We start from the raw sequence: 113,254 nt of genomic DNA, 5'->3' as shown, positions 1-113,254 counted from the left end.
GATACTTTACTGTCCAACAGTCTAAATGTAATGGAAATACGATTGTCACGATATAATTACAGTATTTAAAATAAACTGTAGCAATATTAAAAGTTTAAAATTTATTTGGTCGTGGATCTTTAAAAGTTTCTAGAAAATTGTAAAAAATAGGTGACTAAATACAAATAAACATTTGATGTCTTCACACATCTTTCACAATTAAGGGAACACAATTAACAATTATTTGTATTTAGTCTTTAATGTTGTAAAAATTTTACAATTTCCTCTTGTAATTATTATGAAAAATGTAACTTACTCTGAGATTGCTTGCAAACTTTCAAAGGTACACGGTAAATACAAGGTGATATCGCCGACATTTGAATAAGATTTTATCATGCTCATTAAAATGACGCTGCTGTTAAATATTCTTGATCGAGATACTTGTAATCGCCGTCCATCTATACATTGAATTTTAATGGTATTCATCGATGCTTTTTCAAAAATTTGATAAAATAATATTTAATTTTAATAATTATAGGCTGAAATCAGTTGTTGAAATTGTCTTTATTGAAAGCATTGTTAATAGAAATTACAGTTTTTCTGATGTATTCTATTGTTTATTTGAAATAAATAGAGTCATAATCGAACATTTGTATTTAAATTCGATTTATTTTTGAAATTCTAAGTTATGTTTGCTCAAAAATTTTGCATTGTTTTTAAACTTCAACCAGCGAAATCAAGACATTATGCACATGTTAATATCTTATTAATTAGACACGAGGCTGTGGAATACTGAAACACAAACAATTCTGCCTGGTGTAGAAATACCGCAGTACAACTATGAACGAATCCAAATGATCACTACGGAGAGATTTTGTTTAAACATGTCTAGAATAATAGCTTGAAAAAGATCTTTAGTCGTAAAAAATATGTTTTATGAAATATATATACTATCGACGTAGGCTAGTGTGTCTGCTTGCAATTTGCTGTTGCAGCAGCGTTGATATTAGACACACACCTTAATAAAATGGTTTTTATTTCTTATATTGTTTTGCTTAATTTTTAGGATAAAATCACCATTTTTATCAAAATCAGTTTTGAGTAAAATTACTATAAAATTATATATCGCAAACATAAATAAATGNTTGACAATTAAAACCTGTTGAAAAAAGAAGAGGAATGGGTAGCATTGGATTAATGGAAGGCGACTGTGCAACACATAAGCAACCTACCAATCAGGCTTCCTCCCGCGTCCACCTTCTATAGAAATCTGGTCCATAGTTAATATACACACATGAATAAAGTATGAAAAACACTACTGGTCATTCCCTATGTTAAATAATTTTATTCAGTTAAGACAATCAAAATACTTTGAACAACGGACAGTATAAGATTTTGGAAATTTAGTGTTTAAAAACTAATTTTAAACTTCAGCCTTCACATAATATAAAAATAAAATTGAATTTTAAATTAGATCATTGCTTAAGACCATCAATACAAGACAAAGAGTAAATGCAAAACTGAATCCTTAACTGTTAGGTCACTTATGTTATATCTATTATTTTTATTTTATACTTGGAGCGGATTGAATTTCAATCACAGTTAATACTTTTATGTACACAAGGTAACATCAAAAATAAACGAAACTTTTGGCACAAGCTTCAAATAAAGCATTTACAGAAGCAGATAATATTTTTAATTAAGTCTGAATGTAATATCAATTTAAACTATTAGTCTTTCATTTATAACAACATTTAGCTGTGTTCATTATAATTTATTTTGTACATTATTAATTCTATGACTCAGACTTCAATCACCTTATTAACTGTATGCTAGTTATAAAAGAAATGAAAAAACTTTCTTTAATTTTATTTGAATTATGATAGAAGAGCATAATAACAAATCTTCCAATAATAATAACACAGAATTTTAAAATCTTCCAATATCTGATTTGTGCAATGAGATCAGGACAATTATTTAATTATTACTTTTCATTAATTTTTCTGAGAACAAAGTTAATTTTTTTATTGAATTTACAATAAAATATTTTTTGATCTTCTTTTATATTAGTGAAACAAAAAATAATAATTCTAAATTCCTTACGTTGAAAATAATAAAAAGATATATGAAATATTTCATATTGCTATTTGATTCACTAATAAATATTAATTTTTCTGAATGTCACAAAGAATAATATGTAAATTATATCCTTATTTCTTGGATTCATATTAAATGTTCCAAATAGATAAGCTATGAAAACTTTAAGATTCTCAACATTACCTGAAAACAATTCATTAAAATATACCACACTAGAAATACGTAATAATGAACACAGAACCAATTATTGGTGTATATAAAATCAAAAAACGATCTCTGCACAAACATTTTCTAACTCCTTCTGAGGACGTTCCATCAGGTAATTGTTTTTGCAACTGAACAAGAACTCAGGAGTTAGAAGACGTTTGTGCAGAGATCGTTTTTTTGGTTTTGTATACACCAATAATTGGTTCTATGTTTGTAAAAACAATTCATTTTCTTATTTCCTATATATGGATAATAGATGCCATAAGATATAAACTTAAAAAATGTGTTTAATAAATTTAACTAAAAAATTTGATATTTAATAAACAAACTAAAACGTTTTGAAAATAACATAAATGTTTTACATAAATATCTTAAATTAACCAAAAAATTATATTTGTAAGAAAGATGTACTGTATATGAAAAAATTTTGCTATAACAACATGCATCATTTAATTAATAAAAAAAATATTTGATTCTGATGAAAATATAAAGAAATCCAATACTGAATTTCAAAATTAAACAAATTAATTAGTTTTCAAAACCCTTCAACTATGAAACACTTAAAAATAAAATAAAATACAGAAACTGCTAAAAGTAATTGCAATAGAATCTGCTTGTTGTAGTCATGGATATTATTATCAATTATCTAATGTTGTCAGAATTACCATGACCCTAAACATATTAATTAAAATAAACTTATACAAAGTTATTCTAAAGCCCAAGCATTACTTTGAAGGAGTGGTAGAGGTGGGCAAAATGAACATTTTTTGTCAGACATCATAAGGCCAGTGTATATTGTTATTCCAGTCAGAGACTTTAAAGTCAAGACATTATGCCATACACAACACATCACCCTGCTAGATACAGTTAGTGCCTACCCATCCTGTGCAAAGTTATAGGAAAGTATCAAAGTGACCACTATTGATCTATCAGTGGCAAACCATTGACTGTCAGACTCTCTCAAAAATTCCAGGAATATCACAAATTTTCTCCACTGCATCAAAAATTCNTTGGAAATAGAAGCGGAAAGAGTTGAAGTTCAACACGAAAACAAGTTGGTAAGTATTTGTTTTCTATAAAACAATTTTATAAATTCGATCGAAATAAATATGTTCCGAGTTCTTTCAGCGTGGTTTTTTTATGATAAATAATTACATTTTTTAAATTTTAAACGTATGAAAGAAATATTGTAAATGGGTGGGTAAGCCCACTGTTTGTTAACTTTATGTTGAGTTTACTTCGAAATTCAAATCGTTAATATTTAAATTTATTTGTTTTATCGAAGAAAATATATTAGAGAAATTCCTTCTGTTTGTTTCCTTAGCTTTAGCGATAGTAACAGCGTAATAGCGTCATTTGTTTCCGACTTTTCTTTCTCAATAATATAATTAGACGTTAACGTTATTTTTAATTAGTCGAATTACGTTCTGTAACTTCATAGTAATTTACATCTGTGTTTTCCTATCTGTGGGGCTTCTGACTATTGCAAGGTGGCTCGCATCTTTTACCATATTACCATTTTTTAATACAAACAAACTAAAAAAGTCAAATCGATAACGAACAAATAAATCAGAAAATCGGTTATGCTTAATTTACGACCCTCGTCCGAACAACTTAAGCTAAAAAAACCATTCATACACTTGCCGAAACGCCTCGACGATAGAACAATATACTTTATTTTCAAAGCTATTTTGTCCCGTAGACCATTAAATAAATTATAAGGATACGTTTACGCTAAAGTCTTACAAATCGTAAAGCTAAATTTAATAGAATCTGCTTACTGTAATCACGGATCGTGTTGCCAGTGGTCGAAAGAATCGGAATTTCAGTATCAAAGTAATATCATCGTTAATGAAAACCACAATAGAAAACCACTGGTTGCTCTGTGTGTCTGTGTAATATGAAACTTACCAATATTACATTGATTAAAGAAAATATTAATAATAATGTACTGTTGTATAGTTATATGGAGATGTGAGTTCTCCATTTAGGTATTCTCGGTAAACATATCTCACAGTCGAGAAATGACCAATTGATACAGCCAAGAACAACGTCATGTATGACTTTCTAAATAAATATTACATTTAATTAATTAATTTCTAAATTTTTGAAGTTTTTAATTAATTTATGAATTAATATTAAAAGTTTAAACTCAAAACTCATTAGTATAATCAGCCATACTTTTATTAAAGCTTTCAAAAACTTCGGTACTTTTATTTTAAATACAGATGAAAATGTGTGATAGCATTCGAGGATTTTGTCATACATCCCTCCAACACTAACGATGAGTGGGGTAACTTTTTTGCATACGTAAACCTTTCAGTTGTAAAGAATGAGCAATAACTACACACTGTTCCTTGTAGATATTTAAATGGCTTTATTTCTTACCTCAGGCAATTTACATGTAATTTTATTGTTATACTTTTATGTGTATGTTTAATTTTTTCAGAAGTATATTTAATAATAAATCTTTTGTGTTAAATAATGATATTTGTTCCTTAGCACTATGGAGAATAATAAAGAAAAAGACTATCAAATTCAAATGAAAATACTCTACCTTCTAAATTTGCTACTCTTCTTGTTTGTTCTCGTGTTCGTCATCATTTATTCACCTCAAAATAATAATATTCGAATGGCTCCACCCGATATAGAAGAGCGTTATATCAAAGCCAAAGAAGGGGATGCAAGCATCAATTATGACATTTCTCGTCATCAACTTAAAATAAGAGACATTTCTTCTAAAACTGAATGCGGAGAGAAAGACAAAGATGCAGTAATGCTGAACGGAAAATGCAGTATAAAAGTAAGTCTATNTAACGTTTTCCAATAATTGTTATAAGTGTAGACACTCACCATTTTCTTCTTCATCTTCTTTCTTTAAGTAACTTGTTTGTGGTTGTTGAGAATGGATTTCTATTTTCGTACCAATGTGAACGTCTGTACATTTCTTGAGTATTACTGGATATTGGTTACATTTTTCTGCTGAAATTAATATGCAATTAAATATTCAAAAATTATTACCAAGTATTATATACGTGGTAGTATCAAAATTGAACCTAATCTTCTAGTTAAATTTTTATTACGTAACACAGAATTTTACCGCAGAGCTGTGCTTTTACACCATCATGGAAGTAGGTTCCTGACTGAACCGATAACACTTGTGAAAGCTGCCCTGTAACGGGGTTAATAACTCATAAGCCCTCAGACGACCTAAAGCCGTATTCTAGTCATCGTCTCTCGTAGGGTTTATCCAACGAGAGCCCGGGATCCGGACTGTTTTTTAACCCGGGAAATTCTTCTCATTCCGAGAAATACTGCAAATTTCTTTAAAATTTACTCATTTCTTTATTTTGTGTTGAGTAAGCAGTTCACTTTTTCCCCGAAATCCCAGGATAAGCAAAAGACCGGAAAATGCGAAACCCTAGTCTTTCGTCTCTCTCAGAGACGACCGGATACTTGCCTTTCGTCTTTTGCCTCGATTTTGCTATATCCATATTTTGGATAGCTCCTATCCACAGGCACGTTGTATTTTCTGCCTGTACTTCACGTTCGTAGCACATAAATAGGGTGAAGTTTCCCGTAGTAAGTCCTCCCAGGAGGAATCCCCTCGGCAGAACGCTCCCCTGTCGCTTTTCCGTAAATGTATATACTGAATCTGATAAGGAAATTAAAGAGTCTTTGGGTTGCGATCATCAGCACAGATTAATTCTACAGCCCTTTAGTGTATACAACTCTTAAAGATTTCACAATAATAATTTCCAGGCCAGCTTCCGACAAGTGCTATTCATACCGGAGGAATACTGGATGACAAAAAAACCTCTCTCCCGAGAAACAACCGCCGAAAAATTTTTGAGGTAATCTATTCGGATATGGCGGGCCCCGATTATCTCCATCCGGTTGCCCTCATTGTGGCCTGGACGAAGAAATGATGTGTAGGGCTAAAAAAGCTTACAAAGTGAGGAGTCAAGAATGAAAACAGGTAAAATGTCCAAAGTATAAGTGTTATTAGTCTATAATAAGTAAATCTATAAAGTATAATAAGATCAATGATTTAGAAATAATTAAAATAATGGAAATATTTCAGAAAAACTAACGATGAGAACAGTTTTTGATTAAGAAGGAAAAAAAGTGTAATTTAATACTAAGATATTAATTAAAATNTAACGTTTTCCAATAATCGTTATAAGTGTAGACACTCACCATTTTCTTCTTCATCTTCTTTCTTTAAGTAACTTGTTTGTGGTTGTTGAGAATGGATTTCTATTTTCGTACCAATGTGAACGTCTGTACATTTCTTGAGTATTACTGGATATTGGTTACACTTCTCTGCTGAAAATAATATGCAATTAATTATTCAAAAATTATTACCAAGTATTATATACGTGGTAGTATCAAAATTGAACCTAATCTTCTTGTTGAATTTTTATTACGTAACACAGAATTTTACCGCAGAGCTGTGCTTTTACACCATCATGGAAGTAAGTTCCTGACTGAACCGATAACACTTGTGAAAGCTGCCCTGTAACGGGGGTAATAACTCACAAGCCCTCAGACGAACCTGAAGCTGTATTCTGGTCAACGTCTCTCGTAGGGTTTCTCCAGGGAGCCCGGGATCCAAATTGTTTTTTAACCCGGAAAATTCTTCTCATTCCGAGAAATACTGCAAATTTCTTTAAAATTTACTCTTTTCTTTATTTTGTGTTGAGTAAGGTTTGATCTAAGTTCATTTTTCTATTTAAATTTTTGACTCAATTCAAAGAGTTTTTTTTGGTCAATATTTTCCAACAAATCTTTTCTACTTGTGAAAATTTCTACATAATTCAAAGGTAATTTTACACACCATTATCAATTATTCTGGAGGTTGNTTTGGAAGCCATTTGTAAAAGAAACATAACAGAAACAGAAGGTACTGTACAATATATACATATATATATTATCATATATTAGATATGCAATTAATTAACCTCTTTCACATCGTTCATTTAGAATAAATTAACCAAGAAAGATAATAAAATGTACTAAATAACTAACCTTTTCAATTAAGATTTTTGTGCAATTTTTTAATTGAATTTAGAGTTCCAATTTACATGAGTACACTTTGAAGTATTTCAATACGTTTTGTTATAATTTTATATTCATCGATTAATTTTTTAAAATCTTGATATGGAAGAAATAACAAATTTCTGACACATTATGTAAAATTGTATTAACAGGAGATCAGGAGGAAAAAAAGGATGATTCTGAAAAAAAGAAAAAACAAGAAAGTAGACGTAAGAAAAGTCATTATTTTATAATACATTTCTTTTTGTTTTTTTTTCGGTTGTTTATTTGAAAAATTTTTATTTTGTATACATTTAAAAACTTTAGTAGAGTACAGTAAAAATTTGCTCTGGTAAGTAATTAAGCATAGCATCAGAGGGGTGCCATGTTTTCATTGTTTGGGAATAAAGAAGNATCCATATTTTGGATAGCGCCTCTCCAACAGGCACGTAATATTTTATGCCTTACTTCACGTTCGAAGCACTTAAATAGGGTGAAGTTTCCCGTAGAAAGTCCTCCCGAGAGGAATCCCTCTCGGCAGAATGCCCAAATGTCGCTTTGACGTAAATGTATAAACCGAATCTGAAAAGGAAGTTAAATAGTCTTTGGGTTCCGATCATCAGCACAGATGAATTCCACAGCCCTTTAGTGTATATAACGCTTAAAGATTTTACAATAATTGTTTCCAGGCCAGTTTTCGACAAGTGCTATTCATACCGGAGGACTACTAAAGGACAAAAAACCTCTCCCCCGAGAAACAACCGCCGAAAAATTTTTGAGGTGGTCTGTCCGGATATGTCGGGCCCCGATTATCTTTATCCGGTCCCCCTCATTGTGGGCCTGGACGAACAAACGATGTGCAGGGCTAAATGATACTATGACCATAGAAATAATTAAAATAATGGAAATATTCTAGAAAAATTAACAATGAGTCATTAGAACAGTTTTTAAATAAGAAGGAAAAAAGTGTAATTTAGTACTAAGATATTAATTAAAATANTTGTATACATTTAATAAACTTTAGTAGAGTACAGTAAAAATTTGCTTTGGTAATTCAGCATAGCATCAGAGGGGTGCCACGTTTTCATTGTTCGAGAATAAAGAAGTGATAAAGAAAAAAATTTTACTTTATAGGTTATTGTGTTTTTTACTTATCAAAGTAATATCATCTTGTTTGCATTTCTCGATGTTTCAAGGTGCCCCTAGTCCAGAAATGTCATTTTTTCTTTTATAAAGTCGTTTATAAAGTCTAAGTAAATTAAAATTGTATTATTTAGCGAAATTATTTTACAAAAATAATACAAAACAAAGGCGTGTATTGCCACAAGAAGCCGCGAATGACAGGTTCCGAACATTCCTAATCGTGCTCCAACTGATTTAAAATGGTTTTAAATTGTAATTAAAAGTTTATATTTACATTTACTTTCAATTCTAAATTTTGAGTCAATACTTCCGTGTGAAGGAGTCTTTATCAGAAATATAAAACCAACGGAAATTGGTGATTAGGTCAATTAAAACTAAAAGTAGAAGCGGAAAAAGTTCNTGAGACTATGACCAATGATTTAGAAATAATTAAAATAATGGAAATATTTCAGAAAAACTAACGGTGAGAACAGTTTTTGATTAAGAAGGAAAAAAAGTGTAATTTAATACTAAGATATTAATTAAAATATAAAATATCAAACACAAAAACTTATTTACCATTTAGAACTTCCTGACAGATATCTACATGTTCCAGCATCTTATCACTTGCCTAATTATATAAGTAAAATATTAAATTATTTTAATTAATAACTTAAATAAATAAGTAAGCATCGTTTCAGAGAGAAAGTAATATATCCATATGAAAAATTAATAAAATAAATAAATATAATTTTCATTTTATTTGTGTAAGGTTTGAGGAAAGTTAGTAAAATTTTTAGTAATGTATAGAGGTAAATATTGATAGAAAAAAATTATTCGAGCGAGAATTGCTGACAAAATATTGGGCACTTTTACATGGGAAGTAAGTAAGCGAGCCAATGATGGGATAAGTATTTTCTTGCATCTATATCTGTATTAAAACTGCTTTATCCAGCAACGTGCTGATTATGCTTCCAAGTGAGGACACCTTTTTCCTTGTTACGTTGACTATAACTGATAATACATCTAACACTTCATATCGTTAGAATAAATACAATACATATCGCAACAATTCAGGGTTTTTAACAGGGTTGATATTGGCCAGTTAGGGATTGATAAAACTTTGGAAATATAAAAAGAATTACAGTTTTTTAATGTATTAAAATTTTTTTAGTGTTTCTCCTCTTAGATAAATGTAGGAAAATATCTATTAATAATACTGCTTAATATATAGTATATAATATTAAAGAGGTTGATGAAAAAAATATTTATTTTGAAAGAGTCCATGTATGAGTAAGTTTGGTTATCCGTGTACTAATTATAAAATATGTATATAAAATTATATAGAATAACAATTATTAAAGATCTTACAGAATAAGTAATATAACACTAGTCAAATTATTGTGTAAAATATATGTTTATCTGCAGAAAAATGTAAACGACAAACGTATTCTGCTCTTGTTTATAAAGTTTATCCCTTAATTAAAGTAACCCCTTCATTCTAATACTGTTATTGTTGGCATACGGCTATATTTAGATGAAGAAGGACGAAGAAATTAAATGGTCCGAAACTTTACATAAATAAAAACACGATGGCCAATTTTTTTGTGTGTTTTTTTCTGTCTCCCTGAATATTGTTCTTGATTTGCTCGAATTTTCACCATTTTTTGCCGAATTTAACAGATAATTTGCACTCTGCCCCGATAAAAATAATAACAATAATTATCACATATCCATAAGCATCTACTATATGATTAATTATTAAATAATTAGTAATTTCTATTGTAATAATCGGATTTTTATGAAAATTTTAAATAGCTTACTTTTATTGGTTCTGTTAAAAATCCACTTAAAATCCTATCTTGTAAGATTTACGTCCCATTTCGATCGATTAGAAACCTTTGTTTAATTAATAGGTCATCAATTCACTCGCTAACACGCGCGAAGTTCAACGTCACTCGTAATTTCCCAGTGACGTCAGACGTATGATGATACCGACTTCGTTGTTTTACAAACAATCGTGGCTGCTACGTCAATAACATCACTCCGAGTTTATAGCGAATAAAATATGTTACCTGTGTTAATTAATGAACACCGTGTAATCAATTTTAGTGATGACCAGTTGATCGTCTCGTTTGTAACAACAGCAAACAATTGAAACACCCTAGCATAGAAAGCACGCATCCAACCTTGAAAGGGTGAGTGTTGCGCAACACACAGGAAATCGATAGTGTACTGTTACGTGGTGCCATCTGTTGACAAAATATTCCGTTAACATAATAGATAAGTGTAAATAAGCTGAATTGTAATTTTTTTTTCTTTGGTTTGATGTTCAGAGAAGTGTCATGAATTATTATAATTATTTTTAATATTTCTTATTAATATAACTTTTCAAGTTAAAGTACATTTTCTTTCCAGAAATGCGGAAAGCCTCGTACAGAAATATGTGGGTCTCGGAGTGGTTACCAGTTGTTAATCTGTTTCACATGAAAAATTTCAAAGTAGTTCTCCGTGCAGGAAACACAGTTTTGGAACGCGTATCAATTACTCACTTTATTATCTTTACTTATTGAAATGCAAAAATATATTATAAATTTACGTTTAAACCACCGTTCCTTTCGTTTACCACCATCTTGAGTAATTACCTCAACATGGAAGGGGAAATAAACTAATAGTAATAAAAGAGAATTGCCGTGTGTGTGTTTGCTTTTCTTTTTTCACATTGTAGTCTTAACAATTGTTAGGTACTTATTAAATTAGTATAGTTATTGTTATCTGTTTGATTAAGTACTGAAAGTTATTAAAATTTATACCTAAATACGTTTTGTTTTTTATTTGGAATACGTGTACTTAGATTAGTTGCGAATTTCATCGCATAAAAGTTTTTTTAAAGATCCAAAAAAAATTGTCCACATTTTCAAAATACTTTATTTTTTTGTTTTACTGAATGACAATAAGAAATAAAACGACACAAAGTGGCGAGCAATTTCGTATTTGAAGGTACGTCGTGATTTTATTTTTAATTTATTGTAGTAAACAATATATCTCGAGTACTTAAAACAGAAAACGTTCTTGTTTGCCATATTGTTTAAAAAACTATACAAATTTAATTTTTGTTTCTATTCACAAAAGGAACAACTATTGAATTCACAATGTATTTTACCATAATAAAACCTGGCGCAAAATTTCACGTGAATGGAATCATCCAACAGTTCAAAATGTGCGTTAATATAACAAAAACAATTTTAAACTTAACAATTATATGATTAACTTCAATGAAATTATTTTACTTTTATCTAAGATATATTCTAACAAGAATATTTCAACCGAACACTAATATCTTTTAATCATTAATGTAAGCTACGTTCTCACATAAATGTTGCATCCAACGATTGTCATTGTATAAAGTTTCAGCCTACCCATTTCATTACATTGAACTTTGCCAGTGAAAAATACATGTGATTTTGTAAACAGACTTAATGCTATTTTCTTATTTCAAAACGATAATATATATTTTCTATTCGTCTACATTATCAAACATTTTCAATTCTGTTTACACGCAGATTTAAATATGATATGACGACGTAAAGTTTCGTATTGTTTCAAAGAAAGAATATATCTGTTAGAAACTCCTACGAATTCTTCAGTTTCCAATGCAACCAATTGCACGTCTTCAATTACCTCTACTGATTTCCGCGCGTGGTCAGATAATTTGAAATTGAAATTTACATTTGTGAATCTATCGAACGAATCATCCAAGGGCTTACTTACACCAATAAGAAAGATGTCCAAATCTCTTGTGTCTGTTACATTAAACAATTCGATAATACGTGAAACAGGTTCTGTAATGTCGTATTTATTTTCAGAAGGCCATTTGTCAAGTGAGAGTATAAGATAAATCTTCATATTATTCGGAAAAATCCAGTAGTTGAAAAAGTAAATTGCTTCATTCTCCGTTTCATCGTCTTCATTCTTTCTCTCCTGAAAATAGAAATATAACTCGTTGAATTCATACAACTCCACTAGCTCTTAAAAATCACTAAAGTCTTTCCAAGAATAAAATATCACTTTTGCACGAGAACAAAATCGTTCCCAATTCTTTGTCAGTTTGATTTGTTTGTGAACTTGAAGCATGAATTAAGGCTTGAACATTTCCTTTTCTACGTACGTTAATAACCGTTCGGATAAAGGTTCTTCTTGATAAAATCCCAACAAAAACAAGAATTTCATACCAATAATACTATTAGCAGGTGAGAACATACATAGATTGGTAGATTGAAAACTGACGTACATTGATAATGCTGATAGAAATTCGCCAAATGTGCGATGTACAAACTTATATCGAATTATATTATCGCATTCAGAAAAGGAATCGAGAGTCAGAATGTCCAGTCCAATAATAAAGTTGTATTCTTCTTCATTTGGAAAACAATTCCTCAATCGTTCTGAGGTGATAAAGTGAACTTCTCCCAATTTCATTAGCAAATTTTCTCCCACAAAATATTTTCCTCTTTTAAACTTGTTCTGCTGATTTGTTTTTCTAACATAACGTTCGGTTACAAGAATAAATATTCGGATGTATAAATCAGTTATTGTTTCAACTTCTGTCATCTTTCCATTGTGATAAAGACAACACAACATGTGTAACATCAGCGGGCATTCCGCCATTTTTCTGTAAAAGTCGATTTCTTTTAGAACTGAAGACAGTTCAGTTGCTTTACTCTTGTCTTCTCTAAACATTAATTTAATATATTTCTCTTGATATTCTGGAGAAAACCCTTCTATGGAAAATCTCATGTTCATGTCTTCTCTGATGTCTTCTGCTGCTTGAGGTCGACTGGTAACTACAATCGTCATTCGACGGGAAATATAAAAAGATTCCTCTCTTATAAATATTATAATTTTGTATTTTTCTGCAATCTTATCGAACCCATCCAAAATTACTAAAATATTCAGTCGTTTATATTGTAGATGCAAATCTTTGTCAGTTATTGGGTGTTCATGCATGTTGTCCAGTATTACATCCTTCACACATCCATCGCCTAATTCTCTTAAAATTACAATAAAAGTTAAATCGAAGTGTTTAAGATAACTCGTGGTTGCCCAATCGTACACAATTTTCTTGCAAAGAGTAGATTTGCCATAACCGGGATCCCCTGTAACTAAAATAGTTTGGTGTCCATCTTGTTGTATGGAAAATATCTCATTCAAGCTTATTTTATCTCCGCTGTTTTTCCCAAATAAATCTGCCTTCTGTACAGTCAATTCTATGAAATAATCCGTTAATGGGAAGTCGTTCCTCTTGCCTTCCCATAAAAAAGACCTCATGTAGGAGAAATAAGTCATATACTTATTTTTCAATATTTGGCAGCAACTGTTGAACATTTCTATAAGAGAAAAAAAGGAGGGAAAATAATTAATGAAATATCGTGTATATTCTATTTATTTTATTTGCAAATCAAGAATTATAAGAGAATTTAATCTCTTTTTATCCTAAAAATTTTAATCAATATCAAGAGTATACCATATCATATGTCACTAAGCATTCGAATTGAATAGTGATCATTCAGTACTTTCTAAAGTAATAAACATATGAAAATTTGCTTGAATCTCTCTTGATATTAGTTTGCTAACAATATTCGTTTGAGGAACCAAATACAACGTTAATTTGCTACTGGTATAAAAAGAACGTACAGTACAAACGTATTGTTGTCTTTCCTGATAGCTTTCTTCAATGTCCAAAACGAAATCGTCGAAGAATTTTTTTTATATTTCGAATTTTCTCGTGTCAAAATACGCGAAATTACAAAATGTTTCTTAAATTCGACCAATTAAATTTTAAGAACGAACTCAATTCTATTAGAAACTGCGAACAGCTTTTGCTAGTGCATCGACTTAATTAATGATTGAATGGATACCATCCTGCCAATAGAGAAGGTCATCCGCCGGGTTTGATAATTTCAATCACACTATTGTACAATGTTGGAGTATAGTAGGAAGACGATTTATACGTCGTGTTGTAGAACACGCTTTGGAACAACAGCAAAATTTTCATTTTCGCCATCAGGCAGTTAGGTATTGCAGAATAAAACATGGCAGCTTTCTTGCGGCAAGCAGACCATGTTGTTCGTTTTGGCCGCCTATTTTCACACTTAAAAAACAGACAATCAGAGAAAGAACTTTATTTTCTGGTAGTTCCTACTTCTATGGACTATCTACTCCAATCTGTCCGTTCTAGAAATGCCCGGCAACGCGTGAAGCGATTTTGTGCTGTTTTCATTCGCATTCCCCATAGAAAGAAAGACCAAGTTTGTTTTTTCAGGTGTGTGATTTAGATTCCATTATTTTGCACCAGAAACTGGCCGAAATTGTCTTTTATATCGTGTCACTCATGGCCTGCCTAATGCTAATACATACGCCAGTGTTTTAGTTCAGAAACACAATTTCTCATTTTATACTCAGATCTGATATCATTTTCAGTTCAGTTATAGACGTTCATTGCTCACACTAGAATCATTCATTATAAGTATGTATACTGTACTAAGATGGGAGCATATTATAGTTCGCCATGTCGACTGATGAAAAAAATTTTTTAATACTTTTTCTGTACGTGTTTATATATTTAGAATATGCCAAAATTCACTTGTTTGCAATGGTCATTTTGACTCTACTCCTGCAATTTGTACGGCTATGCTATCGCCAATTCCATAAGACCGAAGGAATTTTGGTATTTTTCTGGCAGAAGCATTTTACAAGCGCAGTTATCCCGCCCTAGCCTCTATCAACAAGTTAACTTGCTGTCCATTAAATCATCAAAGTTTTTTAAGTTTATGTATGCTTCGAATACACTTCATAAAGCCATTTTTCTTTACCAAACGAAAACTAATATATTATACGATTGTATTTTTTTCGAACTTATAATAAATTATTGTACAGTACATTTTTCAAATAAGATACATCTAACGATTAAAGACATTTTGTATTTTCACTATTAATATAAAAATTCTGAAAGTTGTACTGCAACATACTAAGTCGTTCACTTGCAGAAATATGAAATTAAAATTAGCAACATTCGAAAAGTTTTCTGTAATAATATATTTTCCAAAATTTATGTAATAGACCGTATTTGAAACAGGGATTTCAAATGATACCTACTTTCATACGAAAGAGCCCTAAACAAATAATTTATTAATTAAGGTAAAAAGTAAGAGCTATTTAATTTAATACAATAAATGTATTTAACAAAAATTTTGAAAATGATAGACCCATTTGATGAACGTTTGCTCTGTTCATCAACCTCAGTTATATCAACCTCTGTGCCAGGTAAAAGATTTACATTCCGTTCAGGATTTAATCTGTTCCCTTTTAAAATAATCATAGGCAACATGAGTTGATTTAGCGCATTTCAACACGAAACAGTAGATAAGTTTTCAACGTGATCAAATTCTACAAGATGCACTCTTTTTTCTCATTTTTTGGCATACACATTTTGTTGTTTACGAAAGCGAGTGTACAGCCTTTAACTTCTATAGATGTCTCTTGTCGAAAGTATTTAATCGAGCCAATACATCCTTTAGTTTATCAAAAAAGTCGCATACAACACATCTATTGATCTTTGCAGCCCTAATCAGGTTCAGCCTTTCTTCTGGCATTTTCCAGCTGATGATAATTACTATTACATTACTGCATATTACAGAATTTGTCTATGAGCACACAATAACAAAACCTATGCAAGAAAATTGATAAACCAAATTGGTTCATCAATGATGGGCCTTATTTGTAGCTGTTAACCCGCGCTTTCGATCAGTGTTTTAATAACAGATGAAATAATGCCAATTAACTAGAAATTGTCAATACCTATATCATCTTCTACTCATCAAATTACCTTGAAATAGTAAAAAACAAATAAAAAAAAATTTAATTTAGAATTCTAAACTAATGAAAAATGAATCTACTGTTTGAATCTTTTACGTTACTGTAAATATTTTTTATATAAACAAAGTGAGATGAGAATGGATATTTTATTAAATGACAAAATACTGACTATAAAATTATTCAAAGATAATTAATGTGTAAATTCAACTAATTTTTGTGATTATAAATTAATGTATATATAATCATATTAACAGAAAACTTTACAATGAACCATAAACTAAAACTATACAAATTACAGCTTTTTCATTACTGTAAATTCACTTTATATAATTAAGAAATTCACGTATTGTTTAATATAATAAATTACTTACAAATATTCACTCTCGCAACATAATAACAAAAAATAAAATTATAACAATGTTTCTTTTGTATGTGTATTGTGAAGACACGCACTTACCATTCCTTTCGTCCTCTTCTTTCTTTAAGGATCTTGTTTTCGGTTCGTCGGAATGAATTTCTATTTTTGGTCCAATGTGAATTTGTGTACACTTTTTTAGCATCATCGTGTATTCATTACCATTCTCTACTGAAATCAATAGCAAATCTATATTATACTTTTGTCTAATTATTATGTTAATTTAACTTAAATGCAGTTAAATAATAAGAAAGTTGTTAATGTGTAACTGTATTTACTAGGAAGAATTTTCGTACTTAACATATTAAACAACCCGAAGCCACACTATTTAATATGCACACTATTCACTTAAAAATAGCGAATTTATAGCCCGAGTATTTAAGGCGATTGTTTGGCTATGCGCTTAAGATAATTTTAACAATCATCTCCGTAAAAAATATTAAAATATAACAATTTAAAAATTTAATTTATAAAATAAAAGATTCACAAGCATCTACCTTTTAATAGGTCTTTAAATATATTTTCTTTCTGCGTCACTCCGTCCGTTTCCTGTTAAATAATATACATTATACTTTTTAAACTTGTCTACAGTATAGTTTATAAAAAGTTAAATTAAAAATATTAACTGTATTTAATATTAATGCACTACTTATTATGCAACCACGTTACGAAGGCACTCGATTAGAATCTGAAATCATTTTTCATCACTACACTGTTCTATTGTGAGAATACCCACCGAAAGGCATAAATAAAAGTTAAATATAAGTTTTTTCTGTTATCATTGTGAAGTTCGATAAGAAAAATAATAGCGAATAAATGTTCTGGAAGCTGAGAATGTATAAATAAATTATATTGGAAAATACCTGACTGAACTGGTGTTTTTTCATCATACCAAATTTAACATAAACACGCAACATAATAGTATTTTCTGGAAAACAAATTCATAAAAACGAGATAGAATTTTTTGCTAAATCATAATCTCACCTTTAGAAGTGTGAGATTGTTGGCGAACAGTTGGTCTACATGAGTACACCCTGTATAAAAGCTTACTGTATTATTTTATATCGATTACAGTTAGAGTCATTATCAAACTATCTGAAGTATTAGGAGGAAGAAACATAAAATTTTCAGCTAATATTTTAATTTAAGATGTTCGAGAATTTATTAAACGTAAACATGTGTAAAGAATTCTGGATATCAGAAAGAAAAACATTCGATGTATTTATTCACATATTTTACGGAAAACGAGCATGATTTTCAACCAACATAATATACTAATAACTGCAGATTATTTTTAGCTTATGCGTTAATTACACCTGTCACCATCAAAATCCGATTTACCCTATTTAATTTTCACTATTTGAAACACTTTCCTCGTACTTAAAACTTAACGATGACGAAGTTACGTATTTGAATTTGTTCAACGAAATTGAACAAATTCATTAAACTTTAATTCGTTACGCAATAATAGTTGTGACACAAATCAATTGTCTATAATTTACATTAACATCAAATGCATTTCGCCGACTTACAACTGCAACTTGTATGTAATTAACTGGACGAACTACGACACTCTTTTCCTCACTTGAAACTTCTGCTTCGGCCATTTCTGTAATTCAACTTAAATAGTTTTTGTGTAAGATATAAAAATTTGACACACTTCTTTGTTTTAGTTTAATTCTATTGTAATATGACTAAAAAACGTTTAACTATTTACCTTATTATAACACTTGAATATGACTCTACGTAAACAGGTCTTCATATGCGTTGTCGTAGTCGAATTCTCCTATACCGATAATAATTTATAATACTATAGTATTATTGTAATATGTACATATTATATAGATATAATGGCTAGACAATACTTACATGATAGCACGAAGGGTTTCTAGCAAAGTTAAGGGTACCAGTTTTTAACCGGAACCATATAATAGCTAAAATAAGAAAACCTAAAATCATTATACAGTAAAAAATTTACAGAGGAAACAAAAAGTAATTAATACCGGACTTCATATAATAAGCTTAACTTTTTTTCTTCTGAAGATTCACTCTAACTTGTAAAATATGTTATTACGTTGATTAACCAGTGACTAAAGTCAGCTACAGAAAGAAAAAGATTTGGTCTTATACGAGGTATCCTCAAAAATGTGAACTGCCCAATTATATACAACCTTATTAAAAGTAACATTACAGATAATTCAATGTGCCTTGTTTTTCAGTAATAAATTTTAAATTCAAAATTTAATGCATTTTAATATGATATTTTACAATTTACACAAAAAAGATATCGCAGGTATCCGGGAAGATCGGATCTTTAAGGAATAAGTTCATCCCGAAAATTTAGATATAAATGTCGTCAAATCATACACATATAACACAGAATTCATATCTTTGTTACAAAAAAATATTATATGTTAATTATAGTCTGATATATTCGAGAATAATACTAAAATTGCGTATTAACACAAGAAACCAAAAGATCAATTTGTATCATTAAAATTCATATAAAATTCATATAAAGCAATGTTTCTTAACAGTTGTAGTAATATACACAATTGTGAATTTCAAAACACTGCTACACTCCCTCTTGAAAATTGTGTTCAAGATAGAAAAGGTACTGTGCAGAGAGTAGTAGGGAGGGTGCCGACATAATCGTAGAGTTTCCAGTTTATCGCTGGCACTGACAGTATGCAATTAGTCGAGTGAAAATTCTATAGGTTAAGACAGCTTTAAAATTTAATACAGTAGAGCGTCGTTTATCCGAATCAATTGGGGACTGGGGTTGTTCGGATAACTTATTTTTCGGATAACCAATTATGTACGAAAAAATATATTAATTTATCCCGTGTTGAAATTTTTCTCTGTTGCGTGTCGTTCGCGTTGAATTTTCGTCGATGTTAAGCCTAACGAAGACTATTGTATCGTTAAAAATTATTTTTTTATTTTGTACAAACAAAATAAATATATTGAAAAATATAAAAACAATAAAAAATTATACTTCAGAAGTTAATTTAGTATCAAAAACGTAAAATATTTGAGTAGCCGAAGACATGGCCAAAGATTACAGCGCCACAGCACTGGCGAAAATTTAAATTTGGCGACTGGAATTCCTTCGGATAACCCACCTTCGGATAAACGACGCTCTACTGTATTACGCATCCAGAGATAAAACACAAATCGTTACTATTCGCATTGTGGAATACTTTCTCACATTAAGAAACACTCACATAAATCGATAGGAGGTTACACTGTGGATCACTGTAGGTTATAAATAAATTACTGAATAAATAGGTTCGAATAATGTATTCCTATCTGCAATAACTGTACTAAGCAATTAAATGTTTGGTTGCAGAGTGAACCTGGGCTACACTGCTCCAAACCCTGTTTTGCATTGCTTCTCAGAATATTTATAAAATGTTTTTAGATAATACAAATATAATTTACAAAGAATTCGAATTACATCATTTCGCTGTAGGTATCAAGATAATTATGCAAATTATTTACATTTTTACGTTGAAAATCCAGGAAAGTTGTCACCATTTCTGATATAATCGAGATACGTAATATCACACATCCTTCCATTGTTACTCTCTGAATGACGATATTAGACTAGACCACAGTGGCTATGACAGTTACAAACGTTAATTTTTTAAGCATTTCAGAACAGTGCGAACAATAAAATTGATTGAATGTTCAAAAGAGATGGCACAAAAAAGGAAATTATGCCCCAAAATGACAGAAAACCTAACGTAAAAGTGTAAATTAACAAAAGAGCACAAATACGAAATTGTCTATTCGTTGCAATTTGTACATATATTGATATACAGTATACTCACAGTAACTCTGTCACTAACTACCACTTATGGCATATTAGTTAGAAATCCGCACTCTATACACTGGATATAATAAATTCACACTATATCTTATAAATAATTTTTAACTTTTAAATAACTTTACTGCATAAATTAGTTTGAAAAAATATCGTTTAACGAAATCATTTTAAAAAGTATCAAATGTATCTTACTTTTCGCAAGTGAAGCTTCCTGCCGTATCCAATCTTTGTTTTAACTTTTCATACAATTGGAAATCATGGCGTACGAAATGAAAGTGTAAATCCACTCAAATAGCGCGAGACTTCATCAACCTATTAATAAGTTCAATGACATCATTTTAGTCATTAACTATAGTGACTAGAAAGGTATACCTGTATTAATTAGTGACTTTTTATCCAAGAGTTTACTAATTACCAATTAATTAGCCGTATTAACAGCACGGAGACAATACACTCGTACACTAAAGGAAGTAGTTTTACGCAATTCTAAAGGAAAACTAAATTTTAATCTTGAAATCTTTCACCGTTAACTGCTGCCATCTTATGACAAGTTTCTACAAAAACATTACTCGATAATTGTAAATAATCTGCATGCACGTTGGAATGTTAATTTTGTATTTTAATTTCAAATTCAAAGAAATATTATTAGAAAATTTATGTTTTGTATTTAATCAATTAAACTGTTTTATTTTTTTAATCGGGAAAACAATTCGAGGTACTTTCTTTTTCGTCCTTCTATTGTTACTTGTATACATTCCAAATTTATAGGCATTTTAATTCGATTAGATAAAGACGTATTTATTATGATTGATACAAAGTATTAGAGTTTTATTATTGTATAAATTTCGGACTTAGCTTATTTTTTGCTTTAAAGATGAGGATGTGACTAAATTGTCTCCTCTTTATCAATATCTACGTCACGTCAAAACTGGGGGAAAAACAAGAAAACAAAATGAAACTGTCAGCGTGCATGGGTGCTTGTTAGCAAAAAGAGTTGTGACTTAATTTGCGACTTCTCTTTGCACGTTGCAGGTATGCATGCTGCGGCTTTAATACTTTCACACCAAAAAACACACAACAATTTTAATATTCATTACTCATCAGTACAAATAAAAAAGTGTTTTCAGTGTTCTTCTACGTCACTCAATAATATAAAAATTGACAGTATTCACAACACTAGAGGTCAATGCAGCTTCCAATTTGGCTACTACTGAGAACTTATCACCAAAATAAAAAATGTGACAACATAAGAAACTCTTTATTATTTTAACTAACTCCAAAAGAATAAAGAAATTGTAATATGCTCTCCTTTCTGATTCTAATGCGATAAGTCCTCATTAATAGCCAAACTGTAGCTATATAGAAGCAGTGTATCTCGAAATACAGTGTTTGCAATAGCTAAAGTTCATGTCTATTACACTATATATCAATGTATACAAATTTTATTTCAGTAACGAGGAAAATAATGAGGAAAAAAACTCAATTTATTATATATTATTCCGTTAAGATAACATAGCGTATTATTTGAACAGAAAACTACTGTGTACAACACTAAAACACTGCAAACTTAGTGTGCATAAATCAGTTCAACAAAATCAGTTTAAAACCAAACGCATCGTACTTTATCGCATTTATTTTCTCATTAATCTTAGCTATAATCTGACAATAATGTTTAATCACACGACTCACGTCGTTCTAGTATTTCAGGTTTTACTAATAGCACATTGAAATTCGCTACCGAAAAGTACATGTAATTTTATAAGTAAAGTTTAAACTATTGTATCATTTAAAAAATCAAATATATACAGTATTTTATACTCGTGTCATCATCACACATATTGAGTTCTGTTTGCTGCTTGACTTAAATTTGATACGATCGCGTAAAACTTCGTACTGCTCCAACGAAATAATGAAATTGCCAGTAACTTCCGAATCATCTTCAGTTTCCAATGCAACTAATTCCCGCACGTCGTCAGGTAAATCCAAGTTGCAATTTACATTAGTGAACATTTCGTACGAACCAATAGAATGAAATTTTACGCCAATAAAAAAGACGTCAAAATTCATTTCGTTGGTTATTTGATAGAAATAGATAATTCGTGAAAACAGATTCTCTGATATCCCAATGATATCGGAAAGGTTCGTAGTAAACAGCTAAAATAATATAAATTGGAAAATTATTTGGACACCTGCAAATGCTCAAGCGATGCGTTATTTCATCCACTTCGTCATATTCGATCGCAGTGTCAGTGAAATATAAATACAACTTTCTGAATTGATACAACGTCAATAGCTGTTGGAAATGAGAGAAATTCGAAGGAAAACAATGCACATCCGAATGAGAACAAAACTCTTCCCAATTTCTCTTCAGTTCGATTTGTTTGTGAACTTGGAGCATGAATTCGGGAGTAAATATCTTTTTTTCTAGAGCTCGTAAAAATCTTTTAGGAAACAAATCATATTTATAAAATCCCAATAAGAAAAAAAAACTCTATAGTATAAGTTATATACGAAAATGAGAGATAACCGGTATATGCTGAAAACGCTGAGAGAAATTCGCCAAATGTACGATGTACAAAATTATATTCAATTATATTTTCAGATTCATAAAAAAGACTCGAGAGTAAGAATGTCTAGTCCAATGATAAATTTATATTCGTCTTCGTTTTGGAAATACTCCTCCAAGGAAAATGATGTAAAAAATGTCAGTTTTTTGTTTAATTTCGCCAATTTCACTAGCAAATTTTCTCCCACGAAATATTTCCCTTTTTTAAACTTACCTTCTTGGTCAGTTTTTCTAACATAACGTTCGGTTATGAGAAAGAATATTCGAACGTATAAATCAGTTATCGTTTCAAGACTTTCTATTTCCAAATTGTGATGAAGGCAACACAACATATCAAGCATTAAAGGACATTCTGCTATTTCTCTGTAAAAGTGATTTTGTGTCACTAAAGAAGAAAGTTGGTTGGCCTTATTTTCGTCTTCTATAAATATTAATTAAATGTATTTTTCTTGGTATTCTGGAGAAAACCCTTTTATTGAAAACCTCATTTTCATGTCCTCTCTGATGTCTTCCGCTGCTTGAGGTCGACTCGTAACCATAATCGTCATTCGACTAGAAATATCGAAAGATTCCTCCCTTATAAATTTTAGAATTTTACTTTTTTCTACAATCTCGTCGAACCCGTCCAAAATAACTAAAATGTTCATTTCTTTATCGCGAAATTTCCAATCGCTATCCATTGAGGAATGTCCGTGTATTTCATTGAGTAAGGCATCTTTCACACTTCTATTATTTAATTGTCTTAAAATGACAATAAATGTTAGATGAAAGTGTCGCAGATAATTCGCGGATGCCCAATCGTATACGATTTTCTTGCACAGAGTAGATTTACCATAACCGGGATCTCCTGTCACCAGAATGGTTTGATGACCATCTTCTTCTGTGGAAAATATCTCCTTCAAACTTATATTGTCTCCGCTTTCCTTTCCAAATAAGTCTGCCTTCTCTACTGTTAATTCCACAAAATAATCCTTTAAAGGAAAATCGTTCCTTTTGCCTTCCCACAAGAAAGATCTCATGTAGGAAAAATAAGTTATGTATTTGTTTTTCAACTTCTGACAGCAGTTTTTGAACATTTCTATAAGTAAAAAAAAAAAAAAACGTGAAATTTATTTAAAGATCATCTTAATTCATTTTGTATTATTTTGTATTTGAAAATTATGAAACTTGTTTTAATTTGAATTTGTTTACAGTAAAACAAGTTAAAATTTCGATTTTAACTTGTTTAACTTGTTAATTTAGGATATTTTACAGTTTTCATATGTGTGGTGTTAACTCGACTCGAAGCACCCCTTTAAAATTGAGTTTTGTGTTGTGTTAGAATAATAAGCACAGAGCCCAGACAATTAAGAGTTGAAAGTTGAAATTTGGTACACAGTTAAGGTACTTCGTGGAAGTGTGCGCTAAGAGGGAATTTTTCGAAATTCCCTTACACAGGAGGAAAAGAAAGGGTTAATATTAAAGTCTGTGTAAAAATGTTTACGTTTTTAAAGAATTCGCGTAGTGTTTAATATGGTAAATTAATTACAAATATTTATTCTCGGTACAAAAGAGCATAGAAATTCGAATTACAAAGATGTGTCTTACTATCTCTTTTTCGTCTTCTTTATTTAAGATACTTCTTTTACTTTTTTTCGGAATTAATTTCTATTTTCGTTCCTACGTGAACATTTGTACAGTTCTTTAGCACTGTCAAATGTTGATTGCATTCCTCCACTGGAATAAATAGGCAATTGAATATCGCTTTTTTTACCGAATTATAATAGTGCATTGTCATTATATTTAATATGAATAATTTTCAGCTAAAGAAAACTTTCATAGGTCCTTAATTATTTCTGTGTAATAGATAATAATTCAGTGAGGTTATGATATTGTTTTTTTAATATTTCACACAATTTTTTCTTAATTTCGCCGTATTTCTATTTTCCCATGTTCGATTCTCATTTTTTATTCGCGTAATTAAAAATTTAAAATAATAATTTTTTCTGTTATAGGCATAATGCTCTTGTTCTTAAGAAAGTAAAATAATGAATTTTTTACAGGTAGAAAACTTTATGCATTAAACACATCTTTTGTTTTAATACAAATTGTAGATTTTTATGGATTCATAAAAAACTTACGAAAGAAAAGATAACCAGAACAAAATAGGTTGTAGAGTATTTCCATTATATGAATGTAAAGGTTTAATGCATAATAAATAAATAAATAAATAAAAGTATTTACTGTTTAAGACCTCCTTGAATATATTTTCAATTTCCCTCCTTTTGTTGTTTGCCTGTAAGTGAAGAATATTGTATTTATTACATTCTTTGAATTCGTTTTCATAGTTTATAGATAGTTAAATTAAGAATTGAATAAAATAAAAATGAGCATTTTTAATGTGTACTTTTTAGAAATAGTATTTACTTGTCAATTTTATGAAGTTTTTGCTACAAGTCGTTTACTGTTCAGTTCTTGAATAGAGTGAAAAAGAATTTATAAAACTTGAACATCGTTTGTATTGTCTTTGTATTTTAAAATGGTTATTAAATGCAAAGGATATGATGTTATTTTTAACACTGAAGTCACTTCCTTTCCATAAAGATACATCGAATCTGTCACCAGAAACCTAACGAATAAATCGCTATTCGACGTGAAGATTTACGTTCCCAAAATATGCACTAGAAGAAAGAGCTGAGGACCCCGAAATAAAAGGCGAAGTCCGATGACAAGACGAGAGTTCGTCCGTCACAGAGGGTCCGTCGTCATCGAAAGTTTGCACTTTCTACAGTTCGTCCGAGTTCTCGGATATCTTACAAACATTGAAGATTGTCATCTAATCGTACCCTAGTGAATTCCCTCCATTCGAAGAGCCTTCTGTCGAAACTCCTGAGTCATCAATTCGATCGGCAACGAAGAACATTCTCAGATTCTCTATAAGGTATTTATCCGCCCGCGAATCTATGCAAACTCTCTCTCAACACTAGGACTGTCGAGGATAGTTACATTAGTTTTTAGTTATAATATACTAGCTTTTTATAATATAAAAGGGGATAGCCAATGGTTATAATAAAGTCTTTAAGTCATTCCGAGATATTAGTTGTGTCATATAACAATTATCTATAATCTAATAAACAAAATGCATTTCGACAACTTACTTTTGCAATTTCTTTGTAATTAACTGAAGAAACAACTGCCACAACGTCACTTGAAGATGCTGCTTCTGCCATTTCCGTAATTCAACTTAAATTATTTACATGTAAGATACAAAAATTTAATATACTTCTTCTTTTAAACTTCAATTTTAGCAACAGTATGATTTTAAAGTACACATAAGTCTGTTTATCTTACACACAACAGTTGAATATAACGCTACGCATGCAGATCTTCACGTGCAACACATAGGGGAGATCGGGGCAAGATCGGCATGTTAACCTTTACTTAAATTTTGTGTAATAAATACTGCTGTAAACCGAAAAAAAAACGCTTTGCATATTGTCTATTGGAATGTTACATTACTATAGAACTGGTTAAAATCAGTTTGGAAATAAAAATAATTAAAATAATTACAACTTTACAAGAAGAGAGAAATTGACGAAGTTGCCCCGGGTATAGGGGCAAGATCGGCAACTTCTCTCTTTTTGTAAAGTTGTAATTATTTTAATTATTTTTATTAAAGTTGCCCCTGGTATAGGGGCAACAGTAATGGGNTAATAAACAAATTGCATTTCGACAACTTACTTTTGCAATTTCTTTGTAATTAACTGAAGAAACAACTGCAACAACGTCACTTGAAGATGCTGCTTCTGCCATTTTTGTAATTCAACTTAAATTATTTACATGTAAGATACAAAAATTTATTAAACTTCTTTTAAACTTCAATTTAAGCAACAGTATGATTTTAAAGTACACATAAGTCTGTTTACCTTACACACAACAGTTGAGTATAACGCTACGCATGCAGATCTTCATATGCAATACGTAATAAATGAATTTTCCTGCACCGATAAACATAAATAAATTTTCAAGTCTATACTCTTATAATGTCTGTATAAATAAGTACAGATATGTACTTTTTATTACTTTTAAATTATCTATAAATACTTGTTTATATATGAAAGAAGCTTGAAGAATTACACTTGAAATAAAATCATTTTCTGTAAGTATGCGTCATAAAACAATATTTTCAGTGGAACTTTAAAGATGAGCATCGCGCCTTCCATATTCTTATTGACAGAAGAAATTTCACGATTTGCTAAAAATCAAAAAAGGCATTTAAAATTGCATAAAATAGCATAAGATTTTATGATAAATTGTAACCATGTAATTATCTAGATTTACTACTAAACTGTGCACAGATTACTTCACAATGCAAACCGCCCAGTTACGCGATTATTACAAGTAGATCATTTTATAACAATGCGCACTCAAGTTCTTTATCTGCGAAAAATTTACTGATAAGATAATTTATCATTTATTCCTGAAAGATCTACTTGTAGCGAAAGTCCTGTATTGAAAATATATATACATTTGAGAAAACATTGTGAGATGAATACACACTATTAACGCGCAGGATTTGGTGCATGCTATAGCAAAAATATATGATTTGACTCCTGCCATAGAAGTTTGAAGATTGATTTCTGACATGATTTTAATGCTTGGAAAATTCTTAAGATTTTGGTAGAACACAATCAGACATTTTAAACATAAATAAGTTCAACTTCTAATACATAAATGTGACTCTATTGCGAATGAACTGTAAATTTCCAAGCTTACAATTTGCAATTATTAAGCTTTCAAATTTTACCTATTTATTTATTTAAATTTATCAACACTTACAAATTAATACGTATAATTTACATTATTGTATGAATAAAATTATAATTCTAATTATATCCATAATATAATTATACTTCCGTAAAGTTAACGGATTCTCTATGCCTCGACTTTTCGAGGATACTTCGAATAAATGAAACAATATGTCGGATCGTTTAATATCAAGTATTTATTATAAATAAATAGGAATATGCAGTATAACTTATACATGATTTATTAATTTTTAATTATTTATACTTCATAATTTAATTAAGGCGTCAACACAAGTAGAGAAAAAATCATCCTCATTACTGTAAGTCAATTCATTTTTTGGATCTCACGTTCTTTCTTGTATCCTTCAACTATGAAAATATTTATCTACCATCCATGTATCTTTTTCCACTATTTTATTTCTATTTATCCTGTGTTCTGTAATTAAAAAGCAAATCGAAGATAGTTTTAGATACGATTGTTATAACCATTTCTTCCGATAAGCCTCTGTCTAATCCTTTATATGTTCTACTCCCAATTCATCCCGTGTTATATTCCTCTAGTGTTTTAATCTAGCACATCCCAAGAATGATATCATAAACTTCACACGGACTAAGTTTCGGTCGTTCTCTATTATTTACTAACCACGCTTCACTACCATATTTTGATACTTTCTTTAATCCTCGTGTTTTTAAGTAATTTTATTAATATTATTATTTACTTATTAAGTATTTATTTATGTTATTTATAGAAGTAAAACGAGCATAATGAATACGCATATTTTTTAAAAAGTATTGATAGATGAAAACAGATTATTGCAGTGTAAAATTTCTAGATAATGTGATCAGATAAGTTTCATAGAAGTTTCCAGAGTGAGTTAAGACATGCGTTCTATTTTTAAATATTTGTACTTCATAAATTTGTTTCAAAATATAATATAGTTGAATGAATTGATTTTAAAAAATATCAAAAATATCTTACTTTTCCGAAGTAAAGTAAATTCCAGTTTTGTGTTAACATTTCATACAATTAATAAACATGGAGTACGAAATGCATGTGTCACTTCATTCGAGTAGCACGTGAATGCATCCACGTCATCACTAACTTCAGTGACCTCACTGTACAGATTGAAAGTATCTTCGATTAAACAATACGAAGCGTTTTAAATAATAGTAGTTACTCGATTACCGGTAACATTACTCCAAAAATATAGTGACTAGAAAGGTATACCTGTATTAATCACTACTTTTCTATCAAACTAGCGATTAGCCATCTCGATTAACCGTAGTAACTACAGCCAAACACTACACTAAGACATTCGAGGAAGTTGTTTTACGCAATTGTAAAAGGAAACTGTACTTTAACCTTGATAGGTTTCACTGTTAACTGCTGCCATCTATTATTAAAATTTTACAAAAATAAGATGAATAACGGTAAATAAGTCGTAAGCACTCTGACATTTTGTTTTTGTTTATAGTCAAGGGAGTGTAAACTATAAGGTAATAATACTTTTAGGAATGTTTTCTTGTTATTAGTAATTTATTATTAACAAAATCGTTATTTTTGTAAGGTATTTAAGGCTAATAAATTAATTTTTTTTATTCGTAATAAGGAACTTCTGTTGTTTTTATCAGCACACACATTCAGTATTCACCTTATATTATTTAATTATTTGCAGTTTATTTGATAGCGCNCAATTAAACACTACACTAAGACATTCGAGGAAGTTGTTTTACGCAATTGTAAAAGGAAACTGTACTTTAACCTTGATAGGTTTCACTGTTAACTGCTGCCATCTATTATTAAAATTTTACAAAAATAAGATGAATAACGGTAAATAAGTCGTAAGCACTCTGACATTTTGTTTTTGTTTATAGTCAAGGGAGTGTAAACTATAAGGTAATAATACTTTTAGGAATGTTTTCTTGTTATTAGTAATTTATTATTAACAAAATCGTTATTTTTGTAAGGTATTTAAGGCTAATAAATTAATTTTTTTTATTCGGCGAAAATAAATACCAAGACTATTCCAATTGATTAATTTCTTATATTTTATTTAACTATTTATATTTATTTAATCATTTAGCATTTATTTTCCTGACAGAATTTTCACTTCTCAGATTAATGTAAACTGTTATTCGTAATAAGGGACTACTGTTATTGTTATGAGTACACACATTCAGTATTCACTTTATATTATTTAATTATTTGCAGTTTATTTGATAGCGCAAATACAATTTTCAGATATTTCACCGATGCGTGAAAAATTGAAAGTGCAGTTTCTTTTACTGTATAAAAGTATAACGTAAAAATTCATACGCTTTAATTTTATTCTGAGTGATTCGTAACCTTTATAGAATATAACTTCTATAAAGTTATACCAATAGTAATAGAAGTGATTTTACAATGTTTATTACCATAGCTTACAAGTGAAATTGCAAAATCCCGGTTTTAACCTTAAACTTTACGATTTAAGGTGGAACAATGCACCTTTCCCCAATAATCATCTTCGTGTTATTTTGTGCTAATTTCAGTAAGTGAGTGTGACATTATCTTTAGGTACTTATTCGGGGAGAAAGTTAGCGAATCCTCTTTTATATGACGTAAAAAAATTCGGTGAATTCTGAAAATTTCGTCTGTGGATTTCGATAAAATCTCGCCATTTCTATTAATTGCCACGACAAATCTAAAAATGGTATGGTGGGTCAAAGTGACAATATCAGTGCACCCCGGACATAAAAGAAATTACAAAGTTCACTACACAAGTCATTTCATTAAAGATTTCTAAAGAGTGAGTGCTTAAACGTGCAAAACAATGTCTTATTTTTCTTTAATAAAACAAAAATTACATAGAAGTTTTACTATACTAAAATTAGAATGTTGTGTATTAATATTGCCCATCATAAATACGTATAAATTCAACGATTTGTATTTTATAAAGGTTAGAGATTACTCAAAATAAGTATAAATTACACGAATTTTATACTTGTTCTTTATACTCTGATATAGTACAGTATAAGAAACTTTATTTTTATTTCACAGGAACTAGTAAAATACCTGAAAACTTTCCAAAAAGATTGCAAAATTATATTTGCCTACTGCAATTTATTAAATACAATGCATGAATTTTTTAATGTATGATTATAGTATTGAGAATACTTCTGTAAATATGAAACCGATACAGAAAATTAACATTTCATCATACTTATAGCTTATTTACTATTATTAGATTATATTCTTAGAGAACTTTGAACAAGAAAATAATAGAAATTGACAATGAAACATTTGAAGGCTAAAATTTAGATTCCTTTTAGAATTACATAAAATTATTCCTTTTAATGTCTGAGTGTAGTGTTTGCTCGCTGTTACTGCGGTTAGGACGAGATGGTCAACTGCTCGTTTGACCCATAGACTGTGATTAATATAGGTATAACTTTTTAGTCTTTACGGGTAATCGAGTAACTGCTATTATTTGTTCTCTTGTCGAAGTTACTTTCAATATCATAAAGTGATATCACCGAATTAACCGATGATATCTATAAAGTCACGCGCTTATTGAGGGAGTTAATACATACTATACATTCAATACGCCATAATGGCGAATTGTACGAAACGTTAATACAAAATTCGGATGTGGCACGAATCTTCACTTCGGAAAAGTGAGATATTTTTTTATCCTTTATAATTAAAATGAATTCATTAAATTATAATATCTAATTTATTCAGGAATAAATGAATAATAAGCTTATCAATTAAATTTTCCGCAGATAAAGAATTTATTGCGCATTAGTATGAAATATCGTATACTTCTATAATAATACAATTGAAAATTTTTCTGCCGTGTGCGATTATTTAAAATTGCTGTTTCTCATATTGTAACGCGTTAATTCGCCACACGTATTGTACTTACCGAAAATACATAAAATACAGGTATGTGTTTTAGTATATCTCATTAATTAGGGGAGATCGGGGCAATTTCGGCATGCGGGGCAAGTTTGTCAAGCGCTTTTTTTAAAAAACAAATTAAAAGGAGACTTTGGTTATAGGTTAGGCAGTTGAGTTTTATTGGTGGCTTGTTGAGTGTAGTGTTTTTATTGTTCTCCAACAAGCGTAGTTGAATTATCAAGCAAATTTTCATTTTCGTTCAATTCCATATAATATTTTTTTTCCATTTATATTGAATTGGCAGGTTTTGTTATAATTCCATGATAACGAAAGTTACTTTTCCTGTTAGAAGGATGTAACTTCAACTTATTCACGTGGCCAGATCGTGGCTTGGCATTCTGTTCTCAGGGTTGTACTTAATGTTTCGAAATCATGACTAGCGGGGTAAGATCGGCAACATAAAGCCACATTAGAAGCAAAGGATAAAAATCAAACAGATGATAAATGAAAACATGTTTGCATTTGTTATTCATGTATATATGTCTTTGAACTTGCATTTCGTTGTAATAATATTAAATGGGTGTTGGATTTGTATTTCTTTGTTTTAATAGTGAATTCCAACTTATACATTGTTAATAACATAATTTTATATACGTGCCTATCTTGCCCCATTACTGTTGCCCCTATACCAGGGGCAACTTTAATAAAAATAATTAAAATAATTACAACTTTACAAAAAGAGAGAAGTTGCCGATCTTGCCCCTATACCCGGGGCAACTTCGTCAATTTCTCTCTTCTTGTAAAGTTGTAATTATTTTAATTATTTTTATTTTCAAACTGATTTTAACCAGTTATATAGTAAGAAAACATTCCAATAGACAATATGCAAAGCTTATTTTTCAGTTTACAGCAGTATTTATTACACAAAATTTAAGTAAAGCTTAACATGCCGATCTTGCCCCGATCTCCCCTATATAGTAAGCAGAAAAGCAGAAGGTCGAAACTTTATGAATATTAAGAAAAAAGTAATTAACTGCTTCATTCCGTAGTTTATACTTATTTGTTTTTTGTTCAGATCAGTAATTTTTATTCGGGATTTTTTCTGTATGTTAGTATTTGTGCCTGTGTGTGTGGGGAAGCTTTTTTCTATGAAGCTTAATAACTCCTGTAATTTTTGTCGAAATTTTCTGAAATTTTGCAAGGACGTTTGTGTATAAGGGGGATTGATGCTATTCAATTTTCGCGTTTAAAGGTCGATGAGGCGGAAATATAAACGAAAATCGAGTGTCATATGTCGAGTAGGTCGGACTTAATTACGATTTTATTCGTTATTAGCATTTACAGTTTCTATAAAACCCACTTTTACAATCAAAATTAAGATTTTTTCCATTTTATAATAGTTCAAAGTTTAAAATAAATAATAATTTAAAATAAAATACCGTAATAGATGGCGCCTCCAAATATTGCCTGGAAAGTTAATTCGTTGCTGGATTTTAATAAATTTAAACGTATACGATATTTAGTATTGCGAGTTGTTTCTAAATTGTCTTTATTTGATAATCTTATAACAAGGAAGTTCTTAATTATGAAAAAAAACGTAAATATTTTGAAAAGGAATGCAAAACGGGAATATGGAGTAGTGTGACCCAGGCTCTGAAATAACCAAAACATTTAATTTTTCAGTTCAGTTATTGCAGATAGATGTATATTCTTCAAATATTTTTATTTTGTAACTCATTTGTAATCGATAACCACCGCTTACGTCAGTGTTCTTAACGTCGACTGCGAGAAAATATTTCGAGGGATGCGAGTGTTAACAATAAGTTTTTAACCATTCGATACGTATTATAAAATTTTAAGCTGTTTTATGCTACATAAATTGCAGAGGACTTACTGGATACTCTGAGATCCGTCGAAAAACTGGAAACTCTTCGACCACGTCCAGGACTCTCCCTACTCTAATGTACCACTTCCATCTTGAACACAATTCTCAAGGGAGATAGGAGACCTTGTATTGAGATTCGAGGCTGTGTCAATTAGCGTAAACGAAAAGTTTAACAAGAATTTGGCGCTGTTAACAAGTGGATATCGCCGGTACTTGTTCTATGAATATGAAGCATTCGACTTGATAAACAGGTGGTTCAAAAGCCGTTTTGTCGCGTCAGAATGGCCGAGTGGTCTAAGGCGCCAGACTTAACTTCTGGTCCTCGTTTGAGGGCGTGGGTTCGAACCCCACTTCTGACAGTTTTTTTGTCGAGTGAACACGTCTCGTTTTACATCAGGAACGTGTTATGCTCGCGGTAATTTCGGTGTTCTTATGTTGTTACAGATTTTAATGTCGAAGTTTGTTGCGTTTTGCACAAAACTTTTTTTGTTTTCTGGTTTGTATGCATGACAAGATCATGCAGAGAAACCAGAGAAATCTTTTGTTTTTAATAGGATAATTCAGGATAACACCATTTCAACTACCATTGTTCGGTAGTGTTCTGAAACCTAAGAACATTAATGATTGTGAATTAGCGTGGAAACAAAGTAATAATAATTTCTTTGATTATAATTTACTTTACATAGAAAACTTAATTATGATAGTCCCCTATTTGATATCTAAAATAAGGACATCTTCTCGTTTGGCTACCATAAGACACCTGTATATAGACAACTCTTATTCGGTCATTTTTCATTTTAGATTACATTTGCAGATCAACACTACGTAGGTGATGAGTAAATTGGCGTAGAGTCGAAACGTATAAACAAATATTTAAACTCAATGGCAATTTGATGGTGCTTATATCTCAACAAACTTCGATATTGAAAATATCTACAAAAACAACGAAATTATCGCGAGTATAATGCAATAATACGTTTAGTGGATTATAAGAGAATTATCATGAAGGCAATGTCATGAAGGAGCCCATGATATGCGTTTGTGATAAAACGCTAATTATTTGCAAATCTCATCGCCACAAATGCATGGTGCAAATTTTACTTGATTTGGATGCTTCATTCAGGGTGTTGCATTTTGGATGGCCAGCAGTGTATTTTGGTAATATGTATTGATATGCAATTTTAGCATTATTCTTAGATGTACTAAAGTGCAAATAACATATCATATTCTATATACTATTCACAAATTATATAAGAATACGTTCATTCCGAACGTTTCGTAATAAGAAATCAAATTATCTGGAAATCTGCAGTGACGCCTATATGTAGTCTGTGAAATGATATATGAAAGATTATCTTAAAATATTTGAGATTAAAAGGTTAATTTATTTTAGTGTAATTCTGCCATTGTTATATGCTGCATGTTTATATACNCGTGCTACAGTTATTTATAGCTATGTAAACAGAGGGGACCGATTTAGCGGTAATATATGTAATAAACGAACCGGAATTGCAGTTTAACGTTTCGCACGCGACAGGGGACCGAAAATTCGGTATATAAAATAAACTAAGCAAAAAAATCATTCAAAAACATAATCTTATTAAGAATCCAACGTATGATGACGAAATACATCGTTAAATACGTAATATTCTATCACACGGATTTATGCAAATCAAATAAATTTTATGTCCAGAGCCTTGAGCCGCATGTCTCGGCTGCTGTAAAACGCGCGGCTTTAGCCTCAAGGCGTCAGTGTTCAACCGGATAATATGAGAACACAGCAAAAAGATATTTCAACACTCGACTGATTTAAGTTTTCTCCTCATATTTTACAATTCAAATTTAATTTATTGTAATTAAGGCAGAAAATGAAAATGTAAAGATATACGTAAGTCCGATGATAATAAATTTTAATAAGAATAATTCGAGAGCTAACTTTATTTTAACGTATTTTTATGCTGAAACTCGGTAAATATAACCAAGTGTAAAATTTAATAACGTGGGTGCTTGTAAATGCAGTGTAATGACGTATTTAGTCTTCTCTATTTACCCCCACTTTGAATATCGAAAAAGTCACAAAAAAGGGTATTTTTCATTTTTAAGAACATATTAAAGTATCTATAAGTTCTATATTTATAATTTACAATAAAATATTTTACGTACGGGATATTTGGTAGTGGGATGTTTGAAAAATACGTCTATAAAATTATTTAATTTTTATCAGAAATTACGTTTTTGTTTGCGTATAGTTGATAATTGAAACCATCACTTTATTATACAAAAATAATAAGTTTATATAATACTTTTCGCTATTCAACTTGATATACTATATACTATTCAATTTGTGTAATTTAGTCTTGTCCTATTTGTGAGACTAATCGGGGGTAGGATGTTTACGAGGATGTCCCTCTCCTACCACTTACTCGACTCAAGACCTTGAGGTCCGGTCTCGCTTGTCTAAAAGATGGAAAAAAAAGGTTTAGGAGAAAGGATCGTTAGATTCTTTCACCTGTCAGGATCTGACACCAATCTATCAATTTATTGCGGATAGATACGCGGATGGATGGGGAATTATCACGAGCGATCTCGTCGAGGACTTCGGGTTCAGTATGGAGTGGATAATGTCGGAAGAAACGTACACCAATCCAAGTTCGTTAACAAAATACCCGTTTATTCCGTACATTTATACATAGTTAATAATTGGAATACAAATTCCTCTCGGGTTCAATCCGTATAGTTCAGAAAGTAACGGCAAAGTATAAAGTAGTCGCGACCCTACCCGCGAGGTTCGAATATTCGAGAGAGAGCTTACACATCATCGCGTGTAGGATAAATACCTCTGATTAGGTTGTTATAACGTTGATCCGAGGTTTGTCCTTCCAAGTTCAAAGTTCAAATCAGTCCAAAGTTCGAAGTCGAAGTTCAAAGTCTATTAAAGACGGTGGAGACGAGATGCAGTTAAATCCACGGGCACACACTCACAGTATAGAGAAAAGAACCTAATTTCCCCCTTGTGTCGTCATCGCACTTGCCTTTTATATGGGGGCTCTTTTTTCGAGATTTCCCCATGTACGTCACAGGTTATCTTCTTTGACCAATGATGGGCGAAGTGACAAACTTATGACACAACAGTTAACTCATCTTCTACAGGGAAGTATTGTCGTGGGAACGGAGTTTTTATGAGCGATTTTTATGAGAAAATTTGTCGGTTGTTTTTCCCTTTTTGTGTTAACCCTAACTTTAAAAAAATCGGTTTGATTTTGAAACAAAACGGTAAATGAATGAATAAAAATGAATATAACTATTCGAATCTTATATCCGGGCCCTCACATATTGCTCTATTTTGTAATTCAAACTTATGTTTGTCACAATCAATGTAAGAAATTTACCAAAAAAGCGTAGCAAAAGGTATTTGTATCGTGTCTTCTGTTCAGAAAACAAAGAAAATTATTTTATAGATACTAAAACAGTTTTTAATCTCCATTGTGAAAATAACACTTTCGGAAATGTTTGCTACCTGCAACGATCGTCTCTAGTCAATTAAACATAAATTGGGAGCTGTAAAGGTATATTAAACAATCTTTCCACGTTTAAAAAGGAAGATATAATAGAAAACAGGGGAAGACAGACGGGCGGATTTTCAGTCAGACAAAGATGGAGATGAGCTGGAAACAGTTTTTATCGAATATATCATCGATGACATAGGAAAAATTTCACAAGTTTCATTACAAGTCAGTTAAGCTTTACTTCATGTTTCAACTGAGCAAGTCCTGGGACTGCGTGTTCTGCAAAAATCTCGGGCACATTGAATTAGCTGTATCGTTACTCTTAGTAAGTTCGTATATAATTGGGGAGCCCGCATTTCTGAGGAACGCTCGTATAAGACCAAATTTTTTTCCTCCTGTTGCTAACTTTTTCGGTGTTTTATACAGGTAATTGCGTGATTACATGTTATATGAAGCTGCACCGGAGGGAATGTTACCGTATTATATGCAGTATTAATTAGGCCTATATTTTGTTGCTTTTATAAGACTTCAGACTTTGTAAAATGATTCTTGGCTCTTACTGGGTTCGCCTTTGTCAACGGTAATATTGGTTTCGTGAAAGCTGGAAGCCTCGACACGGCCTAGATTTCCTATAAAGAGTCAATTGACAAGAGTTATCACATAAATTTTTGTGTATAAAACGTAGATATCACTCATGTAAGAATTATTTATCTTTTATATCTATACAATATATACAGACCACAATAATAATACGATATTCAAAATTAATTTATGTTTATCAATAGAGAAGAATTTGGCTACTAAATTATCTTGCACCTGAAGAATAGAACGAATATTGTTTCATTCAAGTGTTATATATAAGGTAAATAGTTTATATGTTTACTTTAAGAACGTATTTTTTTAAAATAAAAGTTAAGTAAAACGAAGAAATATGACGAATTTGTATTATATATAAATTATTAAATTTGAATTAAAGAAATGGCAGAAGCAAATGCTTCAAGTGCGGAGAACAGCGTCGTCGTCTCTGAGGTCAATTACGAAGAAGTTGCAAAAGTAAGTCGGTAAATCGAATTTTATTTTAATGTAAATTATAGATAATTGTTTTGTGACACAACTATTATTTTGGAATGACTTGAAGATTCTACTTACTCCTAATTTCTTGCAAAGAACTGAAACACGTAATTTCGTTGCCGTAAAATTAGAAAATGCTGAAAAACAAGTATATATAAACTAAGGACAGTATTGACATGTATCTAATTTCAATTGTTTATCTGTCAAATTAGTTGCTGTAATTTCAAACAGTGAGTTACGTATGCTAAACAGGTTACTCAGAAAAATTCTTAGTTAAAACTTTTTCGTATAAAAATTTACGTGTTAAATGAACTTAATGTATTTTTCATGGCAACGGAAATTACAATTGTTGGAATTAATTTGTTTCTGACGTAAAAGTTTAAATGTACAACAGGAAACTTTCTCAAATGTTAATTTTATATTTAACTTCACAATATGAAAAGAAAGAAATAACAATAATTAGGCCTATATTTAAGGTTTTTTTGTGGTATAGAATAGATGGATAGCCACTTGAATATAACTGTAAAGTTATGGGAAAGGGTTTCAATCAATCGTACTCAAATCGAATGTTTTCATAATGTTATAGTGGTGCATTAATATTAAATACACTTTATATTGTTAATTTTACTTTCTATAAACTGTAATGTAGACTAGTTTAAAGGTGGAAATTAATATATATTAATTAATTACAGGCAACTTATGGGGTGACGCAAGGCGAAAATATTCTTAGGAAAATTCCAAACGGTAAATGCTTTTGTATATCTTACTGTATAAATTAAACCGTAAAAAGACGATATAATAGAAGATATTCTGCAAAATTCGTTTATTTTGGTTTATATGTCTGTTTATATGAATTTCTTATGGCGCCATTAAAATTCTTTAGTTGTATTTTTGTTAGAAGAAGGAAGTATGTTTAATGCATAAATTTCGCTGCATACGAAAAATTAATTATTTTAATTTTTTAGGAATAAGTTTGCCATAATTAAATAGAAAATATATATTATTTTCAATTTTTAATCGCATGAGTAGAAGAATGAAAAAAGCACGACCGAGAAAAATTGTGTTATATATTAAAAAGCAATACTTTACTCTGATTAAATTATTGTCTTCTACACAGTTATAATGAAGATGGGAATTTTTTAGTCTAAAAATTATTTATATTAAATTGATTTACACGCATAATTTTTATCGCAGTTTAACTGTTATTAAATTACTATAAACAATTATAGTTTGGTAAAAAGTAATATTGAATTCCGTATTAGTTTCAGCGGTGAAATATGATGAATGTCAATCGATACTGTACAAGTGTGAAAATGTTCACACTGGACCAAAATATGAATTTCATTTTGGAGAATCGAAAGCAAGTTCCTCAAAGAAAGAAGATGAAGAAAGGAATAGTGAGTACCAGTCCTTACAATAAACGCACATAAGAAATACTGTATTAACAATTTTTCTGTTCTTTTGTGCCGAGAATGAATACTTTTAATTAATTTACCATAATAAACACTACTTAAGTACTGTACATAAAGTGCTTTGTACAGAATATAAGATTACTGAAAACAATTGTAATTTTTGTTGTTTTAAATGATTTCAAATTACGGTTTTTTTGTGCTTGAAAGTGGCGTAGAATATTCCGAAACTAAAATAATAGAAACTAGTAAAGATTTCAGCTAATTTCTAGAAACACATTGAAGAAAATGCTTGATAAAGTATTTGTAATAAATTTCATCGCAAAGTTTTTTTTTTTTAAATTAATTTATAATTAGAAAACTTTGTATATTAGTTTCTTACACAGAATAACTTACAATAAGTATCTTTCACTAATTTTTTACTAAAGACCTGGACAATCAATAAGTATCCACTTTAAATCTATGAAAGTCAAACATTATCTGAAGTATTTTTTGTTATATAATCCATATTCTCTAATTTTATAAGCTCAAAAATATCAATTGCACATTACTTCCTTTTACTAAAACAATGTTGTTATGAAGAGTATTCGAGTCATACATACTCACAGAACTTTAATAATACAGTGAACAAGAGGATATCCTGCTGGTAGGTGCTAAAAACAGAAGAGCTGATGAATTCTTCTACAAGCAGTATTCCACAAGCTTTTCCACTTGGAGGGTATACAGTAAATTAGCGCTGACAGCGTGAATGAGACTTCGATTCATAATGAGTATTGAAATCTTTAAATCTTAGCATATTATAAATATATAAAAATACACGGGCACTTTTGTGAAAAAGTACTATAACAACCACTTTACCTGGCGGACTATGAGTACCAGCATACATTGTCTTAAAGTATGTTCTAATTGTAATACATCGAACTATTTTTACCGAACTGAAATCCATATGTAATCTGATAATAAAACACAAAATCGTGTTGCTGAACTCAAAACACTGGTGTATGCATTAAGAATATTGATTAGCGTGGCAGGCTGTGGATGACACGATGTACAAATCTTTTTCGGCTGTTTATGATGCTCAATAACGATATTTGTTTCACACGCCGAAAGAACTAACCGGCTGCTTTTTGTCCATGAGGATTGTAGAAGCAATCAGCACAACGTCTTTGCAAACGTTATCTGGCATTTGTAGAAATGTGCGAATGGAATCGAAGGTCCATAAACGAAGTGTGGGGTAGCCCATCAGAACCTAAAGGCTTTGTTTCACTCGTTATTATTATTTATGAATATCAGAATAAGTTGCATCCACGATACATGGTCTGTTTACCGTACGACAAGGAGACTATGTTTAATTCTAATATTTCTCTCAGCCGGATCGCTAAGATATGTATTTCGCTGTTGCTTCGAAGTTTGTTTTTCAAAAGGATATATAGATTAACCTCCTGGTATACTCCATTACTATACAGGGAAGCGATTGAAATTATCATGTTAGGCACATGTTATGTTTTGCCAGTAGGATGCTGTTTATTCTATGATTAATTGAAGTTGCAGTTGCGCAGAGAACTGAAATCGTTTTCAAAATTGAATCGGTCAACTTTGATAAACTTTTCTATTTTACGTAACATGAGACGAGAAAATTAAAAATGTAACAAAAACTCGGGTCCACAATTCCGTTATCAATATACAAGAAATTAAAAAAAAAAAACTTTTTTTAACTGTTTTCATGCTAGCAAAAAGTGATTTTCATAGATCGTACCCGAAACAATATTACGGACTTCGTAAAGTGTCGACTCAATTCTAGTTTTACGTTAATACACATTTATGATTTAAATTGAAATATTAAGATATTGATAGATATATTCCACACAATTTCGAAAATATTCTTCTTGAAACTTGATAAATTTGCAATTATAACAATACTGTATTGGAAGCAATCCTAAGTGATAGGCAATTAAAGTAAACGTGTCATATTCTTGTTATATTAGATATTATTTAAAGCTCACTATTTATTTCAAATGAATAATGTCATATGATATGATATTCTCTTGCCATTTATTGTGTCAGAATTCAAATAATTTAGAAAATAATATGAATGGTGTTGCCACCTTTTCAAAATTGCTGACCCGGACAGTCCCTCTCGATTCTCCTCCGCCGCTTTTTATTTTTTGTTTCCGCCCCGTAGGCACTGAGTGGGCCTCTTTAAGCAAGCTTTTATGGGTTCTGCCAGGCCTATAATGGGGCGAAATATTTTAAAATCAGGATGTTATACTTAGAAATAAAAAAATTAGGTATTTTTATTGTGAATAGAAAATAAAAATTTTTTATTAGAAGATAAACATGATATACAGTAAACCCCCTATATCTCGGGTTCATATAATGAAAATTCGTATATCGCGGCGAAAAAATTGCGATCGTATTAGTATAAGGACGCTAACAGAGACTCGTAAAATGCGGTAAAACGTCATCACCGACTCATGTCGCGACAGGATTGGTCGAATCTGGACCAATAGTGGACGAGCTACCGAACTACTTACACGCTACTGAGAGTTTAGGCGGATAAGTTGAGTTTACTATCGTCTGTACAGTATGTAGGTTCAAATTAGGTGCTGTAAGTCTAATACAGTACTGTAATTTTATACATTTCTTGTAAAAAAATATTTCTTATTCAACGGCCAGAACAATTATTTCTATTAGTGATGTCTCCAAAGTTCAACGAATTTTTCGCAGAAAAATAACTTATCAGAAAACGCGGCCGCCGTTTGGTGCGCTGCTCCGCGACGAAACAAGCTTAAGCAATGGCGTGGTCGTACGGTGCAAACTCGGTATGTAATCCTACAATTTCTTGTTTATGTCATAGTTTATACGGATTATTCCCAAAAAATTACACGTGTTTTGGAAATGTTGAGTGAAATTAGTCTAGAATCGATTAATTTTATGGAAGAAAACCTTTCAAACAGCCGTAGTCCGTAAACTGCACACGTGCCGGGCTGTGATTGGCTCATGTATTTGAGGATTCCTACAACGCGAAATTTTTATAAAGCGGAACGTATCTACCGCGTTATAGGGGTGTCGACTGCATTTTTAAAGTAGTAATCCCATGCGGCATATTCAAAAATAATTAATAACAGTCCGATGTCGATATTAATTGCAAAAACAATAGACAAAGGTAAGAATAATAAATAATAACACATTAGAAATTGGAATGTTAAATATAAATTCATTTATCCTCTGAACGTTTGAAAAATTTCCTTTTTTTAATATAAATGTTTTTATTTGTCTTCCAAATTTTCTACTTTTTCCTTTATTGTGCAAACTTCATTAAAATCATCGGCACCTTTTACTGTGAAGTCAAGTTTGTTTATATATTTATCAAGTTCGCAGCAGTCTTCTATAGTTGGAATATTATTTTTTAAACTAAATTTTTGAAATCATAGCAGTTGTTTAAATATTCCAATGCTCGTGAGTGCACCTTATCGGTTTTTTGTTTGAATATTTTTTTTGACTTTTGCTTTTACGGTTTTTTAACTGTAAAACCGTAAAAGCATTGTTCGTTTCTCTGCATTATATCGTTTCTTAGATCCGTAAAAACAGTATTCAGTGTCGTCAATGTTTTCTCCTTCAAAAATTAATATATATATTTGGAAAATATGTAAAGAGGAATGGACGAAATATACCACCAGTTCTGGTAAGGATTTTTCATCGTTAATGCTATTTTCATGATCTTGCACAAATGTCTAGATTGTAGGATTACATTCTTCTTCTCCCTGATTTATAAAATAAAAGGTAAAAGCAAGCTAATTTTTCAGTGACCTATTAATAGCATTATATAAAGTTACCCATGTAGTAGAAATATGCTTCAAGATTTCATAGTATGACTGCTAAAGGAAATCGAAACAATTTCTTAATTTTTAGATGTTGCAGGCACTCGATAAAAATTCGCTATAGACTTTTAATACTAAACTTTCTACATCATATTTCTTTGTTTTTAATGCATATTTAGCGATATTATAGAAAATATGACAGTTACAATTCAAAATGAGGTGATATTTTCAATTGGTAATCCTGTATTATCAATTGTTAATTTTATAACATTAAAAATGTCTTCAGAAGTTTCACTTCACATTTCTTTAAAATCTATCAAAGCATGCACAATAGGTTGCTCGTTGTCAGTCAAATTAAAATGTCGAATGGCGATTAGAAATAACTTTTTATCACCTTTATTAGAAGCATCTGTTTCAACATTAAATAGTAAATGTTTGAAACAGATATAATTAGTTCAAGAGCGTATGGAGCTAATACGTTGAGAAACTCAAATAATTATTTATTTTAAATCGATGTCGATTTCTATTGACAGAAAGCAAAAGAAGCCCGGAAAGGGCAATTTTAAAGTAATTGTTTTGTAAAACAAAGGTACGTTGTAGGAGTGAATTCATTTTATTATTCTTTACCGTGCCTGAAGAGCTGGCTGTCAAAGTGATGTGTATTCATCGTGGGTACCAAATAAATTTCTACTTTGTCTTCTTTCCAGAAATTGTCAGGTTAGTTCGAGTGTTTTTTTTTTTTTTTGTTTAAAGCTTTACCTGTTTACTATTCCATGCATTTATACAATGCTTGCATTTTGCTGCTTATTTAATCATTTATTTATTTCGTCCAACTCTATATTAATAAAAAGCAAATTACGATAAACAATGTTATAAAATTAGTTCTTTCATCGATGAATTAAAGCGTAATATCTTGTTTTTTACATTTACGGCCGAAATTGAAAGTGTTCAGTAATTTCGCATAATGCATATTTTTCCACTTTACATTCAACATTACCCGAGCGGACTTGCCTAAATGCAACACTTATTTATTCAGTGACGTTATATTATCTCTATATATAGCTTATATAAACAGAGATGAAATTCCTGTGTAATTTCTACTACTCTAATAAAATAAACTAAACTGACATGATCTTCAATTAATTATTATTATTGTTATTTACTTGCAGATATATTCAAAAATTGCTCCCGAAAGATAAAGGACAAATATAAGGCTTATTTTTCTTACATGAGAGCTTTCTTATGGGAAGGAAAGAGAAACGATTTTCCATTAAAAGATTATTTCGTAGAATTGACATTAGAAAAGGCAGATTTATTTGGAATGACAAGCGGAGAGGAAATATGTCTGAATGAAATATTTGCCATAGAACAAGATGGACATCAAACTATTTTAGTTACAGGAGATCCCGGTTATGGTAAATCTACTTTTTGCAAAAAAATTGCGTACGATTGGGCATCCTCCAGTTATCTGCAACACTTTCAAATAACTTTTGTTGTAAGTTTACGAGAATTAGGTGTTAAAAGCGTAATAGGTGCATTACTCGATGAGATGTATAAACACCCACCAAGTGATAAAGACTGGAAACTACAAGACAGCCAAGAAAACATTTTGGTGATTTTGGATGGTTTCGATGAGAGTGTAGACAAATCTAAAATTATAAAATTTATAAGAGACGAATCTTATTATATTTCTGGTCGAATGACGATTGTGGTTACGAGTCGACCTCAAGCAGCTGAAGAAATCAGAGAGGACATGAACATGTGGTTCTTAGTAAAAGGGTTTTCTTCGGTAAACCAAGAAAGATACATTAAAAAAATGTTTAAAAAAGACTTGAGTAAAGCCGACAAACTCATTTCTGAACTGGAAGAAAACGACTTTTATAGAGAAATATCAGAATGTCCTCTAATGCTGCACATGTTGTGTTGTCTTCGTCAGAATGAAAAAATAGAAAAACTTAAAACTATGACTGATTTATACATTAAAATATTTACTCTCATAACTGAACGTTACTTAAGAAAAACTGATCAGAAAGTTACGTTTAAAAGAGGAAAATATTTTGTGGGTGAAGATTTAGTATTGAAATTGGTAAAAAAATTCAAATACTCCTTCACATCAAAAGATTTAGAGACTTTATTCACGAAAGAATATGAACGCAATTTCATCATTGGACTGGACATTTTCACTGGCAGTTTCTTTTCTACATGCGATAATATAGTTGAGTATAATTTTCTTCATCATACATTTTTTGAATTTCTATCAGCTTTATTAATGTATATGGAAAATGTTTCATTGTCAGAGGAGATTAGAGAAACGGAATTATTATTTATATTTGGATTATATAAGGATAAACCTTTACCCAAAAAGGTAATAGCTGCATTTGAATATAATTTGTATCATATTGTACAGGTTCTTCGCGCTCACAGAGAAATGAAACTGAAAAACAATTGGAAACAATTTTGTTCTTATGCAAAAGTTCTACTTATTGATTGGAGAGATCTTATTCTTATCCAAAAGGCATTGCAGTTGCTTGTATTACCAGAATTATATTTACTTTTTCACGAGACTCCAATTGAAGGCGAAGATCAGAAAATGTACTTAAGTAAGTACCAAAATTTCCGCCGTTTAGCGAATAAATTGAAGGTTAACGTTATTATTTTAATTGAAAAAAATTCTTCGGATAATTTACAAGATATCAGAGAACCTGTTTCAAGAATTATCGGTTTTTGTCATGTAATGAACAGAATTAATGTGGACATTAATTTAATTGGCGTATGCTGTGGCGAATCCTGTAGCGCTATGTTTAGTGATTTCTTTAATTATGATATTCTTCATTATTTCACGAATGTAAATTACAATTTAAATCTGTCTAACATTCGGGAATCATTAAACATAAGTATAGACGAGCAGTTAGTCGCATTGCAATGTTCGAACAGCGTGGATGGACCCATCACTTGTATTTTATCATTGTTGGAATACGAAATTTTACGTGAGCGCATCAAATTTTGGTTTGCCATTAAGCAAAGTTCAGAATGCGTAATAATGTGAACGAATTTGAAAATATATATTAAGTTGTCAAACAGAAATACTGTCTAAATTCTACTGATAGAATTAAATCGGTCTGTCAGTGACGAAACTGCAAGTAATCAAATGGATAGACTAAATTGTTAAACGTTGTGGATCGTCGGCTGAAACATTTTTCTAACATTATAACTTACACGAAAATAAAAGCAATTGTATTTGTATACAGTAAATAGTGTATCTCTAATGTTTTAAATTGGTTTTGTTGTAAATATTTCGTTGTTACAATGTTGAATACAGTGGTTTTCCGGTCAAACAATGCACTGTGTTTTTGTTTTTGATGGCAAAAAAAAGGAAATTTTACTCTAGTTCTTTTCGTGAATGGAAACTGCAATAAAATTTGTGTAGTCTGTTTGACAGTACGGTAAACACAAACGTTTACGGTACTAAATACTGTATTGTCAGTGCTGGCACTGCAGCATGGGCAAAGTGGGAATCTCTTCAACGCGCCAAATTTACATAAATTTTCGTGAGTGAAAATAACGAAGATCTAAACTATCGTAGTAATGTGAAGTATTTTAAATAAAATGACTATTTCGAAACACTCAAAAATATCCTCCCAGTTGTAATAGGCACGACAGTTTAAATCAAATTAGTTTTCTCTATAATTAGAAGGATAAGCGGCGTCAAATGCACGTCTTGCCACGTTGAAAATTTTAGGACCCGTTTCCGTTTTTAATGTTTTTTACTACAGCAGTGTAATAAAGTAGGGGAAAGTGGGGCAAGATGAGAACATTAAGGTGTGAAAAGTCATAAGACGGCAACCACTTTGATGAGAACGATAATTTTTTTATTCTCGGCAATTACAACATTTGGTAAAATATAATACAAAATTTAATTTTTGAAAAACGTGTAATATTTTAAAATTATATGTAAATGCACCAACTTGCCCGACCCATAGGAGAAATTAAGGTTTGAAAAGTCATAAGATGACAACCGCTTTAAAGAGAACAATAATTTCTTTTATTTTCAGCAACTACAACATTTGGTAAAATATAGACTAATAGTCTACAAAATTTAATTTTTGAAAAACGTTTTTAAAAAAAAGAACATTTAATATTTTAAAATTATATGTGAATTCACTATCTTGCACCACTCATGGGGTAAAATGGGGATATTATTTTTATATACGAGAAGGACAAGTTAAAATGGCTAAACTGTCATTTTCATCAATATTGGCATAAGAACAGTGTGCCCATTTATCAAAACGGCCACGTTTAGCTCAACTCTCTGTAGATACAGAGTATAACACTACACAATAGAGACATTCTGTGTCATTTTTCTTTTGTTTCTTGATAGGCCTACCCTTGCTGAAGGGGCATGTTTGTCGTCTCTGCAGCAATAAAGTCTGCCTTTTAAAATACTTCCGGATTCATAGGCCCTATTCACGATCAACCTGGGGCTAGATGAGTACCTCATCTTGCCCCAAAGTACACTTTTCACACTGACTACAAACACAGGTAAACTTCATTTCAAAACTAAACAAATACAGTCTTAAAGGTTATTTCGAATACCATATCTTCATGTAAAAGGTAATATAAAAGTTCACAATGATACATACTTTGTAAAAACTTTTTAGCAGGTGTAAAATTAGATGAAATAGTGCCGAAACATGAGAAACCTTGTCTTACTTCCAAACAAAGCGAGAGATTTAGACGTTCTCTCGCTCTATGATTCACTTCGAGGTAGACATTTAGTTCCCCAAATAACAGTTAGATAAAAGCACATTAACCAAAAATAAACGGATGTTCCGTCTTACCCCACGACCCCATCTTGCACCACCTTCCCCTACAAGTATTTTCAATAATGCGGGAAGTCGAAGTTGATATTTGATGCTTTTAATATTAAATAGTACGAAGCTAAAGTGGAAATTTTTATAATTATCTTTCAGATTTTCTTAATTGTCAGAAATCTGAAAGATAAAATATTATTTTTTTAGTTATTTATTATACATAGTATATAAAAGTTATTTACAGGTAATCGTTTTTAACATTTATTCTAAAATTTGAATAATTACTTATATTATTTATTTAAAAATATTATACTTCTTACAAAATAGAAGGTAAGAAGTATAATATTTTTAAAATAAATAATATAAGTAATTATTCAAATTTTAGAATAAATGTTAAAAACGTTTATTTTTTTTCATTAAACTAGTGTTACATATCGTCAACTTGGTCTTCTAATTAAATGAATTAGCAAATGATTTGCTTTAATTGGTGTACAACGATACAAATGAATATACTGTTTAACGTTACGACAGATGAAAGTTTATGTAGATAATTACGCAATTATCAAATACAGACGAATACAATGAACAAAATACACCGAAAGGCGATTCTCTTGGTTGACGGACCATAAATATACTAAAAATTGCCTGAACTTCTCTTTTATAAAATATAAATTGTATACAACCATTATCATACCAGTGTTAAAACAGAGAATTGGTATTTGTAATTAATATGGTGAAATTAAACGAGATACGTTCTATAAAGTTTACAAAACACTAGAAATAAACTTAAAGCATGTGAATTTGTACGCTATATTTAAATAATAGCACAGCATAAGAAAGTTATATTTTCATTTCATGGTGAAATAGGTAAAAATGTTTGCAAAAAGATATGAAAGTTGTACACGAACTACCGAACAGAAAGTTCTTACATTATAAAAATACTGTATCGGCATATTAAGGGTTAAGTACTACACATACCAGTTTAAACCCTGATCTCTCCTTCTTTATAATAAATAAATAAAATATACAAAATATCGATATTCAGAATGAAATAATTTAGTTTTATATCACTTAACTAATTGCCTAAAACTCAAATCTAGGGCAAGCAAAACAATTTAGATTTTAATGAAAAAAAATAATTCTAAAGTGACAATCCTGGTCAACAGGAGGTACAGACTTTAGTGTTTTGACTTAAAGTAAAATGGCGGTCGTATTACCCGTCGTTGCTTCAAAATGCACTACATCTAAGGTCACGGGCACTTTGTGTAGTACATTGAAGCTCGTTAATTCTCCCCCACTAAAATAATCGACTTGTTAAGTAGAGTGCAAAGTGAACATCAGTGACGTTGCGAACGTTGCTGCTCGTTCTTTGTTACTCTGTTTGACTTAAATAAATTTTTATTATAATTGTTTGAAAAAACCCTAACATCACTTTTAATGATATAAACATGGCTAGAAAACGGCAACAATCGCTTGAGCAAAGCTGCGATTACACCCATTGTCATCTATGGACTATTCAGACGCACAGTTAAGGTACGCTTACAGGGAAACAAACTATGTTTTAGAATTATGCGATTTAAACATATAATAATTAATCTCGATAAGAAGAATTTGGGATTTGGTCTGTATACCAATAATCACGAAATATTTTATTGATACAAACTGAACATTTTAAAATATTTTTGAAGTAATTCTTTTCGTTTCCGTAATTCGTCCGGATATGTTCAGTACCGTCCCTCACCACCCAACCGCCCCATTGTAGGCATAGACGAACCGATAATGGGCTTGCTAAAAAAGGCCCTCATGGTGCAATTAAAATCGTCATAACTCAGTCTTCAAACATATTCCTTTGGTATATAGCATGCACTGCTTGTAAATAATATGACGTCGTCTAACAATGTTTTCTAATGAATGTAAATATTCTGAATACATAACCTTTGCTGAAGTAGATCTTCAGTAATAAATGATCAATTAGCTTATTTGTTAAATTTTCTGCAGATAAAGAACTTGATGGGGAATTCCTATAAAATAATCTACACTTCTGTACTGAATCATTTAAAAATCTTTCTGTTGTGCTTGATCGAGATCGAAACTGAATAAATGGAAAAAATGAATGCATTTGCATTAATTGAATTCAGACTTTGAAGACTTGTCCATCTCGTTACATATTCATACGTCATTAGATTCTTAAAATACACAGGGTGAGTCAGAATTATGTGGAAAATGTTAAATTTTAATTAAACATTATTGATGAAACATCTTAATTTTGTATAATAAAAAAATGAGACCTCGAACACCTGAAGGACAGAATAAAGGTGTTCGAAGAAGGTGTGATATCCAACATTTCCTTAGAAATGTGTGTTCTGGCACTAAATTGTACTGTTGAACGTCGGTTTGAGTGCATCAATCGTGTCAGTAGTCAGGTTGAGACTCTGTATAAGCTTTAAGTAAATGCTTTCTCTCAAATAGTGTTCACATAATTTTGACTCAGCCTGCATTACACGAGTATTAATTACACTAAAGAGGCTCCAACAGACTGGTGCAAAATTTGTATATTCTATTTGACAACATTTTATACACGGATATAACATACCACTCCCTTTTGGTTTGGAGCTTTTTCAGTCAATTATTTCGAAACACCTATATAAAGTTTCGCATGTTTGCTGTTTCATCTGAAAAACTTTCAATACAATTCTTTAAATCTAGACCAACTTTTCAGGAATTCAGTTATGGCGTTAAATATTACGTAGTTCTTACTCTGGCGAAATCAATTCGACTTTTACTAATTAATGTACTTATGAAGGCCAATAAAATTTTCCAGTCTGCCACTGGTAATTAACATATTAAGAAATTGTATAAGTTTTTGTTTTACAAAGTATGAATTATATAGAACCGTTACGATACCAAAATTAAGGTATGAGGTATTGATATTGGACGACATTAATATGATAAAATTAAACGAGTTATATTGTATAAAGGTTACAAATCACTCAGAATAAGGTTAAAGAGTGTGAATTCATACAGTAAAAGAAATTGCACTTTCAATTTTTCACGCATCGGTGAAATATCTGAAAATTGTATTTGCGCTATCAAATAAACTCCAAATAAATAAATAATATAAGGTGAATACTGAATGTGTGTACTGATAACAATAACAGTAGTTCTTTATTACAAATAACAGTTTACATTAATGTGAGAAGTGAAAATTCTGTCAGGAAAATAAATATAATATTTTCGGTTTATAGTATTGCTTTATACGTCTCAATTAAATAAAAAAAAATTAAATCAATTAGAATAGTTTTAGGTTTTATTTTCGCCGAATAAAAAATAAAACTATTTAATTTATTAGCCTTAAATACCTTACAAAAATAACGATTTTGATAATAATAAATTATCAATAACAAGAAAACATTCCTAAAAGTATTATTACCTTATATTTTACACTCCCTTGCTACTGTATAGACAAAATCAAAATGTCAGCGTGCTTATTTACCGTTATTCATCATATTTTTGTAAAATTTTAATAATAGATGGCAGCAGTTAACAGTAAAACCTCTCAAGGTTAAATTACAGTTTTTTTTACAATTGAGTAAAACAACTTCCTCGAATGTCTGAGTGTAGTGTTTAATTGCAGTTACTACGGTTAGATCGAGATGGCTAATCGCTACTTTGTTAGGAAAGTAGTGATTAATACAGGTATACCTTTCTAGTCACTATATTTTTGGAGTAATGTTACCGGTTATCGAGTAACTACTATTATTTAAAACGCTTCGTATTGTTTAATCGAAGATACTTTCAATCTGTACAGTGAGGTCACTGAAGTTAGTGATGACGTGGATGCATTCACATGCTACTCCAGTGGAGTGACGAGTGTATTTCGTACGCCATGTTTATCAATTGTATAAAATGTTAACACAAATCTGGAATTTACTTCACTTCGGAAAAGTAAGATACTTTTGATATTTTTTAAAATCAATTCATTCAACTATATTATATTTTGAAACAAATTTATCAAGTACAAATATTTAAAAATAAAACACGTCTTAACTCACTCTGGAAACTTATATGGCACTTATCTGATCACATTATCTAGAAATTTTACACTGCAATAACCTGTTCCCATCTATCAATACTTTTACAAAAATATGCGTATTCATTATGCTTATTCTACCCCTATAAATAACGTAAATAAATAGTTGATTAGTAAATAATAATGTAAATAAAATTACTTAAAGACACGAGGATTACAGAAAGTATCAAAATATGGTAATGAAGAGTGGATAGTAAATAAAAGAGAACGACCGAAACTTAGTCTCGTGTGAAGTTTATATTATTCTTGGAATGTGCTAGATTAAAACATTACAGGAATATAACACGAGATGAATTGGGAATAGAACATATAGATGATTAGACAGAGGCTTATCGGAAGAAATGGTTATAACAATCGTATCTAAAACTATCTTCGATTTGCTTTTTTATTACAGAACACAGGATAAATAGAAATAAAATACTGGGAAAAGATACATGGGTGGTAGATAAATATTTTCATAATTAAAGGATACAAGAAAGAAGGTGAGATCCAATTGATGAATTGACTTAGGATAATGGGGATGATCTTTTTTCTACTCGTGTTGACGTCTTAATTGTTGATGAACTATAAAAGTGGTTTTCTCACAACTAAGTTATGATGCATTCATGAACTACCAGTAAAATGACAGATACATTTCATACGCCATATTTATCAATTCTATTTAAAAAGTCGGATGTGGCACGAACGTTTACTTCAGACGAGTAAGTATCGAATTATATTACCGTTTAAAATTAAATATTGAAGTATAAATAATTAAAAATTAATAAATCATTTATAAGCTATATTGCATATCGCTATTTATTTATAATGAATAGTTTATATTAAACGATCCGATATATTGTTNTCCTTTATGAAGGCATAGAGCCTTTACTACATGAAAATGAAAATTAATGAATACACTGTGTACAGTAATTTACCTGATAAGACAGACCTCAGAAAAATACTTTATGAGGCATAAAACTGTCTATAATGAAAATTAATTATCTAAGGTTTTTTTCCCCCTTCCAGGGTGTGGCCGAGTTATCCGGAGTGCCGGGTTATCGAGTGCCGAGTTTTCGAGGCTCTACTGTAATTGCAAATTGTAAGCTTGGAAATTTACAGTTCATTCGCAATAGAGTCACATTTATGTATTAGGAGTTAAACTTATTTATGTTAAAAATGTCTGATTGTGTTCTACCAAAATCTTAAGGATTTTCCAAGCATTAAAATCATGTCATAAATCAATCTTCAAACTTCTATGGCAGGTGTCACATCATATTCTCTTGCTATAGCATGCACCAAATCCTGCGCGTTAATAGTGTGCATTCATCTCACAATGTTTTCTCAAATGTATATATATTCTCAATACAAAATCTTCACTACAAGTAGATCTTCAGGAATAAATGATAAATTATCTTATCAGTAAATTTTTCGCAGATAAAGAACTTGAATGCGCATTGTTATAAAATAATCTACACTTCTGCTTGAAACATTTAAAAATTTTTCTGTTGTGCTGGATCCAAATTTAAATTGAATAGATGGAAAAGTATTAATGTAACTTTCCACACAAAACAACCAAACGTGTAAAACCGACTTAGAACAGGTGAATATTCTATAGATTTAATAATATTATTTTTATCAATTATAATTTTCACTATTTATCTAAATAAATAAATAAAAATTATGTCTATTATAATAGCTATGATTATAAACAAAATAAATATTAATTATGGCAAAACTACTGGGTTTTTATTCTTTTTAATAAATATTGTCGTTGGGATAACTATTGTTATTTACACGGTTTAAAACCAGTAAATAGACACATAAAACTATCGAGATAATACGAAAGAAAATCACTTGACACTTAGCTATATAAATCCAAACTATATATAAGGCGGGAAAGGAAGTGAACATCCCTGCTATAGAATATACACACAGTTTACACATTGTTTTTTATCTCTGTTATTTTTCGCTGCATATAGAGGAATTTAATAATTTTATGGGATATCCATTGAATATTCCTATGCTATCTTTTAAGATAGCTTTCAAACAGGCCGTTTTTCTCCAAATTTGGTTAATGCTGTTCTAAAATGACTACGTTTGAAATATATTAAACAAAAGGGTTTATATCTATAATGTATAGTTTTTTTAATATATTGCAAGATTCTTTATATGTAGTGATCCTAATGTAAGATTCTAACATTTTTATAGTAATACTCCGAGGACCTGCTCTCTTATGAAGTAAAAGTTTATCTGAATATGAAAAAATTCAAGTAAAGTTTTACGACGTAATTGTGCAGGCTCTCGGGATATACATGGACTGCAAAAATCTATAAATCCTTAGAACTATTCACCAATAGAATTTACTGTTCTGTTACTTGTAATAATCGCGTATTTATGTAACTGGGCAGTTTGCATTGTGAAGTAATCTGTGCACAGTTTAGTAGTAAATCTAGATAATTACATGGTAACAATTTATCATAAAATCTTATGCTATTTTATGCAATTTTAAATGCCTTTTTGATTTTTAGCAAATCGTGAAATTTCTTCTGTCAATAAGAATATGGAAGGCGCGATGCTCATCTTTAAAGTTCCACTTAAAATATTGTTTAATGACGCATACTTACAGAAAATGATTTTATTTCAAGTGTAATTCTTCAAGCTTCTTTCATATATAAACAAGTATTTATAGATAATTTAAAAGTAATAAAAAGTACATATCTGTACTTATTTATACAGACATTATAAGAGTATAGACTTAAAAATTTATTTATGTTTATAGGTGCAGGAAAATTCATTTATTACTTGTTGCACATGAAGATCTGCATGCGTAGCGTTATACTCAACTGTTGTGTGTAAGGTAAACAGACTTATGTGTACTTTAAAATCATACTGTTGCTTAAATTGAAGTTTAAAAGAAGTTTAATAAATTTTTGTATCTTACATGTAAATAATTTAAGTTGAATTACAAAAATGGCAGAAGCAGCATCTTCAAGTGACGTTGTTGCAGTTGTTTCTTCAGTTAATTACAAAGAAATTGCAAAAGTAAGTTGTCGAAATGCAATTTGTTTATTAGATTATAGTTAATTGTTTTATGACACAACTGATATCTCGGAATGATTTAAATACTTTATTATAGAGATTGGCTATCCCCTTTTATATTATATAAAGCTAGTATATTATAACTAACAGCTATTGTAACAATCCTCGAGAGTCCTAGTGTTGAGAGAGAGAGTTTCAAAGATTCGCGGGTGGATAAATAAATACCTTATAGAGAATCAGAGGATATTCTTCGTTGCCGATCGAATTGATGACTCAGAAATTTCGATAGAAAGCTCTTAATAATAAATAAGCAGATTGCCCAGGTAACAGATACTGTACGTCGTCGGATGGAGGGAATTCACTAGGGGATGATTAGATGACAATCTTCAATGTTTGTAAGATATCCAGAACTCGGACAAACTGTAGAGAGTGTGAACTTTCGATGACGACGGACCCTCTGTGACGGACAAACTCTCTTCTCGTCATCGGACTTCGCCTTTTATTTCGGGGTCCTCCGCTATTTCTTTTCATGCATTTTTTTGGAAACGTAAACCTTCACGTCGAGTAGCGATTTATTCGTTAGGTTCCTGGTGACACTTTCGATGTATCATCTTGGAAAGGAAGTGATCCGGGGTGAAAAGTACAATCATATTCTTTGCATTTAACAACCATTTAAAAAAATTGACCAGTAAATACTATTTTTTTAAAAAAGTACATATTAAAAATGTTCATTTTTAATTTATACAATTCTTAATTTAACTGTCTATAAACTACTCTGAAAAGGAATTCAAATAATGTAATAAATAAAAATTCTCCACTTACAGGCAAACAACAAAAGGAAGGAAATTGAAAATATAATGAAGGAGGTTCTAAACGGTAAATACTTTTTATTAATATGTAAATTTTCGACTATAAATTCGACTATCTTCTATTATCAAGACTTATTATACTGGTTTTACAGATAATATTACAAAGATTAACAGAAAACAATTTTTATTTTATTTCGTATACCTGTTTGATAATAGAAGATAGTCGAGATATCTGTAAAACCAGTATAATAAGTCCTGATAATAGAAGATAGTCGAATTTATAGTCGAAAATTTACATATTAATAAAGAAAAAAGGACATTGAAGCAATTTAATTAATTAGGTAAATACTTTTATTTATTCTTTTTTTATGCATTGAACCTTCACATTGATATAATGGAAATACTCTACAACCTATTTTGTGCTGGTTATCTTTTCCTTCGTAAGTTTTTTATGGATCCATAGAAATCTACTATTTGTATTAGAACATAAAATGTGTTCAATGCTTAAAGTTTTTTTGCCCGTAAAAATTTCATTATTTTACTTTCTTAAGAACATGAGCGTTATTGTCTGTAACGGAAGACATTCATTATTTTAAATTTTTAATTACACGAATAAAAAATGAGAAACGAATATGGGAAAATAGAAATATATAGCGAAATTCAGAAAAAAATTGTGTGAAATATTAAAAAACAATATCATAATCTCACTAAATTATTGTCTATTACACAGAGACAATTAAGGACCTATGAAAGTTTTCTTAGCAGAGAATTATTCATATTAATTATATTTAGGGGAGATCGGGGCAACTTCGGAATGCGGGGCAAGTTTGTCAAGCGCTTTTTTTTAAAANCAGTAGAGAAAGCAGATTTATTTGGGAAGGAAAGCGGAGACAATATAAGTTTGAAGGAGATATTTTCCACAGAAGAAGATGGTCATCAAACCATTCTAGTGACAGGAGATCCCGGTTATGGTAAATCTCGTAAGTTTTTTATGGATCCATAGAAATCTACTATTTGTATTAGAACATAAAATGTGTTCAATGCTTAAAGTTTTTTTGCCCGTAAAAATTTCATTATTTTACTTTCTTAAGAACATGAGCGTTATTGTCTGTAACGGAAGACATTCATTATTTTAAATTTTTAATTACACGAATAAAAAATGAGAAACGAATATGGGAAAATAGAAATATATAGCGAAATTCAGAAAAAAATTGTGTGAAATATTAAAAAACAATATCATAATCTCACTAAATTATTGTCTATTACACAGAGACAATTAAGGACCTATGAAAGTTTTCTTAGCAGAGAATTATTCATATTAATTATATTTAGGGGAGATCGGGGCAACTTCGGAATGCGGGGCAAGTTTGTCAAGCGCTTTTTTTTAAAAAACAAATTAAAAGGAGACTTTGGTTATAGGTTAGGCAGTTGAGTTTTATTGGTGGCTTGTTGAGTGTAGTGTTTTTATTGTTCTCCAACAAGCGTAGTTGAATTATCAAGCAAATTTTCATTTTCGTTCAATTCCATATAATATTTTTTTTTCCATTTATATTGAATTGGCAGGTTTTGTTATAATTCCATGATAACGAAAGTTACTTTTCCTGTTAGAAGGATGTAACTTCAACTTATTAACGTGGCCAGATCGTGGCTTGGCATTCTGTTCTCAGGGTTGTACTTAATGTTTCGAAATCATGACTAGCGGGGTAAGATCGGCAACATAAAGCCACATTAGAAGCAAAGGATAAAAATCAAACAGATGATAAATGAAAACATGTTTGCATTTGTTATTCATGTATATATGTCTTTGAACTTGCATTTCGTTGTAATAATATTAAATGGGTGTTGGATTTGTATTTCTTTGTTTTAATAGTGAATTCCAACTTATACATTGTTAATAACATAATTTTATATACGTGCCTATCTTGCCCCATTACTGTTGCCCCTATACCAGGGGCAACTTTAATAAAAATAATTAAAATAATTACAACTTTACAAAAAGAGAGAAGTTGCCGATCTTGCCCCTATACCCGGGGCAACTTCGTCAATTTCTCTCTTCTTGTAAAGTTGTAATTATTTTAATTATTTTTATTTCCAAACTGATTTTAACCAGTTCTATAGTAAGGTAACATTCCAATAGACAATATGCAAAGCTTTTTTTCAGTTTACAGCAGTATTTATTACACAAAATTTAAGTAAAGCTTAACATGCCGATCTTGCCCCGATCTCCCCTATATAAACTATTTTTCTCATATTAAAATGACAATGCACAGTTATAATTCGGTAAAAAATAATATTCAATTGCCTATTTATTCCAGTGGTGAAATGCAATGAACATTTGACAGTGCTGAAGAACTGTACAAATGTTCACGTAGGAACGAAAATAGAAATTAATTGCGAAGAATGTAAAAGAAGTATCTTAAATAAAGAAGACGAAGAAACAGATGGTAAGACACATCTTTGTAATTCGAATTTCTACGCTCTTTTGTACCGAGAATAAATATTTGTAATTAATTTACCATATTAAACACTACGCGAATTTTTTAAAAACGTAAAGATTTTTACACAGATTTTAATATTGACCCTTTCTTTCTTCCCTGTGGAAGGGAATTTCGAAAAATTCCCTCTTAGCGTACACTTTCACGAAGTACCTTAACTGTGTACCAAATTTCAACTTTCAACTCTTAACCCTTTGGGCTGTGTGCTTATTATTCTAACACAACACAAAACTTAATTTTAATTTTAAAAAATTGCTTCGAGTCGAGTTAACACCAAATGTATGAAAACTGTAAAATATCCTAAATTAATATTAGACTCATTACATTCATATGTATAGTACATTAAAAAACTTATTCTATACATATTACGTCAGTATATATATGAATAAATTACACATATTACTTCGATTTATAGATACTTTTAAAACTGTATACACATACACTGTAGATTACTTCGAGAATTTTAAGAAGGTTTACTACAAAACAAGTTAAAATCAAAATTTTAACTTGTCTTACTGTAAACAAATTCAAATTAAAACAAGTTTTATAATTTTCAAATACAAAAATAAAACAAAATGAATTAAGATGATCTTTATATAAATTTCACGTTTTTTTACTTATAGAAATCTACAAGAATTGCTGTCAGAAGTTGAAGAACAAATACATAACTTATTTTTCGTACATGAGATCTTTCTTGTGGGAAGGCAAAAGGAACGATTTTCCGTTAAAGGATTATTTCGTAGAATTAACAGTAGAAAAAGCAGATTTATTTGGGAAGGAAAGCGGAGACAATATAAGTTTGAAGGAGATATTTTCCACAGAAGAAGATGGTCATCAAACCATTCTAGTGACAGGAGATCCCGGTTATGGTAAATCTACTCTGTGCAAGAAAATCGTATACGATTGGGCATCCGCGAATTATCTGCGACACTTTCATTTAACATTTATTGTCATTTTAAGACAATTAAATGATAGAAGTGTGAAAGATGCTTTACTCAATGAAGCGCATGGACACTCCTCAATGAATAACGATTGGAAATTTCGCAATAAAGAAATGAACATTTTAGTTATTTTGGACGGGTTCGATGAGATTGTAGAAAAAAGAAAAATTCTAAAATTTATAAGGGAGGAATCTTTCGATATTTCTAGTCGAATGACAATCGTGGTTACGAGTCGACCTCAAGCAGCGGAAGACATCAGAGAGGACATGATGATGAGGTTTTCAATAAAGGGGTTTACTCCAGAATATCAAAAAAAATATGTTCAATTAATGTTTATAGAAGACGAAAATAAAGCCAATCAACTTTCTTCCTTACTGACACAAAATCACTTTTACAGAGAAATAGCAGAATGTCCTTTAATGCTTCATATGTTGTGTTGCCTTCACTACAGTGGGGAAATAGAAAATCTTGAAACAATAACTGATTTATACGTCCGAATATTCTCTCTCATAACTGAACGTTATGTTAGAAAAACTGACCAGAAAGGTAAGTTTAAAAAAGGGAAATATTTTGTGGGAGAAATTTTACTAGTAAAATTAGGGCAATTACACAAAATAGGAAGATCGATTGAATCAGTTGACTTGGAGGGGTATTTCAAAAATAAAGAAGAATTTAAATTTATCATCGGACTAGACATTCTTACTCTCGAGTCTTTTTATGAAGATGATAATATAACTGTATATAGTTTTGTAAATCGTACATTTGGCGAATTTCTCTCAGCGTTTTCAGCATATACCGGTTGTCTCTCATTTTCATATATAACTTATACTATAGAGTTTCTATTCTTATTGGGATTTTATAAATATGATTTGTTTCCTAAAAGATTCTTACGAGCTCTAGAAAAAAAGATATTTACTCCCGAATTCATGCTCCAAGTTCACAAACAAATCAAATTGAAAAGGAACTGGGAAAAGTTTTGTTCTCATTCAGATGTGTATTGTTTTCCTTCGAATTTCTCTCATTTCCATCAGCTATTGACGTTGTATCAATTTAAAAGGTTGTACATATATTTCACTGACACCGCGATCGAATATGACGAAGTGGATGAAATAACGCATCGCTTGAGCATTTGCAAGTGTCCAAATAATTTTCGAATTTATATTATTTTATCCGTTGACGACGAATGTCTCATTACTCAATGTGACATCAGAGAATCTGTTTCACGAATTATTTATTTCTGTCAAAAAACCAACGCAATGAGTTTTGACATCTTTTTTATTGGCGTAAAATTTTATTATTGTGATTCGTACAAAATATTCAAGGATGTAAATTGCAATTTGGATTTATCTGACGACAAGCGGAAATTATTAAAACACGAAAAATTAGTTGCATTAGAAACTGGAGACGATTATGAAAGTACTGGCAATTTATTTATTTCGTTGGAGCAGTACGAATATTTACGTGATCGTATCAAATTAGGGTCAACAAGTAAACAGAACTCAAAGTGTGTGATGATGTAAACGTGTATAAAATACTGTATATGTGTGGTTTTTAAAATGAAACAATAGTTGGAACTTTACTTATAAAATTACATGTATTTTCCGGTTGCGAATTTCAATGTAATAATAGTAAAGGCTAAAATACTAGAACGACGTGAGTCGTGTGATAGAACGTTTTTGTGAGATTATAGTTAAGATAAATGAGAAAATAAATGCAATAAAGTACGATGAGTTTGGGTTTTAACTGTTTTTGTTGAACTGATTTATGTACACTAAGTTTGCAGTGTTTCAGTGTTGTACACAGTTGTTTTCTGTTCAAATAATGCACTATGTTTTTAATGACATAATATATAGTGAATTGAGTTCTTGTTTCCCTCGGGATTCTCCTCGGAACGGAAATGAAATTTGTATAGATCGATATACAGTGTAATAGACATGAACTTTTGCTATTGCAAACACTCTATTTCGAGATACACTGCTCCTATATGAGATTCGGAATTAAGTCACGGGGTCAAATTTGAAACTGGCCGCGATTTTCTGAGGTTTAATCATTTAATGATTTTCAGCAAAGCAGTGAAAGACATTTTGGAAGTTATTTTGACTTTTTAAAAAAACGTTATGCTATGAAATTTCCACGGAATTTCGATTAGACTTATTTTGCATGAAAAAGTTACTGTATATATAATAAATATTAACTGTTTGGGTATAAATTTCGTTATTATATTTGAATTTGAGATTTATTTTTATAAAAAGCTTCACTTCCTTTGAATGTCATATTTTTTTCTTTTCTATTAATATAGCTACAATTTGGCTATTAATTAATGAGGACTTATCACACCACAATTAAAAAGGTGAGCATATTACAATTTCTTTACTCTTTTGGAGATAATTAAAATAATAAATAGTTTCTTATTTGGTCATGTTTTTAATTTTGGTGATAAGTTCTAAGTAGTAGGCAAATTGAAGCTACATTTAACTGTAGTGTTGTGAGTACTGTCAATTTTCATATTGTTAAGTGTCGTAGAAAACTTATAAGTACTTTTTTATTTGTACTGATGAGTAATGAATATTAAAATTGTTGTGTGTTTTTTGGTGTGAAAACATTAAGGCTGCAGCATGCATACCTGCAACGTGCAAAGAGAAGTCGCTAATTAAGTCACAACTCTTTCTGCTAACAAGCACCCATGCACGCTGAAAGTTTATTTTGTTTTCTTGTTTTTATTCAGTTTACACGTGACGTAGATATTGATAAAAAGGAAACAATTTAGCCACACCCTTATTTTTAAAGCAAAAGATAAGCTAAGTCCGAAATTTATACAATAATACAAACTCTAATACGTTGCGTCAATCATAATAAATGCGTATTTACCTTAATCTAATCGAATTAAAATGTCTATAAATTTGGAATTTATATACGAAAAAATAGAAGAACAAAGAAGAAAGCACCTCGAATTGTTTTCCCGATTTAAAAAAATAAAACAATTTAATTGATTAAATACAAAACATAAATTTTCTAATAATATTTTTTTGAATTTGAAACCGAAATACAAAATTAACATGCCAACGTGCATGCAACTTATTTACAATTATCGAGTTATGTTTTTGTAGAAATTTGTCATAAGATGGCAGCAGTTAACGATAAAAGATTTCAAGATTAAAATTTAGTTTTCCTTCAGAATTGCGTAAAACTACTTCCTTTAATGTACGAGTGTATTGTCTCCATGCTGTTAATACGGCTAATTAACTGGTAATTAGTAAACTCTTGCTTAGAAAGACACTAATTAATACAGGTACACTTTTCTAGTCACTATAGTTAATGACTAAAATGATGTCATTGAACTTGCTGATAGGTTGATGAAGTCCCGCGCTATTTGAGTGGATTTACACTTTCATTTCGTACGCCATGTTTTTCAACTGTATGAAACGTTAAAACAAATATCGGATACGGATTGAAGCTTCACTTCCGAAAAGTAAGATACATTTGATAGTTTTTAAAATGATTTCGTTAAACGATATCTTTTCAAACTAATTTATAAAGTAAAATTATTTAAAAGTTGAAAATTATTCATAAGCTATAGTGTGAATTTATTATATCAAGTGTATAGAGTGCAGATTTCTAACTAATATGCCATACGTGGTATTTAGTGACAGAGTTAGTGTGAGTATACTGTGTATTAATATATGTAGAAATTACAACGAATAGACAATTTCGTATTTGCGCTCTTTTGTTAATTTACACTTTTACGTTAGTTTTACTGTCGTTTTGGGGCATAATTTTCTTTTTTGTGTTACCTCTTTTTAACATTCAATCAATTTTATTGTTCGCACTCTTCTGAAAGGCTTAAAAAATAAACGTCTGTAACTGTCATATCCGCTGTAGTCTAGTCTAATATCGTCATTCAGAGAGGAACAATGGAGGGATGTGTGATATTACGTATGTCGATTATGTCAGAAATAGAGACAACTTTACTGGATTTTCAGCGTAAAACCGTAAATAATTTGCATAATTATATTGACACGTATAGCGAAATGTAATAATGCGAATTGTTTGTATTATCTAAAAACATTTTATAAATATTCTGAGAAGTAATGCAAAACAGGAGTTTGGAGCGGTGTGGCCCAGGTTCCCAGGTAAACCAAACATTTAATTCCTTAGTACAGTTATTGCAGATAGGAAGACATTATTCGAACCTATTTACTCTGTAATTTATTTGTAACGTACAGTGATCTACAGTGTAACCTACTACTATGGATGCCACTGAGATGGGGTTTAACCTCTGGATGCATAATATTAAATTTTAAAGCTATCTTAAACTATAGAAATGTCACTCGACTAATTGCGTACTGTCAAAGCCCGCGATAAACTGGAAATTCTACGAACATGGATGGAAAAGGTACAGAGAGTAGTAGGGAGAGTCAGAACTACTCTCTGTACCTTTTCCATCTTGAACACAATTTTCAAGAGGGAGTGAAGCAGTGTTTTGAGATTCACAGTTGTATAGATTACGAAAACTGTTAAGAAACATTGTTTTGTATGAATTTTATATGAATTTAAACGATAGAAATTGATCTTTTGATTTCAAGTGTTAATACGCAATTTTAGTATTATTCTCGAATATATCAAACTATAATTAACATATAATATTTTTTGTAACAAAGATATAAATTCTGTGTTATACGTGTATGATTTGACGACATTTATATCAAAATTTTCGTGATGAACTTATTCCTTAAGGATCCGATCTTCCCGAAAATCTGCGATATTTTTTATGTGTAAATTGTAAAATATTATATTAAAGAGCATTAAATTTTGAAATTAAAATGTATTACTGAAAAAATGGCACATTGAATTATCTGTAATGTTACTTTTAATAAGATTGTATATAATTTGGCAGTCCACATTCTTGAGGATACCTCATATAAGACCAAATCTTTTTCTTTCTGTTGCTGACTTTAGTCACTGGTTAATCAACATAATAACATATTTTACAAGTTAGAATGAATCTTCAGAAAAAAAAAAGTTACGCTTATTAGGGGAAATCGGGGCAAGATCGGCATGTTAAGCTTTACTTAAATTTTGTGTAATAAATACTGCTGTAAACTGAAAAAAAAGCTTTGCATATTGTCTATTGGAATGTTACCTTACTATAGAACTGGTTAAAATCAGTTTGGAAATAAAAATAATTAAAATAATTACAACTTTACAAGAAGAGAGAAATTGACGAAGTTGCCCCGGGTATAGGGGCAAGATCGGCAACTTCTCTCTTTTTGTAAAGTTGTAATTATTTTAATTATTTTTATTAAAGTTGCCCCTGGTATAGGGGCAACAGTAATGGGGCAAGATAGGCACGTATATAAAATTATGTTATTAACAATGTATAAGTTGGAATTCACTATTAAAACAAAGAAATACAAATCCAACACCCATTTAATATTATTACAACGAAATGCAAGTTCAAAGACATATATACATGAATAACAAATGCAAACATGTTTTCATTTATCATCTGTTTGATTTTTATCCTTTGCTTCTAATGTGGCTTTATGTTGCCGATCTTACCCCGCTAGTCATGATTTCGAAACATTAAGTACAACCCTGAGAACAGAATGCCAAGCCACGATCTGGCCACGTGAATAAGTTGAAGTTACATCCTTCTAACAGGAAAAGTAACTTTCGTTATCATGGAATTATAACAAAACCTGCCAATTCAATATAAATGGAAAAAAAATATTATATGGAATTCAACGAAAATGAAAATTTGCTTGATAATTCAACTACGCTTGTTGGAGAACAATAAAAACACTACACTCAACAAGCCACCAATAAAACTCAACTGCCTAACCTATAACCAAAGTCTCCTTTTAATTTGTTTTTAAAAAAAAGAGCTTGACAAACTTGCCCCGCATGCCGAAGTTGCCCCGGTCTCCCCTATACGAAGTATTAATTACTTTTTGTTTCTCCTTAAGCTTTTTACTGTATAATGATTTTAGGTTTTCTTATTTTAGCTATTATGGCTCCGGTTAAAAACTGGTACCCTTAACTTTGCTAGAAACCCTTCGTGCTATCATGTAAGTATTTTCTAGCCATCATATCTATATAATATGTACATATTACAATAATAGTGTAGTATTATAAATTATTATCGGTGTAAGAGAATTCGACTACGACAACGCATATGAAGACCTGTTTGCGTACATAGTCATATTCAAGTGTTATAATCAAGTAATTAGTTATACGTTTTCTTAGTCATATTAGAATAAAATTAAAATTAAACAAAGAAGTGTGTCAAATTTTTATATTTTACGCATAAACTGTTTAAGTTGAATTACAGAAATGGCCGAAGCAGAAGTTTTAAGTAAGGAAAAGAGTGACGTCGTTTGTCCAGTTAATTACATACAAGTTGCAGTTGTAAGTCGGCGAAATGCATTTTATTTTAATGTAAATTATAAATAATTGATTTGTGTCATAACTATTATTGCGTAACGAATTAAAGACCTTGTTTAATTTCGTTGAACAAATTCAAATATGTAACTTCATAAACGTTAGGTTTTACGTACGAGAAAGGTTTTGAAATACTGAAAATTTAATAGGGTAAATCGACTTTTGACTTATGTAAGCCTACTGTTCGCCAACAATCTCACACTTCTAAAGGTGAGATTATGATTTAGCAAAAAATTCTATCTTGTTTTTAGGAATTTATTTTTTAGAAAATACTATTATGTTGCTTGTTTATGTTAAATTTGGTATGATGAGAAAACATCAATTCAGTCAGGTATTTTCCAATATAATTTATTTATACATTCTCAGTTGCCAGAACATTTATTCCCTATTATTTTTCTTATATAACTTTACAATAATAACAGAAAAAATTATATTTAACCTTTATTTATGCCTTTCGGTGGGTATTCTCACAATAGAACAGTGTAGTGATGAAAAATGATTTCAGATTCTAATCGAGTGCCTTCATAACGTGGTTGCATAATAAGTGGCGCATTAATATAAAATACAGTTCATATTTTTAATTTATCTTTGAATAAACTGTACTGTAGACTAGTTTAAAAAGTATAATATATATTATTTAACAGGAAACGGATGGAGTGACGCAGAATGAAAATATGTTTAAGGACCTACTAAAAGGTAGATGCTTGTGAATCTTTTATTTTATACATTAAATTTTTAAATTGTTATATTTTAATATTTTTTACGGAGATGATTGTTAAAATTATCTTAAGCGCATAGCCGAACGATCGCCTTAATTACTCGGGCTATAAATTCTCTATTTTTAAGAGAATAGTGTGGCTATGTATCTATCTATGCATATTAAATAGTGTGGCTTCGGGTTGTTTAATATGTTAAACACGAAAATTCTTCCTAGTAAATACAGTTACACTTTAACAACTTTCATATTATTGAACTGCATTTAAGTTAAATTAACATAATAATTAGACAGAAGTATAATATAGATTTGCTATTGATTTCAGTAGAGAATGGTAATGAATACACGATGATTCTAAAAGAATGCACACAAATTCACATTGGACCAAAAATAGAAATTCATTCTGACGAACCGAAAACAAGATCCTTAAAGAAAGAAGAGGACGAAAGGAATGGTAAGTGCGTGTCTTCACAATAAACATACAAAAAAAAACATTATTATATTTTTATTTTCCGTGTTCTTTTGTGCCGAGAGTGAATATTTGTAGTAAGTTATCGTATTAACCATTATGTGAATTGCTTAATTATATAAACTGAATTTACACTAATGAAAAAAGCTGTAATTTGTATAGTTTTAGTTTATGGTTCATTGTACAGTATGTATATATAAATTACTTTATAATCACAAAAATCAGTTGAATTTATACATTAATTATCTTTGAATAATTTTATACTCAGTATTTTGTTATTTAATAAAATTTTTATTCTCATCTCACTTTGTTATATAACAAATTTTCACAGTAACGTAAAAGATTCATACAGGAGCATTCAGTTTTCATCAGTTTAGAATTCTAAATTAGATTTTTATTATTTACTATTTCAAGGTAATTTGATAAGAAGAATATGATATAGGTATTGACAATTTCCAGTTAAATGGCATTATTTCATTTATTAGTAAAACACTGATAGAAAGCGCGGGTTAACAGCTACAAATAAGGCCCATTATTGATGAACCCATTTGGTTTATCAATTTTCTTGCATAGTTTTTGTTATTGTACGCCCATAGACAAATTCTGTAATATGCAGTAATGTAATAGTAATCATCAGCTGGAAAATTCCAGAAGAAAGGCTGAGAGTACGAACCTGATTATGGATGAAAAAATCAATAGATGTGTGACTACAGTCGACCCTCCTATAAGACAGTAGATACGTTCCATTCTTTAGGAATCCGATTTCTTACGAGTCGTTCCAATCACAGCCCGACACGTGTCAAGTTTACGGACTACGGCTGTTTGAAAGGTTTTCTTCCATAAAAGAAATCGATTCTAGACTAATCCGACTCAACATTTCTAACATACGTATATTTTTTGGGAATAATCCGTATAAACTACGCTATAAACAAAAAATTGTATAATTACTTACCGAGTGTGCACCATTCGACATCGCCATTGCTCAAGCTTGTTTTCGTCGCGAAACAGCACATCAAACCGCGGCCGATTTCTGATAACTTATTTTTCTGCAAAAACTTCGTTGAACTTTGGAGACATCATTAATATAAATAATTTTAATCGCCGTTGAATAAGAAATGTTTCTTTCACAAGAAATGTATAAAATTACAGTACTGTATTAGACTTACGGTACCTAATTTACATACTGTACAGACGATAGTAAACTCATCTTACTCGCCTAAACTCTCTGTAGCGTGGCGCTGAACGGCAGAAAGTATATATATATTTATAATAAAGTTACAATAAATTAAGTTAATATATAATTATATATACAGTACCTAATTTATATATAATTAATATATAATTATATGTACAGTACCTAATTCATATATAATTTATATATAATACTGTACAGACGATAGTAATCTCGCCATAGCGTGGCGCTTGACGGCGCGGAAAGTATTTCGGCTGCCCGATGACGTTTTACGTAATTATAGGAGTTTTTACAGTTTTTTACGGATACCGTCGCAATTTTTTCGCAGTTTTATAGGAATCGTAATTATAGGAACCCGTTTTATAGGGGTCTACTGTATTTTGATAATCTGGAGGATGTATTGGCTAGATTAAATACTTTCGACCACAGCCATCTTAATATGTTGCAGTACAACTTTCAGAATTTTTCTATTAATAGTGAAAATACAAAATTTCTTTAATCGTTAGATGTATCTTATTTGAAAAATGTACTGTATAGTACCTTATTAAAAGTTCGAAGAAATTACAATTGTATATTATATCAGTTTTCGTTTAATAAAGAAAAATGGCCTTATGAAGTGTATTCGAAGTATATATGTATGAACTTACAAAACTCTGATGATTTAATGGACAGCAAGTTAACCTGCTGATAGAGGCTTGGGCATGATAACTGCGCTTGTGAAATGCTTCTAACAAGAATATACTAAAATTCTTTCGGTCTTATGGAATTAGCGGTAAGATAGTCGCACAAATTGCAGGAGGACAGTGAATCAAAATGCCTATTGGAAACAGGTGAATTTTGGCATATTCTAAATATATAAACACGTACAAGAAAAGTATTATAAAATACTTTTCATCAGTCTACATGGCGAGCTGTAATATGCTTCCATCTTAGTACCAGTATACATACTTGTAATGAATGATCCAAGTGTGAGCAATGAGCTTCTATAACTGAACTGAAAATGATATTAGATCTGAGTATAAAATGAGAAATTGGTTTCTGAACTAAAAACACTGGCGTATATATTAGCATTAGGCAGGCCATGAGTGACATGATTTAAAAAACAATTTCGGCGCGTATCTGGTGCAGAATAATGGCATCTGTGTCACGCACCTGAAAGAACAAACTTGATCTTTTTTTTTGTGTTATGTGAATGAAAACAGCAAAAAATCGCTTCACGCGTTGCCGGGCATTTCTAGAACGAAGAGATTGGAGTCGATGATTCATAGAAGTACGAATTACCAGAGAATAAATTTGTTTCTCTGATTGTCTGTTTTTTAAGTGTGAAAATAGATGGCAGGGACGAACACATGGTCTGCTTGCCGTAAGTAAGCTGCCATGTTCTATGCCATGTTTTATTCTGCGATTTCTAATGGCCAGATGGCAAAATTGAAAATTTTGATGTTGCTTCAAAGCTTGTTTTACAACACGATGTACAGATCGTCTTCCTAGCATACTCCAATGCTGTACAATAAATCAATTGAAATTATCACACCCGGCAGATTATCTACTCTACCAGTAGGAAAGTGTCTATTCAATTATTATTTAAGTCGATGCGCTAGCAAAAGCTGTGCACAGTTTCTAATAGAATTGAGTTCGTTCTCAAAATTTAATTGATTGAATTTAAGAAACATTTTGTAATTTCGCTTATTTTGACACGAGAAAATTCGAAATATAAAAGAAAAATTTTTCCACGATTTCGTTTTGGACATTGAAGAAAGCTATCAGGAAAGACCACAATATGTTTGTACTGTACGTTCTTTTTTATACCAGTAGCAAATTAACGTTGTATTTGGTTCCTCAAATCAATAATGTTAGCAAACTAATATAAAGGAAGATTCAAGCAAATTTTTATAAATTTATTACATTAGAAAATACTGAATGATCACTATTCAATTCGAATGCTTAGTGACATATGATATGGTATACTCTTGATATTGATTGGAATTTATAGGATAAAAAGAGATTAAATTTTCTTATAATTCTTGATTTGCAAATAAAATAAATATAATATACACGATATTTCATTAATTATTTTCCCTCCTTTTTTTCTCTTATAGAAATGTTCAACAGTTGCTGCCAAATATTGAAAAATAAATATATGACTTATTTCTCCTACATGAGGTCTTTTTTATGGGAAGGCAAGAGGAACGACTTCCCATTAAAGAATTATTTCGTAGAATTGACTGTACAGAAGGCAGATTTATTTGGGAAAAACAGCGGAGATAAAATAAGCTTGAATGAGATATTTTCCATACAACAAGATGGACACCAAACTATTTTAGTTACAGGGGATCCCGGTTATGGCAAATCTACTCTGTGTAAGAAAATTGTGTACGATTGGGCAACCACGAATTATCTTAAACACTTCGATTTAACTTTTATTGTAATTTTAAGAGAATTAGGCGATAGAAGGGTAAAGGATGTAATACTGGACAACATGCATGAACACTCGACAACTGACAGAGATTTGCATCTACAATATAAACGATTGAATATTTTAGTGATTTTGGATGGGTTCGATGAGATTGTAGAAAAATACAAAATTATAAAATTTATAAGAGAGGAATCTTTTTATATTTCCCGTCGAATGACGATTGTGGTTACCAGTCGACCTCAAACAGCAGAAGACATCAGAGAAGACATGAAGATGAGATTTTCCATAGAAGGGTTTTCTCCAGAATATCAAGAGAAATATATTAAATTAATGTTTAGAAAAGACAAGAGTAAAGCAACAGAACTGTCTTCAGTACTAAAAGAAATCGACTTTTACAGAAAAATGGCAGAATGCCCGCTGATGTTACACATGTTGTGTTGTCTTTATCACAATGGAAAGATGGCAGATGTTGAAACAATAACTGATTTATACATCCGAATATTTATTCTCGTAACCGAACGTTATGTTAGAAAAACAAATCAGCAGAACAAGTTTAAAAGAGGAAAATATTTTGTGGGAGAAAATTTGCTACTGAAATTGGGAGAAGTTCACTTTATCACCTCAGAACGATTGAGGAATTGTTTCCCAAATGAAGAAGAATACAACTTTATTATTGGACTGGACATTCTGACTCTCGATTCCTTTTCTGAATGCGATAATATAATTCGATATAAGTTTGTACATCGCACATTTGGCGAATTTCTATCAGCATTATCAATGTACGTCAGTTTTCAATCTACCAATCTATGTATGTTCTCACCTGCTAATAGTATTATTGGTATGAAATTTTTATTTTTGTTGGGATTTTACCAAGAAGAACCTTTACCCGAACAGTTATTAACGTACGTAGAAAAGGAAATGTTCAAGCCTCAATTCATGCTTCAAGTTCACAAACAAATCAAACTGAAAAAGAACTGGGAACGATTTTGTTCTCGTGCAAAAGTGATATTTTATTCTTGGAAAGATTTTAGTGATTTTCAAGAACTAGTGGAGTTGTATGAATTTAACGAGTTATATTTCTATTTCCACGAGAGAAAGAATGTAGACGATGGAAATCAGAATGAAGCAATTTACTTCTTGAACTACTGGATTTTTCCGAATAAAATGAAGATTTATCTTATACTCTCACTTGACAAATGGCCTTCTGAAAATAAATACGACATTACGGAACCTGTTTCACGCATTATCCAATTGTTTAATGTAACAGACACAAGTGATTTGGACATATTTCTTATTGGCGTAAGTAAGCCCTTGGATGATTCGTTCGATAGATTCACAAATGTAAATTTCAATTTCAAATTATCTGACCACGCGCGGAAATCAGTAGAGGTAATTGAAGACGTGCAATTGGTTGCATTGGAAACTGAAGAATTCGTAGGAGTTTCTAACAGATATATTCTTTCTTTGAAACAATACGAAACTTTACGTCGTCATATCATATTTAAATCTGCGAGTAAACAGTACTGAAAATGTTTGATAATGTAGACGAATAGAAAATATATATTATCGTTTTGAAATAAGAAAATAGCATTAAGTCTGTTTACAATATCACATGTATTTTTCACTGGCGAAGTTCAATGTAATGAAATGGGTAGGCTGAAACTTTATACAATGACAATCGTTGGATGTAACATATTTGTAATAATGTATTGATAGCTTAGATTAATGATTAAAAGATGTTAGTGTTCGGTTGAAATATTTTTTTAGAATATATCTTAGATAAAAGTAAAATAATTTCATTGAAGTTCATTTTGAACTGTTAGATGATTCCATTCACGTAAAATTCTTCGCCAGGTTTTATTATGAAAAGATACATCGTAAATTCAATAGTTGTTTCTCTTGCGAATAGAAAGAGGAATTAAATTTGTATAGTTTTTTAAACAATACGGTAAACAAGAATGTTTTCTGTTCCAAATACTATATTCGAAATACAGTAATACCTCGACTTACGCGAACTCGGAGTTACGCGATTTTCAAATCTCGTCGATTCGTCTTTTGTTTGAGCGCCAAGCAACTCTTGATTACTCACTCCCTCACACTATTGTTCAGCTTACATGTTCGGACTACAATGTGAAAAAGAAAAACGAACATACACACGGCAATTTTCTTTTATTACTATTAGTTTATTTCCCCTTCCATGTTGAGGTAATTACTCAAGATGGTGGTAAACGAATGGCACGGTGGTTTAAACGCTAAATTTATAATTTATTTTTGCATTTCGATAAGTAAAGATAATAATCTGAGTAATTGATACTAGTTCCGTAACACTTTCTGTGTTTCCTGCATGGAGAGCTACATTGAAAATTTCCACGTGAAACAGATTAACAACGGATAAACAGTCCGAGACCCACATATTTCTGTAGGAGGCTTTCCTCATTTCTGAAAAGAAAATGTACTTTAACTTGAAACGTTATATTAATAAGAAATATTAAGAATAACAATTATAATAACAATATTAATAATTACACAGCTTGGTTAAAGCTTATTAACACTTATCCAATTATGTTTACGAAATATTTTACCAAAAGATGGCACCCCGTAACAGTACATTATCAATTTCCTGTGTATTACGCAACAGTCGCGCTCTCAAGGTTTGGTTGAGTGCCTACAATGCTAAAGTGTTACGGTTGTTACAAACGAAACGATTAACTGGTCGTCACTGTTATTGCTTACACGGTGTTCATTAATTAACACAGGTAACTTCTTCTGTTCGATATAAACTCGGAGTGATGTTATTGACACAGAAGCTACGATTGTTTGTAAAACAACAGAGTCGGTATCATCGTACGTCTGACGTCACTGGGAAATTACGAGTGACGTTGAACTTCGCACGTGTTAGCGAGTGAATTGATGACCTATTAATTGTACAAAGGTTTCTGAACGATCCAAATGGGACGTAAACCTTACAAGAAGAGATCTTAAGTGGATTTTTAACAGAATCATAAAATGTAAGTTATACATAATAATTTAAAAATATGGTTATAACAATAGAAATTCTTAATTAATCAATAATTATTTATGTAGTAGATTGCTTAACGATATGCGATACTGTATTTATTATTATTTTTTATCGGGGGCAGGGAGCAAATTTACTATCAAATTCGCCAAAAACTGGTAAAAATTCGAGAAATTGAAGAATATTATTCAGACCAACAAAGCAAAAACACAGAGATAAAAAATGATCTTCGTGTTTTTATATAAGATTTAACAATAATTTGATAGTGTTATATTACTTATTCTGTAAGATTTTTAATAATCTGCTATATGTTACTATATCTAATTTTATATACATATTTTATAATTAGTACACGAATAACCAAACTTATGCATGGACACGTTCAAAAAAAATGTTTTTTTCCATCTACCCCTTTAATGTTATATGCTATATGTTAAGCAATATTATTAGAGGATATCTTCCTACGTTTATTTAAGAACGAAACACTAAATTTTTAATATTTTAAAATAAACTTTTTAAATTCGTAAAGTTATATCGACTCCTAATTCAGAATTTCTTACGGCGTCGTCTAGACAACCCCGTTTAAAACAAGAGGAATATTATTTATTCAAGCGATATGAACTGTCAAGTGTATTGTTAATTAATGTCAACGTAGCAAGGAAAAAGGTGTGCTTATTTGGTAGCATGAATAGGCTTCCAAATAAGCACATCTTTTTCCTTGCTACGTATATTAAAACTGCTTTAGCAAGCAACGTGCTATTCAGCACGTTCCCTAGTAAAGCAGTTTTAATACAGATACAAATGCATGATATTACGCTATTATGGGCTCGCTTTCTTAGTTGCCACGTAGAAGTGCTCAATATTTTGTCCCCAAATATGTTGAAGTAATTTACAGTTTCACAAATGTTTAGAATAGAATTTATTTTTAATTTCAGTAAACTTAATGGTAGAAGAGTGCAACATAAGTAAAATAAGTATTTATTTTTTGTTTATAGGCAATTGATAAGATGCTGCAGCATGTAAATAATTGTCAGGAAGTTCTAAATGGTAAATAAATTTTTCCGTTAGATATTTTACCTTATAATAGATATTTTAATGGAAAATTGCTTCTATATTGCCATTATTTTAATTATTTTTAAGTTATTTTTCATTGTCCTACATGGGTCGCGACAGACCATTAATTAAGACTCGAAAAAATTAATCTAGATAATAATGATGAAATTCGAATCATAATTATCCAAATTCGTCAAATTTAAAGTGTCGTCGTGTTTAAAGTCGTAAAATTAGGGCCCAGTTTATGTTCTCGTGTGAATACCCAATGCAGTTAAACATTAGATATTTTATTAATATCTGTTTTCCTTTTTTATGTCCTCGCTCTGTGGGCGTTTTTAATCATATAAATCGTGTGTTCGACCAAGCCCACTATGAGGGTGACCGGGTGATCAGAAACAGGGCTCGACATATCTGGATAGACCACCCCAAAAGTTTTTTCGGTGCTAGTCTGTCGAGGGTGTTAGGGCATCGGGTCCTCCGGTACCAATAGCGCTTGTCGAAAGCAGGCTTAAAAACTATTTTTCTTATATACTTAAGAATTAAAAGCACTAATGGGCTGTGGATTTCATCTCTTCTGATTATAAGAAATCAAACACCTTTTAATTTCGAGTTCAGCCTGTTGCTGAAGCGCGAATCCAAAATTAATTACAATGTTCAGTGATTAAGTCAGATTCGGATGTAAGAAAGATGTTGAATTATTGTTATGTCGGCTTTCGGAACCTGTTATGCTTTTTGGGAAGGAAGACACTCACTTTACACTCTAAATTCGTTTACAGCACTCCAAGAAATATTGCCTGGTACTTCTTCCTCCAGATATTATCTTAGCTTTATGGTCGCGTTAGTTTCGTCTACATCCCAACTCTGAAGATAAGGTGTAAAAGATTAGGTTAGTCTTAGGGCTTGGGATTTATTACTCCCGTTACAGAGCCGCTTTCACAAGTGTTAGTGGTGTACTCAGATGCTTACAGCTGCAATAGGAACCTGGTTGGTGTAAAAGTCTATGTTACGTAATAAAATTTTAACTAGATGATTAGATTTAATTTTCACACTACCACGTATACAGATTATTAATAACTTTTTAATAATTAATTGCGTGTTAATTTCAGTAGATAAATGTAACCAATATCCAGTAATACTGAAGAAATGTACAGACGTTCACATTGGTACGAAAATAGAAATCCATTCAGAACCACCGAAAACAAGTTACTTAAAGAAAAAAAATGAAGAAGAAAATGGTGAGTGTTTACACTTGCAACGATTATTGGAAAATGTTACACTTTAAATTGGTTTAGTTTTTAAAGCATAAAATATTTTACAGAAAATATTAGCAGTAAATCTTATAAATAAGTAAAAACGATAGAAATATATATCTATAACCCTAAAACACATTAGCTTCTCCGTTGTTCACTTTGATTTTATTTAATTACTTTTTGCAATTTTAATTGTTTTACTTAAAACACCGAATATAATCAATAATCTGAAAGTTTGAGTGGCTCAAAGAGTGGAAACAATTTTGTCTGCATCTTAATCATAGGAAATCAGGCGTTTAGCAGCAACGATTTCAACTTGTTCTGTTTTACATTTGGACTGACTTCTTTACATGTGCCACTGGATCCAACATCTGCTACTTTTCCTGAAAAAAAAATGAAAATTCGAATTTCTTAGGCACTTACTACCTTTGTCATGTCAACACCTTAGTGGAATTAATCGTTATATTCTAGGAACAAAATATTTTAATTTGCTGGCAGTTTGTTAAAATAGTAACAGAGAAACGGATATAAATTAAATTATATATTGATTAAGTAACTATTATTAATGACAATAAATAGTATTTAAGTTACACATTTTTTAAATGTTTGAATTGAATATGTCATCACGCCTTGTGTGTTATTTGTTTCTTATGCACACATCTATGATTAGAGTTTATACATAAGATCCCTCTCATTAATTGGTTTGTCCTTACCTGTTGCCATAAGTGTAAAATTAAATAATATCAGAAACCTCGCGGTGTTTTCCATACTTTCTCTACGTGTGTTAATTTAACAAGAAGAGTTTTTCCATAGAAATTCGTCGCGAACGAAACCTGCTAGACAGATTTTCCACGTGTTCCATAGCTGCCTTTTATTAATCCAATGTGATCCACTCCTTGTCTTTGTTTAAATTGTATCCAAATTAATTGAAAACTACGATTACAACCATCTGTAATTGTCTTATTATCCACGGGTCCCTTTTATTTCTTGGAATATTGATCTTAAAACATGAAATAATTTTCTTCTAATTTTGACTAAATAAAATATTTTAAAAATTAGCGCAGTTGTTCATTAACTTTTCTCTCTTTTCAGAAATTTATGTCAACTACTGCAAGAAGTTGAAAAACAAATACAAGACATACTTTGCTTACATGAGATCCTTCTTGTGGGAAGGAAAGAGGAACGACTTTCCATTAAAGGATTACTTCGTAGAATTGACAATAGAAAAGGCAGATTTATTCGGTAAGAAAAGCGGAGATAAAGTAAATCTGTGTGAAATATTTTCTAACCAGGTCGACGAACATCAAACTATTTTGGTGACAGGACATCCCGGTTATGGAAAGACCACTCTGTGCAGGAAAATTGCATACGATTGGGCATCCACGGATTACTTGCAACGTTTTGACTTAACGGCATGTATTATTTTAACAGTTAGGCGATAGAAGTGTAAAAGAAGCATTATTCGATAACTTGCACGAGAACTCGTCATTTGATAAAGATTGGAAATTACATTTTAGGCAATTGAACATTTTGGTGATTTTGGATGGGTTCGATGAGATTGAACAGAAAAATAAAGTTATAGAATTTATAAGGGAGGAATCTTTCGATGTTTCTAATGGAATGGCGATTGTGGTAACGAGTCGACCTCACGCAGCGGAAGAGATCAGAGAGGACATGAAGATGAGATTTACGGTAGAAGGGTTTTCTCCAGAACACCAGAAAAAAATATATTGAGTTAATGTTTAGAGAAGACGAGAATAAAGCGAGAAGTCTTGTTGAAAAAATGGAGGAAGATGAGTTCTACAAAGAAATAGCTGAATGTCCTCTAATGCTGCATATGTTGTGTTGCCTTCATCAGGTTGGAGAAATAGAAAATGTTGAAACGATGACTGATTTATACATTCGAATATTCTCACTCATAACTGATCGTTATGTTAGAAAAACAAATCAAAACGGCAAATTATAAAGAGGAAAATATTTCGTGGGAGAAAATTTGCTAGTTAGATTGGGAAGATTAAACAAAACATCAAACTGTATCACATCACAACTCTTGAAATCTTCTTTTCCGAAGGAAGATGAATACAATTTTATTATTGGACTGGACATTCTCACTCTTGATTCCTTTTCTGAATTCGATAATATTACTGAATATTGTTTTGTGCATCTGACATTTAGCGAATTTCTTTCAGCTTTATTAATGTACCTCGGATATGTTTCATTTCCAAATCACATCAGAGATATGGAATTATTATTTCTATTGGGATTTTATAAGCACAAACCTATACCTAAAATCTTCATCAAATCTATAGTGGATAAAACCTTGTCTCCTGAATTGATGCTTCGCGCTCGCAAAGAAATCAAACTTAATACAAATTGGAAACAATTTTCGTCTCATTCGAAAGTGATATTTCGTTCGTGGAAAGATGTTATTTATTTCAAAGGGCTATTAAAGCTGTACGAATTCAAAGAACTGTATTTGTATTTCTATGAGGAAAAAGATGAATACGATCAAAGTTTGAATGAGGCAATTTATTACTTGAACAATTGTACTTCTCCGAATAAATTGAAGATTTCTTTTATCCTGCCACTCGACCGATCGTTTTCGGAAAATAAATACGACATAAGAGAACCAGTTTCGCGTTTTATCGATTTGATTCATAAAAAGAACACAAGTAATTTGGACATTTTTCTTATTGGCGTAAGTTACCTCCCGTGGTTTCCATTCGATACATTCAACAATGTAAATTTCAATTTGAATTTTTCTGGTGACACGCTGAAATTATTAAGTGTAAGTGAAGACGTGAAATTGGTTTCATTGGAATCTGTATTCAACGAAAAACTTTGTATAAGTTTTATTCTTTCATTGCAGCAATACGAAACTTTACGTGATCGTATTATAATTCGGTCTACGAGTAAACAGAATGCAAAATGTGTGGTGTTGTAGAAGACTTTAAAGATAAATATCAGGTTTTTTAAGAGATAGAATTGTCTGATTTTTATTTATAAAATTACAAATATATTTCAGTGACGAAACTCTAATTAATGTAATGGACATATGGAATATTTCGTCTTCAGAAATTTCTTAGGTTGGAAATCTTTCATTATTTTAGAAATTTGACGTTTATATGTTTAAACGAAATCTCAAAAGTTTAATATGATTTAATATTCATTAACAATAAATCTTAACGACTTCTTTTGATTGAATTACTTCAACCGCTTTTCGCAACAGTCCCTTTTTTCCATACAACCAGCGGTATGGTGTCATTCGAATTGGAAAATTACATAATACAAGATTACCGTGGATGCCCAGTGTACATGTTTGGTCTATTTTTAGCAAACTTTCATTCGTTGGCAGATTACCATGTTATATTTTGCTGTGAACGGAACAGTTTGTTAGAGCTAACATTAAAAAAAAACAATATTTTAAATTTTTGAGAATAAATAACTGGACTTCTATAGCGAACAGTAAGATTGTTTATAGTTAATTGGGGCCGGTTGATCTATCTCTTTTCACATCTAATCCGGACTTTCATTTATCTTACACCTTTCTTGAGATTAAGGAAGATAGGAAAACAGGTTAAAAGACAGATGGAGGGCAGTATGAATTTACAGGTCTACAATGTTTTAATATTGCGGCACAATAATTATTTTAAAGATACACATATTATAAAGTTTCGCTTTTGGTGTGAAATTCGGGCAATTTTCAGGAAAATTAACGGAAGAATTCTTCTCTTTCGTCACTCGTAAGACACAATGAAACTTATTCTCACTGAGAATTATCGATGTAATTTAGTATGACCGAAATAATCCTTGATTTTTTGGGGCGTGCTTTTTAACTACTATTTGATAAAGATAAGCATATATTAAATCCAAAGTTAATACAATAATACAAAATCTGATACTTCCGGAAAATCACAAGAAAGAAAGAATTGACGTGGCTAAAACCACGTTTTTACTTTTACCCAAATCAAGTAAAATGCCGATAATGTTGGAATTTACTTAAGAAATAGCCAATAGATCGAAAAAAGTAAAAGATAACCTGAAACTGCACATCAAAGAAACTATAAAATTCACCACATCGAGTCATTTAATTATTAATTAATACTGGTCTACTATTAAAATTAAAAAGTGATTCGTGTTGGTTGAGTATCTTGTTTTCCTTTTTTTGAACTTCAACACTTTCCGCTTCTACTTTTAATTTTAACAGACGTAATCATCAATTTCCGTTCGTTTTATATTTGTGATAAAGACTGCATTTCTCGTAAGTATTGACTCACAATTAAATTATGTTTTAAAATTATATGTAAAATAATGACAAGAATATATGTAGACAATGGAACAATAGCAGTTGTTTTTAATTCTGCAGAAACATCTTCACGAACAACTGTATATACAACATCAGGAGTTCTTCATAAAGCCTCTGTAACTTTAATATTTTAAATTTAATATTCGTTTTTCTTTCCAAAAATTAATTGCAGTACACTTTTCTATAATTCGAGTTTTCTCTAAAATCGAACTTGACAATACTCCGCCTGTCTGATTTCTATTTAAATCAATGTAAAATTGTTTGGTTAATTTAAACTGGATTGTGCCCCCTCTTGTTTATTGGAATCAAAAGCGTGTGTTAGTAGATTAACACCGTCTTGCATATTTAAAATTAAAATTAAATAGGAAGATAAATTACTAAATTAAAATTTAAAAACATTTCAAATCAGTTGGCGCACGATTAGGAAGTTTTGGCGCTTGCTAGTCATGGTTTTTCGTTGGCAATACACAGCCTTCGTTTTGTATAACTCCTTGATTAATTATTATATTAATTTATTAATATTAATTAAAAACTTTTGCTAAACAACTTATATGACCGTTCGAAAGTGACAAAGAAAGAAAAATATAAATAAAATTAATCGTAAAATTTGTAATATTCACATGCAAACAAATATAAAATTATTATAATTAAATCAGATTTGAAAAAAAAGCTCTGTTAGAGGAAAAGTATTACAATTAGTAAATACAAAACCCCCAAAAAATTATATATTTTTGGACTCCGACACATTGAAACATCGACAAATGCAAACAAATTCAGGGTTGGTGTATGTATGAATGTTAGTGTGTATGTGTTTTGGGTACGATTTTGTTCACACTCTTCGAGACTTAATAACTTCTGTGCATTTTGTCGAAAATTTCTGAAATTTTGCAGTGACACGTATGTAAATCTGGTGATACGAGTTCGGCACACGTATCAAACGTGCATTACCGAGCACTGTTTATTTGCTGCAGTTTTACTGCATTGTTAGAGAGGTTGCGGCCGACGTTTCCATCGCGAAAACGTGTACGTCGGACGTTTAGCACGGCCTTCCTGTAAGCCTAGAAGTTTGACAATGGCGTTTGGAACGTCAGGGGAATCATGCTCGATGTATCAAACGCCATTGTCAAACTTCTAGGTTTACAGGAAGGCCGTGCTAAACGTCCGACGTACACGTTTTCGCGATGAAAACGTCGGCCGCAACCTCTCTATTTACATTTTTCGTTTTAGTTTTTATACTATTCTTATTATTATTTTCATTCTTTTATGCATCAGTTAGGTCTTTTTCTTGTGTGATTTTATGTAATTGGGGTTTGAAAATCGATTAATTAACTTTATATTATTCTTTACAAAATTTTTTTCTTTGGTTTATTTGAAGACAGGAACGCGTATTCAAATAAACCAAACCATCGGCGATTTTCCGACAGAGAGATCTTTTATAAAAACCTGCTTCTTATTTAGGTCTTATAACGTGAAGGAAACCTGAAAAACTCTCCCTTGGCGAGGCGCGAACCCAAAATTAACTACCTCTGTTCAACGGTCTTATTTATTGGTGGACACAAAAATTATTTTGATACTCGAATGCCTTATAGCAGTGTTTTTCAACCTTTTTGAATACGTGACCCCTTTACAAGTTAAAAAATTCTGGCGACCCTCTACGGCCATATTAAAACTTAGTGATTTTCTTTTACAGTATTTAATTTTCTTTCGGTTGAGACCTAAATATCGATCAAAAAACTAATTGTACTGTAAAATAAACAGGCACAGCCTTGTCACTGAAATTGTAGTTTTTTATTGTAGTGTAGGACCTAAAAACACTTGTCTTTCTCTTTTACCCGCAACCCCCCGTGTATGGCTTTGCGACCCACCAGGGGGTCGCGACCCACAGGTTGAAAAACACTGCCTTATTGGAACAAATTGAATTTGACTTACGCGTTATCATTTTATACTTATTGTTATCTTCAAGACAATCTGGAAAATATATTCTAGAAGATATACGGGAAAACTTGTAAATAACAAATGAAACAATAAAAACTTATCGAAAATCAGTAAAGAAAGACATTTACACTCATCTCTATCAGTTTTCTTCTTTAAATGAAAATGTGTTTTATATTATTTATAACTTAGTTATGAGAAGTACAGTAATTAATTTTAATTTGTTAATTTATTGCACTACTGATAATTGTGTGAGTAAATAATTTCAATTATATAACAAGTGTACAACATAAGGCAAAAAAGTATGACAATTTTGACCTCAAAAATATTTATAAGGCATTTTAATTTAAAAAATCCGCTATTACTCTTCGATTTAGAAAACAGGTTAAACTAAAGTTTGATTTAATTATTTCTACTTTATACTTAGCAAGAGTAAAGGTAAGAATCCTAAGAAAGATTGATGTTCAATTTCATGATCGTGATCGATGACAAGAATTCTGCAAACGTATTAAAATGTCGTGTCAGACTTTCTTAATACTTCTCTGAAGTTTTCGCTCTGGGTACCTTAATTGGAGGTTTCACAGCCGTTATGCTTATTTAGACGTGAAAATGTTAATTAATTAAACCGTGTCAAGTACCACGAAATTATTTTGTCTCAGAAAATTTTCAGCAAAATAGAAATGGTTAATTTTTCAGGTTCATCGTTTTATGTAATTTTTTTTACTTTAATGTATATTCTAAACGCAGGACATTTACTTGGCTTTATTCAAAGCCTCTCAATTCTAACAAACGAGAAAAGATAAAATATTTATTGAAATTTCATACAGAGAATATATTAGAAATGAAAATTTCAAAGTACATTGAATCAATCAATTGGAACGATTTCATATGGAAAAGTGTATAATGAAACAAATTAACACACATCTCCAGACAACTTTTCACTCCTCAGATTAACAACTAAAGTGTAATTTGTATCTATGAAGTGCATAATTCAAGGATTCTGAGAATCTGTGAAGTACATAAAGATGTTGTTCTTTAAAACTGTAGAACAGATTAAAAGCATTAAGTGGTTCTTTTCTATTAATATTTATAGTGACGTTTCGCTTTTCCTTTTTGGTCATATCCCACAACAAAAAAATTTCTCGACCTCCCACACCACTCAAGCAATAAACTTTGCCATAAGCAACGAATATATATTCCAGCATGCAATTTCCAAGAACAACTTTTTGTTTAGACAAAATTTCTAAACTCTCTGGATCGATTTGAAGCACATCGTCACTATCGTCAACATGATAACTTGTTAAGCTAAATACCCAAATACTCTCCTTGTCTACAAAGAGATACATGTAATCAAGTCCTGGAACATCATTAATTTCATCTCCTATTTTGAATTCCGAAGTCTGGAGGTTGTATTTGAAAATTTTGCGTTTGTAATCATATCGACAGTAATAACTTCCATTGTATACAATTCCCCAATCTGTCCGTGAGTGAGAGAAATAAATTTCCTTGAGAATTTCATAACTTCCGTTTTTATTTAATCTGTATTCTTTTAAAGCAGGATTTCCAAATTCCTTCAGCCAAATGTCCAGATTTCCTTCAGAGTCCTCTTCAAATTGTGCAACAGCTAGTCTTTCGATCCCATTATATATTGGAAATGGAATAATCTGGTAATCTGTAATCTTGTCAAGAATGCAATCTGAAAATAGAAATATCAAATTAATTTTTATGTCTATAGAAAAAAATTCAGATTTGGAAGGCTTTAATCAGCTTTAACCATAATATGATGCCACTTTAATTATTTTAAAAAGCCAAAACCTTGAGGTTAGAAATAAGATTCTTAAAAATTGTAAAGGCCGATAACGAATAAAATATTCATTAAGAATGACTCCACTGAAAATATGAAAAGTGTCTGTGTTCTCCGTTTTTCTCGCTTGATATTTAATTAGTCACCGAAACTGATAGAATGAATGTCTCCACATATAAAAATATTGCTGAAAAGTTCCATAATTTTCATACATTCATTAATAATTTTGGTCTTGTAAAGTGTGAAATCTATAAAAACTTTATATTGAAAGAATACTTAATCTTGCGATGTATTTACTTACTGTCTAACCACTTACATTGATATTTAATTTGATTATGGTAGATTATATAAACTGCTGTCTCTAATTAATCAATTAGAATAGCGTGGTTGCAGCCGACGTTATCAACGCGAAAACGTACTGTACAGTACGTGCGACGTTCAGCGCCGCCATCCTGTAAGACTAGAAGTTTGACAATGGCGTTTGGAACGTCGAGCATCATTCTACCGACGTTGACGTAGATCATGCGATGTATGTCAACGTCGGTTTAAAAAATCTAGCAACGAGTTTCCTAACTTACCTTGGTGTTACGAGATTTTATTTAAAAAATAACTTTTATATTATTAATCATAATAAATAAAATAGTTCGTGGTACCATTTTATACTTAAAAATTTTATATTATCAATAATTATGAAATGTAAATAAGCTTAATTTTCAGTATTGTGACAAGTTTTATAAACAAAATCTTGTAAATTCTAATGACGAGTCAAATCTTCAATTTCGATCTCTCTCGAGATATGATACAGTATATGACCTTTTTTCTTTCTCTCAATTCCTTGACTTTTAACGTCTAATATTTAACAACGTCAATCCTTTTTATACTCAAGCTTCCATTCCAAATTTAGATTCTTAATGATTATTCTATTCTGAAATAATAAACGAAATAGACGCCAATATACATTAACTCACCTACACAAACATGCGCGATTGACTTGTTGTATATAACAACAAGTAAAGTAAAATTTTTTCTTCATCACTTTTTTTCCTGAACAATGAAAACGTGACACTCTTCTGGTACCATACTTAAATACCAAACCATACACTTAATGTACTCTACTAAATCTTATTAGATGTATACAAAATAATAAATTTATCAAATAAGCAAACGAAAAAAAAAAAATATATATATACTGTATTATATAATAACGATATTTCATACATCTACTTTCTTCTTTTTCCTTTTCTTCAGAATCATTTTTTTCTTCCTCCTGTTCGCCTGTCAAAAAAAGGTTTCATAATGTATAAGAAATTTGTTATTCCCTAATATCAGTATTTTAGAAAATTAATCGATGAAAATAAAATTATAAGCTATAACAAAATGTATTAAAATACCGCAAAATAAACCCATGTAAATTGGAACTCCAAATTTAATTTAAAAATTTCACGAATATTTAGTAGGAAAGGTTGGTTAATTTAGTATTTTCTTTATCTTTCCTTTTTAATATACGACAAATGAACGTTAACAAGGAAAACAAAGAGAACAGTAAAATAAGAAAATCCAAAATTTTTTGTTCTTTCACTTTTTCTGTCTTCAAGTTTCTTTGAACAAAGCAAGAAGAATTAATTTTCAGAATATTTTTTTAAATCTATAAACATTCTAATTTCAGTGTACTTAATTATTTTATTTATAAATTTCTATACGTTTAATTAATTGTATATCTAATATGTAATAATACAGTATATATGTAGGCCTATATATTGTACTGTACCTTTTTTTTCTGTTGCGTTCCTTTTACAAATGTCTTCCGCACTAAGACAATACTCGCAAAGGTCAGATTTCTACAATATTAGTCAAAAATGTAAGTAAATAAAGAAATAACAACCCTTTTCTTACGTTGCAATTACTTATATTTTCAGTAATTTCTTATTTCACTTTATTTTGGAGTGACATTGAACTGTAATGATTTAGAGTATAATTTACTACAGACTTACCTTTATACTGCATTTTCCGTTTAACATTACGACATCTTCGTCTTTCTCTGCGCATTCAGTTTTAGGAGAAATTTCTCTTTTTTTAACTCGATGACGAGTAATGTCGTAATTGATATTTTCAGGTTTGATATAGCGCTGTTCTATATCGGGTGAAGCCATTCGAATATTAGAATTTTGAGATGAATAAACGATGACGAACACCAGGACAACCAAAAAGAGCAGCAGGTTCAGAAGATAGAGTATCTTTATATGTATTCGATGGTCTTTTTCATTACTATTCTTCATAATGCTATTATCGTGATAAGGTACAAATATCATTCTTTTACAAAAAGTTTTATTATTAAATATATTTCTGAAAAAAAAATTAAATATAAAGATAAAATTATATGTAAATTTCCTGAGATAAAATTTAAAGCCATTGAAGTTTCTACACGAAAAAATGTCTAGGTATTGCTCACTTTTTACAACTAAAAGTTTTATACAGTAGAGCCTCGATTATCCGACTCCCGATTAACTGACACCTCGGTTAACCGACCGTTCTAGTCGGCAAATTTCAAATGTTCGTTAGTGATGTGGCGCTACAATATTTGGCTATGTCTTGGCTACTTTAATATTATTTTTACGTGTCTTAGCTGGCAACACTCATTCGACCATGAAAGGGAGCCAGTATTTAAACGAGGCTTAATTTTATAATTTTTAACGATACAATAGCGACGATTATTATTTTAAAAAAATTTTTGTTAGGCTTAACATCGATGAAAATTCAACGCGAAGTAGGTTAATAGCGATATACTAATATACTAATTACATGGGATATAATAATATACTACACTAATAATGGATTTTTTCATACTTTTCGGTTATCCGACTTTTCAATTATCCGACCAACCNTGGTTGTATGAAGTATTGCCTCCAAAGCTTAATCAAATTAAATGTTATAATTAATTTTAATTTATTATAATTTCAAGAATGCTATCATTTTTAAATAATATTTTCTATTTACGTGTAATTTAGATTTATTTTTCGAATGTAAAATATCTAACATATTAATTTATTTGTATTTTTCTTCGAAATTTTAATATTTCTATTAATTTATTGTTTAAAGTGAAAATAGCCTAACCGTCTTTCATCAAAGCAGTTTTAAATGGCTTTACTTGGAATTGTTCCCAATATATGTTTTTAGAGTTCATAAATGTATACTAAAATCATCTTGTGGTATTTTTTAAATAATAGGCATAATTTTAATAAAAAAGAATATTACAACACCACGCGAATTTTAAAAGAAATAAAAAGGAAATCCAGCAAATCAGTTGTTTAACTTTTCCGGCTAAGTTAAAAGCTTTGGTGACGCCATATGTTACTATATTTTACGTTTTTAACTATTATAAAAATGACAAAATGCTTAATTTTGAGAATAGAGATAAGTTTTAAAAAAATTGTAAATACTAAGATCGAAAAAAAATCGTCATTAGGTCTGATCCTATTGAATGTACTGTACGTACTGTGTATTATTTTAATAATAAAGTATTACTTTAACGAACTTGCTTTGGTTTATATGTTTACGCCAACGCGATACTTCAAAGCATCAAAGTTGGGATATGCAAGCTTTACCACTATTTTTTAGAAGAAAAATTGAAATATTTATTGTACGGTACTCTGTCCATCCAAATAACCCCAAACAATTTTCATAAGCAACACTAAAACACCACGAAAAATCTATTTTCTGGCAGTTCACGTTTATTGCATCTTATAGCACATTACAGTACAATTTACAATTGTCTTATTCACAAATATTATTAAATGACGTCATAAAAGAATAAGCTTGTCGGCAGTAACTCAACGAATAAGTCTGTTTACTGCGCTATATTAGAGAACGATTTTACTGTAAAAATATTTTGTATGAATTGAATTTTATATCAATTCAGATTTTGTTCACCCTGTTTAAAGCTTAATAACTCCTGCGCTTTTCGTCAAAATTTTCTGAAATTTTTTCAAAGAGGTATCCGTATTAGAGGATTGATGCTGTTAAATTTTGATCGATAGAAGGTGGCGAGATAAGGGGAGTCGCGTGTACAGTACCTTCAAAATATATAAATTTCCACTTTTAATCCAATTTTTTATATTAAAAATATTTGTTGTAACTTAAAATAACTGAAAGTTTAGCGTTCAGTTTTTACTAATTTAGAATTCTGGAATTGAATTTTATAAATAACAAACACTTAACTAAAGTACTCTGAAAACACTTGTTTGTTTAGTAACATTAGGGACTGACGCAGATTACGTAATGTGTAAATCACTATCGGCTAGTTCTTGGTGCGTAATAACGGCATCTGTGCCATAAACCCGACAGAACGAACAGACTGTGTTGCCTATTCTGTATTTGGAACCAAAGAAAACAACGTCGCTGCACCCGTTACCGGACATTTGTAGAACTGCGCGATCGGTGATGATGGTCCACAGAGGAAGGCTAGGCTGAACACGCAAAATTTCAAGGTTTTGCTGCATTCGTCGAGGATCCAAAATTTCGTTTTCGACATTCAAGAATAGTAGCCAAAGCGTGCGCATTATTTCTTTAAAAATTCTTTTTTGTAGCAGTCGTAGATGATCGCTCTTCTCTTTTAGAGTTCGGACATAAAACGATCTGTGCCTAGTTTTACGTAAATACAGTACTATTTTGCAACTCACTATAAGTACACTACTAATATTATTAAAGATAAATATTACAAGAAATATATTTATAAATTTTTACAATGTAACATGCTACTTTTTTTTCTAGAAACTCAAGGATCCTTGTAAATTTGCTTTTAAATTTGCTCAAGGATCCTACATTTGCTGTTCACAGGGATTTGTGGACAAATGCCGAGAAATCTGAGGTAAAATTACACGATAAATTAGACTCCGTGATATATAAAATTAAATACCTGTACAAACTGCAATCTCCAGATAATTGCTGCAAAAGGAAATGAAAAACAAAATGGGTGTAAAATTTAAACACTTAACACCAAAACTTCTTGCGTGACGTGCAGATGAAACTAAAAACTGTGCTGCTGGAACAAATTCCGCGTGTAATTGTTAGTATTTTAAAGTGAATAATTATCAGAGCAACATTCTTCCTCAACTTAATTAAGATGAGTTTAACTTTCTTTCTCGGGACGACTCGTCTTATTAATATTTACTTTTCACTTAACTAACGGAAATGTGGTTGTATGAAGTATTGCCTCCAAAGCTTAATCAAATTAAATGTTATAATACTTTTGATCATAAGTACGATATACAGAAACGTTTATTGTAATAAGATATAAAAGAAATAGAGATATTTTATGAATTGTCTCCAAAGTTAATCGCTTAATCAAATTAAATGTTAAAATTAATTTTAATTCATTATAATTTCAAGACTGCTACCATTTTTACATAATATTTTCTATTCGCGTGTAATTTAGATTTATTTTTCAAATGTAAAAAATTAATTTATTCGTATTTTTCTTCGAAATTTTAATATTTCTATTAATTTATTGCTTAAAGTGAAAATAGCTTAAGTGTCTTATATCAAAGCAGCCTTAAATGGCTTTACTTGGAATTGTGCCCAATATAATCCTATGTTTTTAGAGTTCATAAATGTACTGTATACTAAAAACATCTTGTATTTTTTAAATAATAGGTATAATTCTAATAAAAAAATATTACAACGCCACGAGAATTTAAATAAATAAATAAATAAATAAATAAAAAGGAAATCAAACAAACCAGTTGCTTAACTTTTCCAGCTAGGTTAATCGTTTCGGTGGCGCCATCTGTTACTATATTTTACTTTTAAAAAACTTGTTACGTTTTTAACTATTATAAAATGACAAAATGCTTAATTTTGAGAATAGAGATATGTTTTATAAAGAAAGAAAAACATCTGAACGAAAGGAAGTTAAATTATTCATTATTATGCCACGACATTTTTGCTTATATGTCATGGTGGTATACAAAGTCGACCCCCCTATAACACTGTTGATTATTCCGTTTTATATGAATTCCATGTTGTACGAGTCACTTAGATTTTACAAATACGTGTGCCGAGCTGTAAACGGCTCACGTATTTGTAAAATCTAAGTGACTCGTACAACATGGAATNATCCTTGTAAATTTGCTTTTAAATTTGCTCAAGGATCCTACATTTGCTGTTCACAGGGATTTGTGGACAAATGCCGAGAAATCTGAGGTAAAATTACACGATAAATTAGACTCCGTGATATATAAAATTAAATACCTGTACAAACTGCAATCTCCAGATAATTGCTGCAAAAGGAAATGAAAAACAAAATGGGTGTAAAATTTAAACACTTAACACCAAAACTTCTTGCGTGACGTGCAGATGAAACTAAAAACTGTGCTGCTGGAACAAATTCCGCGTGTAATTGTTAGTATTTTAAAGTGAATAATTATCAGAGCAACATTCTTCCTCAACTTAATTAAGATAAGTTTAACTTTCTTTCTCGGGACGACTCGTCTTATTAATATTTACTTTTCACTTAACTAACGGAAATGTGGTTGTATGAAGTATTGCCTCCAAAGCTTAATCAAATTAAATGTTATAATTAATTTTAATTTATTATAATTTCAAGAATGCTATCATTTTTAAATAATATTTTCTATTTACGTGTAATTTAGATTTATTTTTCGAATGTAAAATATCTAACATATTAATTTATTTGTATTTTTCTTCGAAATTTTAATATTTCTATTAATTTATTGTTTAAAGTGAAAATAGCCTAACCGTCTTTCATCAAAGCAGTTTTAAATGGCTTTACTTGGAATTGTTCCCAATATATGTTTTTAGAGTTCATAAATGTATACTAAAATCATCTTGTGGTATTTTTTAAATAATAGGCATAATTTTAATAAAAAAGAATATTACAACACCACGCGAATTTTAAAAGAAATAAAAAGGAAATCCAGCAAATCAGTTGTTTAACTTTTCCGGCTAAGTTAAAAGCTTTGGTGACGCCATATGTTACTATATTTTACGTTTTTAACTATTATAAAAATGACAAAATGCTTAATTTTGAGAATAGAGATAAGTTTTAAAAAAATTGTAAATACTAAGATCGAAAAAAAATCGTCATTAGGTCTGATCCTATTGAATGTACTGTACGTACTGTGTATTATTTTAATAATAAAGTATTACTTTAACGAACTTGCTTTGGTTTATATGTTTACGCCAACGCGATACTTCAAAGCATCAAAGTTGGGATATGCAAGCTTTACCACTATTTTTTAGAAGAAAAATTGAAATATTTATTGTACGGTACTCTGTCCATCCAAATAACCCCAAACAATTTTCATAAGCAACACTAAAACACCACGAAAAATCTATTTTCTGGCAGTTCACGTTTATTGCATCTTATAGCACATTACAGTACAATTTACAATTGTCTTATTCACAAATATTATTAAATGACGTCATAAAAGAATAAGCTTGTCGGCAGTAACTCAACGAATAAGTCTGTTTACTGCGCTATATTAGAGAACGATTTTACTGTAAAAATATTTTGTATGAATTTCATTTTATATCAATTCAGATTTTGTTCACCCTGTTTAAAGCTTAATAACTCCTGCGCTTTTCGTCAAAATTTTCTGAAATTTTTTCAAAGAGTTATCCGTATTAGAGGATTGATGCTGTTAAATTTTGATCGATAGAAGGTGGCGAGATAAGGGGAGTCGCGTGTACAGTACCTTCAAAATATATAAATTTCCACTTTTAATCCAATTTTTTATATTAAAAATATTTGTTGTAACTTAAAATAACTGAAAGTTTAGCGTTCAGTTTTTACTAATTTAGAATTCTGGAATTGAATTTTATAAATAACAAACACTTAACTAAAGTACTCTGAAAACACTTGTTTGTTTAGTAACATTAGGGACTGACGCAGATTACGTAATGTGTAAATCACTATCGGCTAGTTCTTGGTGCGTAATAACGGCATCTGTGCCATAAACCCGACAGAACGAACAGACTGTGTTGCCTATTCTGTATTTGGAACCAAAGAAAACAACGTCGCTGCACCCGTTACCGGACATTTGTAGAACTGCGCGATCGGTGATGATGGTCCACAGAGGAAGGCTAGGCTGAACACGCAAAATTTCAAGGTTTTGCTGCATTCGTCGAGGATCCAAAATTTCGTTTTCGACATTCAAGAATAGTAGCCAAAGCGTGCGCATTATTTCTTTAAAAATTCTTTTTTGTAGCAGTCGTAGATGATCGCTCTTCTCTTTTAGAGTTCGGACATAAAACGATCTGTGCCTAGTTTTACGTAAATACAGTACTATTTTGCAACTCACTATAAGTACACTACTAATATTTTGAAGCATTCGAGTAGTTAACGATGCTATTTTGTTAACTTTTGATAAATTTACGATTATAAGAATATTGTAAGCAAACGAAAATGAAAATAACTAAGACAATATCTCATGTATTATTATTCTTTTTATTGCAGAAATGTCCAACAGTTGCTGCGAGATGCTGAAAAACAAATACTAAACCTACATGAAATCCTTTTTGTGGGAAGGCAAGAGGAACGATTTTCCATTAAAGGATTATTTCATAAAATTGACTGTACAGAAGGCAGATTTATTCAGAAAGAATAGCGGAGAGAAAATAAGGCTAAATGAGAAGTTTTCAATACAACAAGATGGACACCAAACTATTTTAGTGACAGGCGATCCCGGTTATGGTAAATCTACTCTGTGCAAGAAAATTGCGTACGATTGGGCATCCACGAATTACCTGAAACACTTTCAATTAACTTTTATTGTAATTTTACGAGAATTAGACGATAGAAGTGTAAAGTATGCATTACTCGATAATATGCATGAATACTCGTCAATAAATAAAGATTGGAAATTACGTTTTAGGCAACTGAATATTTTGGTGATTTTGGATGGATTCGATGAAGTTGTAGAGAAAAATCAAATTATAAAATTTGTAAGGGAAGAATCTTTCGATATTTCTCATCGAATGACAATTGTGGTTAAGAGTCGACCTCACGCAGCGGAAGAGATCAAAGAGGACATGAAGATGAGATTTACAATAGAAGGGTTTTCTCCAAAACATCAGAAGAAACATATTCAGTTACAGTAATGTTTAGAGAAGACAAGAGTAAAGCGAAGGAACTTTCTTATATACTGAAAGATGTCGACTTTTACGAAGAAATATCAGAATGTCCCCTGATTCTGCATATGTTGTTCTGTTTTCATCAAAACGGAGAAATAAAAAAAAACTTGTGACAATGACAGATTTATACATCCGAATATTCTCCCTTATAACCGTACGTTATGTTAGAAAATCAAATCAGCAGGGCAAGTTTAAAAGAGGAAAATAGTTTGTGGGAGAAAATTTGCTACTGAAATTCGGAGAAGCACGAAATAGCTTCTCAGAATATATCACCTCTGAACGTTTGACGTGTTCTTTTCCGAAAGAAAATGAATACAATTTTATCATTGGACTACACATTCTTACTCTCGATTCCTTTTCTAAATGCGATAATGAAATTCAATAAAATTTTCTCTATCGCACATTTGGCGAATTTCTCTCGGCTTTATTATGGTCTAGCGGAATTGTTTGAGTTCCAGATTATGTTACTAAAACGAAATTTATATTTTTATACGGGTTTGATAAGGATAAACCTTTACCCGAATAGTATTTAATTAACATTTGTAGAAAAACAAATGTTTGCACCTCAATTCACAAACAAATCAAGTACATACCAAATGGAAACAATTTTGTTTTCATTTGACAGTAATATTTCATTCTTATAAATACGTTATTTATTTCCAAAAGCTGTTGTGTTTGTTCAAATTCAAAAAATTATACATCTATTTAGGTGAGAAAATGGATGAATACGATGAAACTGCGAATGAACAATATATGTACAGTACTACTTTAAAATTATATATATAACGTTTTGGGGAATGGTCTAATTTCTATTCATGAAATTAGCAATATTTTTGAAAGCCGCAATGTCCGAAAGTGCAAAGAAATATATTTGAATTTAATTGTTGGGGCGCTGTATTTTTGATAACAATAATTGACATAAAAATTACAAGCATTATACTACTGTACTGATAAATAATGTAAATAAACCCTGTTTTTTATTCTTAACAATTATTAAGGCTTGAATATGTATACCAAAGAAAAGTGACTATCAGAAAAGCAGCCATACACGCGGCAATTCTCTATTATTATTATTGTTTTATTAGATTGTTCATCTAAAGCACTTATTCAAGTTGGTAGAAAGCGAAAAGAACGATTGTTTAGACGCTAAATTTATAATTCATTTCTTCATTTCGATAAGTAAATAAAATAATTTTGAGTAATTGATACACGTTCGTCAACACTTTTTGTGTTTTCTGCATCGAGAGCCACTTTAGAATTTTCCACGTGCAACAAATTAAGAACTGGTAAACACTCCGAGACCCACACTTTTTTGGAAGAAGCTTTCCGTAATTCTGAAAAAAAAAAAATGTTTTAACTGGAAACGTTATATTAATAAGAAATATTAAAAATAATTATAATAATTCATGACACTTCTCTGAACATGACACCAAGGTAAAAAAATTACATTTAACTTATCTACTCTTATCTATTATGTTTTCAGAATATTTTGTCAATAGATGACACCACGTAACAGTACATTATCAATTTCCTGTGTATTACGCAACAGTCGCGCTCTCAAGGTTGGATGAGTGCCTACAATGCTAGGGTGTTGCGATTGTTACAAACGAGACGTCAGTAATATTGTTTACACGGTGTTCATTAATTAACACAGGTAACATATTCTATTCGCTTTAAACTCGGAGTGATGTTATTGACGTAGCACTATGATTGTAAAACAACGGAGTCGTCATCATCGTACGTCTGACGTCACTGGGAAACTACCAGTGACGTTGAACTTCGCACATGTTAGCAATTGAATTGATGACCCGTTAATTAAACGAAGGTTTCTAATCGATCCAAATGGGACGTAAATCTTACAAGAAAGGATTTTAAGTGGATTTTTAACAGAATCAAAAAATGTAAGTTATTCATAATATTTTTAAAATCAGGTTATAAATTAAAAATTACTAATCTTTCAGTAGTTATTTACGTAGTAGATTGCTTAACGTTATGTGATATTTATAGTTGTTATTTTTATCGGAGGCAGGGGGCAAATTATCTGTTAAATTCGGCAAAAAGTGGTGAAAATTCAAGAAATTGAAGAACGTTAGTCAGACCGACAAAGGAAAAAAACACACATAAAAATGGTCCTCGTGTTTTTATTTATGTAAAGTTTCGGAATATTCAATCACTTCGTCCCTCTTAATATAAATTTAGCCGTATGCCAGCAATTACTGTATTAAAATGAATAGGTTACTTTAATAATTAAGGGATAAACTTTATGAACAAGAGCAGAATACGTTTGTCGTTTACATTTTTCTGCAGATAAACATATATTTTACACAATAATTTGACTAGTGTTATATTACTTATTCTGTAAGATCTTTAATAATTGTTATTCTATATAATTTTATATACATATTTTATAATTAGTTCACGGATAACCAAACTTACTCATACATGGACTCTTTCAAAATAAATATTTTTTTCATCAACCTCTTTAATATTATATACTATATATTAAGCAGTATTATTAATAGATATTTTCCTACATTTATCTAAGAGGAGAAACACTAAAAAAATTTTAATACATTAAAAAACTGTAATTCTTTTTATATTTCCAAAGTTTTATCGATCCCTAACTGGCCAATATCAACCCTGTTAAAAACCCTGAATTGTTGCGATATGTATTGTATTTATTCTAACGATATGAAGTGTTAGATGTATTATCAGTTATAGTCAACGTAACAAGGAAAAAGGTGTCCTCACTTGGAAGCATAATCAGCACGTTGCTGGATAAAGCAGTTTTAATACAGATATAGATGCAAGAAAATACTTATCCCATCATTGGCTCGCTTACTTACTTCCCATGTAAAAGTGCCCAATATTTTGTCAGCAATTCTCGCTCGAATAATTTTTTTCTATCAATATTTACCTCTATACATTACTAAAAATTTTACTAACTTTCCTCAAACCTTACACAAATAAAATGAAAATTATATTTATTTATTTTATTAATTTTTCATATGGATATATTACTTTCTCTCTGAAACGATGCTTACTTATTTATTTAAGTTATTAATTAAAATAATTTAATATTTTACTTATATAATTAGGCAAGTGATAAGATGCTGGAACATGTAGATATCTGTCAGGAAGTTCTAAATGGTAAATAAGTTTTTGTGTTTGATATTTTATATTTTAATTAATATCTTAAATTACACTTTTTTTCTTTTTTTTTATTAAAAACTGTTCTCGTTGTTAGTTTTTCTAGAATATTTCCATTATTTTAATTATTTCTAAATTATTGGTCATAGTATCATTTAGCCCTGCACATCGTTTCTTCGTCCAGACCCACAATGAGGGCGACCGGATGGAGATAATCGGGGCCCGACATATCCGGACAGACCACCTCAAAAAATTTTCGGTGGTTGTTTTTCGGGGGAGAGGTTTTTTGTCCTCCAGTAGTCCTCCGGTATGAATAGCACTTGTCGAAAGCTGGGCTGGAAACGATTATTGTAAAATCTTTAAGCGTTATATACATTAAAGGACTGTGGAATTCATCTGTGCTGATGATCGGAACCCAAAGACTCTTTAATTTCCTTTTCAGATTCGGTTTATACATTTACGGCAAAGCGAGAGGTGGGCGTTCTGCCGAGGGGGATTTTTTCCGGGAGGACTTACTACGGGAAACTTCACCCTATTTAAGTGCTACGGATGTGAAGTACACGCAGAAAATACTACGTGCCTGTTGGAGAGGTGCTATCCAAAATATGGATATAGCAAAATCGAGGCAAAAGACGAAAGGCAAGTATCCGGTCGTCTCTGAGAGAGAGACGAGAGACTAGGGTTTCGCATTATCCGGTCTTTTGCTTATCTTGGGATTTCGGGGAAAAAGTAAACTGCTTACTCAACACAAAATAAACAAATGAGTAAATTTTTAAAAAATTTGCAGTATTTCTCGGAATGAGAAGAATTTCCCGGGTTAAAAAACAGTCCGGATCCCGGGCTTCCGTTGGAGAAACCCTACGAGAGACGATGACCAGAATACGGCTTTAGGTTCGTCTGAGGGCTTATGAGTTATTAACCCCGTTAACAGGGCAGCTTTCACAAGTGTTATCGGTGCAGTCAGATGTGTAGATAGGAACCTACTTCCATGATGGTGTAAAAGCACAGCTCTGTGGTAAAATTCTGTGTTACGTAATAAAAATTTAACTAGAAGATTAGGTTCTATTTTGATACTACCACGTATATAATACTTACTTGGTAATAATTTTTGAATAATTAATTGCATATTAATTTCAGCAGAGAAATGTAACCAATATCCAGTAATACTGAAGAAATGTACAGACGTTCACATTGGTACGAAAATAGAAATCCATTCAGAACAACCGCAAACAAGTTACTTAAAGGAAGAAGATGAAGTACAGAATGGTAAGAGTTTACACTTATAAAGTTTATTGGAAAACGTTATACTTTAAATTGATTTTTTTACACATAATTTTATTTCACACGTCGTAATATAGCATAGAATATTCTATAGAAAAAATATAAAATATATGGCAGAAATGAGCAAAAACAATAGATATGCTTATTAAAACACTGAAAAACACCAGGTTTGACGTACTGAAAAGTGTCAATGATGTCCTCTTTTATTTGTTTTTTATTATTTTTTCCAATTTAAATTTGTTTCAGTTAGAAGTTCAAACACAGTCACGAATCAGAAAGTTTGAGTGAATCAAAAGGTTGATTTATCGTTAAATATTTTCATATTTATATTTCAATTTAGTTGATCTCTCCTACGTGCATTCATTTTGGCTAGATTTATATGAATATATGTTATATAAAGCATATTGCATAGTTTACGATTAAGATAACAGAACTGAGAATTTAATATAGCCTAATTTTTCGTCAGTAGAATATGTTACTAATTAGACACGTCCAAACCTTTAATATAACTAAAGGAACTTGACATTTGTAGAATAGCATTGCATTGCCAATGATATTCTCTTACAATCCACTAAAAGTATCGTTACGATATACGAGACAATGGTGCATTATAGTCCAGTCGAATTTTAATTTGGGAGACCGTGNACGATAAAATCATTCGTTATCATTTTTTGCATATCACATTTCGTGAATTTCTTGTAGCTTACGCTATATACAACGATTTTTCTAATTTTTCAACTTGGATCACAGATCAAATATTGTTATTTTTATTGGGATTGTTTGGTAGTGATAAATTTCCCAAAAGTTTTCTGTGTAATTTAAAAGAAAAAGTATTCACTCCGAATTTCATGCTTCGAGCTCACAAAGAAATCAAACTAAGGGAAAACTGGGAGGAATTTTGTTCAAATTCCAAAGTAAAATTTTATGATATAGAATTAAATGAGATGAAACAATTATTGAATTTGTATCCATTTAAACAGTTGTTCTTTTGTTTCTCCGAATCTGAGTTTGACTACGAAAACCACAAGAATGAAATTTTTCAGTTTTTTAACGATTTCAGTTTCCCAAATGGTCTAAAAATTTACCTTTTTCTTATTAATATGACAACAGATAGGGATTATTCACACGATATTCGAGAGTCTGTTTCGTGTATCATCGACTTCTTTCGTAACATCAGACCAATCGATTATGAAATTTACTTTATTGGTATATATAATTTTATCGATATATTTCATTGCTTCAGAAATGTTAATTATTCTTTGAATTTAACTGAGGATGTTCTGAAAGAATTGCGTATTGATGAAGGCGAAGAACTGATTGCATTGCAAACTCAAAACACAAAAGGAACGTTTAACAGTTATTTCTTGTCGTTGGAACAGTACGAAACTTTACGTGATCGCATGAAAATTTATCCAATTAGAGAGAAGAATTCAAAATGCGTTGTCATTTAGATTAATGTAATAAATTACTTTATACCTGTCTATTTTTAGAAGAAACATTGAATTGTCGAGGAGGATAAAGGTGTCAGGATTAAGGTGACGTAGCGAGGGGGATTGGAAAGAAAATCGTATTATCTGACCGCCGGTCCTATAAGAATTCAGATATTTCGGGACTCCTGTAGCACTTCAATCTTACCTTCCACTACAGCTGACATTCTTCACTGGTTATATCGGTGCTAGAAGACAGTGCCTAGAACTTTATCTATTTTAAATGTGTGATGACGAATTCCACACAAAAATTATTTTTTTTTATTTAATTCCTGGAGTAGAATGGAGACTTGGGGCTACTACCACATACAAACACCATTCACGTGCGATGTGTAGTTTTGGCGGAAAAGTGAAATATAGGGACATACATGTTCATTTATATATATATATATATATATATATATAGATATAGATATAGATGAAGCTTAAAATTAGTTTTAAACTCTAAATTTCCTAAATGCTATACTCTCCGTTGTTCACAGTGCCTCGATTGTCCTAACTGAATAAAATTATTTAACATAGGGAATGACCAGTAGTGTTTTTCATACTTTATTCATGTATGTATATTAACTACGCACCAGTTTCCTATAGAAAGTGGTCGCGGGAGGAAGCCTGATTGGTGGGTTACTTATGTGTTACACGGTTTCCTTCCATTAATCCAATGCTACGCATCCCTCTTCTTTTTTGAACAGTTTTTAATTCAAAATTTCAATAACATTCATATATAATTGTCATAACAGTGGTCGGCATTGCGTTAAAATATTTAGAATATTTATCTTGAAACTTTTCACTAATTTTTACTCATTCTTTTTTTATTTATAGAAATGTACGTCAATTGCAGCCAGAAATTGAAGAACAAGTACAAGACATACTTTGCTTACATGAGATCTTTCTTGTGGGAAGGTAAAAGGAACGACTTTCCATTAAAGAATTACTTCGTAGACTTGACAATACAAAAGGCAGATTTATTCGGAAAGGAAAGAGGAGATAAAGTAAATCTAAATGAAATATTTTCTAATCAGGACGACGAACATCAAACTATTTTGGTGACAGCACATCCCGGTTATGGTAAGACCACTCTGTGCAGGAAGATTGCATACGATTGGGCATCCACGGATTACCTGCAACATTTTGACTTAACGGCATGTATTATTTTAAGAGAGTTAGGCGATAGAAGTGTAAAACAAGCATTATTCGATAACTTGCACGAGAATTCGTCATTTGATAAAGATTGGAAATTACATTTTAGGCAACTGAACATTTTGGTGAGTTTGGATGGGTTCGATGAGATTGTAGAAAAAATAAAGTAATGAAATTTATAAGGGAGGAATCTTTCGATATTTCTAGTCAAATGACGATATTGGTAACCAGTCGACCTCAAGCAACGGAAGATATCAGAGAAGACATGAAGATGAGGTTTTCGATAAAAGGGTTTTCTCCAGAATATCAGAAGATATGTATTCAGTTAATGTTTAGAGAAGACGAGAATAAAGCGAGAAGTCTTGTTGAGAAAGTTGAGGAAGACGAGTTCTACAAAGAAATAGCCGAATGTCCTCTGATGCTGCACATGTTGTGCTGCCTTTTTAATAATGCAGAATTGGGAGAAATTAAAACCACAACGGATTTATACATCCGAATGTTTACTCTTGTAACCGAACGTTATGTTAGAAAAACAGATCAGAATTGCAAGTTCGAACGAGGAAAACATTTTATGGGAGAAAATTTGCTACTTCGATAGAAAACATTATTTCTAAAACTTAATTCGATCACATCAGAGGCTTTAATAAAGTTTTTTCCAAACGAAGATGAATATAATTTCATCATTGGATTGGACATTCTTGCAGTGGAATCTTTTTCACAATACGATAAAATCATTCGTTATCATTTTTTGCATATCACATTTCGGGAATTTCTTGTAACTTACACTATATACAACGATTTTTCTAATTTTTCAACTTGGATCACAGATCAAATATTATTATTTATATTGGGATTGTTTGGTAGTGATAAATTTCCTGAACGTTTTCTATGTAATTTAAAAGAAAGAGTATTCACTCCGAATTTCATGCTTCGAGCTCACAAAGATATCAAATTAAGGGAAAACTGGGAGGAATTTTGTTCAAATTCCAAAGTAAAATTTTATGATATAGAATTAAATGAGATGAAACAATTATTGAATTTGTATCCATTTAAACAGCTGTTCTTTTGTTTCTCCGAATCTGAGTTTGACTACGAAAACCACAAGAATGAAATTTTTCAGTTTTTTAACGATTTCAGTTTCCCAAATGGTCTAAAAATTTACCTTTTTCTTATTAATATGACAACAGATAGGGATTATTCACACGATATTCGAGAGTCTGTTTCGTGTATCATCGACTTCTTTCGTAACATCAGACCAATCGATTATGAAATTTACTTTATTGGTATATATAATTTTATCGATATATTTCATTGCTTCAGAAATGTTAATTATTCTTTGAATTTAACTGAGGATGTTCTGAAAGAATTGCGTATTGATGAAGGCGAAGAACTGATTGCATTGCAAACTCAAAACACAAAAGGAACGTTTAACAGTTATTTCTTGTCGTTGGAACAGTACGAAACTTTACGTGATCGCATGAAAATTTATCCAATTAGAGAGAAGAATTCAAAATGCGTTGTCATTTAGATTAATGTAATAAATTACTTTATACCTGTCTATTTTTAGAAGAAACATTGAATTGTCGAGGAGGATAAAGGTGTCAGGATTAAGGTGACGTAGCGAGGGGGATTGGAAAGAAAATCGTATTATCTGACCGCCGGTCCTATAAGAATTCAGATATTTCGGGACTCCTGTAGCACTTCAATCTTACCTTCCACTACAGCTGACATTCTTCACTGGTTATATCGGTGCTAGAAGACAGTGCCTAGAACTTTATCTATTTTAAATGTGTGATGACGAATTCCACACAAAAATTATTATTTTTTATTTAATTCCTGGAGTAGAATTCTTCAGGAAAGTGCGTTGTCTAGGTATAAGTTTCTAATGTTATATTTTTGATGTGAATAAAATGTTTATTATTTTTTAATAAAATACATAATTGTTTTAATATAAGACAGACTGTACCATTGCCGTAAGTAAGCTCATTAATTATCTTACTGGTAGACGTCACAAAGCGAATTAATTAAATATAATTTATTTGCGGGTGTTCATACGAAAATTTAAAGAAAATAGGGAATAAAACAAAAAAATACATGTATGGAGAAAGTAAGGAACTGGTATGCAATATAACGCTAATGTAATGTATATAAATATAGCATGTTTATACATATATATACAGAAAGAGTTTTATTTTAGTTAATTTACATACTTTAAAATAAGTCAAAAATACGTTTTTGATACTACGTAACCTTCAATCATAAGATCTATTTGATACACAATTCGACAAAGACGATTTATTTTTCACATAAAACATATTTTAAAAAAACTGAATGAAATAATAATCGAATTACTGTACTTCAAAATTCCAATTAAAAATGCGGATAATTTTATATCAATTATAAATTTGTAAATTTAAAACCGTTTCCTTCAACTTTGGTGTTGTACTAATTAATTAATAACGGTAATGAATAAATTAATTCTTTTGTATAGAATAGTTAAAAACACATTTAAAATAGAAAATTTCTTGAAATATTTATCTATTCAAATCCAAAAATAAATTACAGTAATATATATACAACAAGCAGATGAGCTGGTTGTAAATACATTACTGTAATCGTACAGAAAATTACCCTTATTACATTATAGCCAATTTCACTCATTTTCACTGGGTGCATGAATTTGTTCTTTTTCTTTCGAGACTAATTAGAGAATTTTTTCATGGTCTAAATATATGTTCGATTTTCTGAAAGAAACGAAAAAAACAGCATCTAAAATAGTACAGTAAAGCTGAGTTACTTAAAATAATCCTTAACCCTCTCCCACACGGAGATAATTTCCAAAAATTCTTTTTTAGTGTGCATTTTCATGACGTATCCTGTGTACCAAATTTCATCTTTCAATTCCTCACCATTTGGGCGCTGCGTTTATTATTATTATTATCATTATCATTATCAACCCATCTCGATTATATTATAATATTTAAAATATATATATACTATAATATAATGTAAAAGAACAAAATTATAAAATAGATAAAAAGGAAAAATAATAATAATAAAGAAAAAATTACATTTACAATGTCAGTTCTTTTATTGTATCGGCATTATGCAACTATTCTGTAAGTTATTCTCGATGAAATGTTTTCATGCTGTGGGTAACTTTGTGTGTCATTCTTATAATTCATACATCGGTCAAAAAACTTATTTATATAAATTTCAACTTTTTCCAAATTCATCACTAATGCTGATGAGTTTACTGGTTTTATATTTCAAGCTTCCTCCCTTTCTATTACTGATCCTTCGCTTTGTGTCATTCCAGACAAAGTTGTACAATATTGCCCTTTCTCTATGTTATATATGTTCTTTAAGACGTTTATAAAGGTTTCTGAATGTAATTCCTATGTATTTTTTCTCCAAACCCAATCGTTCATTTTTATACGGGATTCTGTGGTACTCTAGCCTGCTTTCCTTTCATTGAGTTTATCCTTATCGCTTCTTAGAACGATATAAATGGTTGGCGCTCTTTTGAAAAGTAACTGGAAATCTTTGTACTTCGCTATTTCACTCACAACACCAGTCATGTTCTCGTTATACATACATTTAGTTATTTTGTTCTTTTTTTGTTATCATTCTCTGTCTATTCTGCGTATAACCTCATCAAATTTTCAAATACAGCAGTTCTATATCCTAACGATACAGCAATGTTTTTAATTCTGTCCAGCTTTCATCCTCTCATATATGTTGGAGCATTATATGAAGGTACTGTACTTCTTATTAGTGCCCTTAATGCCGAAAGTTTATAAACATAGGGGTTATAATACGTAAATATACGTAAATCGAGGTTATTTTTATATAACAACAAAAAAGTTCTACAGATCTGTTAATGTTTAAATAAACATTTAAGAAAAGAATACAGACACAACATTAATGAAATCAAAATATTTGTAAGGTTATGTAGATTATTTTAACATAGCGTTAAACATTATGTTAATATATTTGTATTATTATATATCATATCGAACTTAAAATACCATATCGAACTTAAAATACCATATCGAACTTAAAATATCATATCGAACTTAAAATAATGAACTTAAAATACGGGGTTATTACGGTAGTAATAAACCGTGTAAAAATTAATAAAATAAAACAAATGTCCACTAATGCTCAAACCTCCCCCTTGTCTCAGTTTGCATTTTCTCGACGGTGAAAGCGACTCTTTCCCGTGATTATTTGACCTCCCGGCAGTGCACTACCGTTTTAATTAATATCGGAACTAACGGCCCAAGGATTCAGTAGTCGCCTGCTCATTCAATATAGAACCTTGCGTTTTCTTATGCGGAATACCATCATCTCCGATACGGAATAACATCGATCCCAACGGGAGTACGTCCCCGCACCTGGAACAATTCGCCGTCGCGGCTTCTGTGTCAAACGAGACACGATGGAGCAAGTTCTGACGAGGCACCAAAGAGGTGCCAACCCTCCAGTAACAGTATATGTCTTTATAGTATAAACTGTTGTCATATTAAATGTTCATGCCATTATTTCCGATGATATATTCGACTTATAAGACACAATCGGTGACTACAATCAATTTCTAAAAATTTGTACAAACAAAGTCCATCAATTGGTTTATACGTATGGAATTAAAGGTCCGGTTACCATTGAGAACAAAATGATTTCAATGTAGTAAAGCGAGTTATTCTAGCAGTCAATTGTAAAAGAATAAAAGAATTGTTTGCAAAAGTTCAAGAACATTTTAGCATAAATAATAATCTTATAAACATTGATAAAGTCTGGGGAAAGTTTCTTCAAGCTTGAAAATTGAGCAAAAATTTTCCGACTGGGCTGCTTTAAATAGCAATTGATTGCGTTAAAATTAATAATATTTAAAGTGAAAACTGGAACAACTAATCATTAAAACCGTGGGGTAAAACAAGTAAAATTGTAAAAATAAAAATACAACGTATTTGTTTGCAACGCATAGAGTTTGCACCTTTTTATACGTTGTAACCAATAAACACAGTTAAAACATTAAATCCTTAAAAACCGATAAAAACAGGTCTGCAATTTTCAAATTCCATACCTATACAACTTCAGAGTAGTTCTTTGCACTTGGCAGTTGCAGACAGAAGAACCTTGCATTTGCTGCCACGATAAAAGCTATCATTGCATCAGTCTTTTAGGGAGAGGCGATTCTTGCACTTCGGGATACGAAGAGGCGCTGTAAAAACGAAGTAATCAGAGTAAATGACTTTGTTCTTGTGTTTTGTTCGTTTTAGGCACCCATTTTTCCATTCGGCTTGCGTGCTATTTTTTTTATGAATTTCATTAGGCACGTTTATTTACGGCCAGTAATCATGTGCAATGTCACTTTTACTTTGCCGTATCTCGAAATCGAAGTCATAGACATCCATTTTTTATTACTTTTTTGAATCCCTCATTGTAATTAATGTGAAATGGCAGTTTCGTCTAAATCGGAATAAAGATTTATATATAAAAGTGCCGCGGAACTCGAACAGTTTGAAATTCGAACAAATTCTCGGAAGAAATTTTGCCGCAAAAGCGAACTTTTCTTGACATTCGAATACAAATAAATATAGCCATACTGTATGGTGCATGATGAATGATACGAGTAGGCGTGATGCTGTACTGTTGTTACATTATTCTTTAAGATAAAATTGCTTAGCTTTGGTTTATTTATTTACGACAATGCGTCAAATTGGAGATTTTCCGAAAGAGATCTTTATAAAAACCTGGCCCCTATTTAGGTATTACAACGTGAAAAAAATCTGAGAAACTTCGTGTGGGCATTCCCTTGGCGAGGCGCAAATCCATGACCAACTACCACTGTTTAATGATTTTTATCCATTGGTAAACTCAGAAAATTGCTTTGAAACTCAAATGCCCTATAAGAACGAATTGAAGTCGGGTTACGTGTTATCATTTTATACTTATTTTCAAGACAATAGGAAAAATATACTCTAGAAGATAAACGGGTAATCTTGTAAATAACAATTAAAACAATAAAAAATTCTTTAAAATTAAAAAATATATATTTACACTTCTATCAATCTGCTTTAGTTTACTTCTTTAAATAAAAATATGTTTCATATTAGTAGTAATTTAGTTATTGCTAAAAAACAGTATAAAATAAAAAATAATTTAATTTATTCAGTCAATTTTATCTTCAAATTATTCAGACAAATAAGAGGAAAAAATATTTATTGAAATTTCATACAGGGAATATATTAAGAACAAAAATTTAAAATAAAAATTATTCATTATATCAATTAATTGTAACGACTTTATATTAAAAAAAATGTATAATAAAACAAAATAATAGACCTCAATATGTCGATGCAACTTTTCACTCCTCAGACGAACAATTGAAATGTAATTTGAATATATGAAGTGTATAACTGATGGGACCGTAGGATCGGTAAAGTGCATAAAGACGTTGCTCTTTGAAATTATAGAACTGATTAACAACATTACCATATTTTTTTCTATCAACATTTATAGCAATGTATGGAATTTCCTTTTCGGTTTTATTTGACAAAAAAGAAATCTGTACTATTTTCAAATCTTCCAAGCAATAAACCCTGCCATAAGCAACGAATGCATATTCCATCCTGCAATTTCCAGCATCAACAGTTTGCTTGGACAAAATTTCTAAGTTCTCTGGATCGATTTGAAGCGCCTCGTAAATTTCGGTAATACCATGACCTATAAGGTCAAATACCCAAATATTGTCCTCGTCTATGCGAAAGAATAAGTAATCAATTTGTGTAATAGGACTGATTATTTATCCTAGTTTCGGTTCCAAAGTCTGGAGGTTGTGTTTGAAAATTCTGTGATCAAAATCCTATCGACCGTAATAAATTCCATTGTATACAATTCCCCAATCTGTCGATATGTCAGGCAAACGAATTTCCCTCAGAATTTTATAACTTCCGTTTTCATTTAATCTGTATTCTTTTAAAGAAGAATATCTATTTTCCTTCAGCCAAATGTTCAGATTTCCTTCAGAATCCTCTTCAAATTGTGCGATATCTAGTCTTAGGCTCCCATTCCATCCCCAGCTCATTCCATTCCCATATATTGGGAATGGAATGATCTGGTGATCTGTAACGTTGTCCAGAATGCAATCTGAAAATAAAAATATCAAATCAATATTTATATTTACAGAAAAAATTCAGATTTGAAATGTTTTAATCAGCTTTTACTACAATATGATACCACTTTAATAATTCTAAAAAGAAAAATGCTTAATATTAAAAATAGAAATGCTTCTTGAAAATTATTACAATTTTTAAGCTCATTTCTACCTTTATATTAAATGCTAATAACGAATAAAATTTTCATCAAATGTGACCCCACTGAAGCCATGTTCTTTTCTCCGCATTCCTTGATCTCTAATCACCAAAACTCAGTAGTATTAATCAGGGGTGGATCTAAGTTTTCAAGGTTTAAGGTTTACTAAAGTCCAATGGAGCCTCATTTTTTCCCTAAGATTTATAATTTTTAAGTTAAGGTTTAAAATTCGCTTTTAATTACATCAAAATCAGAGTTGAAATATATTGATTTATGAAATGGTATTGAATGTCAAACTTTATATCTCATATATATAAAAACATGAGAAATAATGAAATATTTACATTGTTTAATTCCCGACTAATTACGTTTTGAACTTCAACTCTTTCCGCTTCTACTTCCAATTTTAGTTGACTTAATCACCAATTTCCGTTCGTTTTATATTTCTGATAAAGACTCCATCTCACGGAAGAATTAACTCAAAATTTAAAATTGAAAGTAAATGTAAAAATAAATTATTAATTACGATTTATAACCATTTTAAATCAGTTAGAGCACGATTAGGAATGTTTGGAACCTGTCACTCGTGGCTTCTTGTGGCAATACACAGCCTTTGTTTTGTATTATTGTTGTAAAATGAGTTTCCTTAATAATACAATTTTAATTTACTTAGACTTTATAAACGACTTTATAAAAAAGAAAATGACATTTCTGGACTAGAAGCATTTTGAAACATCTAGAAATGCAAACAAGATGATATTACTTCGATAAGTAAAAAACAGAATAACCTATAAAGTAAAATTTTATCTTTACTACTTCTTTATTTTCGAACAATGAAAACATGGCACCCCTCTGATGCTATGCTTAATTACCAAAGCAAATGTATACTCTATTAAAGTTTATTAAATGTATACAAAATAAATATTTATTAAATACACAACCGAAAAGAAGAACAAAAAGAAATGACTTTTCTTACGTCTACTTTCTTGTTTTTTCTTTTCTTCAGAATCATCCTTTTTCCCTCCTGTTCTCCTGTTAATACAAACAATTTTCCATGATTTGTTATTTCTTCAATATCAAGATTTAAAAAAATTAATCGATGAATATAAAGTGATAACAAAACGTATTGAAATACCTCAAAGTGTACTCATGTAAATTGTAACTCTAAATTTAATTAAAAAATTGCACAAAAAACTTAATTGAAAAGGTTAGTTAATTAGTACATTTTATTATTTTTCCTTGTTAATTTACGTTAAATTAACGGTGTGAAAGAGGTTAATTAATTGCATATCTAATATAAGATAATATATGTATATGTATATATTGTACAGTACCTTCTGTTTCTGTTATGTTTATTTTACAAATGGCTTCCAAAGTAACACAATACTCGCAGAGTTCAGATTTCTACAAGCATAAAAATATTAAAGAAAAATATAAGTAAATAAAAAATAACTACACTTCCTGGATGTTGTAACTTTTTTTACTTTATTTTGAAGTGATATTTAATTGTAATGATTTAAAATACAGTTTACTATAGACTTACTTTTATACTGCATTTTCTGTTCAGCATTACTGCATCTTCGTCTTTCTCTCCGCATTCAGTTTTAGAAGAAATGTCTCTTATTTTATGTTGATGACGAGAAATGTCATAATTGATGTTCGCATCCGCTTCTTTGCTTTTGATATAACGCTCTTTTATATCGGGTGGAGCCATTCGAATATTACTATTTTGAGGTGAATAAATGATGAGGAACACGAGGACAATCAAGAAGAGCAGCAGGTTCAGAAGGTAGAGTATTTTTATTTGTATTCGATAGTCTTTTTTTTAATATTCTCCATAGTGCTAAGAAACAAATATCATTATTTAACACAAAAGCTTTATTATTAAATATACGTCTGAAAAAATTAAACATACACATAAAAGTATAACAATAAAATTACATGTAAATTGCCTAAGGTAAGAAATAAAGCCATTTAAATATCTACAAGGAACAGTGTGTAGTTATTGCTCATTCTTTACAACTGAAAGGTTTACGTATGCAAAAAAAGTGACACCACTGATCGTAATGTTGGAGGGATGTATGACAAAATCCTCGAATGCTATTACGCATTTTAATCTTTATTTAAAATAACAGTACCGAAGTTTTTGAAAGCTTTAATAAAAGTATGGCTGATTATACTAATGAGTTTTGAGTTTAAACTTTTAATATCAATTTATAAATTAGTGAGAAACTTCTAAAGTTTAGGAAACCAACAGAAGAAATATCTCTAATATACAGTATTTTCTTCGATAAAACAAATAAATTTAAATATTAACAATTTATATTTTGAAGTAAACTCAATACAAAGTTAACAAACAGTGGGCTTACCCAACCATTTACAATGATATTTATTTCTTACGTTTAAAATTTAAAAAAATGTCATTATTTATCATTAAAAAAACATGCTGAAAGGACTCGAAAAATATTTATTTCGATCGAATTTATAAAATTGTTTTATAGAAAACGAATACTTACCAACTTGTTTTCGTGTTGAACTTCAACTCTTTCCGATTCTGCTTCCAATTTTAATTGACCTAATCACCAATTTCCTTTCGTTTTATATTTCTGATAAAGATTCCATCTCACGGAAGTATTAACTCGAAATTTAAAATTGAAAGTAAATGTAAAGATAAATTATTAATTACAATTTAAAACCATTTTAAATCAGTTGGAGCACAAGTAGGAATGTTTGGAACCTGTCACTCGTGTCTTCTTGTGGCAATACACAGCCTTTGTTTTGTATTATTTTTGTAAAATGATTTTGCTAAATAATACAATTTTAATGTGCTTTTTTAATTTCTACTTACTGCTAGACTCAAATTTTATATGAGGACGTAAAACTTCGTACTGCTCCAATGAAAGAATGTAACTGCAAACAACTTTAGAGTCATTTCGAGTTTATTATAAACCCTTGTGTTCAATATATTTCAAACGTAGTCATTTTATAAAAGCATTAGCCAAGATTTGGAGAAGAACGGCCGATTTTCTACGGCAGGGACGTTCACTTCCTTTTCCTCCCTACATATAATTTGAGTGTATATAGCAGAATGTTATATAATTTTCTTTTGTATTTTCTCGGTAGTTGTATGTATCTATTTACTTGTTTTAAACCGTGTAAATAACAATAGTTATCCCAACGACAATATTTATTAAAAAGAATAAAAACCCAGTAGTTTTGCCATAATTAATATTTATTTTGTTTATAATCATAGCTATTATAATAGACATAATTTTTATTTATTTATTTAGATAAATAGTGAAAATTATAATTGATAAAAATAATGTTATTAAATCTATAGAATATTCACCTGTTCTAAGTCGGTTTTACACGTTTGGTTGTTTTGTGTGAAAAGTTACATCAATGATTTTCCATCTATTCAATTTCCACTTGGATCCAGCACAACAGAAAATTTTTTAAATGTTTCAATGCAGAAGTGTAGATTATTTTATAACAATGCGCACTCAAGTTCTTTATCTGCGAAAAATTTACTGACAAGATAATTTATCATTTATTCCTGAAGATCTACTTGTAGTGAAGATTTTGTATTGAGAATATATATACATTTGAGAAAACATTGTGAGATGAATGCACACTATTAACGCGCAGGATTTGGTGCATGCTATAGCAAGAGAATATGATGTGACACCTGCCATAGAAGTTTGAATACTGATTTATGACANTATAAAATTATAATTGATAAAAATAATATTATTGAATCTATAGAATATTTACCTGTTCTAAGTCAGTTTTACACGTTTGTTATTGCTGTTGATAATATACTTTTGGGTGAAAAGATACATCAATGCTTTTCCATACATTCAATTTCCACTTGGATCCAGCACAACATAAACATTTTTAAATGTTTCAATGCAGAATTGTACATTATTTTATAACAATTTGCTCTCAAGTTCTTTATCTGCGAAAAATTTACTGATAAAATAATTTATCTTTTATTCCTGAAAGATCTACTTGTAGCGAAGGTCGTGTATTAAGAATATATACACATTTGAGAGAACTTTGTAAGATGAACACATACTATTAAGGCGCATGCTTTCGTGCATGCTATAGCAAGAGAATATGATTTGACACGTGCCATAGAAGTTTGGAGACTGATTTATGACATGATTTTAATCCTTGTAAGAATGAACGTGAGATTTCAAAGATGGATTGACTTACGATAATCAGGATGATCTTAAAAATATAGGATTAAGAAAATCCTTTAGAATTTGGTAGAACACAATCAGACATTTCAAACATGAATATCTTCAACTTCGAATACATAAACGTGACTCTATAGCCAATGCACTATAAATTTGCAAGCTTACAATTTGCAATTATTAAGCTTTCAAATTTTACCTATTTATTTATTTAAATTTTACTTACAAATTAATACGTATAATTTGTATAAATAAAATTATAACTATAATTGTATCCATAATATAATTATATTTAACGTAAAGTTAACGGATTTGCTATGCCCCGACTTTCCTGGAATAACGAAAGAATATATAGGATCGTTTAATATCAAGCATTAATTACAAATGAATAGTAATATATGCAGTATAGCTTATAGATTATTTATGAAGTTTTAATTATTTATACTTAATAATTTAATTTTAAACGGTAATATAATTCGATACTTACTTTTTTTAACATCCGACTTTTTAATACAATTGATAAATATGGAGTATAAAATGTATACATCATTTTACAGGTAGCGCATCATAAGTAAATTGTGAGATAACCGCTAAGGATGCACCGATTAATCGGTAAATAATCGGTAATAGGCCGTATCGGCCATTTAGCCGATTAATCGGTATCGGCCATTTCCACCGATTAATCGGTTTCGATAATCGGCCAATTTTACATTTTGGTATTTTTGTTAGAATGTTACGTACAATGCTAGTAATAAAAACTAATAAATTTCTGTTATATATTTATTATTTATTACATGACAATCTGAATATTAAAAAAATTTTACTAATCAAATTATTCCTTTCATTAATACATATTATAACATAACGTATAATATAAAGTTTAAACTTTACATAAGAAAAAGTATTGAATAGGTTAAGAAGAAAAATTAAATTTTTATTTGTTTCATAAGTTTAAAGTTTAAATACAAAACAAATATAAAACAAATAAAAATTTAATATTTAAACTGTAAAACCCTTAAATTACAATTTAAGGGTTTTACAGTTTGTTTTTACAATGCAAAAACATGAGAATTTCATCATTTTCAGGGCATAACCTATTTTTTGCCGGCTCATAAATGTTACCTTCAGTGCTGAAAATTTTTTCACTTTCAATGGAAGATGCTGAGGCACTTAAATATTTCATAGCTATTTTGCTCAAATTAGGGATAAATGTAAATATGTTTCTAATTCTTGATCGAAACGTTTGTTCGTCTCTTTCGTTTTTTTTCTTT

General features: G+C 30.5%; 8 protein-coding genes, 2 long non-coding RNA genes and 1 other non-coding gene across 31 annotated transcripts; 7 read left to right on the top strand and 4 right to left on the bottom strand.

The window, feature by feature from the left end:
* Nucleotides 1-6,484: 6,484 nt before the first annotated feature.
* Nucleotides 6,485-10,665, bottom strand: LOC111641608. Its single transcript, XR_002759435.1, has 3 exons — nucleotides 10,269-10,665; nucleotides 9,025-9,076; nucleotides 6,485-6,612 (listed from the first exon to the last, which is right to left on the bottom strand). It is a non-coding gene; the product is annotated as an uncharacterized LOC111641608 (long non-coding RNA).
* Nucleotides 10,666-12,418: 1,753 nt separating this feature from the next.
* On the bottom strand, nucleotides 12,419-29,227 carry LOC111641604 (NACHT, LRR and PYD domains-containing protein 2-like). Of its 6 annotated transcripts, none has more exons than XM_023387792.1 (8): nucleotides 28,900-29,227; nucleotides 20,760-20,879; nucleotides 18,605-18,835; nucleotides 18,453-18,521; nucleotides 18,268-18,355; nucleotides 17,233-17,284; nucleotides 16,778-16,906; nucleotides 12,419-13,832 (listed from the first exon to the last, which is right to left on the bottom strand). In XM_023387792.1, the coding sequence occupies exons 5-8, from the start codon at nucleotides 18,340-18,342 to the stop codon at nucleotides 12,583-12,585; spliced, it is 1,506 nt and encodes a 501-aa protein (XP_023243560.1). In that variant the 5' UTR covers nucleotides 18,343-18,355; nucleotides 18,453-18,521; nucleotides 18,605-18,835; nucleotides 20,760-20,879; nucleotides 28,900-29,227; the 3' UTR covers nucleotides 12,419-12,582. The 6 variants fall into 6 exon arrangements, with proteins under 6 accessions (XP_023243560.1, XP_023243559.1, XP_023243556.1 ...); XM_023387791.1 differs by lacking the exon at nucleotides 28,900-29,227 and having other exon boundaries at nucleotides 18,605-18,669; nucleotides 18,739-18,835; nucleotides 20,760-21,495; XM_023387788.1 differs by lacking the exon at nucleotides 28,900-29,227 and adding an exon at nucleotides 20,983-21,495.
* A 2,047-nt stretch (nucleotides 29,228-31,274) lies between these two features.
* Nucleotides 31,275-46,772, top strand: LOC111641615 (baculoviral IAP repeat-containing protein 1e-like). Of its 5 annotated transcripts, none has more exons than XM_023387816.1 (6): nucleotides 31,275-31,345; nucleotides 37,980-38,056; nucleotides 38,171-38,247; nucleotides 38,958-39,009; nucleotides 39,528-39,662; nucleotides 44,665-46,772. In XM_023387816.1, exons 3-6 carry the CDS (start codon nucleotides 38,173-38,175, stop codon nucleotides 46,539-46,541), a joined length of 2,139 nt encoding a protein of 712 aa, XP_023243584.1. In that variant the 5' UTR covers nucleotides 31,275-31,345; nucleotides 37,980-38,056; nucleotides 38,171-38,172; the 3' UTR covers nucleotides 46,542-46,772. The 5 variants fall into 5 exon arrangements, with proteins under 5 accessions (XP_023243584.1, XP_023243582.1, XP_023243583.1 ...); XM_023387814.1 differs by lacking the exon at nucleotides 31,275-31,345 and adding an exon at nucleotides 31,726-31,848; XM_023387815.1 differs by lacking the exon at nucleotides 31,275-31,345 and adding an exon at nucleotides 37,498-37,890.
* Nucleotides 33,964-34,047, top strand: Trnal-uaa. The gene has a single exon. It is a non-coding gene; the product is annotated as a tRNA-Leu (tRNA).
* A 5,125-nt stretch (nucleotides 46,773-51,897) lies between the features above and the next one.
* On the top strand, nucleotides 51,898-61,986 carry LOC111641611. 9 transcript variants are annotated; one of them, XM_023387804.1, is made up of 9 exons: nucleotides 51,898-52,002; nucleotides 52,115-52,251; nucleotides 52,791-53,097; nucleotides 54,907-55,078; nucleotides 55,158-55,235; nucleotides 55,320-55,420; nucleotides 56,242-56,293; nucleotides 58,542-58,670; nucleotides 59,345-61,986. In XM_023387804.1, the coding sequence occupies exons 6-9, from the start codon at nucleotides 55,349-55,351 to the stop codon at nucleotides 61,180-61,182; spliced, it is 2,091 nt and encodes a 696-aa protein (XP_023243572.1). In that variant the 5' UTR covers nucleotides 51,898-52,002; nucleotides 52,115-52,251; nucleotides 52,791-53,097; nucleotides 54,907-55,078; nucleotides 55,158-55,235; nucleotides 55,320-55,348; the 3' UTR covers nucleotides 61,183-61,986. The 9 variants fall into 9 exon arrangements, with proteins under 9 accessions (XP_023243572.1, XP_023243570.1, XP_023243573.1 ...); XM_023387802.1 differs by having other exon boundaries at nucleotides 51,919-52,251; nucleotides 52,864-53,097; XM_023387805.1 differs by having other exon boundaries at nucleotides 51,919-52,251; nucleotides 54,907-55,057.
* A 3,636-nt stretch (nucleotides 61,987-65,622) lies between these two features.
* On the top strand, nucleotides 65,623-66,787 carry LOC111641600. Its single transcript, XR_002759432.1, has 4 exons — nucleotides 65,623-65,730; nucleotides 65,790-65,884; nucleotides 65,994-66,070; nucleotides 66,748-66,787. It is a non-coding gene; the product is annotated as an uncharacterized LOC111641600 (long non-coding RNA).
* A 360-nt stretch (nucleotides 66,788-67,147) lies between these two features.
* On the top strand, nucleotides 67,148-72,639 carry LOC111641609 (NACHT, LRR and PYD domains-containing protein 10-like). Its single transcript, XM_023387798.1, has 2 exons — nucleotides 67,148-67,272; nucleotides 70,579-72,639. Exons 1-2 carry the CDS (start codon nucleotides 67,167-67,169, stop codon nucleotides 72,420-72,422), a joined length of 1,950 nt encoding a protein of 649 aa, XP_023243566.1. The 5' UTR covers nucleotides 67,148-67,166; the 3' UTR covers nucleotides 72,423-72,639.
* A 907-nt stretch (nucleotides 72,640-73,546) lies between these two features.
* On the top strand, nucleotides 73,547-78,190 carry LOC111641607. Of its 2 annotated transcripts, none has more exons than XM_023387797.1 (4): nucleotides 73,547-73,903; nucleotides 74,907-74,958; nucleotides 76,074-76,199; nucleotides 77,307-78,190. In XM_023387797.1, exons 2-4 carry the CDS (start codon nucleotides 74,919-74,921, stop codon nucleotides 77,654-77,656), a joined length of 516 nt encoding a protein of 171 aa, XP_023243565.1. In that variant the 5' UTR covers nucleotides 73,547-73,903; nucleotides 74,907-74,918; the 3' UTR covers nucleotides 77,657-78,190. The 2 variants fall into 2 exon arrangements, with proteins under 2 accessions (XP_023243565.1, XP_023243564.1); XM_023387796.1 differs by having other exon boundaries at nucleotides 76,071-76,199.
* A 5,212-nt stretch (nucleotides 78,191-83,402) lies between these two features.
* On the bottom strand, nucleotides 83,403-89,262 carry LOC111641602. The gene is made up of 5 exons (XM_023387786.1): nucleotides 89,169-89,262; nucleotides 86,248-86,536; nucleotides 86,025-86,094; nucleotides 85,475-85,531; nucleotides 83,403-84,148 (listed from the first exon to the last, which is right to left on the bottom strand). The coding sequence occupies exons 2-5, from the start codon at nucleotides 86,530-86,532 to the stop codon at nucleotides 83,403-83,405; spliced, it is 1,158 nt and encodes a 385-aa protein (XP_023243554.1). The 5' UTR covers nucleotides 86,533-86,536; nucleotides 89,169-89,262.
* A 5,708-nt stretch (nucleotides 89,263-94,970) lies between these two features.
* On the top strand, nucleotides 94,971-102,622 carry LOC111641613. Of its 2 annotated transcripts, none has more exons than XM_023387811.1 (4): nucleotides 94,971-95,307; nucleotides 96,505-96,556; nucleotides 97,697-97,822; nucleotides 100,147-102,622. In XM_023387811.1, the coding sequence occupies exons 2-4, from the start codon at nucleotides 96,517-96,519 to the stop codon at nucleotides 100,632-100,634; spliced, it is 654 nt and encodes a 217-aa protein (XP_023243579.1). In that variant the 5' UTR covers nucleotides 94,971-95,307; nucleotides 96,505-96,516; the 3' UTR covers nucleotides 100,635-102,622. The 2 variants fall into 2 exon arrangements, with proteins under 2 accessions (XP_023243579.1, XP_023243578.1); XM_023387810.1 differs by having other exon boundaries at nucleotides 97,694-97,822.
* Nucleotides 102,623-106,687: 4,065 nt separating this feature from the next.
* LOC111641606 lies at nucleotides 106,688-112,569 on the bottom strand. 2 transcript variants are annotated; one of them, XM_023387795.1, is made up of 6 exons: nucleotides 111,559-112,569; nucleotides 110,301-110,422; nucleotides 109,328-109,627; nucleotides 109,119-109,188; nucleotides 108,761-108,816; nucleotides 106,688-107,619 (listed from the first exon to the last, which is right to left on the bottom strand). In XM_023387795.1, exons 3-6 carry the CDS (start codon nucleotides 109,496-109,498, stop codon nucleotides 107,554-107,556), a joined length of 363 nt encoding a protein of 120 aa, XP_023243563.1. In that variant the 5' UTR covers nucleotides 109,499-109,627; nucleotides 110,301-110,422; nucleotides 111,559-112,569; the 3' UTR covers nucleotides 106,688-107,553. The 2 variants fall into 2 exon arrangements, with proteins under 2 accessions (XP_023243563.1, XP_023243562.1); XM_023387794.1 differs by lacking the exon at nucleotides 111,559-112,569 and having other exon boundaries at nucleotides 110,301-110,941.
* Nucleotides 112,570-113,254: the final 685 nt, after the last annotated feature.

Source organism: Centruroides sculpturatus, unplaced genomic scaffold (genome assembly GCF_000671375.1).
Source record: "Centruroides sculpturatus isolate CEXI.00-Female unplaced genomic scaffold, Cexi_2.0 scaffold1436, whole genome shotgun sequence".
Classification (NCBI taxonomy): Eukaryota; Metazoa; Arthropoda; class Arachnida; order Scorpiones; family Buthidae; genus Centruroides; species Centruroides sculpturatus.
Note: the sequence above shows the minus strand (reverse complement) of the source record. Positions and strands in the feature narration are given on the sequence as shown.

Coding starts and splice junctions, on each gene's coding strand:
- LOC111641615 (XM_023387816.1), top strand. CDS start 38,173: ATGGCAGAAGCAAATGCTTCAAGTGCGGAGAACAGCGTCGTCGTCTCT. Junction 39,010..39,527: donor TCTTAGGAAAATTCCAAACG/GTAAATGCTTTT, acceptor ATTCCGTATTAG/TTTCAGCGGTGAAATATGAT. Junction 39,663..44,664: donor AGAAGATGAAGAAAGGAATA/GTGAGTACCAGT, acceptor ATTTACTTGCAG/ATATATTCAAAAATTGCTCC.
- LOC111641606 (XM_023387795.1), bottom strand. CDS start 109,498: ATGGCTCCACCCGATATAAAAGAGCGTTATATCAAAAGCAAAGAAGCG. Junction 109,189..109,327: donor ACAGAAAATGCAGTATAAAA/GTAAGTCTATAG, acceptor TTATGCTTGTAG/AAATCTGAACTCTGCGAGTA. Junction 108,817..109,118: donor AAACATAACAGAAACAGAAG/GTACTGTACAAT, acceptor TTGTATTAACAG/GAGAACAGGAGGGAAAAAGG.
- LOC111641602 (XM_023387786.1), bottom strand. CDS start 86,532: ATGAAGAATAGTAATGAAAAAGACCATCGAATACATATAAAGATACTC. Junction 85,532..86,024: donor GAACGCAACAGAAAAAAAAG/GTACAGTACAAT, acceptor TTTTTTTGACAG/GCGAACAGGAGGAAGAAAAA. Junction 84,149..85,474: donor GGAAAAAGAAGAAAGTAGAT/GTATGAAATATC, acceptor TTCTATTTTCAG/ATTGCATTCTTGACAAGATT.
- LOC111641613 (XM_023387810.1), top strand. CDS start 96,517: ATGCTGGAACATGTAGATATCTGTCAGGAAGTTCTAAATG. Junction 96,557..97,693: donor CTGTCAGGAAGTTCTAAATG/GTAAATAAGTTT, acceptor TATTAATTTCAG/CAGAGAAATGTAACCAATAT. Junction 97,823..100,146: donor AGAAGATGAAGTACAGAATG/GTAAGAGTTTAC, acceptor TTTTATTTATAG/AAATGTACGTCAATTGCAGC.
- LOC111641611 (XM_023387804.1), top strand. CDS start 55,349: ATGGCAGAAGCAGCATCTTCAAGTGACGTTGTTGCAGTTGTTTCTTCA. Junction 55,421..56,241: donor ATTACAAAGAAATTGCAAAA/GTAAGTTGTCGA, acceptor CTCCACTTACAG/GCAAACAACAAAAGGAAGGA. Junction 56,294..58,541: donor AATGAAGGAGGTTCTAAACG/GTAAATACTTTT, acceptor TATTTATTCCAG/TGGTGAAATGCAATGAACAT.
- LOC111641609 (XM_023387798.1), top strand. CDS start 67,167: ATGATTCTAAAAGAATGCACACAAATTCACATTGGACCAAAAATAGAA. Junction 67,273..70,578: donor AGAAGAGGACGAAAGGAATG/GTAAGTGCGTGT, acceptor TTTCTCTTATAG/AAATGTTCAACAGTTGCTGC.
- LOC111641607 (XM_023387796.1), top strand. CDS start 74,919: ATGCTGCAGCATGTAAATAATTGTCAGGAAGTTCTAAATG. Junction 74,959..76,070: donor TTGTCAGGAAGTTCTAAATG/GTAAATAAATTT, acceptor TGTTAATTTCAG/TAGATAAATGTAACCAATAT. Junction 76,200..77,306: donor AAAAAATGAAGAAGAAAATG/GTGAGTGTTTAC, acceptor CTCTCTTTTCAG/AAATTTATGTCAACTACTGC.
- LOC111641604 (XM_023387792.1), bottom strand. CDS start 18,342: ATGGCCGAAGCAGAAGTTTCAAGTGAGGAAAAGAGTGTCGTAGTTCGT. Junction 17,285..18,267: donor ATTACATACAAGTTGCAGTT/GTAAGTCGGCGA, acceptor ATTATTTAACAG/GAAACGGACGGAGTGACGCA. Junction 13,833..16,777: donor AGAAGAGGACGAAAGGAATG/GTAAGTGCGTGT, acceptor TTTCTCTTATAG/AAATGTTCAACAGTTGCTGC.